This window comes from Benincasa hispida, chromosome 11 (assembly GCF_027475165.1).
Source record: "Benincasa hispida cultivar pf3 chromosome 11, pf3_genome.v1.1, whole genome shotgun sequence".
Classification (NCBI taxonomy): Eukaryota; Viridiplantae; Streptophyta; class Magnoliopsida; order Cucurbitales; family Cucurbitaceae; genus Benincasa; species Benincasa hispida.
In genome coordinates this window covers 75,689,453-75,833,631 of record NC_143488.1, presented here as the reverse complement: position 1 = coordinate 75,833,631, position 144,179 = coordinate 75,689,453, and the positions used below count along the sequence as shown (strand labels likewise).

The window sequence follows — 144,179 nt, the reverse complement described above, 5'->3', positions numbered from 1 at the left end:
TTCTTTTTCACCTAAATAGTAAGCTACATCGTAACTTTTTTTAGGCAAAAAAAATATACAAACCAAACAAACTACTCCCTAACAGCCTCATTTAGAGTGAGGGGAAGAATACTATCTGGAAAAACATCTTTCCAAATCAAATAACACCCCGAAGAGGATTCTAAAATTGCAATAGCATGAACCACTTTGTCCTAAATTTATAAAGTACAAGAGCTACTTCACATCTTTCCAGATTAAAGAACATCCTGAAAAGAATACCAAAGTCGCAATAACATGAACCACGTTGTTCTACATTTATGGAGTAGAAGAGTTTCTTCATAAATGCTGAAATTAGGAACATTGTTATTTTTGTGGCATTTGTATGAGAGATTCATGAAATAACAAATAATGCAACGTGGATAAAAATTGACATCAATCACTATCTCCTAAAGTATAACTATCATAACAAGCAGATCTACGCGAATTTTTATCTCTTTCACAATTTGTTAATTAGACGACCGTATGTAAAAGTTATGGTTAGTGATTAAACATGACAATCTCTCTACAAATGAACATCCCTTCACTTATTATTTATCCAATCACTTGGCATCAAATTATTGTATTGGACAACTTTCACAAACATGACAATGATATTAATTGAATATCTCAAAAGTTTTAATTATTTTGCATGTACGTGGGGAACATTTAATAGTAGACAATTCATTTGTTGTTCATGTCTCCTACCTTTATATATATATGGTGGGGTGAGAAATATTTTTCCTATCAATGTCAATCTCAAAATATGAATATCACTAACCATAATCCCTGCCTCTTGTGCATGAGGAAACATAGTTTCAATATCAATGTACTTTTTAAATAATTCAACTACTACCAATTCCATATGCATCATATAAATATTATAAATATATCACGTCTCTAATTTCACTTTCTTTTAATAAACATCAAAATTGTTCGATAAAAAATTTAAAATGAAGTTCTGGCAGCACATTTCTTAACTCCATAGTTGTTTGAAAACTCATAGGTTAAATGAGATTTTATACCTACAAAAGAAATTAGTTTAACTATGAAGATTTTAATAAGTTATTAGTATTATTATTATTAAGTGATTTCGGTAAGTTAGTTAGCCCTATATGCGTGGATTTGTCAACTAGATGGATATTTTCAGTTTAGATTGTGGTTTTAAAGGGTTAGGAAAAAAAAACCCACAAAAAGTTGTTTATTACAATTACTCTCGAAAGGAGGGTGAATCTATTCAAAGACTAGGGGATACACAACCTCCTCGAAATGGTGATGTTCCACATATATGTATATTCTTTTTTTCTCTTTTCATTATTATTAATTATAAAAAAATTATAATCATATACATATATGTATTTATATTCACACAAGGTTTTTGGAGAAACTTGTTTCGTGAATTTGAACTTGTGTTGATGTAGATTTGATATGGATGTGATTCAATATCTAGTCATCTCATTTCCAGTTGAATGTGTACTTTGGGGAAATAGAGGCTTTGTGGACTTGGATTTTGGGTTTGGTTGATCCATGTACCTGGTCCCTGGGTCTAATTAATTGGATTCAACTTAGGCTTGGTTGATCTATGGACCTGACCACTAGGTCTAATTAATTGAATTTAGGTCCAATTAAATCTATTTTTTTGGACACTCTAAGCCAAATAATAATATCAAATTGGAAAAAAAATTATTTTATTCAATCTAATGAAAACATGTGGCATCATTGGGATTTGCCAATTTATGTCTTCAATTCCAATTTGGAATATATGTCAATCTTTAATTGGATCTAAATTTAATGATTTGGCAATTTTTCCTTTAACACTAATTTGATGTGGTAATTTGTGATTGGCTCAAATTTTCTACTTAAACAAATGTCTCCTAGATTTATGCACTTTTATGGGTGAATGAATCTTGAGAAAGATATAGTTGGAATCAAAATAAGATTAACTATGAATTTAGTACATAGGTTTGGTTAAAATAAGTTTGGATAAAATTTGGAATACAACCAAACTTTAATTTAAAGTGAATTTAAGCTTTTATCCATAATTTAATTTGGCTTTATGGTAAAAACTTAGCCTTGGATAATTTGAGCTAGGGCGATCATTGGCCGATCGGGGTCAGTTTTTCGACCAGACCGACGCCGAACCGACCAGAGTCAGTTTGAAATATGTCAAATCGGTACCGGCCGGCGACTGAGAGAAACATGACCGGCTGACTGATCGGTCGGTTTGGTTGGGTTTTGCATTTTCCTTTTTCCCCTTTTAAAAAACTAATTTCCATTTTTGTGGCCATTGTGTACAATCTACAATACATTACAATCAGTTAATCACTACTCACACTTCCATAAATCAAACTAATTTCCATTTTTGTGATCACTGTGTACAATCTACAATACATCACAATCAGTCAATCACTATCCACACACATCCATAAATCAAATTAATTTCTATTTTTATGGCCACTGTCTACAATCTACGATACATTGAAATGGCTGGAATGGAAGATATCAAGATGAAGATACAGATCTGCAAAAGAAAGAAGAAGAAAGTGGAAGATATCAAGATGAAGATCGGCGACTGGAATGGAATGAAGAAAAAAGATGGTTGCCGACAGGAACAAAAAAGAAAGAAGAAGAAGATGTAATGGAAGAAAGATGGATGGAACGAAGAAGAAAGAAGAAGAATGAAGATGTTTACCCTAATTTTTTAAAATAACATTATATATAATTTTTTTAAAAAAAAATTAAAAGTCTGTTGATCTAATCTATGAAAAATTAAATCAAAAGTCTGCTGATCTAATCTATGAAAAATTAAATCCAAGACACTTGGAAAGATAAGGTTTACCGTGAGGCAGATTGAGAGAGAGATGAGGAGGAAAAAAAGATTATGGGTTTTTGTTTTCTTTTTTTCTTTTCAATTTTGTATTAAATCCAAGACACTTGGAAAGATAAGGTTTACCGTGAGGCAGATTGACGTGAGGCAGATTGAGAGAGAGATGAGGAGGAAAAAAAGATTATGGGTTTTTGTTTTCTTTTTTTCTTTTCAATTTTTTTTTTTTTTTGCCCTTTTTCTTCTTTTTATTTCTCTTTCCTTATTTTCTTTTTATTTTTCTTCTCTTTTTTCTTCATTCTTCTCTCTCTCTTTATCTCTATTTTTTTTTCCTTCTATTTTCTTTTCTTTTATTCTTCTTATTTTCTTCAAATTTCCTCTTTTTTTTTTGTCATTTGGAAATTAATTATTTTTTTTACTAACTTTTCCCATTGTTTTTTTTTCAAGAATTAAAGGTACTGATAATTTGCATTCGAGGGAGTATCTTTTTTTTTTTTTTTTTTATCGCGCCGACTTCTACATATCTTTTTTCCCCCCGAAAAAGGTGGTTTTTTATGTAGCGACAAATGAAATGGGAGGTGGTTCAGGGTTTCAACTTTAGTGTCCATTCAGCTCCATTCTCAGTATTCTATCGACTTCAATCTGAGTGTTCCACTGACTTTGATTTCAAGGTTCCATTGACCTTGATCTCAGTGTTCCATTGACTTTGATTTTAGTGCAAGACCTAAGCCTTCTGTCGGTTTTTATCTTAGTTTTCCTATTGGCCTTGATCTTGGTGTTTCATCGGCTTTGATCTTAGTTGCCTCCGAGCTCAATGTTTCATTGATCTCAATATTCTATTGACTTTGATCTTAATGTGTGACCTGAGTGTTCCTTTGATTTCGGCTTCAGTCTTGAACGCTACGTCAGCTTTGATCTAAGTGTTCTATCGACTTTGATCTCAATGTTCCATTGGCCTTGATCTTGTGCTCTGTTGGCTTTAATCTCAATGTTCCGTTGACTTTGATCTTAGTGCACGACTTGAGTGTTCTATCGGTTTCGGCCTCAATTTTGACTTGAGCATTTTGTTGGCTTTGATCTCAGTATTCTACTGAATTTGATCTCAGTGTTCCTTTGGCCCTCGATCTCGGTGCTCTATTGGCTTCAATCTCAGTGTTTTGTTGACTTTGATCTTAGTGACTTACTGATTCTATCGACTTTGGCCTCAGTACTTGACTTGAGAATTCCATCGAATTCGAGCTCAGTGCTCTACCAGCTTTGATCTCAGTGTTTCATCAATATCGATCTTGGTTGTTGGCTTGATCTTAGTCTGTGACCTGAGGATTCTGTCGATTTTGGCTTAAGTCCTTGACTTGAACGTTTCGTCGACTTCAAGCTCAGTGTTCTACTAGGTTTGATCTAACCAGGTTCAACGCCACATTCCAATAAGAAATCGCAAAATTTTGAATTGTTTTGAATGAACGCATTCTTAAAAGATGAATGCAAAGTTGTGGGGAATCAATAAAAAGTTTTTTAGCAGAGGCTTGCCAAATTTTAACTTAGAAAAGATCTTTTTGAAGAAGCATCCAAAGTGGAGGAGAGCATTGCGTCCATGGTCAGAGGTATGAGTAAATTATATTCTGAGAGGCTGGTCATCACAAAGGAAAGTCAGAGGATGAATATTGAATTTCTTGAGTATAACGCATGCTTGAGGATAAACATGATTCTAAGTTTGGGGGTGTGATGACGGGTAGAAATGCACGTCATCATAGGCCTTTTATTTAGAATTATGAGGACTATTAAGTAGAATATGCAGCGAATATATTAGGAATTCATAAGAAAAGAAGTTTGCGTCCATTGGCACAAAGAATCTCGGCTAACCCACTATCATGCGTTATTATGCGTTCAATTGTATATCTTTGTAGCTAACGCAGGAAGCGATCGCATGCGCGGAAGTTAGGCTATCGCAAAGACGACCGCATGCATGGAATCTCTCCATCGCTGAGGTGAACGCATACATTCGACGCATGGATGTTGCGGCCATCAGTCGCATGGGTTCATCGCAGGGATGTTGCGGCCATCAACCGCATGTGTCCATCAGAAGTTGCGGCCGTCAAGTGAATGCAGTCATCACAGAGAGATTGCGGCTATATAATAATAACCATAATAGAGGGATGAACGCAAGGTTGGTGGAATGAAAGCATGAACGCATACATTGGGATTATCAAAACGTGATGTTGACATTTCACCCACTACGTCGTTAGCAGCAGAGATTCAGAAAAGGACCATCGCGCCACGAGTGTCAGATTCAGAGCAAGTCTATTAATGTTATCGACGATCAAACTTTATAAATAGAAGCCGTTGAGCAGAATTTCAGATCATCCAAGGTTTTTCACCTGAGGCTCCCTGCCTTAAGGCGGATCCTTGTGATCTAGACGAAAGTGTTTGAAGAAAACTTGAGAGTTTTTCATCTCCTTCATCCATTACGAGTGACGACCGGAGCCTTCGCCGGAGTTAGCGCTCGAAAGAGTCAACTCCACCGCCCATCCATGGCACCACCGGCAGCCTTGACACACATCTACTGGAAGCAAGACATTGTTTCCAACTAGCCCTTCTATTTCTCTTCTTCCCTTATATTGTATTACATTTTGGCTTAAGGAATTAATACATTTTGTGACCAATACATTTCTATATTGTCCTTCGATTCCATCTTCATCTTCTTTTACTTAGTATCCTTTACTTTCATTGCATCACTAAGTGAGATTGCTAGAGTATCACACACTTAATCATGTGACATAGGAATATGAAGCATGTAGCAAACCACCGGGAGGTGTGCGTTGCATGAGTCTTGTGAGAAAATCTTATTTGCTTAGTGTAAAGTTGTAGCAACGCTTGTCTATAGGCGGACGCAATGCTTGTCTATGAGTAAAATCAACAGCAACCAACTGCTCGAGAGGGTAAGTGGTTGATCGCATTAAGCAATGTAAGCAAGTGTTCACTAGAGATAGAAATAATCTTACGTTAGCTAGGTTTATGCGATTACCTTATCTTATGAGCGCATCACTCATCATTTAGGCACACTTGGGAGAGTAGTCTAAAAATCAAATCTAAGTATCGGGAGAGTGGATTGGATTGCATAAGCAAGAATGGGGAACTTAAGAATAAGCTCCGTTTGCTATTACACAGCATATGTACCCTAGGATATTGCATGCGTCCAGAAGTAGGATACGATGGTATGTGGTCATCTTGTTTATGTGTGAGAGCACGTGAGTGGGTTATGGAGGCTTAGAAATAGGCTTCTCGACACTATCACATATACATCGCATGCGTCCTAGAATTAGGCACAAGTGTATGTGTGTGTAGCATGATCGCATAGCTTGCGTTGGCTGGGGTTACCCTTGCAGTCAAGCTTAGGGTTGCGATGAGGACATCCTCACCATTTTATCTATTTTCCATGCATTTACTACGCGTCAACAGTTGTCGTGTCTCTACCTCTCATTCATACTTCCACCGCTTAATCTATTACTTAGGAGTAGGAGTAGCGCATAGCCAATAACCTTCAAATTCTTTTATTCTTTGCCGCAAACACTTCACTTCATAACATTTAGCTACAAATCCCTGAGTTTGACCTCGGATCACCCGAGGAACTTGCGATCTCGTTATACTTTAAGGCTCATGGGGTAAGACCTATTGGGTGTAAGTGGATCTATAAGCGAAAAAGAGGTGTAGATGGAAAGGTGCAAACCTTTAAAGCTCGACTCATGGCAAAGGGTTATACCCAGGTCGAGGTAGTTGACTATGAGGAAAATTTCTCACCTGTTTTCATGCTTAAGTCTATTAGGATACTCCTATCCATAACCACATTTTATGATTAGGAGATAAGGCAAATGGACGTCAAGGCTGCATTTCTTAATGGTAATCTTGAGAAGACCATCTACATGACTCAACCAGAGGGGTTCGTCGTTCCAGATCAAGAGCAAAGAGTTTACAAACTTAATAGGTCTATTTATGAGCTGAAACAAGCATATAGATCATGGAACATTAGATTTGACACTGCGGTCAAGTCGTTTGACTTTGATCAGAACGTTGATGAGCCTTGTGTTTACAAGAAGATCATCAACAACTTTGACTGACATTAAGAAATGGCTAGCTACCCAGTTCCAAATGAAAGATTTGGGTGAGGCACAGTATATTATAGGGATCCAGATCATTCGAGATCATAAGAATAAGAGGTTAGCCTTGTCTCAGGCATCGTACATCTATCAAATGTTGATCAGGTACAAGATGCAGGATTCTAAGAGGGGCTTGTTACCCTTCAGGCATGGAATTGTTGTCTAAGGATCAATGTGTTAGGAATGTCCTAGAACTCGCAGTTCGTGTTAAACATTCTATTTTATCAATAACAATGACTTGTTGATTTTGCATCTTATTATGAAAATCCAATAAACGCATCCTTGGCTATAGTCTGAATGCTGTAACTTTATGTAGTGACATAAACAAGATCAAGTTGACAATATATAGCCTAAATGGTCTAATGAGTATATGGATGAAATTGGGTATTTCATCCTGGTAACACTATTGGATGCGACCCACTCTGTAGTTGTTACAAGAAGTTATAAGGTGTTATAAACTATGTGATCTACAAATCATTCATGTTGAGACAAGAGAGTGGGGACATCCTATGCAATGAGTTTACATATAGACTGAACCACGAAAATAGTCACTTTTTTTTATAACGATCGTTTACTGTTAAAACTGACAATTTCATTTATTAAATAACCTAGGTTAACTTGATCTTAATCTTGAGCTAGCTATGAACTCCTGTTTGTTCGGGATTATCCTTTGATCTGCAAACAGTGAGAGTAGTCCAACAGCACTGCTCAATAAGCTTACCATTTTGGGGATAAGACCGGATGAATAGCTGGGGACATAGCCTTGCAAGATGGAATTCACTCCTACTTTATTTAATGTTAGCAGATAGGTTGTTCTCTTAAGTACTGACTCCAGGTCTTGAACAATCGGGGCCCCTCCTTCTCATGATAGAGAAAGGATTTGATTCATAGAGATTATGAATCAGAATTGCTCATTAGAGGATCGGTGGGAACTTAAGGAATAAGATGTAGTCATAGGGGTAAAATAGCATTTTTGACCTAGTTGTGATTACGAACAACCTGTGAAGGATCGATTTACTAATTATGGTTATTAAGTAGACATAATATATCTATAGTGAGGGGAGTTCAACTATGGGCTATAGTGGAGTATCCCATTAGTTAATGAATGAGGGTTAGATCGGACTAATGAGTTTAGCCGATTAATCTCGAATCGTTGGAGCCCATGATCTGTAGGTCTGCGAGGTCCCCCTACTAGCTCGTAAATGGATAAATTTTAGGGTAGCTTGAGAAATTAATTTGAAACATTCAAATTAAATGGAACAAGAGAATAAATATTTAAATATGATTTAAATATATAAAGATGATTATCGTGCAAAAATTAATTTAATATTTTATTTTAAATTAATTAATTTTTTAAATTAATTTAAGAAAATAAAATTTTGAACTAAAATGGTTTTAAATCATTTTATGTTTTAAAAAGAAAATGGAAATCGTTTGCATGGTTGCACAAAATGGAAAATGAGTTTTCTCCATGACCATCATCTTTATGCTCACATAAAAGGCATTATATTCTCTACTTTGATTCTTCAAGCATAAGCTGCAAGCCATGTACTCCATCTCTTTACATGTTCATCTATTATATATAAAGAAGATTGGAGTTTTTGGAGAAGGAGATATACAGAATTTGAGAGAAAATTTTCTGAAGAAGAAACTGTTTTCTTCAGTCGGCCTGCTGTGAGTTTTTCTTGTTTCTTCACATCTTCGAGTAGTTTTTGAGTCCCACATGTTGGGGTTCATGCCCTAAAGTCTCGTGTCCTGTAGTTTGTAAACAGTTTGTACGAACGCTTGTGTTGTTAATATATGATATTTACTTCACATCTTGTATTTTTGCTTGGTTACTTGTTTTATTTGCTTTACCACAAACCAATAAACATAAAATTCCTGGTTATCTGTATGTGACTCAAACATGTATGTGATGACATACAAGTGGATCATGTCTTGAGTGATAACCAAAATGGTCTGTAGTATATGGATATAGGAGAGAAACCTTATCCTAGTAACGTTACGGATGCGACCCGCTTTGTGGAATGGTCACAAGTGTTGTGACTTGTCACAGATGGTCTGATCTTGATTATTCATGTTGGGGACATGCGAGCGAGGGCGTCCTATACAAAGAGTTTATATAAGACTTGACCACGAAGTGTCAACGTCTCGTTATATAACATCGTTTATGACAGAGACTTCACTTCACTAGGATGATCATAGATAACATGACCTCAATCCTGAGTGAGTTGGGAACTCCTGCCATTGGAGGAGGTCCTTTGATTTGTATGGGTGCGAGTGGCCAATTCGTCGATTCAAACTTACCATTTTGGGGATTCGTCTAATTTGGGAGCTGGGAACTCAGCTACACAAAATAGAATTCACTCCTTCCCCGAGGCAAGGGTAAGTAGATAGATAGCTCCCTTAAGAGCTGATTCCGGGGCTTGAACGATGTGGCGCCACACATCTTCTCTTGACCTGAGAGGTGTTCACACATAGTTGGACTATGTTTTATTGTTCATTAGAGAAATCGGTGGTACTTAAGAAGTGAGACGTAACTACGGGGGCATAACGGTAATTTGGTCCAACTGTACTTAAGAGCATCTGTGAAGGGTCATCGTACTTATGATTGGTTATATCCGATGGACACAGAAATATATCTGTGGTAAGAAGAGTTCAGTTGTTGGTCTTTAGTGGAATGCCTGACAGTTAACGGATGGTGGATCTCGTGGCTAAAGAGTTTAGTCAGCTATTCACGGACCGTTGGATCTTCGAGCCATAGGTCCATTAGGTCCCTTTGATGGCTTGGATAAAGTCGAGAACTAGTATTTGGATTAATTTGAAATGTTCAAATTGACAAGAGGAAGTTCGATTATATATGATATAATTGGATTGGTTAATTATATATGATATAATTGGTTAAATGTATGAGATACATTATTTTGGAGTAAATTAGATATAAATATGATTTATATCAAGTAGATGAGAAAGTACTATAGTAGATATGTGATATCAAACTATAGGTTAAAAATATAATATGATTATATTTATTAATTAATTAGTTGGTTAATTATATGATAATTAATCCAAAATTCACGTTCGGACGTGGGTTAGTGGGGCAACGTCGGTTATTGTAACTGATGAGTTAAAATGAAAAATGTTTTCATTTTTGAATTGTTCAATCAATCGCCCGAAGAGAAAAAGAATGAGCGCGCATTGGTGAACATCTAAACAATCGCTTACATAAAACGAGAGACTATACGATAGCTCTTCTCTACCTAAACGATCGTTTACCTCATGCCTAAACGATCGCACACTGTGGCCTACACGATCACATAGCTTTTCTAAATGATCGTATACTGTGCCGATTTAGCTAAACGATCATATACCTTTTCCTAAACGATCGTTTAGTAAATCCTACATGATGGTATAGCTTCTTCTAAACGATAAGCATTTCTGTTATGCGATGGCATCTTTTTCCCTCCCACTTGCTTATCGCCTACACGATTCGTGTTTCCTCCTTCCTCTACCAAATTCACCAAATACCACCCTTTGGGTTTTCACTCTGAGAATACCTGGGGCTCTTTAGTGGTGGTGTTGTCCCCGCAGTGTTCGTGTTCGTGCAGTTATTCGTGCTATTTTTGTTGATGCTGCTGTTGGACATTGGTAGATCGCTTTGAGGGTTCCGCTGCTTGGAGTGTCGAAATGTGAAGAACGTCTTCAACTAGTATGACACTCTTTCCCTTGTTATTATCTTGTTCTTAGCATGACGATAATTAGTATTTGTTTGCATAACTGTATGTTGAATGTATATATTTGCATTTCAGTCACTGTGAGATCGAAGCGATCCAAACGCACTCATGGAACTCTTAGATATGAGATCCTTCACCACAACTCTGCCTAAAGCTCTAAGAGCATAGTAGGGAAGACTTTGAGGTGGTTCACGTTGATATCAAGTGAAGAAAGCAGCTGAATAGACATTTTCTTGGAGAGCTCATCAAAGGTATGTTCTGAAAACCCACTTTTTAAGAAGAGCATGTTTAAGATTTTGCCAAAACTAGTGAATTAGAATGCTTATGGATCCTTGATACTTCCGCTGCATGTTGTTTAACTCTTTCACAATGTCCTAAGACACCTCAAAAGGTTGAGGAGATGAGAAATATTCCCTATGCTTCAGCTGTAGGAAGCTTAATGTATGTAATGTTGTGTACCAGACCCGACATTTGCTACGCAGTAGGGATTGTCAGTCGATATCAATCCAATCCAAGATTTGATCATTGGACGGCAGTCAAGACGATTCTCAAGTATCTTTGGAGAACAAGGGAGTACATGCTCGTGTATGGAGATAAGAATCTGATCCTTACAGGATACACAAACTTTAACTTTCAGACCTATAGAGATTCTCGTAAATTGACATCGGGGTCAATTTTCACTCTGAATGGAGGGGTTGTAGTGTGGCGAAGCATCAAGCAAGGATGCATCATGGACTCCACTATGGAAGCCAAATACGTAGCCGCTTATAAAGCAGTTAAGGAGGTTGTTTGGCTAAGAAAACTCCTTACATATTTGGAAGTTGTTCCAAATATGGATTTGCCTATCACTCTTTATTGTGATAGCAGTGGGGCTATGGCAAATTCAAAGGAGCCTTGGAGTCATCGTCAGGGTAAGCATATAGAGCAAAAATACCACTTGATCAGGGAGTTTTTGCATCATGGTGATGTGATAGTCACGAAGATCGCGTCGAAGCACAACGTTGCTGATCCCTTTACAAAGGCTCTCACGACTAAAGTGTTCGAGTGTCACCTGGAGAGTTTGGGTCTACAAGACATGCGGCATCTTGTCTAGGGCAAATGGGAGATGATACAGGGGTATGCTCTAGTTTATTGTATATTGTACATGCATTTATCTTGTATTATACATTAGTCTCCCGAGGCATTAGGAAAAGTGGGAGATTGTTGGGATTGGTGTCCTAATTCTCCCGGAGTCTCGTAATTTGTAATATACACATTGTTATGAATAAAATAAGCGTTATTTCATTCTGGCATTTACTCATATCTAATAAACAAAGCTCCATGGTTATTGTATGTAAACTTAAGCATGTATATGAGATATACAAGTGTATCATGCCTTAAGTGATAACCTAAATAGGTCTGTAGTATAAGGATTAAGGTGAGATACTTGATCTTGGTGACACTATGAATACGACCTGCTTTGTAGAGGTTTGCAAGTGTTGTGAACTAATACAGATGGTAGATCCTAACCATTCACGTGGAGACATGCGAGTCGGGGTGTCCTATACAAAGAGTTTTTATAAGACTAGACCATGAGATGATTCGTCTCTAAATATAACGCCGTTGATACTGGAGACTTACATCTCACCTAAACGACCATAGGTGACATGGCCTCAATCCTGAGTGTTTTGGGAACTTTTGCCTAATAGGTGGTCCTTTGATTAGTATGGGTGAAAGTGACCAAATTGCCAACTCAACATGTCTATCTTTTTAGGGACTTGTCTGGTTTGGGAGCTGGGAACTCAGTTACACGAGATGGAATTCGATCCTTCCTCAAAGCAGGGGTTAGTAGATAGATTGCTCCCTTAAGGACTGGTTCTGGGGCTTGAACATAGTGGCCACATCTTCTCTATAGAAGAGAGGACTCAGTCATAGTAGGACTATGACTTATGTTCATTAGAGGGATCAATGGTACTGAAGGTGTTAGATGTAACTACAGTGGCATAACGGTTATTGGCCGAGTTGTACTTACGAGCGATCTGTGAAGGGTTATCGTACTGTTGATTGGTTAATATGGACACATAATATATTTGTAGCAAGGAGAGTACAGCTGTCAGTCTTTAGTGGAGTGCCTGGCAGTTAACGATGGTGGATCCCGTGACTAAAGAGTTTAGTCAGTTATTCACGTACCATTGGAGCTTCGAGCAATAGGTCCATAAGGTCCCCTTGGTAGCTCAATATATTCAAGTTGAGGATCAGTTATTGGTGTTGATTTGAAATGTTCAAAATGACAAGAGGTAATTTGATTATATATGATATGATCGATATAGTGTATGAGATACATCAAGTGGAGGACTAATGTAAATGAGATTTACATTAAGTGCCATGAAATAGAAAAAGACTATGGTTTATATGTTTCATGAGATGAAATATTAAAACTATAAGTTATTAATATAGTATGGTAAGTTGGTTATCATTTATATTTATAATAATATTAATTATTGGATAATTATCTCTTTTTCTCTAATAACCAATTGAGTGGGAGGTTATTGGTGGTTTCTTGGTAACCGAGATATAAAAAGGAAAAATGTTTTCCTAATTTTTGTAGTTGATGAATTGAGATTTCCATTCTCGGAAAGTTCGCATAGCGGCTATCAAGTAAATTAGATTTGTTGAACGACAGCTTGGAGAGACTAGACGATCGTGGAGTGTTTTTATACGATAGACACTCAGCTGGCCGATGAGCTAAACGATCGTGCAGCTTTAGCTAAACGATAGCTTTTGTTAAATGATTGGGAATCATCTATACGATAGACTTTGACATCTTCCACTTGCTCAATCGTTTACACGATTGTTCCTCCGGTCTCTGCCTCTAACCAACTCCACACAGAGCCCACACTTCTGGATTCTCACACCAAGAATACCAAGGTAACCATTGTGGTGGTTTCATACTCAACTCGACTAAGTCGAGGTTATTTGGAGTCCGTTCGTGGTGTTGGTCTAGGGTCCATTGTGTTCGTGATCTTGGAGATCGCAGTGTTCGAGGTCTTTGTTGATCGTGCTATGTTACAGTCGTGGTGAACGAGTGTTCGTGTGTTACAGACTCGGAGTCTGTTCGAGCATTCGTGATCAAGGGTGTTGAAGATGAGTCTTCAAAGGTATGTTAATTCTAACCATTGATCTGTAGAAAAGCATGTTGTAATTTCGTTGTATGCATAGCATGTAGTTTCCATTTCTTGTACTGTAATTGTTATTATTTAAATATGATTGAAATTTGGAATGATCCTTCCGCTGCTCATGGAAATCCTCATGTCCAATTTCATTCACGTATATCTTGGCTAGTCTTACCAAAGTATTGGCCAAGAAACATGAGCCCATGCTCACGACCCGTGAGATCATGGAGTCCCTGAGATGAATGTTCAGACAGTTGTCCGCACAACTCAGGCATGACGCTTTAAAACACATCTTCAATGCCCATATGCCAAAAGAGGCATCTGTACGAGAACATGTTCTCAACATGATGGTCCACTTCAATGTGGCGGAGATGAATGAGTCTTCTATCGATGAAGCCAGTCAGGTTAGCTTCATATTGGAATCTTTAACTGAAAGTTTCCTTCACTTCCGTAGCAATGTTGTTATGAACAAGATTGATTACAACCTGACCACCCTACTCAATGAGCTACATACCTTCCAATTATTGCATAAAAACAAGGTTCAGAAAGGTGAAACAAATGTTGCATCATCTTTTAAGAAGTTCCACAAAGGTTCGACCTCTAGAATAAAGTTTGTACCTTCTTCCTCCGGTACCAAAAAGTGGAAGAAGAAGAAAGGTAGTAAGATGAAAGCTAACCCTGGAGTTACTGCACAAGGAGGCAAAAGGCCACCCAAGGCTACAAGGGGAATCTATTTCCATTGCAACCAGAATGGTCATTGGAAAAGGAACTGCCCCAAATACTTGCCAGAAAAGAATAAGGTCAAGAAGGGTAAATTTGATTTACTTGTTTTGGAAACTTGCTTAGTGGAGAATGATAATTTTACTTGGATTATAGACTCTAGCGCCATTAACCATGTTTGTTCTTCATTTCAGGAAATTAGTTCCTGATGGCAACTAGATGCTGGTGAGATGACGATGTTGGCTGGAACTGGGCGCGTTGTCTCGGTTGTAGCCGTGGGAGGTCTTCAGTTGACTTTATAGAATAAATTTCTTTTATTAGAAAATGTATATGTAGTTTCTGGTTTGAAAAGGAATTAAATTTTTGTAAAGTGCCTTTTAGAACAATCTTATTATACAAATTTTTTAATTAATAAAGTGTTTGTTTCTAAAAATGGTGTCAATATGTGTTCAGCTGAACTGGAAAATAACCTTTATGTGCTAAGATCGTTAGCAACTAAGGCACTCCATAACACTGAGATGTTATAAAAGACTTAAAATTTCTCCTAAAGAAAATGTCCATCTTTGGCACTTGGGTTAGGACACATAAATCTCAATAGGATTGAGAGATTGGAACGAACGGACTTCTAAGCGAGTTAGAATTTTTTTTTTTTTTTTGCCTGTATGTGAGTCGTGCCTTGAAGGCAAAATGATTAAAAGACCTTCTACTGGAAAAGGTCAAAGGGCCAAAGAACCTCTCGAGCTCATACATCAGACCTTTATCGTCTGATGAATGTCGGAGCTACAGGAGGTTTTGAATATTTCATCACCTTTACTAATGATTATTCCAGATATGGGTACGTTTATTTAATGTAACATCAGTTTGAGTCTTTTGAAAAGTTCAAAGAATTCAAGGTTGAGGTTGAAAATGCATTAAACAAAATGATTAAAACATTTCGATCTGATGGAGGTGGAGAGTTTATGGATCTAATATTCTAGAACTATTTGATAGAACATGGAATAGTATCCCTACTCTTATCACCTGGTACACCTCAATAGAATGGTGTATCAGAAAGAAGAAATCGAACTCTGTTAGATATGGTTCGGTCTATGATGAGTTACGCTTCCTTACCTGACTTGTTTTAGGGTTATGTAGTAAAGATTGTAGCGTATGTCCTGAACTTTGTTCCATCCAAGAGTGGTACTAGAACACCTTTTGAATTATGGAATGGACGTAAAGCAAGTTTACGTCATTTCAGAATCTGGGGTTGCCCAGCACACGTGCTTGAGGGTAATCATAAGAAATTGGAACCACGTTCAAGATTATGCCTATTTGTAGGCTACCCCAAAGAGGTGAAAGATGGTTTCTTCTTTGATCCTGAAGTAAACAAAGTGTTTGTATTAATAAACACTACTTTTCTAGAAGAAGCTACATAAGGGAGCACAAGCCTCAAAGTAAAATCGTGTTGATGAAATTTCCAAAGAAGCTACTGAATCTTCAACAAAAGTTGTTGAAGAGCCTATTACCTCAACAAGAGTTGTTGAAATAGGATCATCTAGTAGGTCAAATCCACCTTAAGTGTTGAGGGAACTTGATGAAGTGGGAGGGTTACAGACCCACTTGTCTGTTACATGGGTTTAACTGAAATCCTAGCTATGGTAGCTATCTAAGATGTTGAGGATCCATTGTCTTACAATAAGGCAATGGAGGATGTTGACAAAGATGAATGGACCAAAGCTATGGATCTCGAAATGGAGTCAATGTACTTTAATTCAGTTTGGAATCTTGTAGATCAACCTGATGGGGTTAAACCTATAGATTGTAAATCGATCTACAAGAGGAAATCGGGTGCTGATAGGAAGGTGCAAACCTTCAAGGCTAGATTAGTGCAAAAGGTTACACCTGGTTAAAGGAGTTGACTATGAGGAGACTTTCTTACTTGTTGCCATGATTAAATCTATCCGGATACTCCTATCCATTGCCTCATATTATGACTATGAGATTTGGCAAATAGACATCAAGACTGCCTTTCTGAATGGCAATCTTGAGGAGACAATTTATATGGAACAACCCGAAGGATTCATAATCCAAGGTCAAGAGCAAAGGGTTTGTAGGCTTAATCGGTCTATTTATAGACTGAAACAAGTTTCTCAATCTTAGAACATAAGGTTTGATACTCCGATCAAATCTTAAGGCTTTGATCAAAATGTTGATGAGCCTTGTGTTTATAAGATGATCATCAACAGTTTAGTAGCTTTCTTAGTGTTATATGTAGATGATATCCTACACATTGGGAATGATATAGGTTTACTGACTGAAGTTAAGAACTAACTAGCGACCCAATTCCAAATGAAAGATTTGGGAGAGACTCGGTTTGTTATGGGAATCTAGATCTTTCAAAATTGAAAGAACAAAATGCTAACTTCATTTCAAGCATCCTACATTGACAAAATTCTTATCAAGTATTCGATGCAGAACTCCAAGAGAGGCTTACTGCCTTTCAGGCATGGAGTGATATTGTCAAAGGAACAGTGTCCTAAGACACCTCAAGATGAGATGGATCCTCTATGCATCGGCTGTTGGCAACCTGATGTATGCGATATTATGTACGAGACCTGATATTTGCCATGTTGTAGGGATAGTCAGTAGATATCAATCTAATCCAAGATTAAATCATTGGACCACCGTTAAAAACATCCTCAAGTATCTACGAAGAACGAGGGACTACATGTCATATATGGTTTTAAGGATCTGATCCTTACTGGATACACAAACTCTGACTTTCAGACTGGTAAGGATTCTAGGAAATCCACATCAGGACCAGTGTTCACTCTTAATAGAGGAGCAGTAGTTTGGAGAAGCACCATGTAAGGGTGCATCGCTGACTCCACCATAGAGGCTGAGTATGTAGTGACTTTTAAAGCTGCCAAGGAAGTTGTTTGGTCATGAAATTCTTGACTGATCTAGAAGTCGTTCCAGATATGTCAAAGCCCATCACACTTTATTGTGATAATAATAGTGTTGTGGCTAATTCTCGAGAGCCTAGGAGTTACGAGCGTGGGAAGCATATAAAGTGAAAGTATCATCTCATTAGAGAGATTATGCATCTAGGAGACATGATCGTTATGCAGATATCTTCGGAGCACAATAGTGTTGAACCGTTTACAAAGGCCTTCACGACTAAGGTGTTTGAGAGTCACTTGCAAAGTATGGGTTTATGGGACAGGCCACATCTATACTAGGACAAATGAGAGATTTGTATTGGGCATGTGTTATGCCCTAATTTATTGTTTTTGTACTTTGTATTTTGACTATATTGTATACCCCACTAGCTTTAAGTCAAGTGGGAGATTGTTGGGTTGATGCCCTAATTCTCATAAGGTTCTATATTTTGTAAATGTATTGTACAAACTCGTTGTTTATTTTATTAAATATATGATATTTTATTCCAAATTTTGTTGCATTAATCACAAACCAATAAACTAAGTTCCATGGTTATCTCGTAGCTTAAACATGTATATAGAGACATATGGATGGATCATATTTTAAGTGATAACCTAAATGGTCTGTAGTAGATGGATAAGGCTAGACACCTTATCCTGGTGACACTACAAGTATGGTCTACTTTGTAGATGTTACAATTGTTGTAAAGTATTACAATTGTTGTAAAGTGTTACAAATGATCTCGTCCTAATCATTCATGTGGAGACATGTGAACGAGGATATTCTATACAAAAGAGTTTGTATAAGATCGAACCACGAAATGTGTAGTCTCATTATATAACACCGTTCTTAATAAAGACTTGCATTTCATCAGGATGACCATAGGTAACACGACCTGAATCCTAAGTGAGTTGTGAAGTCCTACCTATGAAGGCAATCCTTTGATCTGCATGGGTGAGAGTCGCCATATCGCCGACTCAACAAGCCTACCATTTTGGGGATTTGTCTGATTGAGGAGCTAGGAACACAACTACACGAGATGGAATTCACTCATTCCCAATGTCGGGGTAAGTAGATAAATTGCTCTCTTAATGGCTGATTCCAGAGCTTGAACAGTGTGACGCCACACCCTCTCCTGACCCGAGAGAGGTTAGTCATAGTAAGACTATGATTTATTGTTCATTAGAGGAATTAGTGGTACTTAAGAAGTTAGATGTAACTACAGGGGCAAATTTGTGAAAGGTCGTTATACTGTGGATTGGTTATATCCAATGGACACGGAAATATATCTGTAGTGCGAAGAGTGCAGTTGTCGGTCTTTAGTGGAGTGCCTGACAGTTAACAGATGGTAAATAATTTAATTAAAGAGTTTGATTAATTATTCACATACCGTTGGAGCTTCAAGCTACAGGTCTATGAGGGTCCCTTGGTAGCTCAACGAGATTAATGAGAATCAGTTTTTGGAATAATCTGAATTGCTCAAATTATTTGCGGGAGTTAATTATATGTGATATAATTAAGTTAATTATATATGATATAATTACTATAATGTATTTGATACATTATAATATAGTGTATTTGTGAGAAGAAATAAATATTTGAATATGATTCAAATATTAGTTATGTGAATTAGATTCATATAATTAAAAATTAATATAAATATGATTTATATTAAATGTCATTAGTGAGAGAAAAGAAACTAGGTTATATCGTATATGATATAATATCGAAACTATAGTTTATATGATATATTTGATATAACATATAGTTTAATATATATTATATGATAAGATAGTTATCATATGAATATATAGTAAATTAATAAATTAATAATTTATTTTATTTTTATTTAAAAATTAATTATGAGGAGGGAGTTGTAAACTCCCCCTCCTTTCTTTCTACCACAAGACATGGTTTGGCTGGTTGTTGGTCTTCATCTTCCTCATGCACGAAAGGAGAGTTGAGAAAAAAAAAAAACATAGAGAAGAGTTCTCAGTTTTTCCTAATTTTGCTTCCTCTCACAAAAATCTTCTTCCTTCGAGCCAAAATCACCAGAGCCCCACACACTCATGGGTTCTCAATCCTGTAGTTATTAAGGTTTCCAAATGGCAGTGCTAATTGGAATTTGAAGGTTCCTATGAAGAAGATCTTCAAAGGTAGATTTTTTGAAAACCTTAAAATCCTTTTCTTTTCCTTTTATTTAAGCATGTTGTGTTAATTTTGATAAATGCATGATCTGTACTTTGTCTCTATAAAATTGTTGTTCCAAAAAAGATTTGGGATTTGGGACGATCTCGCTTCCACTCAAGGTTCTCCTCACAGGGGTTCCTTCAGTTTTGGACATGGGTCAAATAAGTATAAAATAAAATAGGTATGGGTGGGCCAAATAAGTATTGGGTAAAATAGATATGGTTTGGGTTGATTATATATATTATAATATATTATATTAAAAAATATATAAATTTTAGGGCGAGGTCGGGGCAGGGACGACCGTAAAAGAGTCCATGGTTTGACCCCTATCCTCGGTCAAACTAGGGATTCATCGACTTGATTGGGTAAGGGCCCCACAATGACCCACCTCTATGGATTTTTTTCATCCCTACTCGAAGGTTCCAAACTGGATCAGGCTTTCTCTTTGATCATAAAACATAGTCGACGTTGGAACACATGAAGTCGCTGCTACGTAGCATGATTTGTTTAAGCTACTTCATCAAGATCCCACTTAATCTTCTTTTCACGAGCTAACTTTAGAATTAGTTCCTTCAGCATGAAGCACTTTTCCATTGGGTGTCTAACGACTGGGTGATAGTTGCAGTAATTAGGATCGTCTACTTTTCCTACTTGTTGTAGTCGTTTGCATTCCGACAACTGAATAAGTTGCTTTTCTAGTAGTTACTCTAGCATATCTGCAACATTAGAATCAGGGAGTGGGTAAACCTTCTCCTATCTTTCTTTGAGAGTCGGGCAACACTTCTCATTTCCGTCATACTTTCTTTCAAATTTTGTTTCTTTTCCTTTGGAGGAAAATTTCAATGGGGTCACATAAACAATCATTGATTCTTTTGTAGCACTATTCATGATCTTTCCAGTGCCCTTGATTTCAATCTTGTCTTTCCTTACCTCAAGAACCAAGAAGTCCTTAGTTCCCCTATTTGCGATGCTTAGCTCCATGTCATGGGCGCGAGTTGCCAGCTCTTCGAATGTATGAGGCTTTATCTTTTGCATATTGTAGAGAAATCCCTAGTATATGCCTTGAGTGCCAACTCTATTATAGATAGTTCCATGAGTCGGTTTTTGCAGTCAAGACTCAGAGCCCTCCATCAATTAATGTAGTCGATGACTGGCTCTCATTTTTGCTGCTTGATGTTTGAATAGTGTTCCTTGTGCTAGAAGCGATTCACGAACTCTCTTTTCAACTACTCTCAGTTGTCAATCACTTCCGACTCTAGATTGCTATACCAATCAAAAGCATTTCCTTCCAAGATTCGAACAAAACTTCTTGACTAGCAAGTCTCCTTTGGTCTTTGCATTTTTGCAAATTTCAATGAAGTGAGTAACATGTTGTTTTGGATTGCCCTTTCCATCAAACTATTGGAAATTTGGAGGATGCTGCCCAGTCGACATTCTTAAGTTGATTCTCTTAGTGTACGAATTGGAGTACATAAAAGAATTTTGCGACGGTTCTTTATACTAAGCCCTTATTGAGTTTATGATCATATTCTGTCGCTACTAAACTGACAAGGAGGTGACAGAGGTGGATTATTGAAGTTGAATTTCTTGTAAGACAGTCTTTCCTTTATCATTGGCTTTGACAGCTAGAGCTTGACTCGTTTCAGTAGTTTCTCGAGCATGCATTTGATCTCTTAAGGCTGTGGTTTCATAATCTTGCTCTTCAACAACTTTCATTAGGAGATCAATTTTTCTATCCATTGTTCCCATGGCCGCCTCATCCGTTACATCAGCCATCATGAAAGACATCACATCAAAGTGATGTTCTTTCCTTAATCAATAAGAAGCAGAGTTATCAAATGAGAGATTTTCTTATATGACGACCTCACCTTTAGGAGATTTTATCAGTTATTCCAAGATTATCTTTGAGAGGACAAAAACTTGTTCTTGTTCCTACATGATCTCCTTTGAACGACTACGATGACATGTCCTGTATAGGTGTCGCTTGCTACAGTTACTTTGGATGCAACTTTCTTTGGTGCCATTAGTTTGTTTGAATATTAAGGGAGAGATGAGAGGTAGAGATGTCCCATTAGACATGCCAATTTTTTCGCACGAGGTATTTAGAGAAACGTGTTTCATGGAGTTGAACTTGTGTTGATGTTGATTTGATGTAGATGTAGTTCGATCTTTAGTACTTGATTTTTTTATTCTCTCTCAGTTGAATGCGTACGCTTGATTTGAGGAAGCGAAGCGTGTGATGTTCTTGGATTTGAAGTCTTGGAAGAATGCTTGAAGAACTTCATGAAGGTTTAGCAAAACCCAAGACAGAAGCAAGGTCGTTTCTCAATTTTAATTTACACATAATATAAAATTACAGAAACTTAGTTGTGCATTCTAAAGGAGAAAAAATAATTTTTATAGCATGCTTCTTAAAACAGTAAAGAAGGAGAATTAAAGTTTTCATGACACAACCTTTGAAGTCACCATTCTTCACGAATTTCCTCTCAGTAAGTCATGAACAAACCTTGGATTGTGAACACCCAAAAAACGCAACAATACCAAATCTCTATTTGATTGGACACCACCAACAGTAAGACCCCGCATTCTCCTTAGGATGAGAATATGAGCAAAAGTTGTGGGCTTTGCTCTTGACTTTAGTAGAGGGAAAAAATGAGAAGAGAGGAAAAACTTTTGGGGATTGTACACTAGGGAAAACCTAACAGACTTTTTGCGTTAACCAGGAAAGAAGACGAATCGAATGCAAAACCTCTCACTCCCACGATTGTTAATGAAAGAAAATAGGGGGAGAGTTATTTCCATAACTCCTTCATTTAATTTAATTAAAAAATTAAATTAAATTAAAGTAAATATAAGATATGATAACCAATTTATCATATATTATACATTATACTATATATTATATTGAATATAACCTACAACCTATAGTTTATATTTTATCAAATATAATATTACCTATAGTTTGGAATTCTCTAAAAAATCTGTAGCATTTAATATAAATCAAATTTACATTAAATACAATTATACGAATCCAATTAATATTTGAATCATATTCAAATATTTATATCCTATCAATAAACTTTATATTATAATGTATCAAATACATTATATTAATTATATCATATATAATTAATTTAAATTAATTATATCATATATAATTAATTCCCTCAATTAGTTTGAACATCTCAAATTAATCCAAAATTAATTTGATTCTCAATAATCCCAGTTGAGCTACAAAGGGAATCTTATGAACATGTAGATTGAAGCTTCAATGATACTTAGATAATTAATTAATCTCATTTAAATAAATTACCCAACTTCCATTAATTGTCGGTCATTCTAATAAAGACTGACAACTACAATCTTCGTACTACAAATATATTTTCATGTCCATTGGATATAATCAATCAATAGAGCAATAACCCTTCACAAATTGCTCGTAAGTACCGTTGAGCCAAAATAACCGTTTTACCCATGTAGTTACATCTAACTTCTTAAGTACCATTGATCCCTCTAATGAACAATAGGTCATAGTCCAACTATGACCAAACCTCTCTCAAGCCAAGAGAAGGTGTGGCGTCACATTGTTCAAACCCCAGAATCATTCTTTAAATGAGCAATTTATCCGCTTACCCTGACATTAGGGAAATAGTGAATTTTATCTTGTGTGGTTGTGTTCCCAGCTCCCCAATAAAACGAATCCCTAAAAATGGTAGGCATATTGAGCCGACGAACTAGTCACTCTCATCCATGTAAATCAAAGGACCGTCTTTGTAGGCATAAGTTCACAACTCACTTAGAGTTCAGGTCATGTCACCTATGGTCATCCTGGTAAAATGTAAGTCTCTATTATTAAAGATGTGCTGGGCAACACCAAATCCTGAAATTGCGTACTACATTTACGACCATTACATAATTCCAGAGGTGTTCCAGTAACACTTTTGGATGGAATACAATTCAAAATGTAGGCTGTATTTTGTATTGCATACCCCCAAAACGAGTCAGGTAAGGAAGCATAACTCATCATAGACTGAACCATGTCCAACAGGATTTGATTTCTCCTTTCTGATACACCATGCTGTTGAGGTGTACCAGGTGCTAAGAGTTGGGATACAATTTCAAGTTCTATTAAATAATCTTGGGATTTCAAATCCATATACTCTCCATCTCGATCAGATCGAAATGTTTTAATTATTTTATTTAATGCATTTTCAACTTCAGCCTTGTACTGCTTGAACTTTTCAAAGGGCTTCAAACCTATGTTGCATTAAATAAACATACCCATATCTGGAATAATTATCAATAAAAGTGATGAAATATTCAAACCCTCATTTTGCCTGAACATTCATTGGACTACAAATGTCTGAATGTACAAGCTCTAAGGTTCTTCGGCTCTACGACCTTTCCCAGTAAAATATCTTTTAATCATTTTGTCTTCAAGGCATGACTCACATGCATGTAAAGAATTTTCTTCTAACTCACTTAAAGTCCATTCTTAATCAGTCTCTCGATCATGTTGAGATTTATGTGTCATAATCTTAGGTGCCAAAGATGGGCATTTTCTTTAAGAGAAATTTTCTGTCTTTTATTCTGAGTTACCGTATTTTAAACAGGTCGGTATTTATGAGAGCTTTAGTTGCCAATGATCTTAGCACATATAGATTATCCTCCAGTTTAGTAGAACAAATATTAATACAATTTTTGTAAATAAACCATCTATTTATAGAAAAAGATAAAGTATAATTTTATTCAATAAGACACTTTACAGAAATTAAGTTCCTCTCTAAGTAAGGAAATACATATATATTTTCTAACAAAATATAATTTTTCTATAAAGTAAGCTAGAGTCCTCTCACTGCCCTCAAAGAGACAACGTGTCCAGTTCTTACGTGCATCGTCAACTCACCAGGTGCCAGCTGCCGCAAGAATCAATTCTCTGAAATGAAGAACGAACGTGGTTAGTGGCACCTGAATCTATTATCCAGGCTGAATCATCATTCTTCACTAAACAAGTATCCAATACAAGTAAATTGCATTTACCTTGCTTGGCCTTTTTCTTTTTCACCAAGTACTTGGGACAATTCCTTTTCCAATATCCATCCTTGTTGCAACGAAAATATATTCCCTTTGCAGCCTTAGCCTTCTTGCCCTTGGGTAGCAGCTATTAGGTTAGTCTTCCCTTTTCCACTTTTCTTCTTCTTCCACTTTTTGATGCCGGAAGAGAAGGGTACAAACTTGGTTCCAGAGGTCGAACCTCTGTAAAAAAATTTGGAGGACGAGGCAATATTTGCCTCACCCTTCTGTTTCTTGACTTTTATCAAGGATTGGAAAGTCTGTAGCTCATTGAGCAAGTTGGTTAGGTTGTAGTCAATCCTATTTATAACAGCATTGCTACAGAACTATAGGAAACTTTCAGGTAAAGTTTCCAGGATGAAGCTAACCTGACTGGTCTCATCAATGACGAACCCATTCATCTTCGCCACATTAAAATGGACCATCATGTTCAGAACGTGTTCTCAAACAGAGGCCTCTTTTTACATACGAGCATTGAAGATGAATTTAAGAGCGTTATGCCTGAGCTGGGCGGACGGTTGTCCAAATATTCACCATAGGAACACCATGATCTCACGGGTATCGTAAGGCTGGGTTGGTGACCTTTCCGATGTTGTGATGATCTGGGTGTAGTGAGCATGGGCTCATGCTTCTTGGCTAATACTTCATAAAGACTTGCCAAGATATACGCTCAGGCCCTTTCATTTGCCCGCACCCAATGCTCATATGCCTCCCAAATGTTTCGAGTGGAATTTTGAGTTAGGAATGGAGGACATTTCTCTACCAAAACAAATCGTAATTCATCAATGATCAGAACTGTATTGAGTGTTGTTTTCTATGTGATGTAGTTATCGCCAGTTAATTTGTTGGTGGTGAGCGTATTTAGAGTTTCATAAGTCATATCGTTTATATTGCTGAAACATATTATTTATTTATATTAGTAATCCATGCATTACCCATTTTAGAAAAACCAATTAAATTTAGCAAAATTATTTATTGCATCCTATGTTACATCTATTTTTGCAATAATGTTTCAGGGAGACAGGGTGAAAACAACCATAGAGTGATCAGATACCCCTTCACTGAAATGAGAACATCTCAACCAGTATATAGAAACAACTCGTTGTTCCCATAATTATTAGTCACCATAGTTCAGTTAAAAAATTGTTAATTAGCTTAATATTTACTTGTAAGTGTAACCCCTCATTTTAGATTCTAGAGTGCCATCCCAATGAGCCAACTGTAGGGAAAAACCGAATGGGGAAAAAACTAAAGCAACCCTATCTATTTCTGGAGTTTGAGTAAAGAGTCATGCAAATACTATCCGTAGGGGAAGACAAGCAAAGGTGCCTCGAGGCTGAACTTGAAAATTTACTACAAACTAATAAGAGAGACCATTGGATGTATTGACACACATCTCACTCCCACTTACTATAAACACTCTCTTCATTCACCTTGGTATTGACCCATACAAACATTACCCGTAGAGGAATACAAGTAAAGGTGTCTCAAGGCCGAGTATAGGTATCATGGTGTGAACTATGAGGGAGAAACGTGAAAAAATAATTAAGTATCATATACCCCATTTTCCTCCTATTGAGTGTTTTACCTAGGGTTAACTTAACTTAGGAAAAATGCGGCTACTTATTTTTACTAAGTGATTGTTTAAGTTTTCCCAATAGTAACACTTACTTTGGATAGTTAAACAACTTTGATCAATGTTCATTAAACATTTTAATAAACTTTAATCAACAATTGCATGCTTGTAGCAAATCTATGTAATTCACCTTCCAAGTCAGTTCCCCGGTAAGGATGTTATGTTTTCATAAGCTTAAATACCCAGCCTAGATAGAACCATCCTTAAAAAAAAAAGTCTTTTATAGACACATTTGCTGCAACTTTAATCTTTTAATCCTATTAAACTAATTTCTAATTATACTAGAAATATTGTGAACTTAGTTCTATGTGAATCATATTTTGAACTATTTGAGAAAATGATTTTAACCTAAGTTTGCATGTAATTTTTTTATTATTGATTTTAATTTCTAGTTTCATTTAATTATAACAATTATAAAATCAAATGAAATAAATTAAAACCATACATTGCATTTGAAATCATACTTAGAAAAAGTATAACAATTATAAAATTACCTAAAGTAATGACATGCTTCATGTAGTTTCATTTCATTACTCAACATACATAACATTTATATACTAAAGTAATGAAATTAATAAAGACATTCATCCAAACATGCTTACTATATATTATAACAATAATAATATAAATGATACATGATAATGTCATTAATGCATACATTATATATTATAACATTTATATTATATGATGCATGAGCATGCTATAAAGTTAAATCATGCAACCATATTATAACATTTATAATACTTATGATACGTGATTAAATGCATAACCTATGGTGAAATTTTCTCTGTGGCATACATTATGACATATAAAAAAAAAATCATACATAAAATGCATAATTTTAAGACTAACAAGTGATCCGAGATTGGACTCCTAAACAATTAATTAAATTAATATAACTTTTATATTAATTTAATTAATTAGAAAAATAATTATTACATAAAATTAATAGCTGAATAACTAGGAAAAAAGCCAGACCGCCGAACTGCAACTGAACCGAACCAATATCGCGAACCACTGATGAATTAGATGCAAACCGCATGTTTCTTCGCGTTTAGAAGTGTCGCAACATTATGCTCTAGCGTTGCGACACTACGGAAAAAATCTCTATTCACCTCTTTGCAACGTTGCAATGCTGCTATACCGTCACCTACTGTAGAGTGGCAATCTCCGATTTTGCTTCGATTTGGGCCTCAAATTCTTCAAAAAGTTGTTAGAAAACTCATGAATGACATGGAATTAAACAAATACAGACTATATTGCATATTTATGCCTAAAACAATGGGCCCTTACAAACCAATTTGTAAAGAAAACGCAATAAAATCTATAGTTCAATCCCGAAAACATCCAAAAATTGTAAAACTCATACATTCATCAACATAAATGCATATAATTTGTAGTACCCACCATAACGAATTTTAATTCTAAAAATTAAAATTTGGAAACAAAAAATGCCGCTCTAATACCACATGAAAATTTATGAAAGCCCGCAACGGAATTGAGATCATTTCCCAATTTTAATTTATACAAAATATAAAATTACAGAAACCTAGTTATGCATTTTAAATCAGGAAAAATAATTTTTACAACATGCTTCTTAAAATAGTAAAGAAGAGGAATTAAAATTTTCATGACCTAACCTTTGAAGTCACCACTCTTCACGAATTTCCTCTCAATCGGTCACAAACAAACCTCGAATTACGAACACGCAAAAAACACAGCAACACCAAATCTCTATATGGTTGGACACCACCAACAATGAGACCTTCGTATTCTCCTTAGGGTGAGAATATGAGCAAGAGTTGTGTGCTTTGCTCTTAACTATGGAAAAAAAACGAGAAGAGAGGGAAAACTTATGGGGTTCGTATGTTGGGGAAGCGTTAACCAGGGAAGAAGATGAACTTAATCCAAAACCTCCCACTCCCACGATTGGTAATGAGAGAATCCCAATTGAGCTATAGAGGGGATTTTATCATATATAGTTAATTCCCTCAATTAATTTCAAATTTCAAATTAATCCAAAATTAATTTGATTCTCAATAATCCCAATTGAGCTATAGAGAAGATTTTATGGACCTGTAGATTGAAGCTCTAATGGTACTGGGATAATTAATTAAACTTCTTTAATTAAATTACCCAACTTCCATTAACTATCAATCACTCTACTAAAGACCAACAACTACACTCTTCACATTATAAACACATTTCTTGTCCATTGGATATTACTAGTCAACAGTGTGACGACCCTTCACAAATTGCTCGTAAGACAAGTTGGCCCAAAATAACCGTTTACCCCCTGTAGTTACATCTAACTCCTTAAGTACCACTGGTCCCTCTAATGAACAATAATTCAGAGTCCAATTATGACCAAACCTCTCTTGGGCCAAGAGAGGATGTGATGCCACATTGTTCAAGCCCTAGAATCAGTCCTTAAGGGAGCAATTTATCTACTTACCCCAATATTAAGGAAAGAATGAATTTCGTCTCTATGTAGCTGTGTTTTCAACTCCCCAGTCAGACGAATCCCCAAAATAGTAGGCATATTGAGTCGGCAAACTGGCTACTCTCACCCATGTAAATCAAATGATCACTTTCATAGGTAGGAGTTCAAAGCTCACTCAGGATTCAGGTCATGTCATCTATGGTCATCCTGGTAAAATATTAATCTCTATTATTAACAGTGTTATATAATGAGACTATTCAGTTCGTGGTCCGGTCTTATGCAAACCCTTTCATATAGAACACCCCCGCTCACATGTCTCTACATGAATGATTAGGATCAGATCATTTGTAAAACTTTACAAAAATTGTAACATCTACAAAGCGGGGCGTATTCGTAGTGTCACCAGGATAAGGTACCTAACCTTATTCATTTACTACAGATCGTTCAGGTTATCACTTAAACATAATCCATCTATTTGTCTTTATATACATGTTTAAGCTATAAAAGATAACCTTGGATGTTTGTTTACTGGTCTTGTGGGTTAATGCTACTAAATGTCAAATAAAATACCTCGTATTTTATTAAATAAATAAACTGTTTGTATAATACAATTACAAACTACAGGATCCATGAGATTTAGGGCATCAACCCCAACGCTTCAAACTTCAATTACCATAAACTTTAGGAGTTAGGGAGTCTTCTGATTGTTTGGAGAATTATCTCTAGGACTTATGGAGTATAAATTTTTTCCACCTCAAATGAAGGATAACTCTTCTATTATAGAGTTTTCAAGTGGGTTTTATGGGCTTGAGCTTAGTTGATGCATGAACCTAGCTCTTGGACCCAACTAATTGAATTTGGAGCTTATTTGACATACAAGTCAAATTAAGCCTATTTTTAGGGCGCAATTAGACTTTAGCCCAAACAATAATATAAAATTAGATCAAATTATTTTATCTAATCCAACGGTCATAATGAAAACACGTGGCATCATTATGGTTGGTCAGTTTCTGTCTTCAATTTCAATTTAGGACACATTTTAACTAGGGGCGTTCGAGGTTGGGTTGAGTTGGGTTGAAGGACTTTTTAGACCTAACTCAATTGTTTGGGTTGTAAATTTATTCAACCCAAATAACCCTTATTAGAAAATGAACCCAACCCAACCTAACCATGATATATTTGGGTTTGATTGGTTCAAGTTACTCAGTTCATTTATTTAAAATTTTGTTCTAAAAAGAAGTAAAATGTAAATACGTAAAAATTTGATTTAATTATTTTCATATATTGAATTAAGATTAACAACTCAATTTTCATTTATATAATGATTTTTTTTTCAAAGTGCTAGAAACCATTTTTAAGAGTTGTTGGAGAATAAAATTTTCAAATGAAATTAAATCAAACAAAAATCAATATATGTATAGATAATTGTATTATAAGTAACAAAAAAAAAATTTAAGTTAATAATAAGTTCGGGTTGGTTTGGTTTATATTAGGTGAACCCATGAACTAACCCAACTCAAAAAATAAAATTTTCATTTATTTAAACTGAACTCGACTCAAATGGGTTGATTGGTTTTTTCGGGTCATCTGATCATCATATTTTTTTAGCACCCCTAATGTTAACCTTTAATTGATCACAATTTTGATGATTTGTAATTCCGTCATTGGTTTGAAAAATGATGTGACAGTTTGTGATTGTTCCAATTTTATTATATATTTTTTTTAAGAATAGGTGATATTATTATACAACAACAAGGGGGATCTCACAACTCGGGATCAAGGCATCAAAGCAACAAAGTACAAGCAAAGACGGGACTCGCCCGAAACGAAGCCAAAACAAACGCAAACGGCACCATCCATCTGGGAGAAAAACAGAGAAAAGAAAAAAAAAAAACCAACAACCTGAGGCCAACAACAAAACAAAGAACAACGACAAGAACAAAAAGATGAAAAACATTTGTAAACGCACTAGATAAGACTAAGAAGATCAAATCGCTAGGAAGCAGCACGAGCACGATTCATAGAGATCATAAGGTGAAATAGAGAAGACATCGTCCTCGGAATACCCTCATGAAGTCACCGATTACACTTCTGCCAAATGTAGTAGATGGAAGCACACCAAAAAACACGAAACAACTTACTACGCACCCCCTTACCTGACCCCACTTGGTACACCCAAGTCAACTCAACATCCCAACCCGTCACCCGATGAGACAAACCTAACTGACGCAATACACCTGATCACACCTCTCTCCCAAACCCACAATAAAAAAATAGATGATCCCGCGACTCTACACCTCCCCCACATAGAAGACACCCCCCCTCTGACAACACACCCTAACTCCTCAACCAAACTCATGCACCCAACCTGTCCCTCACAGTTAACCATGCACAGAAGGAGTGACGTGGAATACCACCCCCATACCACAAAAGACCTACCCAAGACACCCTAGGATGACGAGGGCGCAAACTCTCCCACGCACTAGCGATAAAAAACAAACCACTAGCACTCGACACCCAAACCCAATAATCATCCCCCTCATCCTAGGCCCAACTGTCGGAATAAGACCCCAGATCTCAAGCAACTCTCATGATACTGTAGGCCACCTCCAACCTCCCTCACCATCCATAAACTCCGATAATTGTGCCCCCATACTACTCTCTGCATCGTAGACCACCGTAGACCCATATGAATCCATGATCGTACACCCCGCCAACCAAGGATCCCACCAAACAAAACATGACCTTCCATCACCCATCATCAAATGAACCAGATGCTTGAATCTATCCCTACAACGCAAGATAACCCTCGAGCACCAAGACCTCCCAACCTCACACCGAACAACCCACAAAAATCACCCACGCAAAAGATACGCCTCTGCCCACGCCACCCATAATGAGCCTGATTTAATTAAAAGAAGCCAGAACACTTCATAATAACAACCTGATTCCATGAAACCACATGTTTCACACCCAACCCCCTCTCACCCTTAGGCAAGCACACCTCATCCCATGCCACTCGCGCACCACCCCGACTCTCTGCACTTCCCTTCCATAAATAACTACGCAACAGATGATCAACCTCATGAGTTACACACGCAAGCAAGACGAAGATGCTACACCAAAACATCTGAAAGGACTGTGAGACAGACCTGACAAGCTACAACCTCCCAGTAAAAGAGAGGGACCGAGCCGTCCAACTTTTAATACGAGCTGTAATCCTCTGTGTCAAAGGTGCACAATCCATAGCCCTCAACCGACCAGCCAATAAAGGTAACCTCAGATACCTAACAGGCAGCGACCCAAGAGAGAAACCCATAAAGGCAACAAGCTCCTCCACCTCACTAGACTCCACATCTGCAAAAAACATGGAACTCTTCCCAACATTCACAACTAATCCAGACAACTCTGCAAACTCTGCCAGAACCTGCCTCACAAACTCCAAAGAACCCCTCTCAGTTGCATAGAAAATCATCAAATCATCTGCAAAAACCAAATGAGTCAAGCCCACACGCTCACATCGATCATGGAACTTAAACCACACATGAGGCTTATTCAACAACCTGGATAGGACCTCCATCACCATCAGAAACAAAAAAGGAGACAATGGATCCCCCTGCCTCAACCCCTTCCTACCAGGGAAAACCCCCTCAGGCAAAGTAACACAAGCCCTCGTCCAACTAACAAACTGAAGGGGCATACCTATAGCAAGCAACACACCAAACAGAAAATCCCAATTGACCGAATCATACGCCTTCTGAAGATTAACCTTCAACACACAACGTGACTTCCCTCTGCCCACCTTATAGCCCCCCACAGCTCCTGACACAATAAAATGTTATAAAAAATCGACTTATCAGGAACAAACACAGACTGGTTACCTTACCATTAATGAAATAAGGCAACCACAACTGCAATCTCTCAGGTAGGACCCTCGAGATACACTTATACACAACATTGCAACAAGAAATAGGACGAAAGTTCTCCATATGTTCAGCTCTCTGCCTCTTTGGGATAAGAGTAATAGCAGTAGAGTTAACTCCACCCGACAGATAACAGGGCTAAAAAAAATTCAAAACAGCGTCACATAAATCATCCCCAACCACACTTCAAGTTGCTCTATAAAAATCCACTGAAAACCCATCAGGCCCAGGAGCCTTCCCAGACTTCAACGAGAATAAAGCCTTTTGAATCTCATCCCGACTCACTGGGCAACCAAGCGCCTCCACCCCTTCTGGCCTCTACGGGCCAGCTGAACTGCACAATATCCCCAATCTCGGCAGTAAGATCCCTATACCCTACTCGTCGAGACCCCAAACTACCATGAAAGAAATCCACTGCCACCCCCGACACCCTGTCATGCACCGTCTGGCGAGTCCTCTCAGCATCCACAACTGAGAATAAACCATTGCAACCGCGGTGAGAGCGAACACAACGATGAAAAAACGTTGTGTTCATATCACCTAACTCCAACCATCTAACCCTAGCCTTCTGTCGGAGTGAATCCTCCTCCAATCTAGCTACTGAACAGAACACCTCAGTGGCCTGAGTCGCCTTCGCACACATCGTCTCTGAAAAAAGATCCCTCTTCAACTCGCTTGAGCAGCTTCCATATTCTGTCTAGCAACCCGCACCTCATCAGATAACATCGAGATACGCCTACCAAACGAGGCACGTAAAACCCGCTTCACTACCTTCAAATTTTGCACAAAGCTAACCATAAGGGACACATCTTCAGACATTCTCCACACTAACCTGATAGTATCAATAAAACCATCTGCCTTCGCCCAATGAGAAAAACAGTGGAACGTAGAAGGCAACCTACTCTTCGTCTCCCTTGTAGAATCCAGAAGAGGGCTATGATCAATAATTCCCCACTGTTCAACCCTAACCTCCGAATACGGAAAGGCCACCTTCCAGGCCTCATTAGTCAAACAGCGATCCAAATGATGCAAGATACCATTCCCCTAAACTTTACTAGTCCAAGTAAATCAATTACCTATCACACCCATCTCAACCAGATCCGCCTCCAACAACGCCCTATCAAACTCCTTCATCTCCCTCAAGCTAGGGCAATCACCAAGATCCTCCGAACTACTACAAATAGCATTAAAATCATCCACAAAAACTCAAAGGAGCTGCCACAAGGCACACACATCAATCAACTGGGTCCACAAGTTCCACTTATCACTCATGTGATTAGAGGCATACACAACACCAATATGTACCCTAGCACTAGATACAATATCCACCAAAGTACCAGAAATGAATTGATCCCCACTAACATCTAGAATAAAATCATAAACACTCTTCCACCACATCACCCAGATTCTCCCAACTCCCCTCACACTATAACTACTCACACAACTCCAAGCATCACCAAACCTATCCACCGTCATACCAAATTTTTCGTGACGAACCCTCGTCTTAAGCAAACAGCAGAAAATAACAGAGGAGGAGGATAGAAAATCCGCCACCACCCTACACTTGACTTGGTCATTCAACCCCCTAACATTCTAGGAACACCAGATCATGAAACTTGCAAGAAATCACACCTACCACCTCCCACTAGGCTTTTGCCCGAACTCCTAAACATCCCATCCACAACAGACAACGAATCAGAATCAGACTGCACTAAAGCCAGTGCCAACGAGTCTCCCCTCTCAACACTCAATACGTCAAACTGATTACGATCATCGATATGCTTAACAAATCTCGTAATCCCAGGGGAGCCATAAACTATTCTACTTCTCAAGGGCGTCGATCCCATACCCACCGCCACCTCTATGTTTTACACCTCCTCTATCACGCCAATGCCGGCTAACCATATTAAACTCGTCATCACACCCTACACTCCAATTCTCAAGCACTGGGCTAACTCCCTTCCCACCAATACTCAACTCCTGACCCTTTCTTACACTCTCAAGACCACCCTTCTCCCCCAAACACCCTTCATTAACCGCCACAATACTCAAATCCTGACCCTTTACCACACCTTGTTTCTCACGCATAGCCCCATAATGCCCAAAAGAGTCACAATAAGCACACTTACGAAGCTTCCATTCATACACTACTGGAATGATAAACTCCTGACCCCGAATTCTAACAGTGACTGAAGGGGGCAAAAACGAATCACCATCCACTGAATACAAACTCTCGCATATGATAATTGACGTCGCTCTCTGGTTGTAACATAAAAAGAAACAGGCTTACCCACGACACTAGCCAACACTGCTAAACCCCTATCTATCCACAACTCCAAGGGAACACGCTCTAATTTAATCCAAATAGGAACAAAATAAAAAAAAAGGTTTCAGGAACAATACCTGGTGACCACTGTCGTAATAAGATGGGCTTACCACCCAAGTAACACGGACCATTCTCCAGCACCCAGTCTCGTGACTATGCCTTTTGAAATTTAAAGATAATCAATCCGTTCTCCAGTAAGGTAATAGTTGACATCTTTACGCGTCTTCTAATTCTCTAAATAAGGCAAAAAATATCAGAATACGGGAGTTTTGCATCCATAAACTGACCCACCAAAGATTTCTCCTATAAACAAACACCCGCATAAAGAACCTCCTCACAAGGCTCAACAATCACTTTATCATTTTCAATCAACCGGGGGAGGGAGGGCTCTAAATTTCCCCTCAAATTGGACTCAAAAGGGTCGCCCATGAATCCCCCCTTTTCAAATTGGAACGGATCCAACAGAATCAAACCGCTCCCCCAATGAACCTAATCGGTCCGTTTTTGAACCACACACCCCCGGTTGAACCGACGTTGGTTTGAACAAGCCATTCGCCACTTTCCCCTACTCCCCCTTTTCCAGCCCACTCTCATCTTGCAGCCCACTCAGCCCACTCCCATTAGGCCCACCTCTATCGCGCATACCACCCAACACCTTAGCCCCACTCACCCCACCTCCCTCAAAGTCCAACCCAAACACACCCCTCACAACTTGGGCCCCAACTCCACTAGAGCCTAGACTCCCCTGCCCACCACTTGACCCAATACCCAACCCTCCCAGTTCACCCAAATCCTGATTCTCCCCAACCCAGTTTGAATCTGGTTCTAGGTTATAGGACAGAGGCGTCTTCATCCCTTCGAGCGCCATCGGAACACCAATTGTCAAACTTCCCAGCCCAACTCCGATAACACTCCTCGCACCAAACCCTTCACCCTCCTCAGACCGACCATTAGACACCCCACACTTCTTCACCTCCAAATGAGCCACCAAACCCGAATCAACCTTCAGTTTAAGAAGATGAAAAGGTTGTCATGCCACACGAGCTCCATTATTCTCATTCAGTTTTAAAGACGACTGTCTACGCACCATCATCCCAGATCCAAACCCGATTAGAACCACAGACAAATCTCAATGAAATCGATCCACTCAAATCAACTATTATGGAAAAATCACAGCAGTGGTGCCCGAAAAAATCACCCAACACCTAACCGACAAAATCACCCAACACCCAACCGAAATCACAAAATCAAAGCGACCAAAACCTCACAATTGGTGACAACAGTGGTGACCGAAAGACCCACCCAACACCTCGATTGGTGATGACAAAGCTGAGATGGTTGATATAGAGTGGCTACCAGCAGACAAAAACTCAGAGTGGTGACGACGAAACCTCACGAGATCGCGCGGGGAAAAGACTCCCGGAGACATGGTAGCACGATCAACGAGACTAACCGTGGTTGGAGGTCACACATAGATGTGCAGTGGCTAGGCCTTTTAACATAAGCCTCATTTGACACAAGCGTTTTATTTATTTATTTTTTTAAATTTTTATTCGAATGATTTGATTATCTCTTAATTTCAAATTTTAATTTAAATATAAAAATATATATTTTAAAATTTCAGATAAACCCCTCTAATTTTTTTTTAATATTCCTTTTTGTTTCTTTTTTATTTAAATGATTTAATTAGCCTCATACTTTTAAATTTTAATTTAACAATTTTTTCAATTATTTTTAAAATTAGGTGATTATCGTCTTTAAAAAAGATTCTATTTACTTATTTTGAATTAGATGATCTAATCAATTTTCTTAATTTCAAATTTTAATTTAATCTTTAATAATATACATATATTTTTGCTCAAATTTAGGTCAAGTATATATAAAGTTGTGAAAAGGTACAACGTTTGCAGAATTCTTTTGAAAAACAATTTTAAAACGAAACCTTAATAAAAGATAGAAACATGTGCTTTTATAATAAAAATTGATATCTCATCTACCAACTAAGAAGTCTGTGATTCAAACTCCCACCTCCAATTTATACAAAAAAAATTAATATCTTACCCATTAAATTATAGTCTTGACCTATAATTCTCTAGTCTAAGAGAAAGCGAATTAGCAAAAGACGGAAATTGTCACATAATATATGATATAGCGAGAGGATAAATTAAACAGAAAGAAGAAGAAGAAGTCGTAGTACTATATAAACCCCCTAACAATCTCTCCTTTCTTCACGCCCCCTCTCCCCAGCTTCTCTTCTCTCTCAAAAAAGGCATTAAAATCGCAACAAATTCAACCAAAATTTTCAAGATCATTTTCACTTCTTCTGTAAAACCCTAATCAACATCGATCTCTTCTTCTTCTTCTTCTTCTTCTTCTTCTTCCTTTCCTCCACTCATTTTCTTCGATTTTCCGATTCCATTTCCATTCTTCTCCTCTCAAGATCCGCAGATACTTCGTCTAATTCTCGATTTCTGAAAGCCTTTTTCTTCTTCTTCTTCTTCTCTTGTTGTTGAAGTCTGGCGGTTTTCGACTTCGTGTAAATGGCGGATCCGCCAGGTATCCGCTTTCTTTACGCCTTTTGTGATATTCGTAAAGCTGCTGCGAGTGTTTTCGGTTTCTCTTGTTTGGTAGACTTGCCGTGCTGTGCTGACGATTGACGAGAGTTGAAGTATGCTGAGCGTGGTACGCGTGCACTTGCCTTCTGATATTCCTATTGTAGGCTGTGAACTCACGCCCTACGTTCTCCATCGACGCCCTGATAAGAATATAAGTACTGACGATGTATCTGAATCGGCTCCTCTTGACGGTCAATTCCTGAGATACAGATGGTAAGTTCCAGTGATGATTTCTTAAGCGTGTTGCGGAATATGAATTGGTTCTTGGTCTGTGGTACTGTTGTTTCTTGGCTGTTTACTACTCTACAGTGTCTTGACTATTGGTCGTGGTGCTTCAACTGGATGCGTTTGGGGTTTAGTGGTCTTTTCTTTAACTTCGAACTTGTTTTAGTGAATTAGTGCTACCCTCGAAACAGCTTGTATTCTAAATTGACGTGTATTTGACTGTATTATTCTTTCTTTTTGTCTTTTGTATAGTAAGATAAGATTAGTGTTTTAAACGCCTTTTCTAGTGTTCTCTCATCTATCTTCCCATTATTAGGAAAAATGGCCATGGTTACGATTTATGAATGCAGCAAATAATTTGAATGAAATTGTCAGCTTGATTATATAAAGATGTCAATTGTTGTATTCTACTGGATCAGTATTTTTATACATGTCCAAAGGCGTTACTGCCCTTTGTTTGTTTGTTTTTAAATTAGTTTGGAAAGCTAGTGAAGAGTGTGTGTTGCAGATAGAGAATTTAATACTTAGAAATTTACTCTGTTTTTTAATTGGTTATGTTGGTTCCTTTTAGAACCTGATATTTCTTGGAAACTAGCATAAATTTATAATGAGTAAATCTTGGGAGCATCATGCTGGGTTGAATACAATCACAACTACTTAGTGTAGTTTCAATTCTTATCTTTTATAAGAATTCAAAATTTGAACAAAAAGCTGAAAATTTAGGGCACATGAATCAAGCTTTTTCCGTCGGAATTTTGTTGAACTTTTGTGCAGTGGATTTGTAAATGATTAATTGTCAGAAAGAAGACAATTTTAGATAGATATATGAATTGATTGTCTTTTCCTCATAACAATATCGTTTTCTTCTTTCTCTTCTTCTATGTTTTTTTATATGAAGGTGAGGTTGAGAAATTTGAACCTAGGACTGGATAAAACCTTTAAAACTAATATGGGTTTGTGAATTATGCTGTTAGTAGTAGGCATATGTTCTCTTGTAGGGATCAATGTTGCACAATAGTCTTTTGAGGCAAAAGTGGGAAACACAAAAAGTGATTTTTTTTCAGAAGTGCACAATTAAAGCAAAAAACAAAATTTTAGAATATGAATGAATGATGACTGATGAGATAATGAGGAATTAAAACAATGAGAACTTGAAAATGAAGGCTTTTTCTCAACATCGTTCTTATATGTATATATTTATTCTGATGTGTGTGCCTCTTTGTGCCAAGACGCACCACAAGTAAGGTGCACTGACTACACCCTACAGACTTCTAGGCATACACTTTAAATCACTGGTGGGGATGACTTAATTAGGCTATTGAAATTTGTTTAGTGTTTTGTTGAGGGTTTTTCTTTTTTGAAGGCTCTCTTCTGATTTTGACTATTGCAATTTTTCTTGTTCTGGAATAAACTGTTTTATGGTAGTTCATGCCAACTATTAAGCTGTTTTAAGTCAGGATTCCAATTCATATGTAATTGCAAGATGTTTTTCTGGATTGTGTATGGATTTAATGCCCTCTAAATTTCTAATGTTTCTACGTATTGATGAAATTGATGGTGAAGCATTGATTGTGTTGATAAAATCCTGGTGCCGTGGAGGCAGAACGTGGCCCTAAATGTTATTTCCATTTTAACATTTTCCCCCCTATGGGAAATGACAGTTCATTTTGACAATCTAATATTTTAACTTATCTGCAATACCTTTTTTTCTCTCCATCGGAATTAAGAATTACTATGGTTTGACTTTCTTTTTGTGAAAAGGATGCTGCTGATGTTAAACTTAATACAACAAATCTTTTCAGGTATCGCTTACAAAGTGATAAAAAAGTTGCTGTTTGTAGTGTACATCCTTCTGAGCAGGCCACTTTACAATGTTTAGGTTGTGTTAAAGCCAAAATCCCTGCTTTTAAAAGTTACCATTGCACCACCAAATGCTTCTCCGATTCTTGGCAGCATCATCGTGTTCTACATGACCGTGCTGCAAGTGCTATGAATGAAAATGGCAATGAAGAGGAAGAGTTATTTGGACGCTATAATAACAACAACAACAACAATAATTCAGCAGCTGTTACGCAAAAGACAGGTGTGGAAACTTGGTTGGAAGTAGGACGGTGTAAGAGTTACACACCAACTGCTGAAGATATTGGCCAGGTCCTCAAGTTTGAATGTGCTGTTGTTGACATGGAAACCATGTTACCTGTGGCGTCTCCACTTACTGTATTAACTTCTCGGGTCATTCCAGCTCCATCCCCTAGTCCACGTCATGTCATACCTGTTAATGGGGTTGATGTCATGGGAAAACTGGATTTGGATGGTCGAGTATCATCGTCAGGAACGTTTACAGTGCTTTCCTACAATATTTTGGCTGATGTATATGCCACAAGTGAATCATTCAGTTATTGCCCATCATGGGCTCTATCATGGCCATATCGCCGACAAAATCTTCTTCGGGAAATAGTAGGCTATCGTGCAGATATAATTTGTCTTCAGGAGGTACATATCACTCTGTCTTCATGTCTGCGAATAAATATATACTTTCGGCTAACTATTGCGTCAGTGCCATGTGGAATTCTAGATGTTTTCTTTGATGCAAGTGATATTTTCTGAGCTTTTTTTTTCTTTGAAAGGTGTTATTCTAAGCATTTTTTTAGTATGTTATTCTTATCATTTTAGTTATTCAGAATCTTGCAATTTCTTTTATCTATTTTGAATTCAATAAAAAAAGCAGTACGTATTTTGTAGCTGTTTGATTACATGTTTAATAAAACACATATGATAGATGATAATAAGTAGATATGATATTTGGTTACACTAGCTGTAGTGCTATGAGGACTCCATTTGGTGCTGTGTATGGATGTCTTAAAAGTGTATATATATTTTTTAATTTTTCAACATGTGTATGCATTTACAGGACTATAATTTATAAGTTTATTATTTATAAGAATATTTCATTTGGTATTGATTTTATAAATTTGTTTGAAAGATCTGGTACTGTTATGCTGTATATAAAGTAAAATTTTATTATTATAACCAATGCAAGTGTTTATCATTTAGTATTATTTTTATAAATTCTTTAAATGATTTGCTATGTTGACTAAAAGATCCTAGGCCACATCACGTGTATTAGTTTTCCATAGGACCCAAGTCATAGACTCATAACATTCAGTTGTTCAATTTGATTCATCTTCTAGAGGATGAATTCTAGTTATACGATGATAATTGGTTCAAACCTCAATGTTTCTCTATGGGCTTTGATGACGAAGTTTTCTTTGTAATTGCACTTTAGGTCTTATATTATTTGATTGGAAATATCTTTCTGTTGTGGGCTTTATTTTTGTGTACCATTCTTTTCGTGTTTTTCTAAATGAAAGTTTGGTTCATAAAAAATTAGGACGACAATCAAACTTATTTCTTGTTTTATCCCAATAAGACGTGGGCTTCAAAATAGTGAGAGATGTAAAAGATGGGTCTAACGAAATTATAACGAAGTTCTAGTCTCTCTCTCTCTCTTCCCTGGATAAAATCTTTCTAGTCTTAAAACCTTTCTTGTCTTTTTTGTTTATTGTTTTAGAAGTCATTGCCATTTTTAACTTCACAACATTGGAATGTAACAACCGACAACATTGTGAAAATTTTGTAAATCTCTTTAATGTGTTTTTTTTTGGGTCAAATATCGAATGCTGTGTTTGAACTAGGCCTTGTCTTCTGTGAACAGGTTCAGAGTGATCACTTTGTGGAATTTTTTGCTCCTGAACTTGACAAACATGGTTATCAGGCACTTTATAAGAGAAAAACCAACGAGGTTGATTTCACACTTATCGTTTGCAGTATACTCCTCACATATATCTATCTATCTATCTATCTATATATATAAATCTGAAGGTCTATCTGTATTCTCATCATCTGTATTTATCTTTTTCAGGTCTACAATGGGAACATTCAAACTATTGATGGCTGTGCAACATTTTTCCGTAGAGATAGATTTGCACATGTCAAAAAATATGAGGTTAAGAAGTGTTTGAGGAAGTGTTTTTACTTCTTTACAACGTGTGTATTGCATCCTAACCATACTTTGGTGTGTTTTCAGGTTGAGTTCAACAAAGCTGCACAATCTTTGACTGACCCAGCGACTATTCTAACTGCTCAAAAGAGAAATGCTTTAAACAGATTAATCAAGGTGATTTTCTTGTGCTTCTTTTCCCCCTCCCATCCAGGCAATTGATTGCACAGGGTGTTGTGAAGTAATACATTATTCTGTTCTGCACCGGTTGTTAGGATGATGTTGCTCTGATCGTAGTTCTTGAATCAAAATTCAGCACTCCCACGGTTGACAATCCAGGAAAAAGGCAGCTCGTTTGTGTGGTAAGAGTTCTTGAATGTTAGTCTATTTGGGGCATTGTTTCTATGGTTTGATTTTGTTGTCTTTAATATAAATTGCTAGTTATATTTTTGATGAGGCTTGTTTATTTTCTGTCAGCCTATTTTCTCTCCCTAAATGTTCTCTTTTAGATGTCCTAATGAAGCAGTGTGTGCGTGCCTTCTTGTGCAACGCTGCACAAAAGCCTACTTTTCCGTGAGCTTATTGGGTTACTGAGTGTCCAAAACCTTGCAAATTTAGGTATTCTTAGACTGTTAGCGCCTTCTTGTGCAACGCTGCACAAAAGCCTACTTTTCTGTGAGCTTATTGGGTTACTGAGTGTCCAAAACCTTGCAAATTTAGGTATTCTTAGACTGTTAGACATTACATGGGTTTTGATTGTCTCGAGACACTTGTGGTTTCTGTTTCAAAATTTCAACCTTGATGTTTGATATGCTACTCTACAAACAGTGTCATACAGTTGAATTTTTTGGTTTCTTAGTATAATTTAGGCTGAATTTTCTTTAGGGGGGTCAAGCTTGCAATTTCCTACCTCTTCTCCCTTGCTTAGATATATTCCAGTGTTGATGAACATTTCATATTAACTTCTTATCAGGCTAATACGCATATTAACGGGAATCAAGATTTAAAAGATGTCAAGCTCTGGCAGGTAATTTGATTTATGTTATACTGTCTCATGTTTTCCTTCAGTTTCCTTCCCTCGAATATGAATCTAAATCTTGTTTATCATTCTGGAAACTAGGTGCATACTCTATTGAAAGGACTGGAGAAAATAGCCGTGAGTGCAGATATTCCAATGTTGGTCTGTGGAGATTTTAATTCTGTTCCTGGAAGGTTTGTTTTTTCTGCATAGTTTCTAATTGCATTTACTGACAAATAGTACCATACGATTATGTCATAGATCTGTTCGATTATTTTTTTGGATAAAAAGATATGTTCAATTAATTACCTTAGTAATTGAACTTTGTTGCACTTGCAGTGCCCCACATCATCTTCTTGCTAGGGGGAAGGTAGAACCAACACATCCGGATTTAGCCGTAGATCCTCTAAATCTATGTCAACCACATAGCAAATTGTCACATCAGCTACCTTTGGTAAGCCTTCTTTCAACATTGTCAATGTATGTAAATCAGTCTGTCCATATTACAACTTTATGATTTTGGTCAAGAAGCATTAAGTGGAGGTTAGTTCTGGAGTTACCTTCTGGGTCGTATATCTAAATGACGATTTGTCCACAGGTTAGTGCTTACTCCTCCTTTGCAATAAAGGGAGTTGGCATCGGTTTAGATAAGCAGAGGAAAAGACTGGATCCTACAACAAATGAACCCTTATTTACGAATTGTACTAGAGATTTTATTGGAACCCTGGACTACATTTTCTACACAGGCATGCTCGGCCTTCTGATCGCTGCTCATTTTATTGAACTGGGATGTTTTCTTTACCTTTTCTAAATAGTTATTTTCTGTTTCTTCTCCAGCGGACACTCTAACAGTGGAATCTTTGTTAGAGCTCTTGGATGAGGAGAGCTTGAGGAAAGATACAGCACTACCATCCCCAGTGTGGTCCTCCGATCATATAGCACTTCTTGCCGAGTTTCGGTGCAAATCTCGGCCCAGACGTTAACCGATAGTGTAGGTAACTCCTTTTTCCTTTTCTATCTTATGCATATGCTTTCGTTGCAGGAAAAGTCAAGTCTAATTAATTATGTTGTGTATAGATCAGGTGTGTGTGGCATCGAAGCAAAAGATGCAGAAGTAAAGAAAAGAGGGGTTGGTAAAAATATTAAGAATGGTGGTGTGGCGGATCATGCGGTGTTAAATCATCCTCATTATGATCTGCATTTGTATTTGTGGTACCTTCTTCTTCATCTCATAGTAAAAGTTTTTAATCTTTTCATGCCTTAAATCAGCCCCTCCCTTTGCTGCAATCAATCACACACACCTCTTTCTTTTTTACAAACTCTATACCAATCTCAAATACACAATCCTCACTCTCTCTGTAGTGCTTCTTTCTAAGAGAGATGCCTGAATGGCCTTTTCAATGTCATTTTCTTTCAACTTTAGTCCGTTTTCTTTTTGTTTAAAGGACATAGGGTTAGACAATATAAGTATTTATGCGCGCAAAATTACTTTTTAATTTTCAAAACTTAGCCGAGGCTTAGGTTTTAGATTTCAAATCGTAAAAGCTTAAATAGTAGTGTTTAGATTCAGCTTTTGTCATATTTTGATTCTTATTTTTAGGACAATTATTTTATTTAAATTTTTATCAAATGGTTTAGATTAAACAAAATTAGTAAAAAAGTGAATAATTAAAATTTTAACCTAGATGCGACACTATTTAAAAAAGTTGAATCTATTCATGAAAGTGATTGGGCATGAAAGGATATGATTGTAATATATTTATTTATATAGTTAATAGTGAGAAATTTTTGGAAAAGTTGAATCTAAAATGATTTTGGTAGATTAATAAAGTTTTGTTTGGTAACGATTTGATTTTTTATTTTTGTTTTTGAAAATTAAGTCTATTTTATTTACATTTCTTATAATAAGTCTACACATTTAATTTTAAAACTAAAAATAACTTTTTGAAAGCATTTTTTTGGCTCCTAAGATTTAGCATGATTTTTTTTTAAATCATGAATGAAAAGTAAATAATAAAAGAAGAAATTAGAGAACGAAATTAGAGGTGGAAGAATTGTTTATAGGCTTAATTTTAAGAAGTAGAAAAAAAATACAATATTCTTTTACAATTATTTTTTACAATTTCAAATGAACCTCGGTTTTTTCGTAGGTAATAAAATAAAGAAATGCCTTGCACTCGACAGTAGGACATGTTTTTGGTATTCCTTTTTTTGTTTTACTTAATAATGGATGTATTTAGTCATGCAATGTTTAAGTGATGTTGACATGTGTTCCAAGGTTCAACTCTCTACCATTGCAATGGTTGCTAAAAAAAGTTTTTTTTTTCTTGAAGAAAAAGGGAACAACTAATTTTGGTCGTTTTTTTTTTTGTTTTGTTTTGTTTTTTTTTGTTTTTTTTGTTTTTTTTGTGTGTATGGGTGTTGGTCAACTTGGGGATTACTGAATTTGATGTGGTTCTACATGGGCTTATTTTAAGAATTAATCTTCTAAAATAGTTGTGTTTTGTGGAAAAAATGTGTGGGAAGTGTTTGGATTTCAAAAAAAAAAAAAAAGAGAGAAAATTGAGAAAATGAGGATATAATTAATAGATGAGAGAGTTATAGAGAAGAATTGGCATAATAGTGTTAGATCCCACTAGTTGATTACATTCCTGCTATGAAAGAGTAGAGGTGTTTATGAGTCGGATTGGGTTTAAGGACTTTTTAAACCCAACCAAAATGTTTGGGTTATAAATTTTTTCAACTCAAATAACTCTTATTACAAAATGAACCCAAAATAATCAAGAAATATTTGGGTTGGATTAGTTCGGGTTACTTGAATCATCTATTTAAATGTTCATTCTAAAAAGAATAAATGTTAATATGTAAAAATTCGATTTTATTTTTATATATTGAACTAAAAGCTCAATTTCAATTTATATAATAAAATTTTTTTTCCCAATGTACTTAAAAGTTTTCATTCAATTTTATATATGAAATATTTGATTTTGATTATTTAGGTGAACACATGAACTAATCCAAACGAGATAAAAGTTTTCATTTATTTGAACTCAACAGTTTTCATTTATTCGAACTCAGTCCAACTCAAATCGCATGGGCTAAATTAAGTTAATCAGTTTTTTCGAATCATTAGATTTTTTTAACACCTCTTGATAATTTATTTATTTATAATTTTTTTAAAAAAAAAATCTGTTTGTATGAAGTAAACGGACCTGAACAAAAAATTCAGAATTAAACATTTCCTGCTGAATACTTAACTACAGTGAAGTATAAAATATGAAATAAACACAATCTAAAACTGCCCATTGTATGTCTACAGAAAAACCAAAAATGAAGTATTTGTTGAACACTCCTTTTAATCTTGACATAAAATCAATGAGAATTATTGGAGAGAATATCTCTTCCTCAAAGTCCTATTCATATCCCAAAAATGTTCACAAGTTTCAGATATTGGTTCAATCAAGCCAGGCTTTGGCCTTTCTTCCCATAGGCCATCAGGAGAAGCCAAAGGCATAACAAAAACTCAAATAAGGGTCAACAAGTTTGTTTCAAGTGAGCGTTCAATATGAGAATATGTGGATAATCTCAATCACCGGACGAACACCGTGCACAGTTGCATATAAAACCAAACCCTTGGTGCAGCAGAGTTCGCCGAGCGTCGTAGTCCATACTTGCATCAATATAACAAATCCGAAGCTCTTCATCTGTCATTGCACTAACTAGAGTTGTAGTTACTTGTGATATGAAAAGAGCTTATCCAACCATGGTTATAGAGATTTGATAACAAACCAAAAAGCATACTAAATATTTTTTTGTTGTCCACAAATACAAGATTTCTCTAAACAAATTGGATTCTTATAAATGCTAAAAATCTACAATTGCTTTATAAAAGGTATCGATTCTTATTATTCAAAGAAACAGTACACTATATGTAAGAACTCTAGAACACAATCACAAACGATTTGTTCTCCCCCAACCTCTCACTCTCGAGAAGGTTTGCTAAACTCCAACCCCCCTTCCCCCATGCTAAACAACCAATATAAACCTATCACCATTCATCCTACCCCGTGGTCCCCCACATTCACATAATTCTCACTTCAACTATTCTAGCCAGTGGCCACACAACCACACTCCCCTGCCTTCTCTCATTCTTTCTCACATAAGTGTGTATTATTTGAGGCCTAACATTACTTCTTGGCTCTAAAATCACCTTGTCCTTGAGGCGAAATCAGGCAACTGCTGTTGAAATTAATCAATTATCTCCCATGTCGCCTCATGTAGAAGGGTTTTTTCGATATCCAAAAACCTCCTTTGACTTAATAAGCCATTCCATCCTATCAGAAAACTTTGGAACATCAGACTGTCTCTTTCTGAGGCCCCAATGCTTCCTTTAATCGAGAGACATGAAACACGAGATGAATGGTTGCCCCAGCTGGCAATGACAAACGATATGCTAGAATTCCTACACGAACTTCAATTTGATAAGGTCCAAAGTACTTGGGAGGTTTTTCATTTCTTCACTAGATCACAGAAGATTGTCGATAAGGACGAAGCTTCAAGTAAAACCAAATCACCGACAACAAACTCAACTTTTCTTCTGATAAAAAAAAATTCATGTGTTCTTGAGTTGTTGCTAAATGATCTTTCAGCACCCTCAACATCACATCCCTTTCTCGTAATTGCTGATCCAAGTTGGAATTAGAAGTAGACTGATCACTAGATCAGTTCTGGAGGTTGACGACCATACACTGCCTGAAACAGAGTAATCCCAATGGAAATATGGAACATTGTATTGTACTAGTGCTCCACTCAATGAACCAAGAATATCATTGTTTAGGCCAGTCACCACAAAAACAGCGTACGTAAGCCTCCACACTTTTATTTACAACCTCCATCAGTCCATCGGACTGTGGATGATAAGCTATATTACAATTCAATTGAGTTCCAGCTACCCGAAACAATTCTTGCCAAAAATTGCACAAAAAGACCTTATCCCTGTCAGAAACAATGGACTTGGAATAACCATGTAAATGAACTACCTCCTTAACAAACACTTCTGCTACACCTTAGCCGAATATGGATGCTTCAGCCCAATAAAATGGCTATATTTAGACAATCGATCAACCACCACAAAGATAACATCAAAACCTTGCGACTTAGGAAGACCGTCAATGAAGTCCATGGATATATCCTCCCAAATGGCATCTGGAATACCCAATGGCAACAACAACCTAACCGGAGATACTGCTAATGCTTTATTCTTCTGACAAACCGGACATTCCTCAACATACTTCTTCACATCATTTTTCATCCCTTCCCAAAACAACTCCTCCATCAATCTTTTATAAGTTTGCAGAAAACTAGAATGCCCCCAAAAGTCAGAATCATGATATGTATGCAAAATGGTAGGCAGCAAAGTAGACGTTTTAGAAAGCACTAGCCTTCCCCTGAGTTTCAGCATCCCTTGTTGTGAAGAGAAATTAGGAACACTGTCTTCATCAAAGAGCAACTTCTGCACCACAGCTTGTAATTTAGAATCATTACTCACTTCCTCCTTGATCACCTCCACATCCAGCAATGTAGAAACGGACAAATTAGCCAATTCCACACCCTCTGGTCTATGAAACAAAGCATCGGCCGCCTTGTTTTCCACCCCCAGCTGTAGACCACTTCGAAATCATAGCCAAGCAACTTGGACAACCACTTTTGATGTTGAGGTTGCACAACTCGTTGCTCTAACAAATACTTAAGAGCTCGCTGATTAGTGACAACCACAAACTTCTGTACCAAGAAGTATTGGTCTCCACCTCTGTACTGCCATAACCACAACCATCAACTCTTTTTCATAAACTGGCTTACTACGATCTCTGGTGGATAAAGTATGGCTAAAATAAGCAATAGGCCTTCTTTGTTGCATTAACATGGCTCTGAGACCAAAACAGAAGCATCAATTTCTATCTCAAAAGGCTTACTAAAATCTGGTAAAGAAAGCACAGGAAGGGTTACCATAGCATTTTTTAGCTTATCAAGAGCTTTTTTAGTAGCCTTGGTCCATCCATAAGCCCCCCTTTTCAACAAGTGAGTTAATGGGGCAGCTAAACTTCCACAATTCTACACAAAACGCCTATAATATCTGGTGAAGTCCAAAAATTCCCACTTCCCGAATACAAGTAGGGGCTCCTCAACTAAGGCTTAAATACCTTATTCATTAACGGCTGGAAAGTAGATGGTGCATTCATTAAACCAAAAAGCATGATAAAAAATTCATAATACCCTTCATGTGTGCGAAACACAATTTTTTCCACCCTCGGTTGGATTCATCCGAATTTGATGATATCTAGACTTCAAATAAATCTTAGAAAACCAAACAGCCCCATTTGACTCGTCAAATAACTCTTCAATAACATGTATCGGAAACTTATCAGGAACAGTCACATTATTTAAAGCTCACTAGTCAACACCAAACCTCCAACCTCTATCCTTCTTTTTCATTAAGAGTTCCAGGCTTGAATAAGGACTAGAACTGGGTTGAATAGTACCTGAAGTTAACATTTCCGCCATTAACTTTTCCATTTCACTCTTCTGATTATGTGCATAGCGATATAGTCTCACATTTATTGGTCCAACTCTCGGTTTTCATATGAATGTGATGATCAACTCCACTTCGTGGAGATAAATCTTCAGTCTACTGAAAGACATCATCATATTTCAAAATAACTTCAGTTAAAGTCTCAGTCGAGTAAAAAATATCATCAATTCCATAAAATGCTACCAGAGTTTTTGTCTTCTCCATTGCTCAACACTCTATTAAAAATCCTTGATCTCCTCCATCCTAAGTTTTTATCATCCTTCTCAAACTGACCTGCATTTTCTTCAGGCTCGGATCACCTTTCAAAACAATCGTCTTATTACCTTGCACAAACTTCATGGTTAAAGTTCTCCAATCTATCTCTGTCACCCCCAACGTATGAAGCCACTGCATTCCCAATATCATGTCCACTCCTCCTAACTCCGAGGCAGAAATTCATCAACAATCATGAACCTTCCGATCTTCAACTGAACTCCCGTACAAACTCCTTTCCCTTTGGCTACAGTTCTTGATCCCAAAATCACACCATAATGAGCAATATCATTGATTTTCAACTTCAATTCTTCCACCATACTTTGAGCCAAGAAATTATGAGTAGCACCACAATCAATTAACACCACCACACTATGATTCGAAACTTCTCCCCTTACTTTCATCGTTCCCAAATTAGATAAGCATACCACAGAATTCATCAACAACTCCACATGTTCTCAACATTCACTACCTGGAGTTCAACCGACGCAAGCTCCTCTTTCGCATCTTCGAAAATTTCTAAATCCTCCACATTAACTTGCACCAACAAAACCCTCAACTCATGTTGTTCTTTGATTTTACAACAATGACCAATAGTATAACGTTCATCACAATGAAAACATAGCCTTTTTCCTTCCGAAACTGAAATTCCGCATCTGACAACTGTTTAGTTGGTCCTTCCCGCTAAACTCCAGCCACCGTTACTCTTCGAAGAGTAATCATTCTGATCGGCACAACTTTTGGCATCTCAACAACTTCCTTCATTGTCGCGGTATTCACCGCCTTAGGGTTTTCCTTCATATTTTGCACTTTTTTTTAATTGAAACCCCCATGGGATACCTCTGAACGAAAAATATCTCTACTTTCTACACATTGGGCCACTTCCATCATATTCACAAGCCCAACCGGTTCCCAACATTCAAACTCGGCCCTTACCAACGGATTCAGCCCATTCATAAAATTATTTTCTAATATTTCATTCGTAAGATGTGGTGTGGCACTACAAATTTATCAAATAGATAACCGAACGGTCTCATAGCACTGCTGGCTTAGAGGGTGGTCTAACTTTCAAATAGATTTATATATTCTTCTATAAAGGATTCTTGTTTAATTTGACGTGGAGATCAGAATCATTGAAGTAGTCACATCTTCAAGTTCTTCTAATCGAAAAACATCTCACACTCCTCCTTTGCTCAATACCAATCCAATGCCACAGATTCGAAGCTCACGACAGCAATAATCATCTTCTCTGCTCCAGTAAGCTTATGAATCTGAAAATAATGCTCTGCTCGAAATAACTAGGCGTTTGGTTATGTTCCATTGAAAACTGGCATTTCGACCTTTTTGAACTTGTTTCGTTTGTTTTTTATATCTCCAATTCCCGTTCTTAACATCTCATTCAACTTCGCTATCGCCACTCCTTCCGCGTCTTTCGCTTTCACAGTTCCACTAGAACTCTCCATTCCCGAAGGCATCAACGATGTAGATCTTGATTGAGAAACTTCTGTTAGCAAATTCACTAACTTCCACGTTTCTTCCAAAGATTGTTGTTATAAATCGACTTGAACATTCAATTGTTCAATGCTTTTTGCCAACAATTTCATTGTTTCTTCCATCACTGATAGCTTCTGAATCTCGACTCTAATTCCAGAGATCTCCTCATCTACCACTTCAATCTTCTCCTCCATTCTCTTTTGCGCCATTTTTCCTAATCTTCCCCGTGTGAAGCTCCGATACCAATAAGAAAGGTATCGATTCTTATTATTCAAAGAAATAGTACGATATATGTAAGAACTCTAGAAGACAATCACAGACAATATGTTCTCCCTCAACCTCTCACTCTCAAGAAGGTTTGCTAAACTCTAACCCCCTTCCCCCACGCTAAATAACCAATATAAACCTATCACTATTCACAACCCCCTCTCCCACACACACATTCACATAATTCTCACTTATGCTATTCTAACCGGTGGTCCCTATGACCACACTCCCCTGCCCTCTCTTATTCTTTCTCACATAAGTGTGTATAATTGAGGCCTAACAATACTTTATCCTCGATTACATTTTAACTTACCGGGATCAACATCACGGAGGGCCTTCAATCTCGCGTTTGCATTGTTTATCCATATAATGTGTGTGTTTGGATCTGCAACAAACACAACCTCATGATATTGTACTTCAACTAAAATTAGTTCATGATGAGGAAAATGATAAGATAATTAGTATATTTGAATTTAATATTTGTTTAGTAGTTAATTTAGATCAATTAGTGTTTAAATAGTATTTTAGAATTAATTAGTTAATTGTCTTATTTCCTTGTAAGGCTACTAATAGTCACTTTAGGGTTGTAATAGAAAGCTTTTAAAATCTCTTTTGAATAAAGAACTTGTGTACTTTGGAGAGCTCTCTCCCAAACCTAGGGATGAATTTTCCCTTGTTCGGCCATGGACTTGGTCTAATGCCTTCCCTCCTGCATCAGTCAAGCTTTAGCTAGTTAAGATTTTCTGATCTGTTTTACATACATTACTCATGTCCTATTACATAATTTTGTATCTTAACTAACTTTGAACTGTAATCAACATTTACCAATGAATTAAAAGCATACTACTCGAGCAAAACAAGAACTTAGTGGATGTCAACAGTTCCTATTCGACACATTTTATATTTTGATTAAAAAGAAATGCTTAGGAAAAAGGAACAAAACATGAGGGGAAATGTGGAATGATGAAAATGATGCAAACACGTAAGCAGAGGTTAAAAGGTGCACTGACCACAATCATGATTATAGAAAGACGGTAGCATGTAAACAGCATTCCCAACAGCAGCTTCAGCTTCAACACAGGCTGCTGCAAGAGAATGAAGATCTTCGTACCCTCCAGCTAACTCGATCCGAAAGGCATTGATACGAATTCGTGCGAGAACTCCAGTGTACCATTCTCGAGTTAAAACTTGGAATATGTAAGTCAACAACAACGGGAAGAATAGAATGACAAGAATTATTGTCACAGATCTTTGCCAGCATATAGGAGGATACAAAGCATCCGTTCATCTGTGATGTTTGCGTTGACCAAGGCTTTTCTCAGCAAGCCGTATCCTTCTTCCAACTGAAGTTTTCAGATGAATAAAACTATATTCATATAGTAACAGAGAATTCAAACAAATATAGAAACCTACTTTTTTAATTTAAACAAAAAGCAAGACTTTCATTGAAATGGGAAAAAAGAAAAAAGAAAACAAAGAAAAAAGAGAAAGGAAGACTATTGTTGGGAATGCAACCAAATTCCCACCTTGCTAGATAAGGGAGAGATCATGAGTATAAAAGTGAGGACAACTATCTCCAATGGTATAATGTCTTTTGGGTGAAACCAAAATCAAAGTCACTAGAGTTCATGTCCAAAGTGGACAATATCATACTATTGTGGAGATATTTGGAGGGTCCATTGTCCTTATCACCTATGACATGTGGAGTGCTAACCAGTAGCCATCTTTGTGACACAATTGGTTGGAATGAAACAAAACTTGCTTGAAGATAAATTTGCAATAATTTGAGAGGTCGGGTTTAGCATAATGCTTCAATTGGAGCCTCACTATTTCACTGTGGAAGGAAGATTTTTATTCTTTTGATTACTTATGCTTTTCCAAGACTATTTTTGATGTACTTGGTACTATTGCAGTCTTCCTTCCAACTCCAACAAAATATATACATACTTAACATTCAATGTAAAGTTAATTTAGCCTCCGCCAAAATCGAGCTCGCAGAAGAATATCAGGAATTGATATTTTAACTGAAAAGTTCAATGAACTAAAACAATAAAGTACATCTAAGGAAATAGGAAGGAGTACACCGACTAAGATCAGAAATTGCTCGCTTCTAAGGTGATATTTTTTGCCAGTTTCATGTAATAAAACCCATTCAAACTTAAACCCAAATGTAATATCAGCAAATTTTTTAGCTGTCTTCTGGATACAGACCAATGGGTAATCCATCATATGAGCTCATCCAATATGAAATTATCAAAATATGTGAAGTATATTACCTCCAAAACCATATCAGTAGACAAACGAGAAGGTTGAAGTATGTCAAGAAGGCCAGAAGATATAGCTCCAGATATGACCATACAAGCCAATCGCTTCACCAAAAGAGGATATTTTAAGCCTTGCTCCCTTGACAAAGACACGAACACAAATTTCTTGACAAGTTAGATGTACCACTACAAAGTTACAAACTAGTCATTCACGTTGAGGGCACATTGAAAGCCATGTGCGTGTTTATCAGTAAATGGATTATTTTGTTCAGCTTGCTACCTTTGCATGTTAATTTTTCTTGGTAGATTAAAAACAGTATCAGTTTATATAAGGTGTTCTATTGCCCAAAAATCTAGAATAATGTTAATAAAAGGGAATAAGATAAAAATGGGATAAAGAAAAACACTGATGACAAAGTTATTCCATGAGTGCACCACAAAATACTAATGACAGTAGATTGACATATGAAGAATTGAGTTCACATCGGAAATAATCATTTCCCTGGACATTGCATATCTTTATCCACGGAACTGAGATTTTTTCTTAACGCACTCCTTATTTGTCCATTCAATAAAGAAAGAGGTGAAAATACAGAATAGAAGACAAAAGAAAATTACCCAAGAGGGGTAGAAAAAGGACAAGACGTCCTATTTAATAAAGAAAAAGCAGACAACTAAACACTATAACTAAAAAATCAAGCCTAAAAAACTTAATACCAAAGAGATACTGTCGATGGCTTGTTAGTGAAGCACAATGGGGAGCCATAAAGCATAGGCCATATCACAAACTAATCACATCATCAAGCCGAGACAAGAAAATCTTTTGCTTTCTCTTCAGTACTGCAAATTATAGTCATAATTGCACTAACTACAATAAGGCATCAATTTTTGAATGCATATATGTACAATGGGGAACATCAATTAATTGGTGACATAAATGATCGAAAATTTAAGGAACCTGCAATAATTGTCGTAGTCTGACCAATCTGCTTCCATTTCAACATCGTGGAAAACCTAACAGAAGAATTACATTTCTTTTACACCAACAGTAGTGACGAGAATACAAGCAAAGCTCAATATCAATATTGAAAATCATATACATAAAGAAACATATCCAACCCAAGCCTAGACAGGAAAAATACGGTGGCTGTTCCTCCCTAGAAAGATCTTCATATCAAGGACAAGATAGTATTTATTATTTGTTAAAAATAAAGAATAGGGAAGAGAAGAACAAGATTACGTGGAAACCCTAGTACAGGGAGAAAAACCACGATATAAAGACTTTTCTTATTTGTTTTAAAACCGATACACTGAATACACAGGGACACACTGTATAAATAGACAGTAGGAAACCCTAGGGGTCTTACACAATTACATAAATGCCCCTAGGTTAAAAGCCCTATTTTCAACACTCCCTCTCAAGTTGGAGCATAGATATCAACAAGCCCCAACTTGCTTACACAATAATTAAAATTTTGTCTCAATAACCCTTTTGTAAGTACATCAGCAACTTGTTGGTTTGAATGAATATAAGGGATGCATATGTTTCCACTGTCCAACCTCTCCTTAATGTAGTGTTTGTCTATCTCCACGTGTTTAGTTCTGTCATGTTGAACTGAGTTGTTTGCAATACTGATGGCAGTTTTATTATCACAAAACAATTTCATTGGAGGCTCATTATCTTGCTAGAGATCTGATACTTTCTTCAACCAGATTTCTTCACAAATCCCTAAACTTATGGCCCGATATTCAGCCTCAGCACTACTTCTAGCAACAACTCCTTGTTTTTTACTTCTCCAGGTGACTAGATTTCCCCAGACAAACGTACAATACCCAGACATAGATCTTCTATCAACAACAGACCCTGCCCAATCAGAATCAGTGTAAGCTTCAACAGATCGTTTATCGGTTTTCCTGAACATTAGGCCTTTACCAAGAGTTCCTTTCAAATACCGAAGAATACGTTCAACTGCTATCATATGATCCTCACAAGGAGCTTGCATGAACTGACTCACAACACTTACTGCATAAGAAATATCTGGTTTTGTGTGATAAGTATATCAACTTCCCAACTAACCGCTGATACCTTTCTTTATTAACAGGAATTCTATCATTCTTATCACCGAGTTTTGCATTGTATTCTACTGGCATGTCAACAGGTTTACACCTAATCATACCTGTTTCTTTTAGCAAGTCCAGAGTATATTTTCGTTGAGAAACTGATATACCCTCTTTTGAGCGAGTCACTTCCATTCCCAAAAAGTAGCTTAGCTTCCTGAGGTCTTTAATTTCAAACTCTCTGGCCATCTCTATTTTTAGTCTTGTGACCTCTACATCATCATCCCCAGATAAAACAATGTCATCAACATAAACAATAAGAACAGCTATCTTCCCTGATGTTGATCTTTTTATAAAAAGAGTGTGATCGGAATGTCCTTGAACATACCCCTGTGCTTTCACAAATGACGTGAACCTGTCAAACTAGGCCCATGGAGACTGTTTCAATCCGTATAGTGACTTCCTCAATCTACGCACTTTATTTTTAAATTGACTCTCGAACCCGGGAGGGGGACTCATATAGACTTCCTCCTCAAGTTCCCCGTTCAAAAACGCATTTTTAACATCAAGTTGGTGTAGGGGCCAATTTTTATTCACAGCTACTGATAGAAGCACTCGGATCGTGTTAGTTTAGCCACAGGTGAAAACGTCTCAGAATAATCTACTCCATATGTTTGGGTAAAGCCTCTTGCAACGAGTCTAGCCTTGTACCGGTCAATCGTCCCATCTGACTTGTACTTTATAGTAAACACCCATTTACATCCCACTGTTTTGTGCCCTTCAGGCAAAGTCACTAGTTCCCAGGTTTTATTCTTTTCCAGAGCAATTATTTCTTCCATAACAGCAGACCGCTATTCTGGTTTTTTCATTGCAACACTTATGTTATCTGGAACCACCTCAATGTCCAAGCTAGTAGTAAAAGCCTTGAACTCAGATGTCAGATTACTATACGTCATATAACTATGCATACGGTATTTAGTACATGAACGGTACCTTTCCTCAAGGCTATAGGAAGATCAAGTGATGCATCACATTCTTTCACCTCTTCAGGCTTCTCACCATGATTTACTATCTGTGTATCAAAAACTTCAGTAGTATCTTCCACATCATCATTAGCACGGACCATTTCATCCTCTACATCTTCAATCATTTCATCATCTGCAGTTTCCCTTTCTATCATTCTTTTAGTATTATTGCTCCCTTCCCCCTTGTCGTGCCTGCCTTCATCATTCTCCATACATAAATCAACATCATTAGGAATATACGTGCCTGGACCTGATGGTGGGTCTGACTCCTACACTGGAGCCAGCAGTTCTGGTTCAACAGGCGACACTACTTCCTTCCTGAGATTCTTCCTGTAGTACGTTTTCCAAGGAACTTGATTGGTAGGGAGGACCAGACTATCATGCTCAAGACTAGGTTTAGACAAGGTTTGAATGGACGCTGACTCTAAAGGAATAGCATAAGACAACTAGTTAGTCTCTTCATTTATGTTCTCCCCCTGAAGATGACTAATAGGGAAAAACGACTGATCCTCGAAAAAGGTGACATCCATGGAGACATAGTATTTTCGAGATGACAGGTGATAGCACTTATATCCACATTGATGGAGTGGATATCCAACAAAGACACACTTCTGAGCATGAGGAATAAATTTTGTGCGGTTTGAACCATGGGAGTGAACAAAAGCAACACAACCAAAAACCCGAAAAGAAACATCAGAAATCAACCGAGTTGTAGGAAAGGACTCTTTAAACAATTCTAAAGGAGTATGAAGATTAAGAATACGAGAGGGCATCCGATTAATGAGGTGAGCGGCAGTGAGAACTGCATCTCCCTAGAGGTATGACGGAAGGGTGGCGGATAACATAAGAGACCGGGCTACTTCAACCAGATGCCGATTTTTACGCTCAGCTACTCCATTTTGTTGTGGAGTGTAAGCACACGAACTCTGGTGGATAATACCCCTTTAGAATCAAGAAATTCTCTGAAGGAGGCATTAAAGAATTCTCGCCCATTATCACTTCTTAAAATCCCAATTTTTGTTTTAAATTGAGTTTCGACAGTTGTATAAAACTGTTGGAAAACAGAGGACACTTTAGATTTATCAGTGAGAAGGAAAATCCAAGTGAGATGGTATGATCATCTATAACCGTGACAAACCACCGTTTTCCTGTGGAAGTAGTAACTGGTGAGGGACCCCACCATACATCACTATGAACAAGAGAAAAAGGACTCGAGGGTTTGTAAAAGGCAGAGAACGGAAAGAAACACGATGTTGCTTGGCACGAATACATACATCACAATTAAAAGAAGAAGTACTAGCATTACGAAATAAGTGAGGAAATAAATATTTCATATATTGAAAATTCGGATGTCCTAAGCGAAAATGCCATAACATAACATCATGTTCAGAAACAGAGAAATTTAAAGACATAAACCCAGATTAGTAATCATTCCGAGAGGAAGCTTCGTCAGAAAGGAAGTATAGTCCCCTATCGTGCCGAACAGTGCCAATCGTCATCCCCGATTTCAGATCCTGAAATAAAACTGAATCTGGTGAGAAAATCGCCTCACTTCAAATCTCTTGTTATTTTACTGACAGATAACAAATTATATGATATTTTAGGCACATGCAAGGTATTACGTAGGATTAAACCATTAAACGGAGAGATATTGCCCTTTCCCGCAACAGGGGCAAAAGACCCGTCTGCAATTCGAATACGCTCATTACCAGCACTTGGATTATATGACATAAATAACTTTGAGGAACTCGTAAGGTGATTAGTAGCCCCTAAATCCACAATCCATGGTTTCTTATCATTTATACTAATTAGGCCAAAAAAATGAAAATTACCTGACTGTGTAATTGCACTCACCCCGACTGTACTCGAGCTGTGTTTACCGTCACCAGAAGATTGCTTCTGAGTTTGTTCATCTACTGAATCACTTACCAGGGCACAACTAGTATTAGATTTGTCATGAGACTGTCATCACCTGCTATTTGGGGGCTTCCCGTGTAATTTCCAACATTGGTCCTTCGTATGCCAAAGCTTCTTACAATGTTCACAAACAGGCGGAGGTTTTTTATCACCATCAGTACCGGACGGCTTGGCGACAAAGGCGACTGCATCAGTAGTAGAAATGGTATTATTCATGGCACACGACCGATCTTCTTCCAGCCGTATTTTAGAACAGACTTCTCGAAGTGAAGGAATCGGGCGCTGGCCCAAGATCCGACTATGAACACCATCAAACTTTGGATTTAATCCAGCCAAAAACACATAAACACGATCTGCTTCCTCAATCTTCAAATATTGGGCCCCATCCTGTGGACAATTTCAGACGATCTCTCTACACAAGTCCATTTCCTTCCATAACATTAACAGTTTGTTAAAATAAGAGGTAACATCCATGAACCCTTGTTTGGATTCATGGACCTGTTTATGGAGTGTATATAGCCGAGAGGCATTCTGTCTTTTAGAATATAGATCTTGCGTCGCCTCCCAGATATCTTTGGCTGTTGCAGCATATAATAGCGGTCTTCCTATCTGGAGTTCCATACTGGTCACCAAAACAGATCGTAACAACGAATCTTCTCCTTTCCAAATTCGTTCTTGTGGATCACCTGGGGCCAGCTTTGGAATTTCTCCTGTCAAATATCCAAACTTGTGACGCCCTTCCAAGGTCATCCGGATTGATTGAGACCAGGAGAAATAGTTCTGGCCATTTAATTTTTTCCCGACGATAAATCCTACAGAATTACCCATCGAACTAGATAAGTAGGAAACGTTAGACACAATAGGTAATGAGTTTACCGAATTTTTTGAATAAACCAGTTGAGGATTTACACCGAACATCGTATCCAAATCAGAAATCTGTTGTTGTAGGTAAGCCAACCGTTGTCTCGCATCGTCTGGTTAACAAGTTGAACTACAAGTGATTGGAACAGGTGCTAGTCGCTCGGGCTGCTCAAGACCTCGGCTGTTGGATGTGGAAAGACCATCAGGTCGGGTTGTGAAGGAAACCAGATCACCGGGTCGGGCTGGATTGGCTGAAAGAGGATCGGCTGGCACAAAAAAACGGGCTGAAGAACTCTCGGGTCGGGCGAATCTCGGGTTGGAGCTAAAATCAAAAAACCGGGTCTGGTTCTGTCCATCGCTGGTCTGCCTTGGTTCAACCCGGACCGGCCCGGTTTGCTCTAGACCGATACCAACCCTAATCAGATCAGATCGATGCCTCTGCTCCTCGCTTCCGATGTTGCCCTGATAGCTCTGATCGAAGGTCAACAGCTCCTCGCGGCCAGCCTGCTCTTCACGTCCGAGGCTGCCGACTCTGCCATGACCGTGATAGCTTTATTTGTTCTTCGCGGCTAGCTCCAGCTCCGATCGTGACCAGATTTTGACTCGTTTCTGCATGGTGAGATCCGATCGACTGATGGCGATTTTCCAAGGATTGCAACTGGACAGCATAAATTAATTCCGGTAGGGCATCCTAAAAACATTCTTTTACACTCGGATTGCCGTTTTCATGTCAAAACTCGAAGACCCATCAGCAAAAGAGGATTGAGGTTGATTCTCTTCCATAATGGCTAGGGTTTCGTCACCGCGCTCTGATACCATGTTAAAAATAAAGAATAGGAAAGAGAAGAACAACAAGATTACGTGAAAACCCTAGTACAGGGAGAAAAACTACGATATAAAGACTTTTCTTATTTGTTTTAAAACTGATACACGGAATACACAAGGGATAAATAGACAGTAGGAAACCCTAGGGGTCTTACACAATTACATAAATGTCCCTAGGTTAAAAGCCCTATTTTCAACATTATTTAACTACAAAGAGGCAAGTTAAAATTTTTCTCAAATGAAATTGCTGAATTCATATACTTCTCTCCATGTACGATGTAGATAATATAAAACGACAGAGATGATTTACAACTCTCCAACTGCTAGATGTTTAATTCTAAAATTCCCAAAATCAACATGCATCTCTTTGGCTTCGGATCCAAAGGAAAGAACCACTAGGAAAAATCAAGTTCATTCTTAAACTATATATTTTTTTTCTCTGATATAAAAACTCTCTTATTTCGATATTCCTAAAAGTTTTTCAAATGCATATAAAAGAAATGACAATTTGATAAATGGTATCGGTTCTTTCAGAGGCAAAACTACATACACATGGCGGACATTGGACAAAAATCAAAAACTCCCGAACGAACGTCGAATAAGGCAGCAAAGAGAGAATTATACGTTCAATTTAGTCTTAAATAAGTTCACAAAAACGATTTAATCGAAGCGTTCGCGCAGACAATTCACACACCTTAACACGCAGGTGAAAACTAATTCGTGTAAGACCGGCTGGTGGTTTCACGAAATAAAATTAACGAAAAACAGATTAAGAATCAAACAAATTTTAAAACATATTAACCTAACCGAAAACATATTGAAGTGATTGAATATGATTGTACTGATACCTTGGAATGTCGTTCACACTCTTCACTGCAGAACGATGCACGATGAGCATCGAAGTCGACGTTAGCATTTCTCTGCAGATTCCGCAGGCAGAAATTGCAAACATGGTTGATAGAAAACAGGGAAGGGTGAGCGACGAGTGGTTTGGCTGTGTGTATGAGTTCTCCGGCACCGATCTTTCGAGTGGCGAAAACACCGCGACCAGCAGTGTCGGTGAGCGAGACTCGTATAGGTGGTGGACCGCCGGGAGAGGTGGAATCGGCATTGTGGAGTCCGGCGGCGGAGGAGAAAGGCGACGGAGAGGAAAATGACTTGGCCGGAGAGTATGGGAATTTGAACCGGGAAATCCAACGGCCGTAACGCACCAAGGAAGTCGGCGCCATCTCTCTCTACTGTGTACTTTGTTGGAGAGAGAGATTAAAGACAAAAATAGTTGAATTTAGGCTTCCTTGGGCCATTGGATTGAATTTTTCATTGGGCCTATCGCATAAATGGCCGAATTTTGTAGGAAAATCGAGGAAATAGCACAATGGGGGTGCTTTTTTATTTTCGTAAAAGAACGAAAATATAAGATTTTTGGTAAAATCGTACCGTGCATATAAGATATATTTTTCTAATTCCCAAATTATGTTATATCGTGTATAAATACTCAGTTTAAATAGAATCATCTATTATGAGACCGTGATTACGAGACTTCGATTTAATAGATTTAAAAGATAAATGTGTCGGATTTTTCTCTCATTTTAAAATATAAATTGGCGATTTTATATATTTTTTGATTTGATTTAATAACTTTTCGAAAATATTCCAAATTAATTAATTTTAATTTGTTTATCACCATTTTGATTTTAATTTACAATATATTTTTATATTTTATATTATTTTATTCGTTTTTCTATTATTTTAAATTCGGATTAATTTTTTTTATCCTAATTAGGATTTTACTTAATATTTTATACATATGATCATCTAACAAACGGTATATTTCATTTAAATTTTATCATTTTCTTTGTATTTTTTAATCACATTTTATTCATTATCATCTTATTATATTATTATACCATTAATTTGTCTTTTTGACAAATAACTAAGTATTCACTTTTACAATCTTGTTTTTGTTATGCCTCCCTAACGAGGTAGGCTTCTTTCGTAGGTTCTGTAGTTGATGAAGTTATAAATAAATGAAAATGAAATTATGAATAAGTGTAATTATGATAAACAAGTTTCCTTACTGATTTTTCTCCCTCGAATTATATTTGAATTTATATTTTATTATCAATTTAGATTTTATTTAACTACTTATCGAATTAATCATAGTAAACAAATTTTTATCTCCAATTTATATTTAAATTTATCTTTTGTTATTCAATTTGATTTTATCTAAATAACTTTTGATTTGTTTAAATGTCTGTTACAAATTTAATTGTATCTGAATATTTTTTTTCATTATTTTGTTATCAAATTAATTTGATTTTTTTCCGTATTTTCTATGTTTTCAATTTTTCATATAGCAATACGTAAAAATGACTTATTGTACTTAAAAAACATATAAATGAGAATTAAACTTTAAATTTTTAAAACAAGTGCATGTATATATAAATATATATATGTTTGTTTTTTTCAATTTATTGTTAATAATAACATTATTATTATTGTTGTTGTTGTTAAATTAAGATAACAAAAAACTTTAAATCTCATCTTCTTCACTTAGTCGCTCTCCAAAATTTCTTTTTCTCCTTCTCAATCTCATGTTTGCGATCATTGGTTCAACAACCATTTCTTGAATTCCATCGTCTTGGCTAGCTTTTGACGACCACTTTCGTCAGATGTCGATCTTTTTCGCTCACACACATATTTCCTGCTTTTGTTTCTACTTTGATCATCGTTTTCAAAAAGGACGTTCTAGGATTGATAATGTTTAAAGTTGACTTTCAAGATCTTAGGAGCAAAATGGTCACATATAATGAAAATGATGAAACTTCCTACAATTGGTTTGGTGTCAAACATAATAATATTTCTAATAGTCACATCGTCCTGAAGTTGCAATTTCTTCAAATACTCACTTGCCAACAACAACTTCACTGGTACGATCGATGACCCCACCACATGGTCGTCATCTTTCCTTGCTTATACGCGTTCTATAGACAGCTAGAAGCGTAAGGACCATAATGAGTGATTTTTAATTTTTGCTTCTCGAATGTTTAGATACTATGTATTTGTAGTTCTAGAATTTGCATTATTGTTTGTACTTAATTTTGTTGCTTTAGAGTAATTTTGTCATTTACTAATTAGTGTTATCTATTATATAAATTTATTTTGCTATTTTTATAATTTTGAAACATTTGTATCATTTTCCAAATGAAACTTTAAAATTTGCTATTTCTCTTGTCAACTCAATTTTGTAATTAGAGGTAGTTGCAAATATAGCAATACTCAAAGTATTAGCATATATGTTATAGAAATAAAAAAAGTAATAGCAGATATAACATAATATAAAAAAAAAAATTATAGATATAACAAAATTTAGATCTATCTCTCGGAGTCATCGCTGATATCAGTGATAGAATATGCTATATTTGTAATTTTTTTAAATGTTCCTATACACTTAATTATTAGCTCTAAATTTGTTACATATTGCAAAATTGTCAAAAATACCCTTTTACTACAATTGGTTTCGATTATACCCACAAAATTTTGAAAAAGTTCCATTTTATTATTTGAAGTAAACGAACTTTATAAACTTTTACCCTTGAATTTATAGAAAAAAAAAATTGTATTTGCTTATGCGAACAAATTTAAACACATTATGAAAAAAAAAAAATTAAAGACACATGACGCATCTGTGAATCGTACCTAATGCCGTTTTTCTTCTTTCAATTCTACACCTCCAATTTATATAATTTTGTTTATCATTTTTTACTAATCTTATTCTCTAAATATACTTCTTGTGTGTGTTTCGACTTCTTAACTTAAAGAAACAAATAAGTACACACAAACTTTTTATGCCCTATGAATTTAACAACAAAAATCTTCAAGGGTGAATTTGAGAAAGAATGCAAACTTCAAAGATCAAAATGAAACTTTTCAATGTTTGGAGGTATAATTGAAACCTAGTTCAAGGATACTTTTGATAATGTAATTAATTTTTTTAGGCCAAACAAAAAAGGATGAAGTTAGAATTGTGACTATTTTGTTTCTAAACTTTATAGAATTCTAATTATGTGTTTGTACTTTGAAATTTGTTTGTCGTTAATGAAATTTCAATTTGGGCATTGCTCAACTAGTTAAGGGCCTATGTTTTTCAGCATGCGGTCAACAATTCGAGTCCTTTCATCTCCACTTGTCGTCGAACTCATATAAAAATACAACAAAACATTACATCCAATTAATTATCCACATGTACTAGACACGACTTTTAGAAATGCCATGTTATTAGTTCGTTAAGACTTTTAATGGCACTAGTTAAAAAAATACTTTTCGATGTTTAAAGGCATAATTGATACTCTTTAAAGTCGAATGTAGATACAATATTCAAAGTTCAAGAGCTAAGATAATAGTTCAATATTTCTTTTCAAGATGAGCTTAGCTCAATGATAATTAGTATGCATTTCTCCCTTCTTTGAAATTGAAGTTCGATCACATCTCTAGAAATGCCTACTAAAAATTCAACATTTCTTCATCATTATTTTTCTAAAATATATGGAATTTCTAGTCTGACACATATATAATAAAATTTGTGCTTGTAAAAGTCTATCTTTTATTCCACTCACAATCTATGTTTTGAATGGTCTTTTAAATGTCTAGAAAAAAGTCATCTCAAACAAGTTTGAGTTAACTTTGATAAATTGTAATTTCAATCAAATTCAAGCTATACAAATAAAACATTTCATGTGTTACACAACCTAGATACACATTACACAAACTATTTATTTGTTTGTTTATTTTTGAAAGAACTTCATTAAAGCAACTAACTAACCATACAACCAACCTATTCTTACCATTCAGGTGAAATCCAAAGTAGTATATCAATATCCAAAAAATAAAAGGTTTGTCTTTCAAAGAGAGGAAATTGTTCAATGCACAAGTGGGATGCAAAAAAAAGGAGAATATGTCACTCGAGCAAGCCAATGAGTTAGATATCGAGTCATGGGATCGAGGGATATAAAAAAAAAAAAAAAGAGAATATGTTACTCGAGCGAGCCAAAGTTAGATATCGAGTCATGGGATCGAGACCACTTTGTAAAAAAAACTTCTCCCAACTAATTAGTCTACTTCAAAATATTAATTTTCAACTTTGGTTTACAACCTTCGATTTATTATAACCGCAAAGGTGTCATAATATCATTTTATTATGAAAAATAAATAATAATTGGATTAGACATATCACATTCTCTCAAGAACATAGATCCGGCAAAGATTGCCCATTGTCTTTTCTCATATTTCATTTTGATGATTTCTTTATTTTTATTAGGTTATAGTTATGTCTCTGTCATTCAACTTTATTTAATAATAATTACAATCCCTTCTCAAATAATATTTATTTTTTTAAATATAAAAGAATTGAAGATCGAAACCTTCAACTTTTGAAGAAGGTCAAGTCAACTATCATTATATATTATATGATACCTATTTTATCTTTATACAGGTAGCTTTTACTTATTTAGGGTTATTATTTTCAAAGCATCTATTTAGATTTCATTATTTTTATAAAGATTATCATTTTAATTTTTATTTGCTACATTCTTTTTTTAATATACAACAGAAACCTAACTACATTTTTTTTTTAATTTACAGCGTTCGTGAAATTGAATTAATATATTGAGACTAAATTGACTAAAATTAGGAAATAAAATGATCCAAAAATTAAAAATAATGAAACAACATGATATTTAAATCAATATATTAACTCCAAATATTATACCATTATGATATTTACAATCACAAATGTCAAGTCAAACGTTTAGACAATATTCATGTTAATAAAACATAAAAAGAAAAAGAAAAAGGATTATTACATACCTATTTGAATATGGAAAGATTCCCGTGAGTAGCAATTTGAATATGTTATTTTGTAGGTATGTGACCCATATTTGATGTTTTGCAAATATGGCAAAAAATCAAATGTGAATTTCTAATTATTTTTATTAGATTTACCCTAACGTATTAATTGATTGAGAGAGAAAGAGAGAGAGAGAGAAAAGTGGCAACCAGCAATCGATGACCGAACATGTGATGGTCGACGGAGGTAGGCGACGGAAAGATGGAGCGGTGGTCGACGACAAATGGTATAGAGTTGATAAAAAGAGATGTTGGGGAAAAGAAAATAGAGAGAGAGAGAGACAACGACCAACAATCGATGATCGATGATCGAACATGCGACGATCAATAGAGATAAGTGACAGGGTGGTGGAACGGTGGTCAACGATAGATGATTTGGAGCTGTGCTGATTGTTTGAAGAGAGATGTGTGGGGAGGAGGAGTTTGCTGCTTTTGAAGAATAAGAAGTTCAAGTATATATACCAAGTCTTATACTATTTAAGTTTATCATCAACCAATAGTAACATTAACCATCGACAAGCGAGTAAATTGGAAAATGCTAAGACATAAGAAATTAAATCAAAACTTTTCAAAGGAAGCAATTTTCTTAAAAATAAAAAAAGGAAAAAATTAGCAACTATTAACATATATATATATATCATCTTATATTCTTTTTAACTTTTTGCATCATGCATGCCTCTATCACATTGAACTCATCCAATCTAACCTTTCATCTATCGCATCACACTTGATCTATCGAACGTCAACATTCAATCACGACCCACTTCCTGTTCAATCCTTTTGAACCTGTTTAGGTGGGATAAAACTATCCATAGACAATCCAGGAACGTTAAACGCCACATCATCAATACTCCAAATCTCTTGCAACCGTGTGATCATAGGACCTGTTTTAAGATCGTCTCCGAACCGTGTTATGACGACATTGGTCTCGCCAGAGTGGGCAATCATAACACCATCGACCGTCCGATAATCGTCGATTTTTGTAGACATAGTAGTTTCCCAATACATGGGATGAGAACCGGGGGATTGAATCCGAGTCAACGAGGAGTCTTCCAAGTAGACCAAAAGTCCACGTCTTTGGCAAAAGTAACCGTAGATCGCATGCTTGATCATCTCAGCTGTGTTGTCGCTTCGATCAGCCAGATCCGTCTGATCGGCTGACAATTTCAATACGAAACAATCAACGGCCATGATTTGTTTCTCTCCCATGTATTGCGCTGGAGAGAATACTTCTGAAATTGCTAGAGGATCCAATCCCTGAATAAAAAATTATGAAAATATATATATAACTAAAAGTCAGAGTCAACGCCTTCCGACATTGATTTTCTTTTCTCTTAATAAAGAAACAACATTCTGATTTTGAAAATTGTATTGAGTTAATTTATTAATTATTATTATGGACAAGGAAAAAAAATTAATTATTTAAAGCAATCAAGTTCGCTTAGCTGGCTTAGAATCAATACACTGATTTTGATACTTCTCTCTTCAAATATCATTTTCATATTTTTTTTTAATAATAAAATGGAAATAATTATTAAAGTTCTTTTTCTTTTCTAAAAAAAGTAGATTATTAAAGTTATTTGATATTTTTTCTTTTCATTTCATTTGCATGAATTTCAACAATATTTAGGATGAGATTATTTTGTAGTGGAGGATCATTATTTTAGATTAGAACTTCTAAAAATAAGGGGACTTTGTTATTATTATTTAAATTACAATCATTAGTATTTTAATTATTTAAGATAGCAAATTTGTGAAATAATAAGTTAAGAAAAAATTTGGGTATGTTGCACCCATCTCTCGAACAACATCTATAGAAAGATGGCTACGTATTAGATTTTTTTGAAAAAAAGTGAGAGAAATATGAAATTAGGTACATCATAGACTGCATCTAATCAAGAATACGTTTTTGTAACAATAAGTCATTTTTCAACACAACTTGCAAACAAGGCTAATAAATTATCTTCCATTTTTTTTGGTTATATTAATATCCTAATTCCTAAGGGATGGTCCTAGTGATAAAGACTTGAAGTATTTGAAGATAAGATCTTCTGTTCAAACAATCAAATAGAAACTTTAATAATTTAAGACCTTTTTTTATCTCTAAAAATGGTAGGGTCTCAATGTTAGTGGGGTGGGAACTATATCTATGCAGTATTCCCGCCAAACTCATGAACACCCACCTCTAGAAAAATAAATAGTAATAAAATTAATAGAGAATATACACCAAACTTATTTCAAACTTTCAAAACTAAGCTAATTTATCAAAATGGAATCTAAAAAATAATAATAAAGTACACGTTTAATAATCAAATTATTTGTTTTTGGTTTTCTGTTTTGAAAAAAAACGGATGTATAAATATTAACTTCTCTTGTTCGAATTTGATAATCATTTTTTATTTTTTGGTTTTATTTCAAATTTTTAATTATGCCCACTTCTCCTTTCAATTTCTATAATAAATAGTTGAAATGAACATAATTCAATTTACATACAACTTCTATTATTGAGTTTCTAATATCAAATATTGTTAAAAAAAAAAAAAAAATCCCTATAATATGTTTCTATCATTCTTGTAATATTTTTTTCCTTTAAAAAAGGTTTTAAAAACTACTTTTCAAAGTCTCTAAATTTTGGATTCAATTTCGAAAATATTTTTAAAATGTATAGATGGAAATTATATATAAGCTAAAATTTAAAAAACAAAATAATTTAAAAAAAAACTTTGTTTTTCGATTTTTGAAAATTTGAGATTAATTATTTTAAAGAACGAGTGAAAAACACATCAAAAGAATTGGGGAGGAGGAGGGAACTTGCCTGAAAAGCACGGCGGAGAGGGCGAACGGTGCCCTTGGCGGCGTGAGATCCAAGCCAAGGTGTGTGCCTCCAAGCGACGTTGCCATCGCTGCCGGCCACAATGCTGTGGCCTCCCACAGCCAGCTCTATCAGCCACTTATTCGGAATCATTTGCCACATCACAAAGCAACCTTTTTGTGTTACACCGCCGGTGAGTCCTCCTCCGCCACTACCGCCGCCACCGGAGCTAACCTCATCCGCCATCCCCATCGTTATTTTCCCCGTCACAAATATGTTCTTCACTCTCCCCTTCAACTTCCGGCATCCCGTCGCCGCCGCAAAATGCTCTATGATATATTGAGACGATGAGGAAACCTACCGAAAAAAGAAATTTTCATATTGTATTCAAAGAATCACTTTTAATATTATTTATTTACATTTTTTTTTCAAATCAATAAATTCACTGCACATAAAATTGAATTTTGCATTTTATAAAAATTTAAATATTTAGTTTCGTATTTGATACTTCGTTAATAATTAAAATTGTTAGATACGTCAAATGCACAATAGCAAAAAATTGAGAGTTGGAAAATTTACTAGCAAAAAATTAAAGCTTAGGTCACTTATTAGACAATTTATTTCAAGCAACTCTTGGGAGAATTTCTAAATTTAGAGTCCAGTGTGATACAAATGAAAATTCAAGAATTGAAGTTGTAATTTAACCAAATTATTTACCCTAAGTTTAATTAAGCATAATTGTTTTAATTTAAATGATAAAATTGTTAAAAATATATATATTTTTTCAAGTATAGCTAAATGTCATTGTAGATTTTTATCGCGATCTATTATTGATAGATAGTGATATTTTGCTGTATTTATAAATAAGTTGGTTCGTTTTTCTTTATTTGAAATAGCCCTTTAATTAAGATATTTATCTTAATAGATTTATGATTTATGCAATAATTAAAGTGAACATAACTCAACTGATGTATATTATGTGTCGGGAAATTTGAATCCTCTCACTTTCATTGTACTAAAAAGACATTACTAGATACTAAAGAGACACCATCATCAAAAATAGAATTCACAAAACATTTGACGTAGAAAAGAAAAAGAATTCAGGCAAATTCAGGGGTAATTTTCAAACTTTTTGCTATAAGAATGAAAAAGATGAATAAAGCAAAATAGGCCCACCGACTCAATTGGCATTCCGTTTGTTTTCTTTGAGATTCTTATGCTTCAAGAAATGTGAATTACTAGCGAGATTAGAATCTTAGCCAAAATTAAATTTATATATATATAAAAAAAACATAATTTCTTTTATTCGTACATGTCTTTATTTTAAAATTCTATGAAGAGATTATTCATCTATTTTAGTTCTCGAGTTGGTTTTAAAATTTTATATAAAATGCTAAAAAAATATAAATCGTAGAAACTTCTAAACTTTTTTCTCAAAAAAAAAAAGAAAAAAAAAGAAAAAAAAATCTAAACTTACAAAGAGGGACAATATTTTTAGCTTATAATTTTTTTATTTAAAAATAAAATCATTGCACTAAACATAAAATTTGGACCACTCAGTTTTCGATTTCAGCACATTCTAGCTTAAAACACAAGTTTCTTTTCTTTCGCAAAGGCGCAAATAATAATAATAATAATAAAATCTCTTTCTACTGCAATTTATTCTATGATGTGCTATGCCATCAATTATATAATTAATTTTTTCTTAGAAAAAAACTAATATATTTTTTTAATAAAAATGAAGGTATTGTGATCGTAAGTGAGGAGAGTGTTAGATATCATATTAAATTTGTCTTTATTCATTAGTTTAAGTTTTTTGATCAATTTGGTGATTTAAAATGGTATTAAGACAGATTGGTTCAACATGTCCTCATGTATTCAAATCCTGTAACGTTATTTCCTCTTTATTTAAAATTTCCACTCATTAAGTTTTCTTCATATTTTAAGCTCACAAATGAGAGAGTGTTATATGATTTACGGTTTATGAGATGATATACACCCATTTTAAAGAAGAAAGGTAAAATATTCAGATTTCCTATCACACTAACTAAAAAACAATTAAATTTTATACTTGATAGAAGTAAAATGACACATTACAAAAATACCCTTAAACTTTATCATTACTTAAAAAACACCCACATATTTTTTTTAAAATTTGTAATATCCCATTAAGTTTGACACTAAATTGAGACCTGATGAGTGTGACATGAAAAACAGGGGTATGGGTATTTTGGTAATTCAACCTTAATAAAACGTGTAGGTGATTGAAATATTATTACATTATAATATATATATATATATATTTTGTATCTATATTTTGGGTCTAGTTTCTATTTAGTTTATAGATTTTAAAATCTTACATAATTTTATTTCAATTTAATCCCTAAACTATAAAATACTACAATTTTACTTTTGACATTTGAGTTTTGTTTTAAAATATCTTGATTTACATTTTTACTTCGACTTTTCACTAGACACTTAATTTCCGTCTTTAGACTTAATTTATGTTAACAAATTAAAAATTGTTAAAAGAATTATAATAAATTTAATTTGACTATTGTTATCACTTTTAAAATTACATTTAAAAATTAATTAATAGAAATTGACGTCATACCTGAAGGTGAATATTTAATGAAAAATTGAGTTTAAAAATGTAAAATCTTGAAACCTAATTATCAAACTGTAACAAAACTCAAATCTCAAACGTAAAATTGTAATATTTTAAAATTTAGAAAATAAATTGAAATAAAACTCAAAAATTAAGAATTAAATATTTAACATTTTTAAAATTTAGGAATCAAAACTTAAGAATTAAATGTATAATATTTTAAAATTTAGGAAATAAATGGAAAGTAAAGTAAAAAATTAAAGAGGCCAAGAAAATATTATTTCCTTAAAAAAATAATTAAAAGTAGAGATCTCCAGCCAACCAAAATCGAAACTAAACCCGACTGCCGAGAGAGATGTTCGTGTCTTTTATTTTTAATTATTTCTAATTTTCTTAAACGGAAACGGTAAGAGAAAAAGGGGGAAAAAATCACAGACCTGATTGGTATCGGAGACGGAGTTAGGTTGAAGGGAGACCGGAAAGAGAGGGCAGCCGAGGACGCTGAGAAGAACATTAAGCCCATCGGACTTTTTTCCACAAGAAAGGATGGAGAAATGAGTTCTGATCCAGTTCCGCCACGATCGTCGTCCTCCTCCTCCTCCGCCGCCGCTGCTACGGTTGCGATTACGAGTGCGGCTGTCGTGTTCGTCGATCGGCTCCTCCGATAACGGCGCTAAGCGATTCATCCTCTGCAAATGCATTGGGAATTTCTTCTGATTCAGAGAGGAAAAGAGGAATTAGGAGAAGAAGCAGAGAGAAGGGAGTGGGAGGTTGGTTACTTAAAAAGAGCACCGCGAGAAAGAGAGAGAGAGAGAGAGAGAGGAAAGCGTTTCTGATGCTTTTGTGTACGACTGCTTTAAAAGCGACCTCTCGTTGCTTCGTTCTTTGTTTTTCCCACCACTCGCACTCTCTCGCGCGTTGCTCCATTTTCCCTTCTCCATTCGCTCGTTCTAAATTCCATATATTATTATTCTCCTCGTTTATATCGACTACTTTTCCCTCCCCTTTTTTAATTTCTATTTATTTATATTTTGCCCAAATTACAATTTTATTCGATAAGAATATAGGGTTGATTTGGTAATTAATTAGGTTTCTAACTATCTCAATTTTTACTTTTTATTTTTTAAAATTAAGCTCGGTTGATGCCAAATTTTGGCCAAAGGTAAATGTACTTGCTAGAAGATCTGTAAAACAAAGTAAAAGGGCTACAATGCCTAAATATGTAATGATTCGACTTTTCAAGATCTCTAATTGGATCATTACTACCATAAATTCAATTTTAAAATAAAAGATAGTTGACTAATCCCATATGGCACCTTAAACAGACTTCCTCGTCATGTGTCTGTACTCATACTTTACCTATACGAGTAATGTGAGTGTAAAAATAACATGAAAACAAAAGAAAATATACGGAGCATAATGTGAATATAAAAATTATGTTGAAAAAATTAATGAAACTTTTTTAATAGAATGTTCTTGAGAGTTGAGATTAAAAAGTGAATTTCGAAAAGAAGAAAAAAGTTTATAAACTGTCTAGTTCTGTTACCAATAAAATATATATATATATTATTTGACTATTTATTTATTAAAAAAACACATTATATTTTATAGGGCACATTATTTGTCCAACTTCCTAAACACAGATCGCCCCATGCCAACAAGTCAACACTAATAATGTTATTTAAATTGAACCTTTATATATAATAATACATCACTTTGTAACTTATATTAAAAATACAAAAGATGGATAAATTGAGGGGAGACATGTGCCCTTTGGCCTCTACGTAGCTCCGTTTTTGTCTCTAATAACCATTTTTCTCTATAACTTTTGAAAATATATTGGGTATTTTTTCAATCGTAAAATATTATTATTATTTTATTAAAATTATATTTAAAAAAAAAAAAAAAAAAAAAAAAAAAAAAAAAAAAACCTTCAAACTAGAAAGATGAGAGTAGAGAGCCTAAAAAGGAAAATTTCAAAATAACATAAAATATAAAACAAAATACCAACAAATTAAAATGATATTTTAACTAAATTACCTTTATTATTATTGTTTTTAACTTCATCCATCGCTCTTTTAAAATTTACCGACAATAAAAATAAATACATAATAAATAAATAATAAAACTCTAAAATATATGGAAGATTATCATAAAAATATAGTTGACTTTGATTGAAGACCGAGTTCGATAGAAAAACCGATCAACTCCACATTATCCGTACATGATATAAATAAATAAATAAAAGTAAAACCCTCATATGACCTACTAAAAAAATAAGGGTAAAATACATTTTTGGAGTCTAAATTTTAGAAATAATTTCTATTTAGTCCCTAAATTTTCAAATATTACACATTTGATTATTAAATTTTGAGTTTTATTTCAACGTAGTTTCTAAGGTTCAAAATGTTAGAATTTTACCATTTAGATTTAGGTTTTGTTTTAATTTGGTCCTTATATTTCAAAATTTTACATTTTTAACCTCAATTTTTCATTAAATACCTATTTTCAATCATTGACGTCATTTTCTATTAATTAATTGAAAATAATTATGAAGTGAAACTTTAAATTTAAATTTAAAAGTGAAAAAAATAGTAAAACTTAATTATAATTCTTTTAATGATTTTTAATTTATTAATATAAATTAATATTAAAGACGAAAAATGAGTATTTATTGAATAATATATCGAATTTAAAAGTGTAAATCTTGAAACGTAAGGATCAAATTGAATCAAAACTCAAATGTGAAGGGTAAAATTGTTACATTTTGAAACTTAGGGACTATATTGAAATCAAATTTAAAATTTAAAGACTAAATGTGTAATATTTTGAAACCTAGGGACTAAATAGAAACTCCAAAAACCTAGGGATCAAAAAGATATTTTACCCAAAAAAAAATAATTTCCCTAATCTCAAATAGATTGTTATCTTAGAAATTCAACCCACTAAAAATTGTCCTTATATTTAACCATTACCTACTTTATTAAATAGTTATATAGTATAATCATTTAATTTTTAAAATATGCATTTTATTCTACCCATTTTTCTTCCGGGCAATTATTTTAAATAGTAAAATTATTAAAAATATTTTCAAACATAGTAAAATATCACTGTTCATTAGTGATAGACCATGACATTTTATCAGATACTAATAGATGTCTATCGTAGTTATCGTAGTCTATCATTGATATACAGTGACATTTTGCTATATTTGTAAATAAGTTGCTTCATAAAATAACCTATTTTTTTATATTTTTTATTTTTAAATAAACTTTTGAATTCTTAACTAAATAAAAAATCTATTTTTTTTTTTAAAAAAAAAAACTTTGCTGAATTTTGAAGACATCTATAATTTTTTTATAACAAAAGAGTGAAAAAATATTTATAAGCTTAATTTACTATAAACTTTTTTTTAAAAAAAAAAATGCTAGTGTCTCTATTGTAATGCTTGCTTACGTTATGAATTTGTACACAATTTTAAAACAATATAAATAAAATACTAAATTATGTATTAGCTTTTGTAAACATAATTATATATATATAACCAAAACAATATTAAATGGTAACTTTTTTCCGTTTCTGTGTTGAAGTTACTTTACAGATGGAATCTAGAAATTAGAAAATATATAATATAAACCACTTCTTTACAGCTTTGATTCTGCGGAAATCACTTTTTGGACATGATGCCATCTTACTTCATAGCTTTGTTTCTCAATTAAAAGAAAACAAATAAAAAGCTTATATTAAACTTAGAATTAGAAAAAAAAAAAAAAAAATCCACTAGTTACATCATGTGTATACCTTTACAAATGAGAATAGTAGTAGGTGGCAATTTGAATATGTTACTTTTTAGATGTATCACCTATATTCGATGTTTTGCAAATATGGCAAAAACATAAAATCTGAATTTTTCTTATTTTTATTACATATTTTTCTTGAACAATTAATTGATAGAGAGAGAAAAAAGTGACGATCGACTATCGATGACCAAACGTGGAGTGGTCGACAGAGATAAGCGGCGGGAAAGATGGAACGGTGGTCGGCGACAAATGGTGTGAAGTTGGTGGAAGAGAGATGTTGGAGGAAAGAAAGATAGAGAGAAAGAGAAAAACGATGACCAATAACTGACGACCAGTGACTAGACATGCGGATGTTGATGGAGATAAGCGGCGGGGAGGTGGAGTAGTGGCCGACGGTAGATAGTGTGGAGTAGTGTTGGTTGTTTGAAGAGAGATATTAGGGGAGGGGCTTGCTACAAGGAAGAAGTTTAAGTTTTTTTTTAAAAAAAAAAAAAAAAAAATTCTAAGTGCATCATCTTAATTCAAGTGTAAGTGTACTGGTATATCAAAAGATATTAAGTGTATCAAGGCGTATCAACTATATCAAGGTGTATCAAATGTATCAAGTGTATCGATATATTCTTCACATTTCATGTTTTAAATCGTGGGTTTGGCTTGTTTTTTTTTTTTTGCTATTTTTGCAAAACTAAAAAATTTGGACTACGAATCTAATATTAAGAACTTATTTTGTCAATTTTACAACTAGCCGTAATTATCTTATAAATATCATTTACTTAATTTTTTTATTTTTAACACGACAAGAAGAATAAAAAAGAGAAATAAATTGCGATTGTAAATAAGATCTTAGATCAAGAATAAAATTAAAAAGGGAGAGTCTACATAAAAAAACGCTCAAACAGCTCCTAACTTCTTAAAAAACGACTCTTTTCCCCATAAACAGAGCTTCGCAATTTCCATGATTTAATTTATCCTCTTTTTAACAACATTTAATGGTATTGAGAAAATAATTTAAATTGAGAATGAAAATTAAATTCATGTTTCAAATTCAAAGACAAAATAAATAAATAAATAAATAGTACAAAATTTAGGGGATGTCCAATCCAGCACCATAAAAGAGGGTGGGGACACTGGGCCATTAAAAAAAACTTATATATTATTTTAGTCCCATGCTTATTCAATTTTAGTTTTTATATTTTATGAGGTTTAGATGAACTTCTAATAAATATTAAATTTAATTTATATTATCAATTTATTATTGATTTTTCAAAAATACTTTTATCATCTATTAGTTCTTTCACTATAAATTTTGGAAATATATATAATTGGTGTGTGTTTTTTAGGAGGATCATGAGTATATAAGGGACAATTATTTTTATTGGTATGAACATTTTGGGTGAAACCAAAAGTAAAAGCATCAGAATTTTGGGTGGACAATATCATATAAGAAGATAGTTGGAGAGTCGTTGTCCATAAAATTTCTTAGATGAAACTTATTATTATTATTATTTAATTAATTTCAAATCTTTAACTTTTTTGGATTAAAATACTATACTTTAGAACTCGTTCATTTTAGTTCATATAATTTCAAATGTCCGATCTTATTTTATACTTTCAATCAATCTTAAATTTTGTCACTAGTAATCTACAACTAGTTTATATTGATTTAAAAAAGTCCTTATTATTTATATGAGCCTTTTTTGTTTTCATTACAAATTTTCGAAACACATTCCTATAATATATTTTCCTACATGAAAATTATTGTCATCATTTAACAAATATCGATAAAAAAAAAGACTAAATTTAATAATGATCAATAGTAAATATACTAAAATTGAATATTTAAGACCATACAAATTAAAGCCGTGTTTACCACGGTGAAAAGGTAATAAATCAACGATAATTTGAAAAGTTTGCCTGTTCTGATTACCTTTGGTATTGTTTACCTATGTTATGCATCCGTACTGACACATGAGACTCATATCCAAATCAATGGTGTTTGAAAATTACGTCGTATCATTATCGTTATCCTTACTGTTCTAGAAGAAAAAATATGAATTTTGACACTTTTACTGTTACCATTACTGTTTGACTCTCATAGGTAACAGTAACGGTAACAGTAACATGACAAAATTCATAATTCTAAAACAATCAAAAGCAATCTAATTACATTTACGATTCAAACTTATTACAATTGATTATTCAATAAAATTTCATTATGATTACAAAAATTTTCATTAAATTTTGGTAAACGTTGCTAAAATCAAATAATTCCTAAAAGTACAGTGATTAAAAAATATTTTTTACCTAATTTATTTCTTTATTTTTTTTTTGCAAAAGAAGAAAAAAAAAAGTAGGCGCGTGGAAGACAAACGCGGGTGGTGGAGTACGTTGTGTAGTCAAAATATAATACCACCACGAATGGCTACCGAGGAGGAGCTTTAAAGCGAGGCAATGGGAGTGCAGATAGCCAGTCCACATCTTTTTTTTATTATTATTTTTATTTATTTCATTTAAAAGTTACAACAACAATAATAATAATAGTAGGGAGGGGGGTTTGATTATTAGATTTCAAGATTTACACTTCTAATTTTATTATCAAATACTCACTTTTCGTCTTTAGTATTAGTGTCTATTAATTAATTTAAAAATTCAAAGAATTATACTTAATTGTATTTTACCACTAGAATTAAATTTGTCAAGGTGAGTATAACTCAACTGACATATATATGTGTTAGTGACCACAAGAATAGTGGTTTAAAATTCTCATATCTTTATTGTATTAAAAAAAGAATTAAATTTAAAATTCCACTTCATAATTATTTTGAATCAGTTAACAAACATTAACGTCAAAAACTTATCGAAAAGTGAGTATTCAGTCAGAAATCGAGGTCAAAAGTGTAAATCTCAAAACTTAGAAATCAAATTGAAACAAAACTCAAAGTCCAAATATAAAATTGTAATATTTTGAAACATAAGGACTAAATTGAAACCATCTTCAAAATTTAAGGACTAAATATGTAACTTTTAAAACTTAGGGACCAAATGAAAACTAATCCTAAAATGTAGGGACCAAAAAAGGTATATTTCTCTTAAAAAATGGTTAAATTTTGAGTTAAATTAAGTATTTGAGCTTCTAAATGTTTTATTATAAATTTCTTAAATTTTCAAAAAATAGTTTATAGTTTACAAAAACTTTTAATTTTGTGTTTAGTTTTCAAAATATATAATAAATCTATAAACTTTCCATCGTGTGCAATGTATCGCAATATATTTCAAATTTTTAAGGGTTTTCTTTTAATTAACAATTCGTTTTTTGAAAATTAAGTTGATTTCATCTATTTTTTTTTTACTATGAATTGCATTTTTGTTAAGTACATTGGTTGAAATCTTAGTCAAATTCAAAAAACAAAAACAACTTTATGAAAGTTACTTTTTTTAGTTATTAAAATTTGGCTTGTTTTTTAAATCGTTGGTAAAAAGTAGATATCAAAGAAGAAATTAGGAGGTAGAAGTAGTGTCCATCTAATTTTCAAAAATAAAAATAAAAAATAAAATGATTCCCAAACGAGACCTAAAAAATTAACTTAATTAATTTATTATATATATAAAATTGATGTGAATTTTAAGAAACGTTGTGTTATTTCTTTTTCGCTCTTTTGTGTCTCCCATTTATCACTGATTTTACATGCTCTAACTTCTTTGGTTAAGTTGATCATGGTTAGATTAACTGTCACTACTTTTGCATGCTTCTGATTGTGATTTGGGTGAGAGTTTTTGTACTAATTTTGCAAGAGTGTTGGTGAGATCATCTCCTCCACGGCTGAGCATTGAAACGGCTAAAATCGAATTAAATGTTAAATCGAACAGAAATTGAATTAACATGGTTAGGTTCAGTTTGATATATTTTCAAACCGAATTATTGTGGTTCGGTTCAGTTTCTCCGAACCAAACCACTTTTTTTTAATAAACATATTAAAAAACTATATATATAAAATCTAAAAAATATGAAAAAACATAAAAAAAAATAATGAAACTGAACTGAACCGTACCACTTATAATTTAGAAAATATGAAAAAACATAAAAATTAAAAAGAATAAAAAGTAAAAAAACCGTGAAACAGAACCAAATATGTAATTCGGTTCGATTTTAGAAAATACACTTTTTAAAATTTGTGGTTCGGTTTGGTTTAAGCCCCAAACTGAACCAAACCGAATCGTGAATACCCCTATTCTCCCTTATTAGTGGTTGTTGAAATAGAGTTTATATTGCCAACAAAAACGTATCTCAACTGGCATAGTGCTTGTACTATCGACCTCGAGGTTTGAGGTTTGATTCCCCCACCCCACACTTTAATTACAATACCTTTTAAAAAAATAGAGTTTATATTACGAACATAGACTTTGATCGAACCACTATAAACACCCATGTCGATTTTTCTACTCTCTTTCTCTCTTGCTTTGTTCTTGATCGATTTGTGCTTAACTTATTTTCTGTTTCAACACTTATTTGAATAAATTAATAATATGTTAGACATGAAATTAAAAATTAAATACCTATACTGACGTAAAATCGAACGTTTAAAATAAAAAAGAACTTATTTAATATAGATTTAGAAGTTTAGACGCCTATTTGAATACTTTTTTAAAGTTTAGAGACTAAATCAACATAGACAAAAGTATTTGGAGACTAAACTTATAATTTAACCTAAACTTTTATTAACATATTTGGGCATGTCAACATTGAAATTAACTTGACCTAGCTAATTAAGTATTTTTCGTATATTAAGAGTAAATTTTATATCTTAAAGAGATCTAAAGACCAAATTGAAAACTACCTCTATGATTAAAGATAACTTGATATATTTAGTCCAAAATAAATCATAATTGAATTTTTCATTTGATCTTTGAACTTTTAAAATTTAAGGCAAATTTATTGAAATTCAAATAATTTATAAATTTGGATGATTTCATTAGTCTTAAAACTAAAATTAATAAATCTTCCGTTACCGCGCTCGTCTTTTTAATTATAATTATTTAAAGTCCTATTTGATAATAATTTTGTTTTTAGTTTTTAATATAACTTCAAAAAAAGCATTCAAATTCTTACTCAAATTCTAAAATACTATTTTTTAGTTTTCAAAACTTTGCTTAATTTTAAAAATATTGGTAGAAATTGGATAATCAAACAAAAAAAACTTACAAATGGCTTTAATTAGTATTTATAAACTTAAATTTTAAAAACTAAAAACTAAAAATTAAATCCAAATTCAGATTCAAGGTCAAAATTGTTGGAATTATTCTTTTACATCAACGTGTGAAGTAATTTATTTTTTTAGAAAATTCTATAGAATAAGAGTAAATGACACCTACTTATAAGAATTACAATCAAAAGAAAAGTGACTTGGTTAAATTTTTTAAACTTTAGAGCTTATAAGTTGATATTTCTATTGGATTTTACAGTGTAAAGTGTAATTTAACCTGTTTTAAAAATTTCTATTCCTCAATATTTAACCTTCAGTAGGCTATAAATGCAGCCAGCCCTAAAACAAAAGTTAAAATTTTTAATTTGTATGATATAATTGAAAGTGGGACCATGTAAAATTTAATGGCATTAAATAAAAATAACCCAAAGTTCAATAACTGGAACTTTAGTGGTGAATGATGATATAGTACCAACTTCTTCAGCTGGTGAGTGGAGCAAAGAAGAAATATGGAGGAGACACAATTGCCCATATATGCCCTCCATAGATTGCTTTGATGCAAATATATATATATATATATACATACAATATATATATATATATAAAGGTTAATAATTTCATTCTGTCTTCAAATTTGATTCTATATTTAAAGTTAGAATAATGTTCAATGTCCTCTTGCAATTTTTTTTAGTCCATTTTTATTTAAGTGCAACACATAGGAACCTTTTATATAAGATCGTTACTATATCCATATGTCAGTTGAACTATTTTTACTTCGACTATAATATTATTCACTTATTCTTGAATGGGGTGAAATAAATCTAGAAATAATATGTCAAGTAGTAATCCAATACAAATAAGAAATTAGTCAAATATATGTGTCACTAGTTTTGTTTTATCATCATTTAATTATGTATATTTGATTTTTAGAAACTGTGTTTGTTTCTCACATTTTCTTCGCAGTAAATCACTTTAGAAAAAGTAGAAATCAGGTTATTAATAAAATTTTTAGTTCAACTACAAGTTTAGTCTATGAACTTTTAGATTTATGTCCTAAAAAGTTCATAAGCTCCACTGAGTTCCTAAACCTTCAAATCTATGCATGTCTAAAATATTTCTCAATTTGGAAAAGTGTTTAATAGATTTTTCAACTTTCATTTTGAATATGGTAATCTTTAACCTATTCGAAATTTTCTAAAATTCACAAATCAATCAAACACAATATAATTAAAGTTTTAGGTTACGGTAAGAGATAATATGCAGATCTAACTAAAATTGTTAAATGATTTACTATATATAAAATTGAGAGTTTAAGGCCATTAAATACTTTTTAAGTGTTTAAAAATCTCTTTTGTTTGAGTTAAATAATTATGAGGTGGAACATCGAAACATCAATCTTTATTAATAATCATTAATATTTTTTACCTATTAATATATGTTCAGATTGACAAAATTCAAAGAATTTATTAAACATAAAAGAGAAAAATTGAATGTATAATTTAACAAAATTTGTACTTTTACTTTTGTAAAGTAGGGAAGAATGAATAAGAATGAAAATAAATATTCTGATGGGTCTAATTCGTTCTCCCCCATCTATTAGCAAAGTCATTGTCCCCTGACGTTTGATTTGTACGGTTGGGATTCGTTTTCAGATCCCACGATGGCTGATTTGCAAATTCACCTTTTCTTCAACGACATTATTAATTTATATCCACGTGTAATTATTTTATTGGCTCTCGCTCTACCACAGTTTGGATTTGGTTGGTTGGCCTGTCGTTTTATTTACGTCACCTTAAAGTTGGAGTAGCTGTGTTAAAATTGGATGAATATTGTAGGTTTGATAACTAATTAGTAAAATATTGTAGATTTGAAACTAATTAAAGAAATATTGTAGATTTGAAACTAATTACAGAAATATTGTAGCTTTGAGATTTCATTGGTACGATTTTTTTTTTTTAAATTGATGTAGGTCGATGGTTGAATACTCGACCCTCTTTGTCGGTCGAATTTTGAACACTCGACACTTTTTCTTTTTTCTTTTTTCTTTTTTCTTTTTAATATTAATCCTTTACCTTCCCTAAACAAAGTATTTAGTCCTTTAGCTTCCCTAAACAAAGTATCCTATGCAAATTTACCATTCTATTTCTTACTAAGAAGAAAAATTTATTCTTGTATTTCTTAATAACAAGTAAAATTAACTCTAAGAGATATCATAAAAATAACAAATTCTCAATCTTTTTTCTTCCATATTACAAATATGATTCATAATTAAAAAATAATAAAATATAAATTAAAATGTTCATATCAATACAACATTTAATGTTTCTTATTTATTTAAACATAATAATAAAAAAATCATTGTATCTCACTACAAGAGTTTGGGTCAATCCCGACGTTGGGGCTGTCGGGAGAAGGTAAAACCAACGCCAGGACAATCTTTTCCGACGGTTGAATCGTCGTCAACAATACCGTTGGAGAAATCTTTCCCAATGGTTTGGAAGCCTTGCCGTAGGGAAAAAAATTATCTCGACGGATAAGGATGAGGCTTTTCACTCGAACCTGAAGAAAGCCGTTGAGAAAAAAGGACAATTCCCGACAATATACCGTCGTGATTTAGAGTTTATCCCGACGGACACCCATCGGGATTTGAATATTAGCCCGATGGTCTTTGAGCCGTCAGGATGAGGTAATTTATCTCGACGGTGAGGGTGCCGTTGGGCATTTTACATTCGCCGACAGGAACAAGGACCTGGGATATATCTATCGTCTGATGGTTAGAGACCGTCGGGGTATGTCCTTTACCCCGACGGTCTCTAGCCACCATCGGGATATCCTTAAATCTAGACGGTTTCTAGTCACCTTCAGGATTTCTTTGCCCAGCCCCTCTACTGTCGGGATATATTTTTTAGCATCGAGATTATATATTTTACCCGATATCATACCTATTTAAATTTGTTTATTATTATTTTTTCAGATTTATTTTTTTTTTCAAATGTCATACCTGTTTAAATCTTAAAAATATCAATCAAACTAAAATAAGATTGCCAAAATGAAGTAAATGTCCATAATAGATTAATAATACATAGAAAACATGTTTGAATCTACAACCTTAATCTAAGAGTTTCTATAACTTCCACAATTTCTTAATCCAAAAAAAAAAAAAAAAAAACATTACATGATAACAAAGTATATATCGGGAGATGCACAATTCCTAAATCCAAAATAACATTAACAAAAATCTACAACCTAAATACGCTTGCCGAGAGATGCATCTTTAACAAAAATCTCCAGATACCTACAAAATATAAATTTAAATAAGTTTAATACTCAATCATAAACAAACCAACAAACCAACTCAATCATAACTTAAACTTAAACATACTTGTACTTAAATATAGATATGCATATTTCAATCTAAACAAATCAACTTACCTCAATCATAAACAAACCAAGAAACCAATCAAGAACATTAATGAATTGAACTCAATCATAAACAAATCAACTTACCTAAATCATAAACAAACCAAGAAACCAACTTACCTCAATCATAAACAAACCTAAAAACCAACTTACATAAATCATAAAGAAACCAACTTACCTCAATCATAAACCCAACAAACCAACAAACCAACTCAATCATAACTTAAACTTAAACATACTTGTACTTAATTATAGATATGTAATCAACTGAAATAAACTAACTTACACAACCAACTAAAACAAACTAACTTACACAATCAAACAAACAAACTTACACAATCAACTGAAACACCCCCCACCCCCCACCCCCCAAAATTATTCTCAATCGTAATTTACAAGCCAACTGAAACACATATCTATACGTTTATGTCGTTACCATAACTGTAGGATAACAACATACACAATCATCTAATTTAGCATAAAATGAAATTCAAACTCAACTTCAAAACATTAACTATACTTTACATAACTATACGTTTATGTTGTTACAATAACTGCAGGATAATAACATACACAATCTTATACTTAAGTTTACTACGAAAGTCGAAGAGCTTATACCTAGTTCGATCTATCTTTCATGAGTTGTAAGAGTATAGCTTTCATATCCTTCATCTCAGATTGTCTTTTGGCGTCTTGTTCATCCAATCTAGCCAATCTAGCTTTTAAGGATTCTATTTCTTGTTGTTGCTCCTTTATAATTCTTGATGAAGATGCACTAGACAATGATCCCCTAGATTTTTTCACTTTTTTACCCTTCGGTGTCCTACCAAGGCCCACTCCTGCGTCCAACACCTGCTCGCATATTTCTTCCTCCGATATTCGTTTTGGACCCTTCTTGGGTGGAGGATTCTCTTAGCTCAACCATTTAACTCTACATCAATAATTAAGACTAATTATTGTATGACAATTGTATATGAATAAAGTTACAATGAGGAATAAAAACTTACATATTCATCATTTGCAGCCTGATTAACAAACATGTTATCACTCCTACAGTGTATTTGCTTAAATAAGTCCACTAGGTCCATTGTTTGACCCTCGGGTCCTTTCTGTAAAACAATTCACAAGAAAATGAGATATTAAGATGAGTGTACTTTAACTAGCTGTATGAGTGTACTTTAACCAACTTACCGTGGATTCTCTTTATGCATATGAAAGTCTTAGAACCAGCTGTATGAGTGTACTTTAACGCCGACCTATTCCTTTGATTCGTCTCTGCCACTTATTAAGATGAAATGAGTAATTGAAATGTAAGTAAACAAAAAAAAAAAAAAAAACACAAAAAATATTACTTTCCAGTTGGTAGATTCAAACTTGTTGCATAGAAAGTGCCAATCCTCTATGTTGTCTTTAAGGTGATCAGGTGGGTGTACTCGTGCCTCTTCAGGACTTGCATATTTTTTGTTGTATCTGTGTAGTTCCCCCCATACTCTTTGAATGAAATTTTCATCTGTTCATCGATGAAATCATTGACCAGTTTGCTGGACAAGTCTAATACAAAGTGATTCTGAATTAAGAAAGAGAAAAACTAATTAGTATGGATGCCGATGCATATATAATTTGTAAAATATAAATTGATCATCTTACCAATACTCGACTCTTAACAAGCTTTCTTGTTTCTATTGGTACCTCTCTCCATGATCCATAACGAACGAAAAAAGATTCTCGAACGTTGATACCAATTACATTGCTAAACCTTGTTGCATTATTGCAAGTTGGTTTCTCCCATTCAGGGTCGATCTTGATAGGAATTCTCCAAAATTATTGAACATATTTATCCAGATCAACATTTTGAGAGTATCCACGTCCAACCCTAGTAGTCGTACAACCAGACTCTGAAGAAATTATATGTCGTTAGTTTAATTTAAAATAACCTGTATTATCTCCCACAGAGGATGATGCGCCAATATGCTCGGCCTGTAAGTACTCCAGTATTGCCTCCTCATCAGTATGACCTACCATTATTCCTGTGTAAACAATAATATATATGTCATACAACAGTATGTAAGTTATGAAATAAAAAAGAAACAAGTGTTTAACCTACATGCTCATGGATAAAATACATATTTACATGCTTATTCCGTATCATTAAGATGTTCATCGAAACTCAAACTCTTATTAGAAGATGATTGTACATCCTCTTCCTCATCATTTACAAAGTCATCATCAACTCGCTGAATTATCCTTCTACGACTGTAGGATCAACGTCAATTCTACATAAACTGATATCATTTGTTGATTCATCGATTGTATAAGTAATATTATTCACCACTTCTAACAACTCATGTTGGTCATTCTCACGTTCTTCTGCTTTTGGCATGTCCCACACACGCTTGTTTTGGACTACTTGCACCACTTTCCAGTTATTACTATATTTAGGATCGTTGATGTAAAACACTTGTTTGGCTTGACTGGCAAATACAAAAGACTCGTTAACAAATCAATGACGAGCTGTATTAATTGATATATAACCCAAATCCATGTGTACTCTGTTGGCCTTTTTAGGATATGTATCAAACCAAGTACACTTAAACATAATTACACATCTTCTCTTGGCATACTGAATGTCCAATACTTCATTGACAACACTATAGAAATTATGGAGATCACCTTCACCTTCACTTTCTGAAGGCACCATGATCCCGCTATTTTGCGTACTCCGACAATTATCATGCTCAATACTATGATAGCGTACTCCATTAACAATGCATCCACTGTATGAACGCACTTCTGAACTTGGCCCCATTGTTAGTGAATATATGTCATCAGACATATCTCTATTTTCATGCAATGAAAGAACCTGTTAAAAAGTAATGTTACCTGTCATTAGTAGTCAATTGAATTTTTATTTGTCTTTTAAACTCATACTTACATGAGATTTGAACCAATCAGGAAAGCCTCGTAGGTGCCTTCTGTATAAATCATCCTGACTTTGAGCTTCATGTCGAATTAGTCTCAAATAAGTAAGAGATGTGTCTTAATTTTATATTTCACACTTTGTATTAAAATAATCAATTACAATAGAATGTTCAAACTTACGTTCGATAAGATTTAATTTCCAAGCAATTGTTCAAGATGTACCAATGTGCACTGCATTTCTCTTCTCTCGATAATGTCCTTACTCTTGGTGCTTCTAATGGTCGCGCATTTTGTCTGAACATCGAAAATTCACTACATATCTCATCCTCTGGAAGTCTATCATCATTTCTTTCATCTTTATTGAACCTTGTCTCAATTCCAGTTGTACAAAGAACAAAATTCCAACGATTCATTCATTATATATGCTTCTGCTATAGAACCCTTAGGACGTGCTTTGTTTCTTACACATTGTTTCAATGTCCGTAAGCTTCTTTCAATAGGGTACATCCAACTATAACTAACTGGATCTGCAACTTTTGTTTCATAGGATAAATGGATTGCTAGGTGCACCATTACATCAAAAAATGCCGGTGGAAATATTTTTTCTAACTTACAAAGTATGATTATAATGTCTCTTTGTAATCGATCAAAATCCCCTATAGATATTGTTTTTGCACATAGATCACAGAAAAATTTGCATAAATCAATGACAACAGTGGACACGTCTTTTTTCAAGTATGCTCGAACACTAATTGGAAGAAGAATCTGAAGCAGAACATGTGAGTCGTGAGTTTTTAACCCCCATAGCTTTTCATCTTTCTCACTCACACACTTGATATATTGGATACAAACCCATCGGGAAATTTGACTGATTTTATCCATTTACAGAATGCAACCTTGTCATTAGTAGTCAATGCATATGCAACGTGTGGCTTTACAACTTTGTCTCCTACTTTTTGCAGGTGTAGTTCTTTCCGTATATTTAGATCTTCCAAATCCAAGCGAGCATTAGTTGTATCCTTATTCTTTCCCTCAATATTTAACAACGTGCCTACCAAATTATCACAAATATTCTTTTCAATATATATAACATCCAACTTATGTCTCAATAAAAGTTTCGACCAATATAGAAGTTGGAAAAATATACTTTTTTTTATTCCAATTTAAACTTTGTTTTCATTTTTTATCACGTTTCTCTGGATGTTTGCTAAGCACGAGAAAGTAGTTCACCTTTTGTAAGATATCTTCTCCATCCATGTCAACTGGAGGAGGTCTACGTTCCACTTTTCTATCAAATTGTTTGCTTTTGCGCCAACTGTGATTATCTGGAAGATAATGTCGATGCCCCATAAAATATTGTTTTCCCCTTAGCCTCATTGATGATGTATCCTCTTTATAAATAGGGCATGCTTGGTAACTTTTGGTACTCCATCCAGATAGGTCATGATACACAGGGAAGTCATTAATAGTCAACAATAAACAAGCACGTAGTTGAAAGTATTCATTGCTAACACAATCGTGAGTGTGCACACCATCATTCCATAACTTCTTTAACTCTTCAATCAATGGCTATAAGTAAATATCAATTTCTTTTTCAGGAGATTTTGGACCGAGTATAAGAAGGGCGACAATGAAATTTGTCTCTTTCATGTATTTCCAAGGTGGCAAATTGTAAGGAATGAGCATCATTGGCCACATATTATATGAAGTAATCATATTCTCGAATGGATTGAATCCATCTGAAGCTAGTCCTAAATGAACATTATGTAGGTCTGAAGAAAACTAAGGAAACTCACGATCAACCTTCAGCATTAGTTGGATGTTGCAACACTCTATTAGTTTCAACATGTTTATTTTTATGCCACCTCATTTCAGGTGCAATATGCTCAAATGTAAACAATCACTTCAATCTTGGTATTAAAGGAAAATGTCGTAAAATTTTATGTGGAATCTTTTTACTTTTTTTAGATTCAACTTTGTACCGAGATTCACCACATACTGGACATTGTTGCAAATAAATTCTTTTCAATATAGGATACAACCGTATTTGCAAGCATGAATACATTCATAACCAAGTCCTAAGTCACATAATTGTCTTTTAGCTTCATAAAATGAACTAGGTATAGATGCTCCAATGAGAAATGATTCTTTTAACAATTCAAGTAACAAATTAAACGACTTGTTAGTCCAATCGCTAAGAACCTTAATATGCATCAACTTCACAAAGAACAACAATGACGAGAAATTTGTACAACCAGGGTACAACTGATTGCGTGCTTCATTCATCAAGTCTTCAAATAAGCTTGAATTGTTATCTCTTTCTTGAGCATTGGTGTGCATCTCATCCTCGTTTTCTTCTTCATTAACATCAGCAATTGGACATGTAGATCATTCATAATATTCAAAATTTCATTTTCTTCATCTATAACATTCATCTCCGTCGTACTTAATCGACCATCATGTATCGATTGAGATGTGTGACTCTCGTATCCCCTAGACAAGTCAACTGAGTCTCCATGATATACCCATTGATGATAAGATGGAGAAATTCCATTAATGATAAATGTCGTTCAATTCTATCTATTGGCTCCCACCTAGCATTCATACATTTTCTGTATGGACATTTATTTTTCCCGACTTATTAACATGAAGTTTTGTAACATCAAGGAATCGATATACTTTTTCTGCATACTTAGTTGATAACTTGTTCTTAATCTTAATCCACTCTCTATTCATTCCTAATAATATATGTAATAAGTTGAACCTGTATGATTTAGACAATTAGTTATATTAGAACATATAGTTCCAATTTCTCATTTTTAATTTTATTTCATTTACTTCTTGTTCGTGGTATTGAATGATTAAAAGTACATTTAAGTGTGATTTTGAAAATGACAAAAGTCATTTTAACTATTTTAGAATCATTTCTAAATATATCCTTATTCCTCTCTTGATCTTATACAATTTGCTCTTATAAAAGTAGAGATCTAAGGGTAGAAAGGCTTGAGATGTTTTGAGATAGTTTTAAAATCTTATATCTAGGCTATTTTTCCTAGAACAATTTTATGAAAACCAAAATTGATCTAACCCTTTCGGCATTAAATTCAATTTTACTATGCTAATCTAGATGATCAATCTATACTAATAACGATTCAATTTTAGGCCTTTACTACTTATTTTAGCACATTCACATATTTTAATTCCAAAGATAAGCATGACTTATGATTAAAGAAATAAATGATAAAGATTGAGATGAATAAAGTTCATTAAACTAATAAAAAGAATTTATTCAAGGAAATATATACCCAAACGACTAAAAGAAGAGTACTAAAGCGAAAAACTTACAACAAAGATACTCAGTTGTCAACTACAAGAAGAATGCTGAAAATTAAGGAAAATAAAACTAACTTTCGAATAGCCATTACAACCTAAGTTGTCAACTACAATAAAGAAAATCTAATTTGTTCCTCCTTTTTAAAGGGGATTTAAGACAAATCATTACAACCTTTAACTTTCGAATAGAATTAGATCGATTAACAAAGAAGAAATTAAGTATATTGACATTTTAAGCAAACATACTTCAACGGAGAATAAATCAATAACTACCATAGAGAATCAAATAACCTATTACAATATAAGCAATGAACTTCAACAAATAATATGCAAGCCAACTTAATACACATGTTCAATGCAGTCTTAGAACAAAAATGTAGATGGCTTACAGTATATTGAGTAAACCCGACATGGCATGAGGTGAGAGTAAAATAAACTACGTAAATTTTATTCCTTCGTTGAAAACAACCGTTTCAGTATTTAAGGAGCTAAAAGATCAGTACAACTAACCAAATTACAACCTCAAAATAATAGTATAGTGTAAAAGTAAGCCCAAAAGAATGATAAAACACCAAAACTAAACCCAACGTGGTTGTAGAGTCCATATAATATAAAAAACAACGAGTACAAATATATACTTCAAACATATACAATTACCAGGACGCTTATAGAACCAAGTTTCATTTTGGTAATCTAGAAGTCACCGTAGGTAGTTTCTAAAACTAAGAAGTGGGACTGATACGAAAAAAGATAATTTTAACCAAATAAATGCAAATTCATGTAGCCCCAAATGAAAACCAGTATTCATTTGGGTTTGATTCAATGAAGAATTTCAACTCACGCAAACAAATTATAACCCAAAATGTAAAATAATTTTAAAATGAGTACCTTGGAGAAGATGATACAGAGAAGAGATGATACTAAAACTAAAAGAGGAGAGAGACAGGCGGTTGGTGGAATCGCCACTGATCCGCAGGCATTGACCGGAACTCGAGGGGGACCAAAGACTAAAGAGAAGAAAGTGAAAGTGATAGAGAGGCGTGCAGAGACGGCGACCGGCCGGAACTCGAGGGGGAAACTAGGGAGAAGAATGCGAAAAGGGGAGAAGAAGAATCGAGGCATTATTTATATCGAACGTTTTCCCAACAATTGTCTGCTAGACCATCGGGATATAGTTAATTACTGCCGATGGTCACCCAGTAACCGTTGGTGAAACATTGTAATTCCGATGGTGTTCTGACACAACCGTCAGCCAAAGTTCACCAAATTCCAAAAAAACTCTTAGAATGTCCGATGGTTAACTGAACACCGTTAGGATATAGTTTATAACTGCCGACGGTCACCCACTAACCGTCGACAAAACCTTGCCATCCCGACAGTATTCTGACACAACCATCGACCAAAGTTTACCAAATTCCAAAAAGACTCTTAGAATGCCTGACGGTTAAACCTCACCGTCAGCGGTTATGAACTTCTCCCAACGGTCCTCGTCGAACCGTCGGCTAAAGTTCCCCAAATTCTCATAAAAAACTTTTTATATGTATATTGCAACTTAGAATAGCCGACAGTTACACGAAATCGTCAGGCTTTATTATAAACTCCCAATGGTTTGACGGCCATCGTCAGACGAACATAAAAAATTCCAGTAAATGGGTTTTGTATATTGCACACCTCGCCGAAAGTTGATTGACCACCATCGGGCTTAAATAAGAACTCCCGATAGATTTTGCTAACCGTAGGGATAAATTAAAAAGCCGAACGGTCGAATAGAACTGTTGAGCAAAAGTGCAATAAGCCTGACAACTATGAAGCACAGATACTTCATGTGAGGTAAAAAATCAGTATCAGACACGTATCAGATACTGATACTTCTAGATACTTCCCAGATACGTCTCTGACACGCGGTTTGACGTATCTACACTTTCAGATACTTTTCAGATAAGTATCTGACACGCGATTTGACGTATCTATTCTATGCGTACATTTTTTTTTAAGAAAAAAGACAAGTAACTCATCTAATATTTCTCAATCTAAAATTAGACAACCTATTTAAAAAGCTCTCTACTCAAGTCCAAATCTAAAAGAAAAAAAAGATAAATAATAGACAAACCCTACACTAGAATCATCTAATCTCCATCTTCACATTTGAATCTCCACAAAGTCCACCAAAATATAAACTATTTGGATATCTTCAACAATAAGTTCTTCGTTTATCTTCATACTTCTGTCTCTAATCTTCTTTTTCTTTTTCTTCGCAATATGAATCACTTTTCTATTGCATTTTATTAACTATTGTACTTCAATATCTTAGATGTTGCTTTTTTTGTATTGTATTTCAGTGTTTGTATTCTATTTTGTGCTATTGCTATTAACTTGTATGCTAAATTTATATATATCCTAGATTTTGTTGAAGAAAAATTGTTTCTTCAACGTATCAGTATCCTCGTTTTTTTAGAAATATATATATTAAAAAAAAATATAAAAAATGACGCATCCTTAGACGTATCCATATCTTAATTTTTTAGAAATTGACGAATCGCTGTATCCGATCGTATCTATATCTTGTAGCCGTATCTGTGTTTGTGCTTCATAGCCTAACATTTTCTTAAGAGACCGTCGAGAGTATTTAAAATCTCGAAGATTTTTTTGTATACCGTTGACATAAATGTTTCTCTCGACCCCTTATTTCCACTGTTGGGATAGATTGAACCCGTAGACTCTTTTTTGGTCGTCAAGTGAAATATCGTCGGGAATAACAAATAATTCTTGTAGTGTCTCACAAGGTGAACGTTGTCGATTTCGAGCCAATTTTCGTCATCGACTTTGAACTCTAGGTTGCTCTAGTTCCTCTTGATGTTGCTCTAGTGGCTCTTATACATCTGCAGGCGCTTCATAGTATAAATATTCGTTATTCTTTCTTCGGCCACACCCATGTCCATGCATGTATGATGATGGACCGGCCTCTGAATCATAATATCCTGAACCAAAAGTTTGCATCATCATCATCGGACTAGCATAACCAGTCTTGCTCTGCGTCTGTGTCATAGGAGGTAATTCTTCCACATTGTGGTCGACCTTATTAAACTCATCTTCTTCTACTTGAGCACGTCCTCTACGCCTAAGAACTGGTGGAGGAGCAATAAGTATATTGTACATATAATGTATCTCCTCCATATAGCTCTCGTTATTACTGCATATAGTAAGGACTTGATTTGGATCATTTGCAACATCACGAAGGTGATTGTTGTTTGATCTCTGTGAATTATAAAAAAATTAAACAATATTTAAAATAAATTTAAATTAAAAATAATTAGATATTATTTAATTATGTACTAGATGATCCACAGCTGCACCCAGATGAGTAGCGTAGTGCCTTGTAATAATATTGTACCAATTGATGTAATTTTGAGTTGCATCTCTATCAAATTGCCCAATTGGATACCCTGTTCAATAAACCTTGCACGATAATGTCATCGCACTACCAAATGTGCAACTTTTTTAGACCAATCTCCAGTTCTTAGGTCGATGTCATGCAATAGAGGTTCAGTATTACATTCTGATGGGATATTCTGTTGGAGACCAAACTATTTGATCACACTATTAGGAAAATGCCACTCACCAATATGAAAATATATGAGTGGGCTTATCGTCCGCCATATGTGTTGACCGTTGGTACATAACTTGGACAAAGTGTCCAAGACAATTTTGTAAGACTCCGAAATAATCAGAAATATAAAATATTATATCAAGAATATTAAAGGCAAGTATATTAAAAATATGTATAAAAAATTCAATTAGGTTTAGTATTCATGTACTTGATCAAGTTGAAGTAGATCAAACATGTATCTATATTGATTAACTACATTTGTAGCTGACCTAGTTACAAAAAATTTATCTCTCCACTTATATTATTAAATTAATATTTTAGATTTTAAATTAACTATATCAGTCATATAAAAATATTTGTTAAATTAAATTAAATTTAAATAAGATATTGAGAATCATAGGCTCATCGAGCTAATTGATCATCATTCACATGTTAGAGCCGTGGAGCCATGGAAATTGTTTCCAAGTCTATAATTGCAAAAGTATCAAAGGTCCAACAATTTTACAAACGCTGGGTTTCGTTGGTTTGTATAGCTGTCTATACAACCATGCGAAACATGCTCCACCCCAAGAATATCGTCCTGTGTCATAGAGGTTGGCTAACAATGACAGGAACATCAAGTGCACGAAGTGACTTGATTTGTCAGAAAACAGACCTCCTCCCATCATTTGTAATATATATGCTCGTGTATATCTCATGATAGCTTCCATGTCTGCATCATTGGCAAGCTCACAAAATTATGTCCCTAACAATGTTAAACTTAACATCGATCTTTTTATTTTATTAACAGGTGGAGTCACACCAAGAAACAGTTGACAAATATTTAGTCAGTCATCAGGCATTACTCCGATAACTGGCTCACCGTCAACAGGTAACCCAAACAACAATTTTATGTCCTGTAGGGTGATAGTGAACGAAATCATACACGGGGATCTCCATGAGTAGTGGATCGTTTCAAATTCCATTCCGATTGAACACAAACAATTACGGTCTAAAATGGAAACTAACAGGTTATGCATCAATAGAAATCACAACATGTTATGAACTCAAGGGATAGAGTATGTGTACATTTGAAGAACTATTCTTCAAGAATTCCTCAATCAGTCTCTAATGCGTCCACAACAACACTCGAACGCAACGAACAAGTTATGAACAACACGAACAACCAACTACTCTTTGAACCCAATCGAGTCCAACTTGATTCACGAATGGATGTAGAACACTACTGCAAGTGTTAACTTGGTATTCTCGGTGTGAGAATCCAGAAGTTGTGGGCTCTGTATGATTTTGGATCGAATAAGAGAGCATGTATGCGATCGAGTAGACAATCGAGTAAGTGGGAGATGAAACACTATCTATCGCACAGACGACGTACTCGATCGTTTAGTACACGACAGCCTATCGCATAGACTTGTTGCTCAATCATGTAGCAATGATCAGCTGAATGACTATTATATAGTCAACTGTAAACGATCATTTAGTCTCTTCAACGCTATCACTTAGTAAAACTCTTTTACTTGATAGCTTATTTTCGTGAGTATTTTCCGAATGAAGCAACATCTAAATTTAGGAAAATAATTTTTCTTTTATCTCAAGGTTACCATAAAACTTCCAATAACCTCCTACTTAATTGGTTATTAGAGAAAAATAATTAATTATCATATATTAATATATTATAAATAAATATGATAACCAACTTATCATATTATATTTATAACCTATAGTTTTAATATTTCAACATACGAAACATATAACCCATAGTTTTTTTTTTTCTATTTTATGGTACTTGATATAAATCATATTTATATTAAATCCTCTAATTAATGTATCTAATACATCACACCAGTTATATCCTATATAACTGAATTTCCTCTTGTTAATTTAAATACTTCAAACTAACCCAAAATCTGATTCTCAACTTGAACCTATTGAGCTACCAAGGGGACCTTATGGACCTGCAGCTTGAAGCTCCAACAGGACGTGAATAACTGACTAAGCTCTTTAGTCACAAGATCCACCATCGATTAACTGTCGAACACTCCACTAAAGACCGACAACTGCACTCTTTTCACTATAGATATATTTCTCTGTCCATATAACCAATCAACAGTGCGATAACCCTTCATAAATCGCTCGTAAGTACAGCTGGACCAATTTACCATTTTGCCCATGTAGTTATATCTAACTCCTTAAGTACCACTAATTCCTCTAATGAACAATAAGTCATAATCCTGCTATGACTGAGTCCTCTCTTCCAAAGAGAGGGTGTGGCCACTATGTTCAAGACCCAGAATCAACCTTTAAGGGAACAATTTATCTACTTACCATTTCTTCGAGGAAGGAGTGAATTCCATTTTGTGTAACTAAGTTCCCAGCACCCCAATCAGACAAATCCCCCAAAAAGGTATGCTTGTTGAGTTGACAATCGGACCATTCTTACCTATACTAATCAAAAGACCACCCTTATACAGGAGTTCCCAAAACATTCAAGATTAAGGTCATGTCACCTATGGTCATTTTAGTGAAATGTAAGTCTCAATTATCAATGACATTATATAAAGAGATTAATCATCTCGTGGTCTGGTATTATACAAATTCTTTGTATAGGACACCCCCACTTGTATGTCTCCACATAAATGGTTAGGATTAGACCATTTGTAGCACGTTACAACACTTGCAACTATCTACAAAGCGAGCCGTATCCGTAGTGTCACCAGGATAAGGCATCTCTCCTTTATCCTTATACTACAGACCATTTAGGTTATTACTTAAGGCATGATCCACTTGTATGTCTCACATATATGCTTAAGTTTACAGATAATAACCACGGATCTTTGTTTATTGGATATGAGTAAATGAAAATAAAATAACACTTATTTTATTTATAACAATGTGTACAAACTGTTTACAAATGATGAGACTCCGAGAGAATTAGGACACCAATCCCAACAAGTGTACTCTATAGTGGGCATATGAAATGTATGATTCTCAAGCCTCCATCTCTCGATCAATGCTGTGATGAGATACCAATCTAGCTGAGTGAACCTCAATCTGACAACTCCATAAAATCCAGACATACGAAAAAATGGTTGTTGGAGTTGATGCCCTAAATCTCGTGGGTCTTGTAGTTTGTAATTGTAATGTATAAATAGTTTATTTATTTAATAAAATCTGAGGTATCTTATTCGACATTTAGTAACATTAACCTACAAAACCAATAAACAAATATCCAAGGTTATCTTCTGTAACTTAAACATGCATGTAGAAACATACAGGTGGATCGTGTTTAAGCGGTAACTTAAATGGTTTGTAGTAGATGGATAAGGTTGGATACCTTATCCTAGTGACATTACGAATAGACCCGCTTTGTGGACATTACAATTATTGCAAAGCTATGAATGATCTGATTATGATTATTCATGTAGAGACATGTGAGCGGGAATGTTCTATACGAAAGGGTTTATATAAGATTGGACCACGAAATAAATAGTCTCACTATATAACACCATTAATAGTAGAGACTTACATTTCACCAAGATGACAAGGTGTCATGATCTTCATTCTGAGTGAGTTGTGAACTCCTGCCTACGAATGCAATCCTTTGATTTTCATGAGTGAGAGTGGCCAGTTCGCCGACTCACTATACCTACCATTTGGGGCTTCGTCTGATCGAAGAGCTGGGAATACAACTACACAAGATGGAATCCACTCATTCCTTTATGCCAGGGTAAGTAGATACATTACTCTCTTAAGGGCTGATTATGGGACTTGAACAATGTGGCGCCACATCCTCTCTTGGTTTGAGAGGGATTTGGTCATAGTTGGACTGTGACTTATTGTTCATAGACGGATCAGTAGTACTTAAGGAGTTAGATGTAATTACAGGGGAAAACGGTAGTTTTGGCTCAACTGTACTTACGAGTAATTTGTGAAGGGTCATCGCACTGTTGACTGGTTGTTATATTCAATGGACATAGAAATTTAATTAAAGGGGTTTAATTAATTGATCAAGTACTATTAGAGCTTCAAACTATAGGTCTATAAGGTTCCTTTTGTAACTCAACTGAGATAATTGAGAATCAATTTAATTTTGGATTAATTTGAATTGTTCAAATTAATTGAGGGAATTAATTATATATATAATTAATTCAATTTAATTATATATAATGTAGTTAGTGTTGGGTTTTATGCCCTAGAACTCGTAGATAGTGAATGTAATTAAATGACCGTCATTAATAAGTAGTTATTAATGTTTTTCTCAATCAGTTTTATTGATGTTTTATTTAATTTTATATTATTAATCCTATAATCTAATAAATTTTCATCCTAGACTGTCTTATGAGTCTTGAACTGTATGTAGAGACATATAGGGATTAATATTCAAGATACAACCTAAAGGGTCTATAGTACAGAGGTAAGGTTGGGTACCTTATCCTGGTAACAGTATGGATACGACCCACTTTGTATTTGATACAAACACAGTGATCCCATACATTCATGTAGGAGACATGCGAGTGGGGTATCCTGGGTAATGAATTTTTACAAGACCGGACCGTGAAATAGTAACCACTAGATGTAACTCTGTTGACTAGTTAGGTTTCCATTTCAATAGGATGACTTAGGCAACTTAGTATTACTCCTAAGTATATTATAAATTTCTGTTCATGAGAGATTGTCCTTTGATTTGTATGAGTGAGAGTGTCAAAATCATCGACTTAATATGCCTATTATTTTGGGGATAAGACCGAGTGGGTAACTAGAAACATAATCATACAAAATGGATTTCACTCCTTCCCGACTTTAGAGTAAGTACGTGAGTGTTCCCTTAAGTGGTGTCTTCGGGACTTAAACAAAGGGCCCTACCCTTTCACTAGCCCGAAAGGGGTTTCTGTTTAATAGTTGGACCATAAACATGTTGTTCATTAGAGAATCACTTATACTTAAGGATATAGAGGTAACCCAGGGGTAAAATGGTAATTTGACCAAATTGGTGTTACAAACACTTGTGAAGGACTAACTTGCTATTATTGATCTATATCCGTGGACACAGAAACATATTTGTAGTGAGAAGAGCGCAGCTGTGGGTCTTTAGTAGAGTATACCCATAGTTAATGAATATTGATTAATTTAGTTAATGAGTTTAGCCAATTAATCTCACATCGTTGGAGTCTCTGATCTGCAGGTCCATTAGGTTCCCTTCCTAGCTTGTAAAGGGTATTGAGGGTCATTAAATGTTCAAATTCAAAATTGTGAGTTTTTTAATATATGTTGATACATTTTAATATAAAATTTAATTGTAGAGTTTATTATTAATTTTGGATATGATTCAAAATTAATAAATGAGAGAATGAAATACTTGAAAAGAGTTCAAATATTAATTTAATATGAATAAGATTCGTATTGAAAACTACAGGTTAAATGAGAGAAATATATTTGAATATGATTCAAATGAGAAATTTAAATTAAATATGTGATATTTAATTGGAGAATTAATTAATTATTTAATTTAATTAGATTGATTAAATCAAAACTATAAGTTAAAATTAATGCACATTAGATGCGCATTAACACTATAGGTTATGTGAGAGGGAACTATTTAAATATGATATAAATGATTATTGGTTTTTATTTATTAAATTACATTAAATAAATAATTTTTTTATTTAATTTTAGTTAAATAAAATGTGATTCCCACGTAGGGGAGTTACTAGAGATGTCCCACATCTCCTCACTTTCACCCTCTCTCATTCTCTTTGTATCAAAACAAAAGGAAAAAAAGTAGTGAACATCAATTTTGATCGATGAGAACATTCTCTGCATTTTTTCTTCCTTCTTCCTCTCAGCTCTAAAAAGAAAAAAAAAAAAAAAAGGAGAATTCCACAATTCTCATCTCCTCTATTTTCATGTAAGAATAGGGAGAACTCCAAGTGGTGGTGCCCATTCCCAATTCTTACGAATTCCACATAATTCCCAAAAGATTTGCAATGTAGTTTCTTTTTTTCACTGAATAATTATGTTTTTAGGAATTGCATTCTTAATCTATTTTTTCTATTTTATTCCAATACAAAATTGTTCTGTTTTAAATACCAATTTTAAATAATTTGTTTATGTGTTTTGGCTTCCGCTGTGCTTAGGGGTTTTCATCCCATCAATTGGTATAAGAGCCAAATCTTATTATCAATTTGGCCATTTAATTTTTTTTTTCATTTGTTTGGTGGGATTGAATGGTATGGTTTGAAATTGGATGTTTTGTGAAATATTTGGCCTTAGATTTACAATTTTAATATGATCAATGTAAAGGCCCATGTGTTTTTTAGGCATTAAAATCGCAATTCTACCGATATTCATCATACAATTCTGCAGAGAATTAGGGTTAGTAAAGCGGGTCCGGTTCGACTGCGGTTCAATTGGTGGTCTGGTTCGGTTGGATTGGCTTGGTTGCAGGTTGGTGATTCGGTTCAGGCCGATCTGGTCTGGTTCTAGAGTGGCAGAAGAAATTTAGGATAAAATTAACTAAATTAGTATAATTTATAGCTTTATTTTATCCAAAAATTGCAGGTTCATTTGCTATTTAAAGGCTTTGTGGATATCATTTAAATAAATCCCACCTTAGGTTAAGCATGTTCATGCATTTTTTATATTATAAGTGTTATAATGTATGATATGAAATGCATAATTTATAATTTCAAGATTTATTTAATGTATGTGATATGTTAAATATGTGAAATTGGAGAAGCATATTGCATGACATTAATTAGAAAATATAATTAGTTATATTTATTAATGTATATGAATATGCTTGGTTGATTTTCAAAATATTATATAAGTGTTATATTTAATTGGAAATCAATATGCATTGAGCACGACACATGAAATGCTGGTTTAATTTTTTAAATAAAATATGATTGTTAATTAATCAAAACCATAGTGAGCATGTTATAAGACTAATCATTAAAATTTGTAATGATTATAAAAATTAATGATTAGCAACCATTAACCTATAACAAAGAGTTGCATGCAAACATAGAATCTTAGAATAAATATTTTATTAATTTTAACTTGTTTAAAATTAATTAGACCGAAGATCAAATTTCTAATTAGATTAGAATGATTTCTTAGTTTCTTTTAAAATAGTTTAAAAATAGGATTAAGACTATAGGGAACTCAACCGAAACAGTTCTGTCTAGACTAAAAGTATTTAAGTTGATGGTTTACATAATACCTCCTAATTGGGAACTGGATCGGAACCTAAGTTAATTAACTGAGGTCCTATTAGCATGAAATGTCACTAGAAAAATTAAATGATGTAATACAACTAGAACTTTAGTATAAAGACCTTATTATAAGAGTTATGTTAGACATAGATTTAGATAGATTCATTAGTCGAAATTTAGCTAAGTATAACAAAATCCTAAAATAATTAGAACATTTTAGTGGGAGAAAAATGGTATATATGATATATCATTTTTAAGCTCTCATATCCCTAAGACTTCACACCGTGAGATCCATGCTCGGTTTCGTGTCGCCTTAGGCACAACCTCACTTTGGAAAGTGTTTGTATCAGTCAATATCAAGATGAATAGGGGAGATGTTCATAGTAAGTGAGAGAAGAACACGTGTCAATGTATGCTACGGTATTCTTCATTAGGTTGCATTATGAGATTCTTATGATCCGCCTGCGTGTCGTCCTAGAGCGACCATCCTTTTGGAGGGTCTAATCATAGGTTTTGGAACAACGCAAGATAGGATTTCTTAGGTTAATTTTCAACAGTTGTCTTTCTTAATGGTAGCCTGTTGAAGCGTACCTCTGAAATTAAAAAAATGAAAGGGTCACACTTACAGGATGAATTAAGCGAGTTAATGAATCCTTGACCAAACTAACGGTCGCTAAGCGCTATAGGAATAAGTGTTATTATGAAATTAGTAATTAACTGAGATAGTCTTAATTTGGAGGAGGGATAGTTGATCACCCTTCGGTGACTGTTGTCCTAAACCTCTGAAGTATCATTGCAAAAATCAAATAAATAGTTTATTTAGGATTCTATGATTGCTTGTTTTTTGCTGAACTGATTAGATATCTTTTTGTGATGGGTTAAGGCAAAGATAGCTAAAATGGTTATTTGTTTGTTTGTTTTTCAGCATGTCTTCCTTAATTATCAGCCTAATTAAAAATGAAAAACTAACCAGAGAGAATTACGCGACGTGGAAATCTAACTTGAATACGATTCTAGTTATAGATGATCTACAATTTGTCTTAACTGAGGAATGCACCCCTAAATGTTAGGGATGAATATGACTGCTGGACAAAGGCCAAAGAAAAGGCTTGAATCTATACCTTGCTGAGTCTATTTGACATACTCAATAAGAAACATGAGGCCATGCTCACTGCTCGTGAGATCATGTAGTCATTCTAGGGTATGTTTGGGCAACTGTCCATTTAGATTCGATACGAGGCCCGCAAATATGTTTATAATGCACGTATGAAGGAAGACCAATCAGTTAGAGAACATGTTCTAGATCTAATGGTCTAGTTTAACGTGGCTGAAATGAACAGGGTAGTCATTGACGAGCAAAGTCAGATGTCTTTGATTCTGGAATCTCTCCTGAAGATCTTTCTTCAATTCCACAACAACGCGGTTATGAATAAAATCTAGTACACCATAACGACTCTCCTGAATGAGTTGCAGACCTACCAGTCTCTTATGAAAGGTAAAGGACCAGTAGAAGAAGAGGCAAATGTTGCTCATTCCAGAAAGTTCCATAAGGGTTTATCCTCAATAACTAAATCTGTACTTTCATCTTTTGGTCTTAAGAAGGTCCAGAAAAAGAAAGAAGGAAAGGGGAAGGCTCTCTTTGCTAGGAAGATTAAGGGAAAGGCCAAGGTGATCGACAAGGATAAGTGCTTCCACTGCAATGTGGAAGGTCACTGGAAGTTGAACTGTCCAAAGTACCTTGCTGAGAAGAAGAAGGAAAAAGAAGGTAAAGGTGATTTACTTGTTTTAGAACATGTTTAGTGGAAAATGACCACAATGCTTGGATACTTGATTCAGAAGCCACTGATCATGTTTGTTTTTCTTTATAGGGATGATGCTCAAGGTTGGAATTGGAGACGCCATTTCTGCTCGTGCAGTGGGAGGTGCTAGTTTGTTTTTGGAAATAGATTTTTATTTTTAGAAAATATGTATATAGTTCTTAAAATGAAGAGGAACTTAGTATCTATTTCTTGTTTAATTGAATAGTTGTATTCCATAAATTTTCATATAATGATGTGTTCATTTCAAAAAATGGTGTACATATTAATTCAACAAAACTAGAAAAAAACTTGTATGTATTAAGACCAACTGAAACAAAAGCACTTTTAAATCAGGAGATGTTTAAAACTGCTAATACTCAAACTAAAAGACAAAGAATTTCTCCAAGTAACAATAATACTTATCTTTGGCATTTAAGATTAGGTCATACCAATCTCGATAGGATAAGAAGATTGGTAAAGAATGGAATTCTAAGTGAGTTAGAAAATGATTCATTACCTCTATGTGAATCTTGTTTTGAGGGTAAGATGACTAAAAGACCTTTTAGAAAAGATTACAGAGCCAAAGAGCCCTTAGAGCTCATACATCCAGATATTTGTGGTCCAATGAATGTAAAAGCTTGAGGAGGGTACGAATACTTCATCTCTTTTATAGATGATTATTCGAGGCATGGTTACTTATACTTAATGGAACATAAGTTTGAAGCCCTCGAGTCAAGGAGTATAAGGCAGAAGTTGAAACTCTGTTAGGTAAGACTATTAAAACACTTCGATCTGATCGAGGTGGAGAGTACATGGATTTAAGATTCCAAGACTATATGATAGAACATGGAATCCAATCTCAACTCTCAGCAGCAGGTACATCTCAGTAAAACGGTGTATCAGAAAGGAGAAATAGAACCTTGTTAGACATGGTTAGTTCTATAATGAGTTATGCTCAATTTCCTAACTCGTTTTGGGGGTACGTAGTAAAGACTGTAGTTCATATCTTGAACAATGTTTCCTCAAAGAGTGTTTCTGAGATACCTTTTGAGTTATAGAGGGGGCGTAAACCTAGTTTGCGCTACTTCAAAATATGAAGTTTTTCAACACATGTGCTAGTGACAAATCCTAAGAAATTGGAACCTCATTCAAGATTATGCCAATTTGTTGGTTACCCCAAGGAAACGAGAGGTGGTCTATTCCTTGATCCACAAGAAAACAAAGTGTTTGTATCGTCAACCGCTACATTCTTGGAAGAAGACCACAGAGAAATCATAAATCACGAAGCAAATTAGTTTTAAATGAAGTTATTGAAGAATTATGCTGATGATGATGTGGGTCCTTCATCAAGAGTTAATGAAAGGACTAGCACTTCAAGTTAGTCTTATCCTTCTCAATCATTGAGGGTGCCTCGACGTAGTATGAGAATTGTAGCACAACCTGACCTTTACTTGGGTTTAACTGAAATTCAGGTCTTCATACTAGATGATGGTGTTGAGGATCCATTGTCTTATAGGCAGACAGTGAATGACGTAGACAAGGACCAATGGGTCAAAGCCATGGACCTTCAAATGAAGTTAATGTACTTCAATTTAGTATGAGATCTTGTAGATCCACTTGAAGGGGTTAAACCCATAGGGTATAAATGGATCTACAAGAGAAAGAGAGATGTAGCTGGGAAGGTACAAACCTTCAGAGCTAGACTCGTAGAAAATGGTTATACCCAAAGGGAAGAGGTTGACTTGAGGAAACTTTTTCCCCTGTTGCTATGCTTAAATCTATATGAATTCTCTTGTCCATAGCCACATATTATGACTATGAAATATGACAAATGGATGTCGAGACTGCTGGGTTGTATGTTCTAAAACTCACAGTTTGTAATGTTAAACATATTCTATTATCAATAAAGATGTTATTGACGTTTGTTCAATAAAACTATTGTTGAATATGTGAATTGCACTTGTAAAGTCTAAATCCAATAAATTAAAGATCTATGGCTGTTATTTGAATACATGAACTTTATGTTGAGACATAAGAGAGGATCAAGTTTAGTAAATAGCCAAAACGGTTTATAGTATATGAATAAGGCTGGGTAACTTATTCTGGTAACACTATCGGATGCGGCACACTCTGTAGTTGTTACAATTTGTTGTAAAGTGCTACAAACGAAGTGATCCTGATTTGTTCATGTATTGACATGAGGAGTGGGGGCGTCCTATGCAATGAGTTTGCATAAGATTAGATCAAGAATTAAGTCACTCTTACTTTATAACGTTGTTTACTGTTTAAGATTAACTATTTCAAAGCGATGACCTAGGTAACTTGACCTTAATTTTGAGCTAACTTTGAACTCTTGTTTATTCGAGATTATCCTTAGATTTGTATGGATGAGGGTTGGCTCAACAACGCCGACTCAATAAGCCTTCCATTTCAGGGGTAAAACCGAGTACATAGCTGGAGACATAGGATGCAAGACAGAATTCACTCCTACCTTCTTTTAGGGATTATAGAGAGGTTGTTTCCTTAAGTGCTGACTTTGGGTCTTGAACAAAGGATCCCACCCTCTCATTGGCCCGAAAGGAACTCGATTTAGTGATTGGATCACAAACCAATTGTTCATTAGAGGATTAGTGGAACTTAAGAAGCAAGATATAATCTCGTGGGTAAAACAACTTTTAACCCAACCGTTATTATGAACAACCTGTGAAGGGTTGGCTTACTAATCATGGTTATATCAAGTGGATATAATATATCTACAGTGAGGGGAATGCAACTACTGGGCTTTTGTAGAGTAACTTGGCAGTTAACGAATGGTGGTTAATTAAGTTAAAGAGTTTAGCCGATTAATCACGGATCGTTGGAGCCCATGATTTATAGGTCCATGAGGTCCCTCTACTAGCTTATATCGAACTAAACCTTAGAACAGTATGACGAACGACTTTCAAGTGTTCAAATTCGATTTTTGGAGCAAAGCATTAAATATATACGATATATTTAACCTAATGTTTAATTGTGAATCAAACATAGAGAGAGAGAAAATAGGAGATATTTAAATAAGATTTAAATATTAAGATTATGAATAGTGATTCATATAAATTGGGATAAATGTTGGATTTAATATTAAATTAAATTAATTAAATTGTTTAATTAATTATTTAATATTATTTTAAATTTTAAATTGATTAATAGAATTATTTTTGAAAATTAAATGGATTTGGTCAAAATTGCATTAAATTCAATTTGTTGACTAGGTAAAAAATGCAATGGAAGTCAAATTGTTGACTTTTGATTTTTGAAAGTAAAAAAGTTAAATTTGTTGACTTTGGACTTTGAGAATCAAACTTTGATCAAGTTAGTGGAAAGATCCAACATCTGTGAGTATGCCAACTTTTGCATGGCCAAGTGTTGTCTTCGTTTGAAGACACTTGTCCCACTAAATCCTACTTTTTGAGTTAGTAATTTTTTAGTGTCAAATTCTTATTAAACTCAAAGTTGCATGTTTGCATGTAATGACCTTTAAAAGAGAGTGTTTAATGCTTTTGAAGAACTCTTGGCTATAGTGGGTTTAGATGAGATTATGTGATAATCTCATCCCCTTTTCTCTCAAAGCTTTAGTTTTTTCCTCTCCAAATTAGTCACTCACCGGATTCCATCATCCCGTTCTAAGGCTGGAAAATAGTCAGGAAGACTCTCATGGTGGTCTACAAACCGTTCCTGAGGAGATTGGAGCTGATTTGTAGAAGATTCAAAGACTACAAAGGTTGTATTCTTTTCCCCTTTTACTTGTTTGATTGCATGCAAGCTTATCTTTATAATTAATTTAATTAGAGAACTTTAGATCCGTTTTTTTTCCACTGCGCATGTGTTCGTTCCATCAATAGACAACCTTTTTGAATGACAATCTTGATGGGAATATCTTTATGTGTCAGCTCGAGGGGTTCATAGCCTAAGGTCAGGAGAAAAATTTTTGCAAACTAAATCAATCTATTTAGGGGTTGAAGCAGACATCCAGATCTTGGAATATTAAACTTGATACTACGATCAAATCTTTTGGCTTTGACCAAAGTGTTGACGAGCTTTGTGTTTACAAGAAGATAATCAATGATAAAGTAGATTTTTGGGGTAAAACGATAATTTGACCGAGTTGGTGTTACGAACACTCGTGAGGGTCTAACTTTCTGTTATTGGTCTATATCCGTGGACACAGAAACATATCTGTAGTGAGAAGAGTACAGCTGTGGGTCTTTAGTGGAGTGTACCACAATTAACGTAGATTGATTAATTTAGTTAATGAGTTTAGCCAATTAATCTCACATCGTTGGAGCTTCTGATCCATAGGTCCATTAGGTCCCTTTCCTAGTTTGTAAAGGGTATTTAGGTAATTTGTCATTAAATCAAATTTGAAATGTTCAAATTCAGAATTGAGAATTTTTTAATATATGTTGATACATTTTAATATAAAGTTTAATTTTAGACTTTATTATTAATTTTGGATATGATTCAAAATTAATAAATGAGAGAATGAAACATTTGAAATGAGTTCAAATATTAATTTAATATGAATAAGATTCATACTGAAAACTATAGATTAAAAATAATGTGCATTGGATGCGCATTAAATCTATCGGTTAAATGAGAGAAATATATTTGAATATGATTCAATTGGGAAATTTAAATTAAATATGATATTTAATTGGATGAATTGGAGAATTAATTATTATTTACTTTAATTGAATTTTGAATTTAATTAAATTGATTAAATCAAAACTATAGGTTAAAATTAATGCACATTAGATGCACATTAACACTATCGGTTATGTGAGAGGGAACCATTTAAATATGATTTGAATGGTTATTGGTTTTTATCTATTTAATTTAATTAAATAAAATAAAATTCCCACGTAGGGGAGTTACTAGAGACGTGGGATGAATCCCACGTGTCCTTACTTTCACCCTCTCTCTCATCCTCTCTGTATCAAAATAAAAGGGAAAAAAAGCAGTAAAAATCAATTTTGATCGACGAGAAAATTCTCTGCGTTTTTTCTTCCTTCTTCCTCCCAATTCCAAAAAAAAAAAAAAAAAAAGAGAGAGAATCCTACAATTTTTATCTCCTCAATTTCTCTTCAAAAATAGGGAGAACTCCAAGTGATGATGCCCATTCCCAATTCATAGGAATTCCACATAATTCCCAAAAGGTTTGCAATGTAGTTTTTTTTTCTTTTTCGGTATAATTAGGCTTTTAGGAATTGAATTCTTAATCTATTTTTTCTGTTTTATTCCAATGCAAAATTTTTCTAGTTTAAATGCCAATTTTAAATACGTTTGGGTTCTGGCTTCTGCCATGCCTAGGGTTTTCATCCCATAAGTCAATATAATGTATTTGATACATTATAAAATAAAGTTTATTTTGAGAGGAAATAAATATTTGAATATTAATCAAGAGAATTCAAACTATAGGTTATATTGTAACTGATACAATATAAAAACTATAGATTATGTGTTATTTTTGATATAGCATATAGTTTAATATATATTATATGATAAGGTGGTTATCATATATATATTAAATAATTTATTAAATCATTTTTGAATTTAATTAAGGAGGGAGTTATAACTCCCTCATCTTGTTTATCTTTTATTAGGGACGTGGGAGATTGGGAGGTTACGATGTTGATCGTCTTCTTCCTCCCAAAAAACGACAGAATATATATAATGGTTTTGGCTCTCCCAAGAACGCTTTCTAGAATAATTTTCTCTAAAAAATCCTTCCTCTCCCTAACTACCAAATTAATACACAGAGTCTACAAACTCATGTGATTCTCAACCCTAAGGAGAATATATAAGACTCTTTTGTGGTGGTGTCCACATTGGCTATTACTGTTTTTTTGTTTGTTGAGATCGAGTTTCAAGAGAGAAGTTCCTGATCATTGGAGAGGATTTCGTGAAAGCTTTGTGATTTCAAGTGTCAGTAAATCTAAATCCTACTTTCTCTTCTCTGTTTTGTTTTAAGCTTGTTGTAAAATTTTGTTAGAATACATACTTTTTGTTTTTGAATTTTATTCACTGTGAAATTGTAAATTGGGACAAATCCTTGCTTCCACACTGGATCTCACAGTCCTTCAATTGGTATCAGAGTGGCGTTTTTGGTTCCTAATTTTAAAATTTTGAAATTATTTTTCAGTTTATCGTGGATATTGCATTTTTTGATGCGTTTCATGTTGATGAATGTTGGTTTTGCAATTGTGGATGTTTCAAGATTGATCTTTAGATTTCATTGTGTCTTCTTTAAAAATTGGTTTGTAAGGGCCCAATGTTTTGGGCATAATTATGCAGCCAAATCTGTATATTCATACTCTGGGTCGATCGTGATTTTTTTCGACAAAGTTCTAGAGAAAACGAGGCCCTAGTTGGAGTAAAATTGGAGGAGATTGCCACTGTATAGTAGGCGACTATACAGCAGCGTTGCAATACTGCAAAGAGACGAACGAAAGACAATTTCCATAGCGTTGCAACGCTAGATCACAACATTGCAACGCTCCGAGATGGAAATTTCATGCGGTACAGTTGCGGTTCGACTGGTTCACATGCAGTTCGTGGGTTCCAACGGTTCGTGGCTCGGTTCACCTGATTTGGTTCGGTTCAGCATCTTATTTATATAATTGTTAGTTTTCTAATTAATTAAATTAATATAAAAGTTATATTAATTTAATTAATTATTTAGGAGTCAGATCCTAGTCCATTTATTGTACTTTAGATTATGCATTTGATGTATGTTTTTTTATATGTCATAATGTATGTCATACAGTAAAATTGTACCATAAATTATGCATTTTTTCATGCATCATAAATATTATAATTGTTATAATACAATTACATGATTTATTTTATAGCATGCTCATGCATCATATCTTATAAATGTTATAATCTATGTTTACATGTATTAATAACATAGCCATGCATCATTTATATTATAAAGGTTATAATATATAATTTGGATGTATGGATGTACGTATGTTATTAATACTTTCATTACTTTAAGCATATAAACGTTTTGTATGATTAAGTAATGAAAATTAAAATTGAGATTGCATGAAGCATGACACTACTTTAGGTAATTTTATAAATGTTATAATTTTACTAAGTACGTCATTATATGTAATGTTTGACTTTAATTTATTTCATAATTATTATAACTAAATGAAATTTGAAATTAAAATCAATAATAAAAATTGCATGTAAACTTAAGTTAAAATAATTTTATAAATAGTTTAAAATATGATTCACATAAACCTAAGTTCACAATATTTCTAATATGATTAAAAATTAGTTTAATCTTTTGAATCAGTTTAATAGGATTAAATTGGTTTAAATAAAAGATTAAAGTTGTAGCAAATGTATCTACAAGGGACTTATGATTTGTCCTGCTGGAGGAATGTCCTTCAGTCCCAGCTTCAAATTCCATTCGAAACGTTTGGGAGGTGTACAAGCACTAGGTGCGGGCAAATGAAAAGGCCTGAGGGTATATCTTGGCAAGCCTTTCTGAAGTCTTGGTTAAGAAGAATGAGCCTATACTCACTGCCCATAAGATCATGGAGTCCATGCAGGGAATGTTTGGACAACTGTTCGCTCAACTCAAGCATGATGCTCTTAAATTCATCTTCAATACCCATATGCAAGAAGAGGCCTTTGGTTGAGAACACGTCATGAATATGATGGTCTACTTTAATGTGGTTGAGATGAACAGGTCTGTCATTGATAAGACCAGTCAGGTTAGCTTCATCCTGGAAACTTTTCCTGGAAGTTTCCTACAGTCTTGTAGCAATGCTATTATGAACAGGGTTGACTACAACCTGATCACCTTGCTCAACAAGCTATATACTTTCCAATCCTTGATGAAAGTCAAGGAACAAAAGGGTAAGGTAAATGTTGCCTCGTCCTCTAAAAAGTTCTGCAGAGGTTCGAACTTTGGATCTAAGTCTGTGTCTTCCTCTTCTAGCACCAAAAAGTGGAAGAAGAAGAAAGGTGGAAAGGGGAAGGCTAACCCACTGGTTGCTGCCCAAAAGGGCAAAAAGGCCAATGCTACAAAGAGAATATGTTTCCATTATAACTAGGAGGGACATTGGAGAAGAAATTGTCCCAAGTACTTGGCAGAAAAGAAAAAGGCCAAGCAAGGTAAATGTGATTTACTTGTATTGGGGACTTGTTTAGTGGAGAATGATGATTCGTCATGGATAATAGATTCACGCGCTACTAACCACGTTTATTTTTCATTTCAAAGGAATTGATTCCTGGTGGTAGCTAATACCTGGTGAGATGATGATGCGTGTAGGAATTGGGCATGTTATTTCTGCGAGGGTAGTGGGAGGACTTCGACTTACTTTACATTATATTTTATTCGAAAATTATATGTAGTTCCTGACTAAAAGAGGAATTTAATTTTGTAAAGTGTCATATCGAACAAAATTATACTTTATTTTTTTTCCTGTAAATAAAGTGTTTATTTTAAAAAATGGTATTAATATCCGTTCTGCTAAATTGGAGGACAATCTATGATGGAACCACTGAAGGCCCTTGAGCGGAAACGAGATCTGACCCAAATCCAAAAATTTATAGAACGTTCAATTTTACAGAGAACATACAAAATGAATATACATTTAAATTAAAAATACAACATGTTAATACAAATAGAGAAGAAAGAAAAGGATAAAAGATAAGAGTACTAACACTTGAAGAACTATTTCTTCACGTTTCCTCTTCTCCAAAATCACGAACTTGAAACCCCACAATGGACACTACCACTTGATTTCCTCTGTATGATATGGGATGAGAATCCATGAGTGTGTAGGCTCTGATTTTTTGGTGAGGGAAAAAATTAAGAGAGAATAAGAGAGTTGAGAGATGGTGAGAGATAAAAAATTTTACAGAACATTTTTGTAAAACCTAAAGGAGGAAGAAGATGAAGAAAACTAATTCAACCCCTTTGGCTCCCCACAAACACGTAGTAGAGAGAAAAAAGGGGAGGAAGTTACAACTCTCTCCCTAAAATTATTTTTCAAAAATAAAAATAATAAATATATATTTTTTTATAAAAGCATTAATATATATTTATATGATAACTACTTTATCATATAATATATATTAAACTATATGTTATATCAAATATAAAATATAACCTATAGTTTAATATTGTATCCAATACAATAGAACCTATATTTTAATTCTCTCAACAACGATATTTAATACAAATCCCATTTATATTAAATTTAATTATATGAATCCAATTCACATAATTAATATTTGAATCATATTCAAATATTTATTTTCTCTCAAATAAGCCTTATATGATAATGTATCAAATACATTATAGTAATTATACCATATATAATTTAAATTAATTATATCACATATAGTTAATTTCCTCAATTAATTTGAACAATTCAAATTAATCCAAAGTTGATTCTCATAAATCCCCGTTGAGCTACAGAGGGGACCTCATGGACCTATAGCTTGAAGCTACAATGGTACTTGAATAATTAATCAAACTCTGTAATTAATTTACTCAACATTAATTAACTGTCAGGCACTCCACTAAAGACCGACAGTGCACTCTTTGCATTACAAATATATTTCTGTGTCTATTAGATATAATCAATCAATAGTTCGATTATCCTTTACAAATTGCTCGTAAGTACAACTAGGCTAAAAGTACTGTTTTACCCCTGCAGTTACATCTAACAACTTAAGTACCACTGACCTCTCTAATGAACAATAAATCATAGTCCAACTATGACTAAACCCTTCTCGGCTAGGAGAGGGTGTGACACCATATTGTTCAAGCCTTAAAATCAGCCCTTTAGGGAGCAGTTTATCTACTTTTCCTTACCTCGGAGAAGGAGTGAATTCCGTCTTGTGTAGCTGTTTTCCCAGCTCCCCCATCAAACGAATCTCCAAAATGGTACGCTTGTTGAGTCAGTGATCTGACCACTCTCACCCATACAAATCAAAGAATTGCCTTCATAGGCAGGAGTTCACAACTTACTCAGGATTTAGGTCATGTCACCTATAGGTGAAAAGTATGTCTCTATTATGAACGACGTTATATAATGAGACTAGTAATTTTTTATTCTAGACTTATACAAACTCCTTTGTATAGAATGTCCCCGCTCACATGTCTCCACATGAATGATCAGGATTAGATCATTTGTAACACTTTACAATAATTTTAACATCTATAAAGCATGTCGTATTCGTAGTGTCATCAGGATAAGGTATCCAACCTTATCCATCTACTATAGACCATTTAGGTTATAATACGCGACCAGTACAAAATCTCCCACTTGTCCTACACTAAATGTGGCATGTCTCGTAGACCCATACTCTGCAGGTGACCCTCAAACACCTTAGCCATGAGGGCCTCTGTAAATAAAACAACAACATTGTGCTCTCAAGCTATCTGTGTGATGATCACGTCCCCTCGATGCACAATCTCTCGGATGAGATGATAGTTCCGTTCTACGTGCTTCCTGCGTTTGTGTCTCTGAGACTCTCAGAAATTAGCCATATCACCACTATTATCACAATAAAGGGTGATGAGTAGGGGTGTTCATGGGTTGGGTTGGGTTGGGTTGAAAGACTTTTTAGACTCAACCCAATTGTTCGGGTTGTAAATTTTTTCAACCCAAATAACCTTTATTAAAAAAATGAACCCAACCCAATCCAACCATGAAATATTTGGGTTGGGTTGGTTCGGGTTAATCAAGTTATTATTTAAAATTTTGTTCTAAAAAGAAGCAAAACATAAATATGTAAAAATATAATTAAATTATTTTAATATATTGAATTAAGATTAACAACTCAATTTTAATTTATATAATGAAAATTTTCCTTCTAAAGTGCAAAGAAACTAATTTTGAGAGTCGTTGAAGTATACATTATTAAAAAATATTGAAATTAAATAAAATTAAAATCAATATATGTATAAATAATTGTGTTATAAGTAATAAAAAAATATATTTTAAAGTTAATAATAAATTCTTGTTAGTTTGAGTTGGTTTAGGTTATATTAGGTGAAACCATGAACCAACCCAGCCCCTAAAATTTTCATTTATTTGAACCCAACCAACCCAAATAAGTTAATAACCCAACCCAAATCGCACGGGTTGGGTTGGGTTGGGTTGATCGATTTTTTCAGGTCATCGGGTTTTTTGATCACCCCTAGTGATGTGCTTTGACATGTCTGGAACCACTTCCAGATCAGTCAGAAACTTCTTGAGCCATACAGCTTCCTTAGCAACTTCACAAGCTGCTACATACTCAACTTCCATGGTGGAGTCAGCCATGCCCCCTTGCTTGGTGCTCCCCCGTTAAGAGTGAACACTGATCCTGATGTGGATTTCTTTTAATACTTATCAATCTGGAAATCAGAGTCTGTGTTTCCTGTAAGGATTAGATCTTTAGAATCATACACGAGCATGTAGTCCCTCGTTCTTCATAGATACTTGAGGATGTTCTTAATAGCGGTTTAGTGATCAAATCTTGGATTAGACCGATATCTACTAACTATCCCCATTGCATAGCAAATACCAGGTCTATTACATAACATCACATACATTAGGTTGCCAACTGCCGATGCATAGGGGATCCATCTCATTTCTTCAACCTCTTGAGGTATCTTAGGACACTGTTCCTTAGACAATATAACTCCATGCTTGAAAGGTTGTAAACATCTATTGGTGTTTTACATTGAAAATTTGATAAGCTTTTTGGTAATGTACAATGCCTGAGACAAAGCTAGTGATTTGTTCTTTCGATCTCTAAAGATCTGAATTCCCAGAACAAACTGAGCCTCTCCTGAATCTTTCATTTGGAATTAGATTGCTAGCCAATTCTTTATTGGGGTTGATGCCCTAAAGTCTTGTGTCCTGTAGTTTGTAAACAGTTTGTACGAATGCTTATGTTGTTAATATATGATATTCACTTCACATCTTGTATTTTGCTCAGTTGCTTGTTTTATTCGCTTTACCACAAACCAATAAACATAAAATCCCTGGTTATTTGTATATGACTCAAGCATGTATGTGGTGACATACAAGTGGATTATCTCTTAAGTGATAACCAAAATTGTCTGTAGTATATTGATATAGGAGGGAAATCTTATCCTGGTAACGCTACGAATGCGGCCCACTTTGTGGAATAGTCACAAGTGTTGTGACTTGACATAGATGGTCTGATTTTGATCATTCATGTTGGGGACATGCGAGCGGGGGCGTTCTATACAAAGAGTTTGTATAAGACCTGACCCCGAAATGTTTACGTCTCGTTATATAACATCATTCATGACAAAGACTTCACTTCACTAGGATGACCATAGGTAACATGACCTCAATTTTGAGTGAGTTGGGAACTCCTGCCATTGAGGGTGGTCCTTTGATTTGTATGAGTGTGAGTGGCTAGTTCGCCGATTCAAACCTACCATTTTGGGGATTCGTCTGATTTAGAAGCTTGGAACTCAGCTACACAAGATGGAATTCACTCTTTCCCCGAGGCAGAGGTAAGTAGATAGATAGCTCCCTTAAGGGCTGATTCTGGGGCTTGAACGATGTGGTGCCATTCTCTTGGCCTGAGAGGTGTTCACACATAATTGGACTATGTTGTATTGTTCATTAGAGGAATCAGTGGTACTTAAGGAGTGAGATATAACTATAGGGGAAAAACGATAATTTGGCCTAGTTGTACTTATGAGCATCTATGAAAGGTCATCGTACTCATGATTGGTTATATCCGATGGACACAGAAATATATCTGTGGTAAGAAGAGTTCAACTGTTGGTCTTTAGTGGAATGTCTGGCAATTAACGGATGGTGGATCTTATGGCTAAAGAGTTTAGTCAGCTATTCATGTACCATTGGAGCTTCGAGCCACAGGTCCATAAGGTCCCCTAGGTAGCTTGAATAAAGTCGAGAATCAATTTTTGGGTCAATTTGAAATGTTCAAATCGACAAGTGGGGGTTCGATTATATATGATACAATTGAACTGGTTAATTATATATGATATAATTGACTAAATGTATGAGAAACATTATTTTAGAGGAAATTAGATATAAATATGATTTATATCAAGTAGAGGTGAAAAATACTATAGTAGATATTTGATATCAAACTATAGGGTAAAAATATAATATGATTATATTTATTATTAATTAATTGGTTAATTATATGATAATTAAGCCAAAAATCACGTTTGGATGTGGGTTAGTGGAAATGAGTCGGTTATTGTAACCGATGAAATAAAAATGAAATTGTTTCATTTTGAATCGCCCGTCCAAAAGAGATATAGAGAGCACGCTGGTGTTTTCTAAACGATCGCTTAAGAAAATCGAGAGCCTATACGATAATCCTCTCCGCCTAAACGATCGTCCTCCTCTTGCGTAAATGATTGCACACTAGGTCTTACATGATCGCATAGCTTCTCTAAACGATCGTAGTGTGTGTCGATTTTGTTAACGATCGTATACCATTTCCTAAACGATCGTTCAATAAAACCTATACGATCGTGTAGCTTCTCCTAAACAATAAGCATTGTGCTATGCGATAGCATCTTTTTCCCTCCTACTTGTTTATCGCCTACACGATCTGTGTTTTCTCCTTCCTCTACCAAATTCACCAAAGACCACGCTTTGGGTTTTCACTTCGAGAATACCCGGGGCTCTTTTCTGGTGGTGTTGTCTCTGTGACATTCGTGTTCATGCGGTTGTTCATGTTGCTATAGTCGACGCTGCTGTTGGGTGTTGGTAGATTGCATGGAGGGTTCCGTTGCATTGAGTTCCAAGGATTGAAGATTGTTTTTAACTGGTATGCCACTCTCTCCCTTGTTAAATCTTGTTTATAGCATGCCGATAATTAGTGTTTATTTGTATAACTGTTCGTATGAATGTATATATTTGTATTTTGGTCACTGTGAGATCTGAGCGATCCGAACGTGCTCATGGAACTCTTCGGTAAGAGATCCTTCATTCTTAACTTCAGTTAGTAGACCTACATCATTCTCAAGGAGTAGGATATCCTCTACATACTACACTAGAAGAGCTACTAAACTGTTGTTCGATGCAAAATATGTGGCAAATGAAATTTATAATACTTTAACTACAACTAAAACTAGCATATAGCAATAGTAGAGTAACAGGTCAATCCCAAGAGAACCTCTATTAATTGGCCAAAATAGGCTAATTGAATTCCAAAATACAAAAGATGAAAGGGGGGAGGTTTTTGTTTTAAAGAACTAGAAACTAACTAAATGAATAGTAAGATTTAATATAAGAAATTTAATAATGAGAGAAATAAGAGAGATTATGAGATAAGATTCAACAGGAAATAAAATCTTGGGGATTTTATGTTAACTAGGCAATTCGATCATTGACTTAACAAAGAATCTGATAGGTACACAAGCATGCAACGAAAGCAAACAGAATCAATAAGCACTCTAGTTATATTTAATTTGAGTTTTAAAGCATGCATATTCAAGTGGGTTTCAAGTTACATACCTTTTGTGATGAAATCTTCAAATCCAAGCTGCTCTTCACTCCGATTCGCTCCAAATCAGTTCGTGAACTACCAAGAGGTCTTCTCTACTATTCTCAGCCTTGAATTTGAGTGGTGGAACTCAGATTTGAGTGAATTTGTAAAGGTAAAATGTGGGTTTTTTGAGAGGAAGAAGATGATGAACTGCAGAAAACTTTTTTTTAGCTCATTCTTCTTTTCTTCTTCAATTTTAGTGTTTTAACCACTCCAACCATGCAAACACTTGGGCTAAAGTCAAATGCCTGCAGCAACTATCTCTATTGGAGTGGATTTAGGTGGGATTTGTGTGAACTTATGGGTAAGACACATCCCACTTGCTTTTAATGTGGGAAAAACCCACTTTGAAGTTTTAATTTTCAAATTTCTCAATTTCTTTTAATTAATTCTAAAGTTAATCAAATTTGATTTAATTGATTCTCAATTAATCAAATCTAAAATTTCAAAATCCAATTTCTCAAATTGAATTTAAAATAGAAATTAATTTTATTTTTAATTAATTAATTAATTTAATATCAAATATCAAATTAATCACACACTAAATTTAAATATGAATCCTATTCATGTAATTGATATTTAAATCAACATTTAAATATTATTAACTCTCCAATTTTGTTTAATTTCAACAAATTAAATATTAATTATATCGAATATAATTAAGCAAACCCTAATTTGATTTTGAACTAATTCAAACTCAAAAACCCTAATTTCAATTTAAACCATTCAAATTGATATAATTCCAAATTCACTCAATTTAATAATTCAAGGTGTTCATATTGTATGAGCTAGTAGAGGGACCTTATGGACCTACAGATCAGGAGCTCCAACGATTAAGATTAATTGGCTAAAACTCTTTAGAACGAATTAATCAGTACTCGTTAACTATCGAGTCACACTACTATAGCTTGATAGTTGCACTCTCCTCACTGTAAATATATTTGTGTCCACATGATTTAACCATAACTAGTAAGTCGACTCTTCACAGGTTTTTTTGTAATACCGACTGGGTCAATGTGTTGTTTTACCCTCGATATCATGTCTTGTTTCTTAAGTTCCAACTGATTCTCTAGTGAACAATTGATTGATTATCTAATCACTAAACCGGATCCCTCTCGATCTAGTAAGAGGGTGAGGCCTTTTGTTCAAGACCTGGATTCAGTACTTAAGAGAACAACCTTTCTCCTATCTCTAAATCAGGTAGGCGTGAATTCCGTCTTTTACCCTATGTCCTTAGCTATCTAGCCGGTCTTAGCCCTAAAATGGGAGGTTATTGAGCCGGTGTTGTTGAGTCAACTCTCACCTATGCAAATCTAAGGATAATCCCAAATAAACAGGAGTTCATAGTTAGCTCAGGATTAAGATCGAGTTACTTAGGTCATCTAAGCGAAATAGTCAGTCTTAAATAGTAAACAACGTTAAAAGGTAAGATTGAATTATTTTTTGGTCCGATCTTATGCAAACTCATTGCATAGAATGCCCTCACTTCTCATGTCATGAACGAATTTGGATCACTTCGTTTGTAGTATCTTTACAACAACTTGTAATAGCTATAGAGTTGGCTGTATCCAATAGTGTTACTAGAATAAGGTACCCAACCTTAATTATGTACTGTAGACCATTTTGGCTATTTACTCGAATTTAATCCATCTTTATGTCTCTACATACAGTTCAAGTATTCATTAATAGCCATGAATCTTAGTTTATTGGATTCAGACACTATGAATGCAATTAATAGATTCAATACCTTTATTGAAGATGAAGAAATGTTAAATAACATCTTTTATTGATAATAGAATATGTTTAACTTTTACAAACGGCGAGTTTTAGGACATAAAACCCAACAGAATCATGCAATTAGATTATTCAATAGTTCATTAAGAATAAATCCCAAATGCCCTAATTAGCTAATTTAACAATTAACCCTAATCTAGTTCTTAATTGCTTCCAAAAGACATTTCACAATTAATCCTTAAATTGCATTAAACTCATGGGTTTTCTTAACTATGCCAAATCTTGAAATCAAAAGACTGAAAATTCAAGATTGATTGTATAAATGTTTTGAATTAATAGATTCTTTAAAGAAAAGAGGAAAAGCAGACCACATTTTCTATCAAGATTATTAATTCTTGCAACCCTAGTTACAAATTTGTTATAGAACTATGTAATTTTTGTATAAAAAAATTGATTAATCTTGAGTTTTCAATTCATTCTTAATATATTTTATTCGAAATCTCAACAAGAACATTCAAAAGAAAGTAACTAAATGAAAGAAATTCAAATAAAAGTCTCAAGAAAGTGCCAATCTACATAATTCCCCAAGATAAAGAATTATCTACTCATGGATGGTGAAAGTCTTCAAGAAATCCATCGATAGTTGCATAATTGGTTCAAGAATTGAAGTCGATTGAATCTCTCTAAAATTTACAAGAATAGCTCTGTAATTTCAAATTCTCTCTCTAAAAGTTGAAGTTTCCTCCTTTGAAATTTGGAAAATCTAGGTTTTTGTATTGAAGAAGGTCGCAGCGTTGCGACCCTTGACACTGGTCTGACGCTCACTTGCGCAGAGGCACACACATATTTTTATTTTTTCCTATCAAGTTTCGATGCATCGTGACGTTGGGTAGAGCATCGCAACGCTACCCTGTTTTGCAAGTACTGCCTTCCAGCTTTTAATGATAGGCAAACAATGACAGGCAACAAAAATCTACTTTTAGTGATGCACAAAAGATGTCAGTTGGTAAAGAAATCTGCACATCTTCATATTTTTCTCCCCTCATTTTCTTCTCTTCTTTTGATCTCTTTTAGTTAATTTGATTCCATTATGCTCTAAAATCCTCGAAATAGCTTCAAAAGTGTCAGGATTATCATTTACCTATAAAATAGACTTTTTAAGCAAACAAATATAGTAGGATTTAGGGTTTTAACATAGAAAAGATAGTCTTCCACAGGACTTATTAACATCGTCTACATACAACACTAGAAAAACTACTAAACTATTGATGATCCTCTTGTTTACACAGTTGGGGTTGATGCCCTTAAATCTCGTAGGGTCTTATAGTTTGTAAACCTTGTATGAACAAACTTTATGATATTTTATTCACTTTGTCTACGAAATATGTGATATTTTAGTTTCATTAACCACAAACCAATAAACTAACATCCAAGGTTATAAATATAATATGATAAGTTGGTTATCTTATTTATATATATTATTTATTATTTTGGATAATAAACCCTTTTTCTCTCTGACCATCTTAGTGGGTGGTTAAACAGTATTTTATGGCAAATAGAATAAATAGAATATGATTTATTATTCCAAATTAAAGAGTTACATAACTCGTGAGATTCTACACGACAAAAGAAGAGACTACACGATAGCCTCATCGTCTAAACGATTGAAGAACTTTCCTATACGATAGTGTGTTCTTCTTCGATCATCTTCCGCCTCTCAACTCACAAATTCCCTTCTAACCAAAATAGTCAAAGCCCACCACTCCTGGGTTCTCACTCTGAGAATACTAAGGAAACCAAATGGTTGTTTCCTTTACTCTTTTGGTTCGAAACTTGCTGTTGTACGAGAAGTTTGTGCTTGTTTGAAGTGTCCTTAAAAGTTCGAGGGATTAACGCAAAGAAGAATTCTTCAAAGGTATAATCACTTGAACCTCTTTTATAGTTCAAAAGCATATTGTAATTTTCAATCGAAATAGGATTTGGACGATCCGCTTCTGCTCATAGGTTCTTTGTAAAACGAGTTCCTTTATACACAAGGTTCATCAACATTTTAATCGAAGCCATAAGATTTGATCGCAATATCAAATCTTATATTTCAAGATCGAGAAGCTTGCTTCAATCCATAGATGAATTGATTAAGCCTGCAAGCCTTTTACTCTTAACCTTGGGTTATGAATCCCTCAGGTTGCTGCATATAAATGGTCTCCTCAAGATTGCTATTTAGAAAGGCAGTCTTGACGTCAATTTGCCAGATCTCATAGTCATAATATGATGTAATGGATAAAAGAATTCGGATAGACTTTAACATGGCAACAGGTGAGAAAGTCTTCTCATAGTCAACTCCCTCAACCTGGGTATAACCCTTTGCCACAAGTCTAACCTTAAAAAATTGCACCTTCTCATTAGTACCTCGTTTTCTCTTGTAGATTCATTTGCAACCTATAGGTTTTACCCCATCAGGTTGATTTACAAAATACCAAATTGAATTGAAGTACATAGACTCTATTTCGAGATCCATAGCTTTGATCCATTCATCTTTGTCAACATCCTCCATTTCCTTCTTGTAAGACAATGGATCTTCAACATCTTCGTTAGCTACCATAGCTAGGATTTCTGTTAAACCTATATAATGGATAGGCAGGTTCGCAACCCTTCCACGACGTCGAGGATCCCTCAACACTTGAGGTGGATTTGACCTACTAGATGATCCAACTTCAAGAACTCTTGTTGAGGTGTTGGGTTCTTCAACAACTCATATTGAAGTTTTAGTAGTTTCTTTGGAAATTTCATTCAACACAATCTTCGGAGCTTGTGCTCCCCTATATGGTTTTTTTTGTTTTTTTTTAGAAAATTAGCTTTGTAGACATAAACACTTTATTTTCCTTAGTGTCAAAGAAGTAACCACCTCTCCTTCTTTTGGGAGAGCCTACAAATAGGCACAACTTTGAACGAGGTTCCAGTTTCTTAGGATTTCCCTCAAGCACATATACCGGGCAACCCCAGATCTTGAAAAATGATGTAAACTAGTTTTACGGCCATTCCATAACTCTAAAGGTGTTCTCATAATACTTTTGGATGGAACATAGTTCAAAATATACGCTGCAATATATACTGCAAAACCCTAAAACGAATCAGGTAAGGAAGTGTAACTCATCATAGATTGAACCATTTCCAACTGGGTTCGATTTCTCCTTTCTTATACACCATTTTGTCGAGGTATACCAGGTGCTGAGAGTTGGGATATAATTCCATGCTTTTTCAAATAGTTTTAGAATGTAAGATCCAAAAACTCTCCACCTCGATCAGATCGAAATGTCTTAATTATTTTATTCAATGCATTTTAACTTCGGCCTTAAACACTTTGAACTTTTCAAAAGATTTAGACTTATATTGCATCAAATAAACATATTCATACCTTGAATAATCATCAGTAAAGGTAATGAAATATTCAAACCCCCCTCTTGCTTTTACACTCATCAGACCATAGAGTTCTGAATGTACAAGCTCTAACGGTTCTTTACCCCTATGAACTTGTCTAGTAAAAGATCTTTTAGTCATTTTTCATTCAAAGCATGACTCATACACATGTAAAGAGCTTTCTTCTAACTTCCTTCTAAGTCCATTCTTTACCAATCTTTCAATCCTATTGAGATTGATGTGCCCTAATCTTAGGTGCCAAAATTGGGCATTTTCTTTAAGAGAAATTTTAAGTCTCTTATTTTGAGTTACTGCAGTTTTAAATATTTCAGTGTTAAGGAGGACTTTAGTCACTAACGGTCTTAGCATATAAAGATTGTTTTCCAGCTTAGCAGACCAAATGTTAATACCATTATTTGAAATAAACACTTTATTTATAGAGAATTGAATACAATAATTTTGTTCTAATAAACACTTATAGAAATTAAATTATTTTTCAGACCAAGAACAACATATACATTTTCAAGTAAAATATATTTATTCTATAAAGTCAGTTGGAGTCCTCCTACTACCATAGCTGAGACGATGTGCCCAGTTCCAATACGTATTTTCATCTCCCCAGCTTCCAGTTGTCGTCAGGAACTAATTCCCTGAAATGAAGAAAAAACATGGTTAGTGAAGGCAGAATAATCATTCTCCACTAAACATGTCTCCAATACAAGTAAATCATATTTACTTTACTTGACCTTCTTCTTTTCTGCCAAGTGTTTGGGACAGTTTATCTTCCAATGTTCTTCGTGGTTGCAATGGAAACAGATTCCCTTTGCAGCCTTAGCCTTCTTACCCTTTTGGACAGCAACTGGTGGGTTAGCTTTTCCCTTTTCACATTTCTTCTTCTTCCACTTTTTGGTGCTGGAAGAAGATGACACATACTTAGTTCTAGAGGACGATCCTCTGTAGAACTTTTTTGAGGATGAGGCAACATTTGCCGCTCCATTTTGTTCCTTGCTTTTCATCAAGGACTGGAAATTCTGAAGCTCCCTGAGCAATGTGGTCAGGTTGTAGTCAATCTTATTCACAACAACATTGCTACGAAATTGTAAGAAACATTTAGGTAAAGATTCCAAAATGAAGCTAACCTAACTGGCTTTATCAATGATAGACCCATTCATCTCTGCCACGTTGAAGTGGACCATCGTGTTGAGAACATGTTCTTTAACAGATGCCCTTCTTGCATATGGTCATTGAAGATGTGTATAAGAGTCTTGTGCCTGAGTTTTATGGACGGTTGTCCGAACATCTCCCGTAAGGACTCCATGATCTCATGGACAGTGATCATGGACTCATGCTTCTTAGCCAAGATTTCTGAAAAAATTGTCAAGATATATGCTCGGACCTTCTCGTTTTCTTGTGTCCGGCGTTCGTATGCCTCTCGAACATTTTGATTGGCATTTGGAGTAGGAATAGGAGGACAATCGTCCATTAGGAAAAAATGAAGGTCATTGATTATTAGTATATTGTTGATTGTATTTTTTCAGGTTGTATAATTTTTGCTTATTAGTTTTGTCGACAACGAGCAAATTTAAAGTTGCGAAAGTTATATTTAAATTAATGAAACCATACAAATTATTTATATTAGTATATCTTGCATTAACTCATTTAGAAAAAAACCAATCAATTTTAGCAAAATAATCTAATGCACCGTAAGTCACATCTATTTTGCAATGAAACTTCATTGAGATAAGACAAAAGCCACCGTAGAGTGATCAGGTACCCTTTCATTGAAATGAGATTATCTTAACATATAAACAGAAATACTCCTTGTTACTGTAACTACCAGTCACCATTGTTTGGTCCAGAAATAGTTAAACTAGCTTAAAATTTGTTGCAAGTGTAACCCCTCATTTTTTATTCTAGAGTTTTGCCTCAATGAACCAATCGTAGAGAAAAACCGATTGGGGCAAAAACGAAAGTAACCCTTATCCATTTATGGAGTTTGAATAAAGCGTCATGCAAAATGCTATCCGTAGGGAGAATCTCAAGGTGATTCGAGGCAGAGCATGAAACTTTACTTCAAACTAATGAGAGAGATTGAGGGATCAGTTGACATTTGTCTCGCTTCCACTTACTATAAACACTCTCTCCATTCAATTTGGTATTGATCTATACAAACACCATCCGTAGGAGACACTCAAGGTGCCTCAAGACCGACTATAGATCTCATGGTGTGAACATTTAGGGAGAAACGTGAAAAGAAAAAAATGAAGTATTATATACCCCATTTTTCTCCCACTAAACATTTTACCTAGTGTTAATTAACTTAGAAAAATTCGGCTACTGATTTTAACTAAGTGTTTTTTTAATTTGCCCAAAAGTAACACTTATCTTGGATAGTAAAATAAATGTGATCAATGTTTATTAAACATTTTAGTAAATTTTAATCAAACATTGCATGCTTGTAACAAATCTATCTAATTCACTTTTCCAGGTAAGTTCCCAAGTAGGGGTGTTACGTTTTCGTCAACTTAAATACTCCAGTCTAGATAGAACAAGCCTTAGACAAAAGGTCCCCTTATAGATACATTTGTTACACATTTAATTTTCTAATTAAGAATCAATTTAATCTTATTAAACCAATTAAAAGATTAAACTTAAATTTCTAATTTCATTAGAAAAGTGAACTTAGGTCTAGATGAATCATATTTTAAAATAATTTTAAAAGAAGATTTCATCCTAAAGTTTGCATGCAATTCTGAATTATTGATTTTAATTCTAATTTCATTTAATTATCACTTTTATAAAATAAATGAAATTCATTAAAATCATACATTGCATGTGAAAGTATACTTAGGTAAAATTATAACATTTATAACTAACCAAAGCCAGATTTCATATTTTAATGATTTGCCATCTTGAAGTACTAATGGTTATAAAGCCCTTGATGTTTCAAAACCAATAAGTTTGGTTCAAATAGTTTATAAAATAGTTGTTGAAGCTCATTCAATACTTTAATAGCAATGACAAATGAATAGATTATGTTCAAAAGAGAAGATGCCTTGAGCACAAAATTTTCACTAAGAAGAGGGAGGATGCCTATAATATACCTTGCCAGTCACATGTGAAAATCTTTCAATGTCAGCACCCATCAAATTCACATGAATTATAGGTCTCCACGATAAAACTTCATTTTTCCTACATATAACTATGCATGTCACTCACTTCCATATTGTGAAACTATAAACATTCACTTTGAAATTCTGACAAATGTTAAGTACAATCACAAACAAAACAAGACTATTTCTTCATTCAAGAAAAACCTCCATCTAAGTTGGAATATTCTTCAACTCTGATTGCTAGAGTTGGTTGCCTAGTTTCCCAAAATTGTAAGTAGTTCATAACGCAATACATAATCAAAATTTGTTCAAACTTCAAAGGATATTTGATTCATAGATCATCCACCACAAGAAGAATCTCCAAGAAGTTTATTAAGTTTCACATGCACATTAGCTAGTTATAACAAATTGTAGGTATGCCACAAACATGCATCTTAAACTTGACTTTACGACTCTCAATCGACTAGGCCAACTTGAAGTGATCATTAAACCAAAAATTTTATAGAAGAAGATGATAATGATAAATATCATATGACAACGATTAGAGAGATGCAAATACAAACAAATCCACAACTTTTCAAACCCATGTTGATGTATTTTTATCTTTTCAAGATTCTCCAACATTATACTCTTAACTTCTGATATTTGAGTTTTCACTTTTATCAACTTTTCAATCTTTTTCGCATGCTCAATGATATACTTCATGTGCTCTTTCATAATTGGCCTACAAAATTTGTATTTGGCATATTTATTTATTTGTAGTTATTTACGATTATGACCCTAGGGTTTAGAGTAGTGTGCGATATAAACTCTCTAACCCTAGAGGCACCGTTTGATGTAATTTTCTGAAAACATTCTCCCTAATAATACTGTTCTCCCTCTGCCCGTGGACGTAGCTAACACACCGTTAGTGAACCATGTATATCTATGTGTCGATCTTCTCTATCTCTACGTTCCTTTTTTGTGTTTTTTAATTGTCAATTTCGTAACAAATTTCTTATATTTAGAATCATTAACTTGAAAAAAACGTGGAAATCAAGGAGTAAAGTTGTAAGTTAACCTATTTTAAATCTATATTAATATACTATTTATTTTTATGTTATATTTTATTTCTCTAAATGAATTTATTAATTTGCATTAGTTTATTTAGTTTCAAGGTAATCAAATAATCTTGTGTCACATAGAAAAACTCTAGTAAAATAATCCAACAACCATACATATAATAATATAATCTACCAATTTTAAAAGAACACACACACAAATATATATATATATATATATTCAACATATTGATTTAGTTTTCTATTTTAACAATGTTTTAAAAAATCTAACTACACAATTGAAAGAAAATGGTGAAAATGTTTTGATTCTTAATGCCCAAGTTAAATTTCCATCTTCTCCTTTATTTATTTATTTATTTATGGTATTTTTTAATGTTAACTTTCACATTTTTCCTTTTGGGTAATGGAATTGGAAAGTTTCTTAATATTAATCCTTTTCTCCAAACATTATAAATTCATAATTTCACACATCTCTCCTTGTATCCACTCCTTGGTTTTTCTTATTTATTGCCCACTCTTCCGAATCTTTGCATATTTACGCTTTATCGTGTGATATACACAAAATATGGGTATTTCGGACGACGTCGGATTGGAGATTTTGAGTCGAGTTCCCCTACATAAAGTTGAAAAAATATGGGCTCTCTCAAAATTTCATGCCAAAGCTAGCTATGGCTCTCACCATAAAGATTTAGTTGCACAACATCATCGTGGACCGTTCTTAGATGGTTTCCTCCTCCAAAGCCTTGGACGCAAAAATTGTTTATCGTTTGTTTCTCCACAAATCCAACTCTTTCCCCTTGGATTTGTCGTTTAGTTTCCTTCCGGGACATGATGTTCAAATTCGAGCTGTTGCTCTCAATGGTATTCTTTTATGTGAAACCCGACACCCAATCCGTTATAGAAAATATTTTTACACCATTTGTAAACTTTCTACATAGCAGTGGAAAGGTCTTCCCATTCTGAGGACTCGTTATTTCACGAAAAATATTGCTATGCACGTCCTATTTCAAACCCTCTCCATTTCAAAATCCTTCATTTATCTGAGGATCAAATTTCTTCAAAACGCCTTTTGCTATATTCATACACCATATGCGAGCTTTTTTATTTTAAAACTTGGCGGTGGAAGCTACTAGACGACATGAAGAGTTATTCAGGCATTGTGATTTCTTATTCTCCTATTGTTTTCGCTTCTGGATCGGAACATTGGGAAATAGGTGATGGAAGGTCTATATATGCTTTTGACATTTACTCCGAAACTTGGTCTAAAATTGATATGCCAAACATGAGAAACAATGAAAAACCTACATGAAACACTAAATTTGTGGAGTATGAGGGTAAATTAGGAATAATGCAAGAGTTTCACAAACCTGAATATTCAACGGAGCTATAGGTGATGGAAAGTTACTCTCATAAATTTTGGACAAAAAAAAGTGATTTCTTGGAGTCTATGCCTATGACTTTCTATGGTTCAGTAGTTTTGATGACATAGTTATATGATGGTAAAATAGTATTTTCTAATTTAGAGACCAGCAAGTACAATTACAAGGAGTAGAACAAACCTATTTAGAGCACCGATGGTATTTCCATTCTTCTCGAATTTTGAGTCGTGGAATTTTGACCCCCCATACGTACAATCAAGCCAAAGGCCATGATCAAGATCGTTCGTAAACGTTTAATGGCCATCCAAAATAATGTCCATATTTTGATTTCTTTTTATTTTTATTTTGCTCATTATAATCACTACTTGTGTACTATCCTACTTGAGATTATTAATTATATTCTTCAAAATTCTTAGTTCAATTATATGGTGTATTGTGTACACAATTACTATAATAAATCGATCATGTTTGAAGCTCTAATATGATCTTATTCACATTTTATCCATAATACTTTTGTCATCAATTATTATAATTACATATTGAAGAAATCTAGCAATTAGCTTTATTATCCAAGACATAAATTATGCTTACCAATCAATTTTAAAATTTTAGGTCAAATTTGGAAATTTAGGGAATGAATGTTTAAAGTCTCTTCTATTTGTTTGTTATTCTTAAATAGAATTAAAAATATATATTAAAATGAAAAAAAGTTTAAACAAGCATGTTTGTGTTTATGGGATTGAGTTATATAATTTAAATTTAAAAATAAATAAACATAGGTAACGAAATCTAGATAAATCTTATCGAACTGCCATTAGTTTTTTAACAAAGCAATCAAATAAAAGTTTCCTAAATGAAAGATTCCTTTTTCGTAAAATTTTAATCTAACGGACGTAGATAGTTTTTAATTTATTATCATAATTGAAGAGATGTTTTTTAATTTTATTGGACAAGTCCATTCATATTATCATAATTGAAGAGATGTTTTTTTAATTTTATTGGACAAAGTCCATTTAAATACTACTTTAGTCAATGTATTTTTTTGCCTTTGCTTCAATTTGTTTTGTGTACTTTTAAAGTGTTCAATTTAGTAATTGTAGTTTCAAAATGTTCGTGTTGGTTATATATATATATATATATATATATATTTTAAAAAGACTAATTTAGTCTCTATTTGCCAACATTAACATAAAATTAAAAAAAAAAGAGATAAATATGAAAATCAAAGTAACAAAATTCTCCCTTTTTAAAAATATATGGATCAAAGTATACATCTTTGAAACAATTGAAGTAATATTTAAACCTATATGATTTTAATTTTTTAGTATAATAATTGGGAAGATGAGGATCAAATATTACTACAAAATTGGGCTTTAATGTTGGTTTTAAACTGACATTATAGGGATACAATGTCTGTTGATAACCGACATCAACGATCGTGTTATAAAAGGTTTTTAATGTCGATTGTCTTTAATGTCTGTTTTAAACCGACATTATCGATGACAAAGATTTCAATACTAGTTATCTTTAATGTCAGTTTTTAATCGACATTGAATATTGTTTTCAATGTAGGTTTTCAACTGACATTGAATATTATCTTCAGTGTCGGTTTTTCACCTACTTTTTGTCAGTAATTGTCCGATATTAAATGTATGTCATCGTTTTGTCATTTAAAAAATTAATATATATATATATTTCTTGCATACGTGCAAATCAATAGTATTTCTCTTTTACGTTTACATGCACAAAATAAAATTTTAATTGCTTGTATGAATACAACTTAGCTTTCAATAAACAAAAATTAACCAATTTACATCAAAGAAAAGGATAAATTGTTTAACTAAGTAATCTATTAGCAAGTTACATTGATATTGATACATAGAACTCGAAAGTCTAAAGTTCGAGAGAGCTGGTTGTCTACTTTGGAGGGTTTGAATTAGTCTAATCTACAGCCAACAACATTTCACAAGTCAGAGATTTTTCAAGGATCAAAACTATAGTTCGACATCTAAAGAAGAAGAAAAGAAAAAATGTCTCCATTTGAGATCTATAGAAGAAAAAAAAAAACCATAAAGCTCAAATACATAATGTGTTGGATCTAGAGTTCCCTAAGAAAAAGCGTAAAGAGGTTGCGATACCAAATCTTTACTCCTTTGTTATGCACATGCAAAACAAGAAAGCTCAATACTTGAATAAATGGAAGACAACCCATAAGAAAAATATAGACCCAATTTCTAAGCCCTAAAAAATCAAAGGTAGACCTTGTTGCAGAATATTGTATTAACAACAAGCTCAACACACCCACAAGAGAAAGCACAAGATAGAAAGAAAAAGAGAAATGTAAAGAAAAGAAAGAAGCAAGTAGCTTTCTTTTGCACAAGTATTATAATTATATTTTTAGTAGTTGAAAGAATCTTGGTTTTCAAGATCTTGAAGAAGAGAAGCTCGGTTACCCAGATGTGAGCTACGAAGACGGTGGAAAATTTTCGACAGCATAATGACGCGACCACAATAAAATAAAAAATTTACCTTGAACCTATTCAATGAAACACACTCCCAATAATATTCCACAACCACTTCTTCTAAACAGAACTACCGATAAGGGAGGGAGAAATAAAAATCTCCAAATACTGATAAAATCATACAAACTAAAACATTCAAAATATCTTAGCCTTTTTGCACCTTGAGCAAGCACTCCAAAAGATGAAATCAAAGAATTTTAACTTGTACATTATCCATATAACTAAAAAGTAAAAATACCTCTAAAGCAACACCAGAACTTTAAGCAACTAAAAAGCACATCAAACAGATACAAGACGTCAATCAAATGAAGCCAAAAAAAACATCTCTAATTAAAAGATGCTATCGAGGGTCAATATTTGACATGAAGATAGTCAATCCTAGATTATCTAAACAAGATTCAAAGGACGGATTAGATGCAAATTGACGAAGAAGCACAATAAGTGGTTCTATAAGAGAGAACAAAAGATTCGACGATGATAATGAAGAATTAACCTAACCCACAATGCATTAATAACCCACAAACTACCATAATGCAATCGGTTTCATTTAGACAAATAATGCATAAATATAAACTACCAAATGATGCCTAAGAAGTTCCATTACCATAAACCACTCAATAGAAGTCATGAACAACTATTTTCCAATATTGTTATGAAGTCATAAACAACAAATATTACCTTGTACTTGTTATTAATGTTGTTATGAAGTCCTTTTTGTGTTAGATGCACCTTCTTCACTTGTCAAACTTCTTAAAACATGTTCAATGCAGAATTTTCCTATCTTCTTTCCAAATCCCTAAGAATCAAAATTTAGCCTTACACAACAAACTTGAACCTAACAAAATGAAAAACTTCACTCAAAGTCATTTCATTATTGCTCAAATGAGTTAGCTCCTAAATTCTAATTCGACTAGTTTCCAAAAGAATCTTACTCTGAAATAGTTTCATATCCATTCATAAAAGCTAGGAAGAGACTGTTTTGAAAAAAAAAATTGCCTTGTCAAGAGAAAAAAAAAATGATAAGAAAACAAGTAACCTCTCTTCTATATGGTTCAAAGAATATACTTCAGTAATGACTTGAGGTAATGAGCTTCTGGAACGACAAGTTTCTTACGCAACTCTACTGGTGCAGTGTGAACATTAAGTCCAATCACCACAATATTGTTCCTTTTTCTTGTATATCCTGTTCAAGTGAAAAAAAAAAAGTATAACAACAATTAGCTCCCTCTACCAGAGCTTTTCATGGCCAAAATTGCTTCACTGTAAATTCAAACCATTCTTGGGAAGAAAAAGAAAAATATGTCATTCTTCCTAAAACACAAAAGTCTCAGAAAACTCAGGAATTTCTAGCGTTTCCATGATCAAAAGGTACACAAACAACGAGTTACTATCGTGATAATTCTGATCATGAACATAGTCGATCATCATAGATTTAGCTAGTTTATCTAGTTGCAGTTTAACACTCAAAGTATAAGAATATTTTATTTTTCACAAAGGGACTTGAGCAAACAACAAAGTACCTTCTTGTGTTTACCTACAACGACCTTGAACCCCAATCCAAAAACTTCTGATCAAGCCTAAACCACAAACAAAGCATATTATCCAATTTTTGAAAGCTAATTTACAAAATCTAAATTTAATTGAGATAGCTTTAAATGGAGTTCTTTAATATAAAACTCACCAAAAGAAGCTTGGGCTTCTGCGAAAAAGTGTTCGAACGATTCCGAATCTATAAGCTAGTTCGAAAAGAAATTTAGAGTCATTAACCTGCTCAAACTTACTCAAAAGAATCTGAAGCTTTGTCGGTTGGTGTCTAATTAAACGTGATCCTACATCAGTATACATTACATAAAATCACTGGAGAAGTTCATATAAAAAACTTCATCATATCCATCCGATCAAACATAACTAACCAAAGCCAGATTTCATATTCTAATGGTTTTCCATCTTGAAGTATATAATGGTTATGAAGTCCCCTAATGTTTCAAAACCAATAAGTTGGTTCAAATACTTTATAAAATAGTTGTTGAAGCTCATTCAATACTTTAATGGTAATGACATAGATTATGTGCAAAAGAGAAGTTGCCTTGAGCATAAAATTTTCACAAAGAAGAGGGATGATGTCTATAATATATCTAGCCAGTCAAATGTGAAAAGCTTTTAATGTCAGCACCCATCAAATTCACATGAATTATATGTGTCCACGATAAAGCTTCATTTTTCCTACATATAACTAGGCAAGTCACTCACTTCCATATTATGAAACTATAAACATTCATTTTGAAATTCTAACAAATGTAAGTACAATCACAAGCAAAACAAGCTTACTTCTTCATTCAAGAAAATCCTCCATCTGAGTTTGAATATTCTTCAACTCTGATTCCTACAGTTAGTTGCCTAGTTTTCCAAAATTTTAAGTAGTTCATAACGCAATATATAATCAAAATTTGTTCAAACTTCCAAGGATATTTGATTCATAGAATCTCCAATAAGTATATTAAGTTTCACATGCACATTAGCTAGTTATAACAAACTGTATTAATGATTAAAGGTATGCCACAAATATGCATCGTAAACTTGACTTTACAACTCTCTATCGACTAGGCCAACTCGAAGTGATCACTAAACCACAAATTTTATAGAACAATATGATAATGATAAACATCATATGAAAACGATTAGAGAGATGAAAATACAAACAAATCCACAATGTTTCAAACCCATGTTAATGTATGTTTACCTTGTGAAGATTCTCCAACATTATATTCTTAACTTCTGATACTTGAGCCTTCACTTTTATCAACTTTTCAGTCTCTTTCTCATGCTTAATGATATACTTCAAGTGTTCTTTCATAATTGGCCTGCAAAATATGAGTAAGGCTATAGATATGAGCAACATCCATATTTTTTTTTTAAAGTCGACTTTCATCTTGAAGAAGCTTTGACTCAAATACCTCAGATTTATGTTTGTTTATAACTAACATTTGTAATGGTCAGCTGGTATATCCTTATAAGTACCACTGATTTCAAAATCGAATTATAAAGTTATCATAATTTTCTTAGTTTTCTGCAAACAAAAAATCTGTAAGTAATCTTTATTAATAAAAAAGATGTGAGATATTCTCGTGGACGTAGGCAACCTTGTCGAACCACGTAAACACTGTGTCTCTTTCTTCTTCCTTTATCTTTCTTGTTCAATTGAGTAATTCTTTACTACAAATCGTGTGCCAAATTGTTTACATTTCAAATAACATCAAGTAATCAGATTATCGAGTCAATCGTGCATCGATTCTTCGCTATCGAGTAACTTCGAGTACATCATTTCCACCTTCGAGTTGCATCGAGTATCATTCAAGAACCGTCAAGTACGATCGATTATTAGTTCTGTTGTCATTGAGTTGGATCGAGGATTTAACAGAGACTAGTCAGATGAAGAAGGGAATTTTGATCGATGATCGAGTAACAAACAGTCGAGCATCGAGTTTTGAGTATCGAGGATTTGGCAGAATTGATTTGAGCCATTTCTTCATCTCTTCAACGTTGATTTTGAGTATTTGAGACTTGTAAAGGGTCTTCAGCGCAACAATTATTGGTATCAGAGCGTTTAAAGGCCATCAAGGTCTTTTCTTGGAGCTTCAACATTTTCAAGAAATCAAGACTCGATACTCGTTTAATTTAGAAATGGCTGTTACAAGGTATGAGATCGAGAAGTTTGATGGGAAGGGCGATTTTGGCTTATGGAAGGCCAAAATCAAAGTCATTCTTGGACAACAACGAGTACACAAGACCCTTTTGGACCCATCAACACTGCCAACCACCATATCAGCACAAGAAAGAGAAGTCATGGAGCTCACAGCATATGAGACTCTGGTTCTGAATCTTAGTGACAGTATTTTGAGGCAAGTAATTGATCAAGACACAACCTACAAGATGTGGGTCAAGCTATAAAGTTTTCTTGCCACCAATGATCTCTGCAACAAGATGTATCTGCAGGAGAAGTTCTTCACGTTCAAAATGGATTGTGCCAAGCCTTTTTTAGAAAATTTGGATGAATTCAAGAGGATAGTATTAGAGTTTAAGAGCCTTGGTGAGAAAATTGGTGATGAGGATGAGGCTTTTGTGCTATTAAACTCTCTACTTGAAGCCTATAAAGAGGTGAAAAATGCTCTGAAGTAGGGCAGAGAATCAATCACCACTGATGCCATCATTTCAGCATTAAGAACAAGAGAGTTAGAGCTAGTCAGTCAAGAAGAAGCGGGAAAGTGCAGAGGGGTTGTTTGCCAAGGGGAAGAACAAGCAGAATCAGTCTAAGGGAAATAAAAACCAATCAGGTGAAGAGCACAAACCTAAGACCAAGTTGAGATGCAATTATTGTAAGAAGAAAGGTCACCTGATGAGGGATTGTACCAGTCTGAAAAGGAAAAACCAAGAAAAAGAGAAGGATCAGAAGGGGAAACTACCAGAAGCATCAGTAGTTGAAGGTTCCTATTTTTACTCTGATATCTTAGCCTCCACCAAAAATAAAACCAACCAAATTAGTCCTCTTAGGAAGCATGATTAGGTACTAAAATGCAGATGTACCTATTGCATGACATCTTTCAGACCTTGTTTTAATACTTACAAGGAAATAGATGGAGAATCAGTATACATGGGCAACAATGAAGTCTGCAAGATAAAGGGGGTTGGTTCAGTGTTCTTGAAGTTAAAAGACAGATCAATCAAGCTTCTAAGAAATGTTAGACATGTACCTTTGCTCAAGAGAAACTTGATATCTCTGAGCATATTGGACTCCATTGGGTTGAATGCAGAGGAATAGGTGGAGTTCTTGAAGTGATCAAGGATTTAAAAGTTATGTTGGTTGGTGAGAAGGTCAATGACCTTTACATCGTGAGAGGAGTAGAGATGATGACAAGTGCCTACACAACTTCAACATCAAGCTTGACAGAGTTTAACTTGTGGCACAAAAGACTCTCCCATATTAGTGAGAAAGGGATGCGAGCTTTGTCAAAGCAAGGAATCTTGCCAAAGGTATCAGTGAGCACCTTTCCTTTTGTGAGCATTGCATATTAGGTAATGCAACCAGGCAAAGCTTAACAAAATCTCAGCACACCACCAAAAGAGCATTGAACTATGACCATTCTGACCTATGGGGACCATCTCCTACACCAAGTCTTAGTGACTCAAGGTATTTTCTAACCTTTATAGATGATTTTTCTAAGAAAAGCTGGATATACTTTCTTATAACTAAGGACCAAGTATTTTGGAAGTTTAAAGAATGGAAATCCATGATAGAAAATCAAACATTTAAAAAGTTAAAATACTTTAGAACCGATAACGGGCTTGAATTTTGCAATGAATACTTTGATAAATTTTATAATGAGAATGGTATTACTAGGCATAGAATAGTGAGGTATACACCTCAACAAAATGGGGTTTCTGAGAGGTGAAATGGAACCATAATGGAAAGGGTTAGGTGTTTGCTCTCTGATACTATCTTAGGGGAAAGATTTTGGGTAGAAGCTGCATCCTATACCATGTATACGTTAAATAGGTGCCCTCACATATCTTTAGATTTGTTTACTCCTGAGGAAAAGTGGACTAATCATCCTCCTAACCTAGATAACCTCAAGGTGTTTGGATGTGTAGGGTTTCTACACCAAAATAAGGAAAATTTAAAGGCCAGAGCAGTCAAGTGTATGTTTATAGGCTTTACAGAGGGTGTCAAGGGGTTTAAAATGTGACATCCTATTGAGATGAAGTTCCTAGTGAGCAGAGACATCACCTTTAGGGAAGAGGAGATGTTTATGCAAAAGGAGAAAAAGGTCGAGGATGAAGAAGAGTCATCCAAAACCAGATTTGAGGTGGAGTTACCATCTGAGCAGCCAAATGAGTCTAGCCAACCTAGTAACACAGGAGAAACAGAGGAAAATGTAGAGGAACATGAGGAGACAACATGTGAGCAACCTGATTTAAGCCAATATGTCTTAGCTAGGGATAGACAAAGAACTATCATACCTCCAACTAGATATACTGAAATGAATTATATGAATCTTGTTTTAAATGTTGTAGTAGCTTGTACTAGCCAAGAACCAACTACCTTTGAGGAAGCAACAAGTTGTGCTAATGCAAGGGATTGGATTGAGGCAATGAATGAGAAGATGCATTCACTAAAGGTGAATAACACTTGGTCCTTGGTTCCTCTACTAAAAGGGTATAAACCTGTTGCTTCTAAATAGATTTTTAAACTTAAAAAAGGAGTATCCTATGATCAAAAGCCTAGGTTCAAAGATAGATTGGTTGCAAAAGGGTTCACTCAAAGGGAAGGAATAAACTATGCTGAGATTTTCTCTCTAAGCACATATCTTGTTGTAAAACAGACTTCCATAAGATTTCTTCTATCCTTAGTTTCTCAAAATAATCTAGAGTTGTATCAACTAGATGTCAAAACTGCCTTTCTTCATGGACATCTAGAGGATACAATCTATATGACGCAACCTAAAGGATTTGAAGTTAAAGAAAAAGAAAATCTCTTTTGCTTACTCAATAAGTCTATATATGGGTTAAAACAATCACCTAGATGTTGGTATAAGAGATTCAATGATTATATTTCTAGCATTGGGTTCAAAAGAAGTTCATTTGACATATGTGCTTATGTATACACAGGTTCTTACAAGGACAAAGTTTACCTACTCATATATGTAGATGACATGTAGCATCAATGATATTTCAATTTCATTGATGCAACGAATTGCATATATATTCTTGGTGGGTCATCTGCTATGTTTAATTGTTAACTTGTTGTGGATGTGTGGATTAATGGAGTTTTCTGGGATGTTACCTCGGTTTATTTAAGGAACTCTTGAACAATAGCATTCATGAGCGTGTTCGGATCTTTCCTATTCCATTTTGACTGAATTACCACACACACATTCGAACAAACAGGTATGCAATTTAACACTAATTAACGACATGCTTTAACACAAAAATAAAAATAGATTGAGTTAAGGTACTAGTTGAAGACTGTCTTCACTTCGAACTTAACCCAGCGAAAGTAACCCTCTACAGTCTTTATCGCCCAACAAACAGTTGGCTACCAACAGCACAATCGTCTAAACAAACGACAACGCATAAACAAGCAGAAGCGGGGACGACACCACCACTTAGAGCCTTTAGTATTCTCGGAGTGAGAATCCAAAGAGTGGTATTTGATGGAATTGGTAGGGGAAGGAGGAAAGGGATGATTGTGCAGAACGACAAGCAAGTGGGAGAAGACTATCGTATAGCGGATGCTTATCGTTTAGAGAAAGCTACACAATTATGTAGATTTTACAAAGCGATCGTCTAGTAATTAGTAAGCGATCGTTTAGAAAACTCAGCACACTAAGTGATCGTTTAGAAAAGCTAAGCGATCGTTTAGAGAATGCATGCGATCGTTTAGTGCGTGAGTAGTGCACTCGTTTAGGCGATAAGACACTATCGCATAAGCTCTCAGCTAAGCGATCGATACGTTTTCACACCTTGAGCAATTTTTTCGAACTCTTTGCAAAATGAAACCAAATTTCATTTTATTCTTCAGTTACAGTAATCGAATAAGATTTTTCCACTAACGCATGATTGAAGAGAAGTTTCCAGCCAATTATCACATAATTAACCAATTAATTAATAAATGAATATAATCATATTATATTCTTAACCTATAGTTTGATATCATATATCTACTATAGTAATTTCTCCTCCATTTGATATAAATAATATTTATATCTAATTTCCTCCAAAATAATGTATCTCATACATTTAGTCAATTATATCATATATATAATTAACCAGTTCAATTATATCATATATAATCGAACTCCCTCTAGTCAATTTGAACATTTCAAACTGACACAAAAATTGATTCTCAAATTTATTCAAGCTACCTAGGGGACCTTATGGACCTGTGGCTCGAAGCTCCAACGGTACATGAATAGTTGACTAAACTCTTTAGCCACAAGATCCACCATCTGTTAACTGCCAGACATTCCACTAAAGACCAACAGTTGAACTCTTCTTACCACAAATATATTTCTGTGTCTATTGGATATAACCAATCATGAGTACGATGACCCTTCACAAATGCTCGTAAGTATAGCTGGGCCAATTTTTGTCCCTGTAGTTACATCTCACTCCTTAAGTACCATTGATCCTCTAATGAAAAATACAATATAGTCCAACTATGTGTGAACACCTCTCGGGCCAAGAGAAGATGTGTGACACTACGTCGTTAAGTCCTGGAATCAGTCCTTAAGGGAGCTATCTATCTACTTGCCTCTGCCTCGGGGAAAGAATGAATTCCATCTTGTGTAGTTGAGTTCCCAGCTCCCAAATTAGACGAATCCCCAAAATGGTAGGTTTGAGTCAGCGACCTGGCCACTCACATCCATACAAATCAAAGGACCGCCCTCAATGGCAAGAGTTTCTAACTACTCAGTATTGAAGTCATGTTACCTATGGTCATCCTAGTGAAGTGAGTCTCTGTCATGAATGGTGTTACATAACGAGATGTTAACACTTCGTGGTCAGGTTTTATACAAACTCTTTATATAGGACGCCCCCTCTTACATGTCCCCTACACGAATGATCAGGATCAAACCATTTGTGACAAGTCCCAACACTTGTAACTATTCCACAAAGCGGGCCACATCCGTAGCGTTACCAGGATAAGGTTTCCCTCTTATATCTATATGCTACAAACCATTTTGGTTATCACTCAAGACATGATCCACTTGTATGTCACCACATACATGCTTAAGTTAGATACAGATAACCAAGAATTTTATGTTTGTTGGTTTGTGGTAAAGTAAATAAAACAAACAACTGAGAAAAATCAAGATGTGAAGTAAAATATCATATATTATACAACATAAGCGTTCGTACAAACTGTTTACAAACTACAGGACACGAGACTTTAGAGCATCAACCCGAACAATTGGCAGGTAGGTCTAAAGAAGATCTAACCCATGTTAAAAACCTCTTAAAAAAAGAGTTGATATGAAGGACTTAGGAGAAGCAAGCAAAGTCCTAGGAATAGAGATCTATAGGAACAAAGAGGAGTTTATTCTAAGCATCAGTCAATCCAATTATTATGAGAAGATCCTTATAAGGTTCAACATGAATGATGCCAAACCTGTGAATTTACCCATTGCCCAGCACTTTAAGCTTTCCTCAGTTAACTCTCCTAAGGATTCTGACCAAGAACATAAAAAGCATATGGTTTTCATACCCTATAGTCAAGCTGTCGGAAGCCTAATATATTTAATGATTTCTACTGGACCTGATCTCTCATATTCAGCTAACTTAGTTAGTAGATATATATCTAATCTTAGTAAGAGACACTGAGAGGCTACTAAGTTAGTCTATCAAAGGTTAGCTGAACCAAAACTGGAACTTTATGGATATGTTGATGCTGACTATGCTAGTGATTTGGAAAAAATAAGGTCCTTAACAGGTTATCTTTTCCTTTTTGATCCTAATTTAATCAGCTGGAAAGCATCAATACAGCCTTTAATAGCCGTATCTACAACTGAAGCTGAATATATGGCTCAAATTGAAGCAATCAAAGAGGCTTTGTGGCTCAAGGGACTGCTGAAAGACTTTGGAATAAATCAAACAGTAGTGAAACTCTACTCTGATAACCAAAGTGCTATCCATTTTCCCCAAATCCACAATTCCATACTAGAACAGAGCTCATAGATATCAAATATCACTTCATTAGAGATAAAATTGAGACAAGGGAGATAGAAATTTTAAAACTCCATACTTCTGATAATGCAACTGATATGCTAACAAAACCCGTTACAAAGCTTAAATTGTTTAAATGTTTAGAACAGGTTAGTTTTGAGCTTTCAGACATAGGGTAGACAAATCAGTCAGAATCAGGAAGATCATGAAGATTGCAAGGCATTGGAGTCAAAGTGGAGAATTTGAAAAAGCTTTGACTCAAATACCTCAGATTTTTGTTTGTTTATAACTAACATTTATAACGGTCAGTTGGTATAGCCTTATAAATACTACTGATTTCAAATCGAATTACAGATTTATCATCTTTTCTTAGTTTTCTGCAAACAACAAATCTATAAGTAATCTTTATTGAGTAAAAAGATTTCAGATCTTCTTGTGAACTTAGGCAACCTTGCTGAACCACGTAAACACTATATCTTTTTCTTCTTTCCATATCTTTCTTGTCAATCAAGTAATCCTTTTATTACAAATCACATGCCAAATCGTTTATATTTCAAATAGCATCGAGTAGTCAGATTATCGAGTCAATCGTGCATCGATTCTTCGCTATCGAGTAGCTCCGAGTACATCGTTTCCACCTTCGAGTTGTACCGAGTATTGTTCAAGAACCGTTGAGTATAATTGAGTATTAGTTCTGTTGTCATCGAGTTGCATCAGGGATTTAACAGAGACCAGTCAGACGAATAAGGGAATTCTGATTGAGGATTGAGTAGCAAGCAGTCGAGCCTCAAGTTCCGAGTATCGAGGATTTGGCAGAATTGATTTGAGCCATTTCTTCATCTCTTCAACGTTGATCTTGAGTATTTGGGACTTGTGAAGGGTTTTCAGTTCAACATATCTGTTCAAAAAAGGCTATAGATATCTACTAACTGAGAGATTCTTTCGCCACAACACGGTAAGCTGCAAAACTCCATGAAGGTAGCATTTATATGGTATTAAAACAAGACGAAGTCCTTTAACTTAAATTCATGTAACAAAAATTATTGCCACAAAAAATTCAAGACATTAAATAGCCTATTTCATCAAATCTATCAATAGTTACCATAAAAGAAAGGGAGAGAATCTACACTTCTTGGATCAGAAATTAGGTGCACTTTCCTTGCTTCAACACTTGAAAATTGTAGCAGAGGTGAACGTATGACAAACTAGAAAGGCTTGATAAATTATCTTAAAATCATTTAACTGACTTCCATACGGAAACTTTTGCAACCAATAAGAAAGTGAGAAAGAAGAAGAGGGGAGGAATTTATAAAAGTAACTGCATGCTTGACCATATTTAAGAAGTATGCTTGACCAATTTTTCCAAATCCTTTTTTATTAAGAGATCACATCAACTCATTCAGATCTTGTTTTGTCAAAGTCCTCTTTACCATAAGTTACAATGTTAGTCTAGTCATGTAATTAAATGTAGCTACGTGATATTGAATGCAAGCATTTATGCTAAATACATACTCTAGTGCTCATATTTACCCTACAACTCATAAAGAACATGAATCACAACAAACTTACGATTTTATAGGCTTTCAATTTGTTGTTTCTAAAAAAAAGATTGATGTATGTTTAAACTTTAAATTTGGAAAAGAAAAAAAAGAAGTCTGGTTTATGAGATTGACTTTAATATGTAGAAAAATAAGGATTTTTTTTTCCAATGAAAAATAAGGAGTTTGGGGTAAACAAAAAATAAGATAGTTTTGCATTTGTCCAAACTCATTGGATTTGATTTGATGATTGTTATTGTTTAATTTTTAACATAAACAACTTGAATTTTCTTTAACCTGAATTTTTTATTATTTAATTTTTAACATAAAAAACTTGAATTTCTTTGACTTGAATTTTATTAATAAAAATCTATACTTTGACCACTGTATCTTTTTTGTTCATGGTATTATTTGTTGATGTCATTATCAGAAATAGTGCATTTAGGGCCAACACCAACATTTGAAGCTTGGGAATGTGAGAGTAATCGTAATCTGAAGTCTTAGAATGAAATTTTCTTGTTCAGAGTGGAGGACAGAAAACCGAATTAGATGCCAATATGACAAGCAAAATCCAACAAACAGAATTTCATTACAACAACCGAACTAGATTTGAGTTATTTCAGACACTGAAAAATTTTACATCCAAACCCACTCCAAATAACAATCTTATCACTAATAGGTTTCCATAGAGATGTAGGGAAAGGTGGTAAGCCTACCTTTGACACAGATTTGGCTAAATATCTCCGTCTCGACAACAGTTGTATCGTCATAGAATCAATTTTTGAGAAAGGCTCCAATTGTCAAGATAAGGTCCAGAGACATTGTAATTCGTATACTGCGACTAAAGGTCAATGGATTTTGCACATGAATGCCCCATAGGTACAACATTTCCATTATTCTCTACAAAATTCCGAAGTCATATACAATTGATAGCTTCAAATTATTTTCAATATAGAAATATAGACGTCAAACTCATGAACCAACGAGCATAACTATGAAATGGAAATAAAAAAACATCAAGCACGGCCTTGTAATCTAGAGCATCAGTAGATGAACTCAACTAATCTAATGAGAATTGTGAAGGACATTTACTACAATTGTATTAGCTTAGACAATATAGTAAAACTGAAAGCAAGATTTCTTTTCTTTTATTGGTTTAAAAAAAAATAAAACTGATTAATTAGAGTGAATTTGATAAAGAGAAATGCAAAGAAACATCACTTTGTTTTGAATGTTTATTTTAACAATATGTGTCATTTATAAACTAAATGAACGTGTAGGTTGTGAAAAAGACATTAGAGAGAAAGAAGAAGGAATTGAAGGATGTACAGAAGAACAAGAGGATTGGGTATGATATGCACATTCTATTAAAACAATTGATTAATTATAGAGTATTTGATAGAGTAATAGAAAAATAAAATACTGGATAGTAATGAAGGTGAGGAGGAGAATACAAATCAAGAACAAACAAATGAAGATGCATACGATGAAATAAAGGACAATGAAGGACACATGTCAAAAACACAAGAAGACACAACAACATCAGGTGAAGAATCATCAAATCATGGAGAGATTTGAAGATGGAAAAAGCTTATCTTGAATACAATCAACAAATTGTTGGAACGAAAAATCTAATGGAATATAAGCCTCAACAATACAATAATCGTGATATTGTGAACTTTCATTCTATGTACTATAAAAAATAATCCTTACTCGTAGTAGAGTCATAGCAATAACAGAAAGAATGAAACAGTGGATAGTTACTTGTTTGTAGAAAATACAAACTTTTCTTGAGATATTGATAACATGAAGAGTATAACCAGAATATTAAATAATATAATTAGATAATAAGATAATAGAATAAAAGATGATTAAAAAATACAATAAAATGATAACTAAAATCCTAATTGAAGTCACAAATTTTAATTAAAATTTAAAATAATAAAAAACGAATATGATAATTAAAAATCTAAAAATATATTATACAT

At 34.2% G+C, this 144,179-nt stretch overlaps 4 protein-coding genes, 1 long non-coding RNA gene and 1 pseudogene across 9 annotated transcripts; 1 reads left to right on the top strand and 5 right to left on the bottom strand.

Annotated features, from left to right (window-relative positions):
• Nucleotides 1-30,644: 30,644 nt before the first annotated feature.
• LOC150032902 (uncharacterized) lies at nt 30,645-33,426 on the bottom strand. Its single transcript, XM_090307075.1, has 6 exons — nt 33,069-33,426; nt 32,028-32,682; nt 31,865-31,922; nt 31,692-31,762; nt 31,468-31,605; nt 30,645-30,720 (listed from the first exon to the last, which is right to left on the bottom strand). The coding sequence occupies exons 1-6, from the start codon at nt 33,424-33,426 to the stop codon at nt 30,645-30,647; spliced, it is 1,356 nt and encodes a 451-aa protein (XP_090163201.1).
• Nucleotides 33,427-37,223: 3,797 nt separating this feature from the next.
• LOC120090466 (carbon catabolite repressor protein 4 homolog 1-like) lies at nt 37,224-44,232 on the top strand. Of its 4 annotated transcripts, none has more exons than XM_039048152.2 (12): nt 37,224-37,937; nt 39,752-40,442; nt 41,665-41,751; nt 41,872-41,955; nt 42,037-42,126; nt 42,225-42,311; nt 42,923-42,976; nt 43,070-43,161; nt 43,307-43,421; nt 43,566-43,713; nt 43,805-43,958; nt 44,050-44,232. In XM_039048152.2, exons 1-11 carry the CDS (start codon nt 37,780-37,782, stop codon nt 43,948-43,950), a joined length of 1,752 nt encoding a protein of 583 aa, XP_038904080.1. In that variant the 5' UTR covers nt 37,224-37,779; the 3' UTR covers nt 43,951-43,958; nt 44,050-44,232. The 4 variants fall into 4 exon arrangements, with proteins under 4 accessions (XP_038904080.1, XP_038904078.1, XP_038904079.1 ...); XM_039048150.2 differs by having other exon boundaries at nt 44,045-44,232; XM_039048151.2 differs by having other exon boundaries at nt 43,805-43,962.
• A 2,012-nt stretch (nt 44,233-46,244) lies between these two features.
• Nucleotides 46,245-61,851, bottom strand: SDG38 (SET domain protein 38). Of its 2 annotated transcripts, XM_039048154.2 has the most exons (8): nt 61,368-61,851; nt 54,792-54,847; nt 53,846-53,972; nt 52,843-52,912; nt 52,580-52,756; nt 52,203-52,278; nt 51,883-51,954; nt 46,245-46,671 (listed from the first exon to the last, which is right to left on the bottom strand). In XM_039048154.2, the coding sequence occupies exons 1-7, from the start codon at nt 61,746-61,748 to the stop codon at nt 51,894-51,896; spliced, it is 948 nt and encodes a 315-aa protein (XP_038904082.1). In that variant the 5' UTR covers nt 61,749-61,851; the 3' UTR covers nt 46,245-46,671; nt 51,883-51,893. The 2 variants fall into 2 exon arrangements, with proteins under 2 accessions (XP_038904082.1, XP_038904081.2); XM_039048153.2 differs by lacking the exon at nt 52,203-52,278 and having other exon boundaries at nt 61,368-61,842.
• On the bottom strand, nt 58,231-58,908 carry LOC150032901 (uncharacterized). Its single transcript, XR_016524396.1, has 2 exons — nt 58,771-58,908; nt 58,231-58,430 (listed from the first exon to the last, which is right to left on the bottom strand). It is a non-coding gene; the product is annotated as an uncharacterized LOC150032901 (long non-coding RNA).
• Nucleotides 61,852-66,988: 5,137 nt separating the features above from the next.
• Nucleotides 66,989-72,795, bottom strand: LOC120092207 (lipase (DUF620)). The gene is made up of 3 exons (XM_039050446.2): nt 72,281-72,795; nt 69,239-69,592; nt 66,989-67,680 (listed from the first exon to the last, which is right to left on the bottom strand). Exons 1-3 carry the CDS (start codon nt 72,542-72,544, stop codon nt 67,195-67,197), a joined length of 1,104 nt encoding a protein of 367 aa, XP_038906374.1. The 5' UTR covers nt 72,545-72,795; the 3' UTR covers nt 66,989-67,194.
• Nucleotides 72,796-93,198: 20,403 nt separating this feature from the next.
• On the bottom strand, nt 93,199-94,788 carry LOC150032900 (serine/threonine-protein phosphatase 7 long form homolog; annotated as a pseudogene).
• Between the last annotated feature and the right edge of the window lie 49,391 nt (nt 94,789-144,179).

Bases quoted from the DNA above. Each gene is read 5' to 3' on its own strand.
- LOC120090466 (XM_039048152.2), top strand. From the start codon at position 37,780: ATGCTGAGCGTGGTACGCGTGCACTTGCCTTCTGATATTCCTATTGTA. The intron at 40,443-41,664 runs GTACATATCACT...TTCTGTGAACAG, and splicing joins ATATAATTTGTCTTCAGGAG to GTTCAGAGTGATCACTTTGT. The intron at 42,312-42,922 runs GTAAGAGTTCTT...ACTTCTTATCAG, and splicing joins AAAGGCAGCTCGTTTGTGTG to GCTAATACGCATATTAACGG.
- LOC150032902 (XM_090307075.1), bottom strand. From the start codon at position 33,426: ATGTGTGCGAAGGCGACTCAGGCCACTGAGGTGTTCTGTTCAGTAGCT. The intron at 32,683-33,068 runs GTGAGTCGGGAT...TTATTGTGTCAG, and splicing joins TGGAGGCGCTTGGTTGCCCA to GAGCTGTGGGGGGCTATAAG. The intron at 31,763-31,864 runs GTGTGCTTGCCT...TAATTAAATCAG, and splicing joins CGCGAGTGGCATGGGATGAG to GCTCATTATGGGTGGCGTGG.
- LOC120092207 (XM_039050446.2), bottom strand. From the start codon at position 72,544: ATGCATTTGCAGAGGATGAATCGCTTAGCGCCGTTATCGGAGGAGCCG. The intron at 69,593-72,280 runs GTCTGTGATTTT...TTTTTTCGGTAG, and splicing joins CCGTCTCCGATACCAATCAG to GTTTCCTCATCGTCTCAATA. The intron at 67,681-69,238 runs GCAAGTTCCCTC...TTTTTTATTCAG, and splicing joins CTCTCCGCCGTGCTTTTCAG to GGATTGGATCCTCTAGCAAT.
- SDG38 (XM_039048153.2), bottom strand. From the start codon at position 61,748: ATGGCGCCGACTTCCTTGGTGCGTTACGGCCGTTGGATTTCCCGGTTC. The intron at 52,757-52,842 runs GTATCCTCCTAT...ACATATTCCAAG, and splicing joins CACAGATGAACGGATGCTTT to TTTTAACTCGAGAATGGTAC. The intron at 46,672-51,882 runs GTAAGTTAAAAT...GTGCAATGACAG, and splicing joins CCTCCGTGATGTTGATCCCG to ATGAAGAGCTTCGGATTTGT.